Source organism: Monodelphis domestica, chromosome 2 (assembly GCF_027887165.1).
Source record: "Monodelphis domestica isolate mMonDom1 chromosome 2, mMonDom1.pri, whole genome shotgun sequence".
Taxonomy (NCBI): domain Eukaryota; kingdom Metazoa; phylum Chordata; class Mammalia; order Didelphimorphia; family Didelphidae; genus Monodelphis; species Monodelphis domestica.
Window position 1 is genome coordinate 269,749,742 of NC_077228.1, and position 116,101 is coordinate 269,865,842.

Genomic DNA, 116,101 nt, shown 5'->3' on the forward strand with positions numbered 1-116,101 from the left:
TGGAACTATGCCCAAAGGGCGATAAAAGAATGTCTACCCTTTGATCCAGCCATAGCACTGCTGGGTCTGTACCCCAAAGAGATAATGAACAAAAAGTCTTGTACAAAAATATTCATAGTTGTGCTCTTTGTGGTGCCCAAAAATTGGAAAACGAGGGGATGCCCATCAATTCGGGAATGGCTGAACAAATTGTGGTATATGTTGGTGATGGAATATTATTGTGCAAAAAGGAATAATACAGTGGAGAAATTCCATGGAGACTGGAACGACCTCCAGGAAGTGATGCAGAGGAAGAGGAGCAGAACCAGGAGAACATTGTACACAGAGACAAACACAATGTGGTATAATCGAATGTAATGGACTTCTCCATTAGTGGCGGTGTAACGTCCCTGAACAATCTGCAGGGATCTAGGAGAAAAAACACTATCCATGTAAAAAATAGACTCGAATACAGGACTACAATCCCCACGAGCCTTTGTTCCACTTCCCCAGAATGCCTTGTAATCTCACCTGGGCTGAGATCAAGAAGGTATTTAAGCTGATTCAAAGGCTTTTGAGGGCTCTTGGACTTCTGTTTTGGGGAAGGCGTGGCTTTTTTTCATAATGTAGGTGAGGTTGTGTCTAGGCCTCTCTATGGCCTGGACACGTGTCTCTTATCCTGTATTTTCTTTAATCCTTAATCTTCAATAAACCTCTAAAAAATATAATACTCCTTGCAGAGAGAAACTAATTTCTACCTGCCTCAGTCTCCCCATCTCCCCTAAATTTTAATCTTTATAGTTTTGGCGACCACTAGAATGGATGAGAACTTCTCAAAATTTTTAGCCTAGAGAATTTTTTTTAAAGCCACAATTCTCCAAGATGCTCTTTAGAAAACCATCTCGATCAGCTCCTGCCTTCGGCCCGCTCCGGCTCCCACTTCTGCTCCTGGCCTCTCACCTGGTGCCTGAGCTGCGCTCCGGCTCCTGGCCCGACCCACCCTGGTGGTCTGTCTGTCACCCATCTGGCCTCCGACCCAGACAGCTCATCACCCCAGCCCCAGCCCCAGGAGCGTGAACCCAGCCGGCTCATCACCCAGATCCTTGGATCAGATTGCTGAGGACTCATTGGGACCAGCTGGTAGCAGTATTGGCCACGTGGGCAGAGGGGAGAGATGAGAGGGAAAGGAGACCGGGTAATTTTCCCTTAGGCTAAGCCTCCACGTGGATGGGGATATTGGCCACAGGGGTATCAGAGCAGGGGAGAGAGAAAAGGGAGAGGAGAAGAAACAGATTTTTTCAAACAGAAACCTAAAAAGCAATGGGTTTAAAAGGATACCTTTTGACTGTTCTGGTAATAGCATTAACTTCACCTGCGTGTCAGGGAGAAGATTCAACTAACTTTGAAGGGGAAAATGGGTGGCCCAGAGAACTGGGAACCAGGCCCAGAGACGGGAGGTCTCTAGTTAAAATCTGGCCTCAGATACTCCCCAGCTATGGGGCCCTGGATGGGTCCCTTGAACCCCATTGCCTAGCCTTTACTACTCTACCTTCAGACAATAGACATTTAAATGGATAAGAACCCAAGGAACTTTGAAGAAACTAAAGGCTATATTCTAAGGCATTTCAGACTCCAATGGTTTATAAAAAAAATCTCTGTATTCTATTGCATTGTTTTGTTTAAGATATAACTTTGTGATTTTAAGTTCATATGTTACTGGATTCAATATTATTCTGTGAACTGAAGGTTGATTGAATTTATTTTGAATGTACTGAGTTTTAAAATTCTATTGTTTTTCCCCTATAACTGTGCTGAACAAATATTATTGTGAATAAGGCTATATATGAAAAAACAGCTTTTTTCTATTTTGCCAAGGATAGATGGACTTCAGAACTGGTTATAATTGTATTAACAACCTTTGGAAATTTTAATGTGCTAAATACCTCAAATGATTTGATTTTAAGAGTTTTTTAAATATGATTTTTGGAATTTTTTTTAACAATCTGATTATTTTTGCCTGCCCTAAGGCCCATTAGCTGAAGTGAAATACATTTTATAACCCCCAACCTTCCCACATTTCTAAATATGTGAATGGAAGTTGGGCAGTTAATCTCAGGGCATTTGTATCCCTAAAAGCCTCCAAAAAAGGAGCACCCCTTTATTTATACTCTTCAACTCACTATTTTACTTCTACCAGAATGATATATAGATTTCTTGATTATGTTCTTAACCCAAGATGAGTTTTACTTTGTTTAAAAATATGTTTATTACCAAGGTTGAAAGATTGCTACATTTGTAAAAATTGTGACAAATGTCCATCAATTCATAGGTTTGAAAAATGTCATACAGCAACTTATGTGAAATATGATAGTGTGTTTGTTTGCTATTGTAATTAATTGGGCTATTGAGAATTTTGGGGATTTTGATATCTACATATTTGTACTACTGTATTTTTAAAGATGCAAAAATTGATAACCTTGTTCAATTCATTTGCCTTCTACTCACAGTGATCATGGCCAGATATTAAGAGGAAATGGATCTCGTTTTTGGTGAGAAAGCCTTGCATTTTATATTTTCTTAGCTGACACAGAGTGTCAATGATTATAAGTTATATTTTTTAATTTTTTAAAGCTCTTTTATTATTATATTTTTCCTGCATGTGCAATATACTTTTTCAGTTTTTTTAATTATTTTTTCTCTCCTTTTTATATTTGAAGCACATGTCACCAGTATTAAGATTTTCTTTAACCTTTTGATTTTTCAGTTTAAGATACATTTGTTAATGCATGCCCTAAAAGGCTTGTGACTATAAAAACGATGCCACTAATTATTTAAATAAGTTATGGGACTTTGCTTAATGATTCTGTCTGATTCCAGGACACGATATACACACAAGGGCCATTGCACAGAGCCAAAGAAAGGCCAATCCAGGATGGATTGATGCACTTCTAGGCCAATACAAAGGTCTTGAACCTAGTGTGAAGACTCGAGGTTACTATGTTTAACATGTGTTAAGACATAAGCTTTCCTTGTGTCCACACTCACTCTGAAGATACTCACAGACGAGTATCCCCAAAACCTTGGCTCCTACTTGGCTTCTATAATCTGGTCCCTTTCTTTTCTGCCTCTCATAGTGTGGTAACTTTCTGTAGTCCTGGCTACTGACTGGGTAAATGCATCATTGCTTAGATCATTTTGATTGGGCCCTGATAGAAGGACCTGTTATAGATTTATTTTTCTTTTTACTTGGAATTTTTACACATAAGACTTTGATAGTCTATATTTTCATCCAGAAAATTTTTCTTTTCTTTTTGATTTTTCTGATGTCTTTTTAATATCTCTTACCAATTGATTCATATACCTCATACCTCAGCCATGCATTCCTAAGTGATCCTTTTTTTTTATATCACCCTCTTAATGGGGGAATGTAAAAAAAAATATCATTATTTAAATTGCAAAGTTTAAATTCCTTTTGAGAAGAATTTTAGTTAAAGAAGATGCTACCTCTCTGAATCCAGAACTGAACTGTTGGAGAAGCCACCATGAAGAAGCCTCCAGACCACAAGCTGCACAAAATTGAACTTTGGGTGTGGTTAATTGAACATTTATTTGTATCTGTACTGTAGCAGTCCACCCCTAGCTATGGGCAAGGGGAACAGTTGGTATGTGTAGATTGCCTTAAAAGAGAGCATGCTCAGTCTTGAGCATGCTCAGTATTGCACATGGCTGGGAAGGCCTCTGACCCTTGACCCCAGCTTCCCCCAGGTTAGGCGGGAAAACAGGTTTCTTTGTGCTCGCCTGGTTAAGAGAAACCACACCTATGCCTTGTCATTAACCAATGAGGATCATCCCTATGAACTGTGTATATTTGCATATCAAAGGGTATATGTAGCCCAGCAAGCTCCACTTCTCTCTCTCTCTCTCTCTCTCTCTCTCTCTCTCTCTTTCAGGCTAGCTGGTGGCTGTCCTGGCAGGAGCTTGGCCATCTTTAATCTTTCTCTATTCACCTCTCTGACCTGTGTGGTATTAAATGTGGATCTCTGGACTGGTAATAGCCTTTGGAAGGGTCCTTTGATCAGAGCTTAGCTGTGGCTCATGGAAAATTAATAAAGACTCACTCCTGCCACCTCATATCTCCTCCGTCATCCCCCTTGTGGTATCTAAAACTTCTATCCTGTCTCTATTTTCCTACCTTAAAGCTTCTCTCCCCTCAGAGGAAGCTTTATGTACTTTTATGCCAAAGGGGACTGCCCCCTAACTGGCTTTTTGTCAATGCGTTCAGCAATTATTGGTTTTATTCTTTTGTTTCTCTTATCCTCAAATTATTGTAATCTTTAAATTGATTATGTTTTCATGATCCTTTGGAAAAAAATTAATTTTTTTCATACGATCAAACGGAGGAATGTAAAAAATAGACTCGAATACAGGACTACAATCCCTACGAGCCTTTGCTCCACTTCCCCAAAATGCCTTGTAATCTCACCTGGGCCGAGATCGAGAAGGTATTTAAGCTGATTCAAAGGCTTTTGAGGGCTCTTGGACTTCCGTTTTCTGGCAGGTGTGGCTTTTTTTCATAATGTAGGTGAGGTTGTGTCTAGGCCTCTCTATGGCCTGGACACGTGTCTCTTATCCTGTATTTTCTTTAATCCTTAATCTTCAATAAACCTCTAGAAATATAATACTCCTTGCAGAGAGAAACTAATTTCTACCTGCCTCAGTCTCCCCGTCTCCCCTAAATTTTAATCTTTACATCCATAAACAGAGGACAAACTGTGGGAGTAGAAACACTGAGGAAAAGCAACTGCCTGACTACAGTGGTTGAGGGGACATGACAGAGGAGAGACTCTAAACGAACTCTCTAATGCAAATATTAACAACATGGCAATGGGTTCAAATCAAGAACACATGTGATACCCAGTGGAATCACGCGTCAGCTACGGGGGGTGGGGGGGAGGAAAAGAAAATGATCTTTGTCTTTAATGAATAATGCATGGAAATGATCAAATAAAATACTATAAAATAAAAAAAAATGTAAGGACATAACATAGGTATGAAAGAGGATTGTTGGGAAATGAAGTCCAGGGCACAAAATTCTAATTACACAGTTCAAAGGAGGAAGAACACACTGTGAATTTTTAAACTATTCCACCCTATTCAGTCTGTACTTTAGAAGATCTGATTTAGCTATTTCCCGATTAGCAACAATGGAGATACTTGACCTAACAGAATCAAATCTTGGGAACTTTATATTTCTCCACCCTACTTAAGTTTAACAAGGTCAGGAATGTTTGCACCATACTCAAAGATTTAATTATCTGAGAAAATGGCCTTCAACAGGCATGTGCAGAAACAGTGGACATACCCCTGGGCTATCCTAAGTCAAGCTAAGTTATCATTGGTACAGATGAGATGCAGCAAAGCGACGTAAAACCTTCTATATAAGACACGTCACTTCCTCTCTTTGCCCTCTTTTCCTGGAGAGGCATCTGGCTGGCAGCATACTAAGCGTTCCAACATCTTGGTGTGGTGGTAGTTATTTGTCTGGGTTTTGGCGGTGAGTTTTCCCTTGAGCTAATTCATGTTCAGGCATCTTGGCTGAGCCCTCTTGGAGTTCAGGATGATTCCTTCCCCTTTCACACTCCAAACCCTTAATTTCTAGATCCCCTAATCTTCCCACCTGGTACAAGCCAGGCGGGAGAAAATCCTACACCCTTTCCTTCTCCCTTCTTAATTTCTTTCCACTATATTAATTAAATCACCATAAAATTTCAGATTGACTTGGGTATTTTTATTTTATTAATTGGGATATCGATGGTGATCAATAATTAATAAAATTTAGGTCACAATGTTAAAATTATCCTTTACAACACACACACACACACACACACACACACACACACACACACTCAGTTGAATATAGAAATCGATCTTACCCAATAAGGAAATAGGAGGGGAAGGGGATGAGAGATATGCAATGGAGAGCACGAATAACTAAATGGAGGGTGGATTAAGGGAAGTAGTAGTCAGAAGCAATATCGACTTTTGAGGAAGGACAGGATAAAAGAATCATAATTGAGAATGTAAATGAGATGAGCTCACCTATAAAATGGAAGTGAATAACAGAATGGATTAGAAACCAGAGTCCAACAATATGTTGTATACAAGAGCCACTTAAAACAGAAATACACAAACAGTTAAAATAAGGGGCTGAAGCAGAATCTAATATTATATATTATAGCTACAGCTAAAGTTTAAAAAGGCAAAGGTAGCAATCACGATGTCAGACAAAACAAAAACAAAAATAGACCTAATTAAAAGAGATAATCCAAAAAACTACATTTTGCAAAAAGGTACCATAGATAATAAAGTAATATGAAACATTATATAACAAGCTTCTCTGATAAAGGCCTCATTTCTCAAATATATTGGGAACTGAGTCAAATTTTAAAAATAAGATCCATTCCTAATTGATAAATGGTCAAAAGATATGAACAGACAATTTTTCAGAAGAAGAAATCAAAGCTATCACTAATCATATAAAATATTCTTAATTACTATTTATTAGAAAAATGCAAATTAAAACAACTCCGAGTACCACCTACCACACCTATCAGAGATGATAAATGCTGGAGGAGATGAGGGAAAACAGGGACATTAATGTATTGTCGGTGGAGCTGTGAACTATTTCAACAATTCTGAAGAACAATTTAGAGATATAACTAAAGGGCTATAAAGTTGTGCCTACCTTTTGACCTAGCAATACCACTATTAGGTCTGTACCTCAAAGAGATAAAAGGAAAAGGAAAAATTTATATATATATATTTTATATATATATATATTTATATATATATATACATACAATATGTATAGCAGTTCTTTTTTTGATGGCAAAGAATTGGCAGTGGAAGGGGTCATTATCACTAGGAGAATGACTGAACAAGTTGTATGGCATATGATTGTGATGGAGTACAATTGTGTTATGAGAAATGATGGGAAGTTGTTTCAGAAAAAGAAAAAAGATGCCAAGATCTATATAAACTGATGCAAAATGAAATGAGAACTAAGAAATCATTATGTGTGGTAAAAGCAATGTTTTAATGGTGATTAACTGTGTAAGATTTGGCACTCTGATCAATAAGATGATATGACAGTTCCAAAGACTTATTATGGAAAAATGCTATCCACCTCCAGAAAGAGAACTATTGAACTCTGAGTGCAAACTTATTTATGATGTTATAATTTTATTTTTTAGTATGACTTTTGTAAAATGGATATTTGAACCCTAGACTTCAATCCCCAGAAATCATTTGTACTTCCCAGAATTCCCTATAATCTCACCTGAGTCCCCACCTGGGTAAGATCACAATGAGTATGGTTCTCTGCCTCACACGTGCCCTGCTTGGCCATTATAACAGTCCAACCTGCAGCTGCTACATAAAGTTTTTCCTTAGTAGGTTTGGTCTTGAGAAGGAGAAAGGAGTCAGAGAAAATGGGAGATAAATTAAGAGACACAGACAAGTTAATTGCCATGGGGAGCGGCACTGGCCCCTTATAATAGTTTCCTTAGAAAAATAATTAAAGGAAAATATGAGAAATAAAAGAACACGTGGAAGTAAGAATTCTGAGATAGAAAGCACATGGCCAAGAGTGGCTAGGACAGATAAAGAGAGACAGCAGGGAGAACTCCAAGGTAGCTGGAAACAAGAGGAAGAGCAGTTCGCCTCACCCCAGCCTTTATTGTGGATTGAGAGGATCAATGAATACATAACAAAGCATAGTTGATTCACATTGGTTACATAGACAATGACAAGATCAGAGTAGGTGGGGATTCACCTGACATGTGCTTTTCAGAGGAATGAGGTTTGACAAGGTGAGGGCTAAGCCTTTGTGTCTTAGGCCCAGGAATTCTCTTGCCCTTAGAACTGCCTATACGTTGATCATTAACTGATCTGATCAAGTATTTAATACATCAACCAAACTTCCATGCCTGGTATGTTACAGCCATTGCATTAGTAAGTAAGCTAAGCATGGGCATTCTGAATTGGCTAACCAGCCATAGGCACATGGTGTATCTTCTTTATTCCTTGATTTCCAATAATCCTTTAATAAACCTCATAAAATATAATACTTTTATTACTAGAGACTAAATTTAATTTTTACACTTTTAAAAATATGGATAATATGGAAATGCTTTACATGATTTCACATGTATAATTGATGTCATTTTGCGTGCTTTCTCAGTGGGTGAGGAAAGGCTAGAGGGAGGGAGAGAATTAGGAACTCAATTTTTAAAAAAATGTTTAAAAGAAATAATGATTTTTTAAGAGAATAAACTTTGGAAGTCATATTAATGTGATAGGTTGTATGGCAGTTTGTGTGACCTATACTCCATCAGGACCCTGGGCAAAGATGGCTTTCAAATTGCGCTACATCTAGCCTCACATTAATAAATCAGTCTCAGATCCTTCTAATCTAAATGTATAAATCATTCAATTAACAGCTTATGAACCCATCCAATTAACCCTCTGCTTTTATTATTGTTGTTGTGTCTGATTCTTCATGACCTCATTTGGAGTTTTCTAGACAAAGATATTAGAGTGGTTTATCATTTCTTTCTCTGACTCATTTTACAGATCAGGAAACTGAGACAAACGGTGATTTGCCCTGGGTGATACAGCTAGTAAGTGGGGAGCTTTGGGGAAGAGTGTGCAAGGCATAGGGGTAGGAAGGAGTTAAGCACAATTTTCAGTTTACATTTGGAAAAGCATTTATTATTCCAAACATTCAGGATTCCTATATGGGCTGTTAAAAATGGGTTTGTATGCTAATGAATTGTTTATCTAATGTGCACTGAACATTTTACATTACTACTGTACTTTTTTACATTAATACTGCATGCTTATCTATATGAATCGAATAAAGAATGTCATAAGCACCAAAATCAGAAGGGTAGCAACAAATTGGGAAACAATCTTCATAAAAACCTCTGACAAAGGTTTAATTACTCAAATTTACAAAGAACTAAATCAATTGTACAAAAAATCAAGCCATTCTCCAATTGATAAATGGGCAAGGGACATGAACAGGCAGTTCTCGGTCAAAGAAATCAAAACTATTAATAAGCACATGAAAAAATGCTCTACATCTCTTATAATCAGAGAGATGCAAATCAAAACAACTCTGAGGTATCGCCTCACACCTAGCAGATTGGCTAACATGACAGTTATGGAAAGTAATGAATGTTGGAGGGGATGTGGCAAAGTGGGAACACTAATTCATTGCTGGTGGAGTTGTGAATTGATCCAGCCATTCTGGAGGGCAATTTGGAACTATGCCCAAAGGGTGATAAAAGACTGACTACCCTTTGATCCAGCTACATAGCACTGCTGAGTTTGTACCCCAAAGAGATAATAAGGAAAAAGACTTGTACAAGAATATTCATAGCTGCACTCTTTGTGGTGGCCAAAAATTGGAAAATGAGGGGATGCCCATCAATTGGGGAATGGCTGAACAAATTGTGGTATATGTTGGTGATGGAATACTATTGTGCTAAAAGGAATAATAAAGTAGAGGAATTCCATGGAGACTGGAACAACCTCCAGGAAGTGATGCAGAGCGAAAGGAGCAGAACCAGGAAAACATTGTACACAGAGACTGATACATTGTGGTACAATCGAAGGTGATGGACTTCTCCATTAGTGGCAATGCAATGTCCCTGAACAATCTGCAGGGATCTAAAAAACACTATCCACAAGCAGAGGATAAACTGTGGGAGTAAAAACACCGATGAAAAGCAACTGCTTGACTACAGGGGTGGAGGGGATCTAAATGAACACTCTAATGCAAATACCAACAACAGGGAAATGGGTTCAAGTCAAGAATACATGTGATAACCAGTGGAATCGTGCGTCGGCTATGGGAGAGGGAAGGGGGGGGGGGGCGGGGAGGAAAAGAAAATGATCTTTGTTTCCAGTGAATAATGTTTGGAAATGACCAAATAAAATAATGTTTAAAATAAAAAAAAAAAGAATGTCATAAGCATTTTAAAAAAAACAAACTGAAGCAAACAGGGTGATGTGACTTGCCCTGGGTCACACATCTAGTACGTTTCTGATGTCCTATTTGAGCTCAGGTCTTCCTGATTTAGGATCTGGCACTTTATCCACTGTGCCTCTATCAAACTATATCAATCAAAATCTCTGTGCACGAGTCTTATTAGCAATGGATGAAAGTACGATACAATGTAAGTAACACACATGCATCATTGAAGCTCCAAGCATCAGATTTCCCTGCCACCCCCTTTTTTGGAGTTTTCACTGGAGTTATTTCACATTGTGGGAGAAGGCAAACCTCCTGACACCCACAGATGCAGGGATGGATGTTGTCATTTACTCATAATAGTCTACACCTGCCAAGAGCTGAACTTATTCTCTTGGTTCAATTTGCTGCAAAAACGAGAGCAGCATGTTTGCTGGTTCTTTGAACAATTTGCTGAGCAGATTAACTGAGTACAAATTTGCTTGCCCCATTGTGATCACCATTCTTCATGCTTCCATCTCTCCTAGTCATGCTGGCATTCCCCCCAAAAGAGGATCCACTGATTATCTTTTGATGCCTCCTGAAGAACTCCTCAGAAGTCAATTTCAGTACTTAAGTACTTGGGACAGAGGTCCCAAGGTCATCTGGGATAAATAGTCTACAGAGAAAATCACACAAGTCACAGGTCTGTTATGATTTAAATATGTTGGTATTGATGGCTACTAATAAACACCTCCATTCCAGTCTTTAAGACTAAACATTGGGGGGGTATTTTTAAATATTTATAAGTATTCCAAGTCCTGTTCTTTTGCACTTTGTAATATTTCATGTAGACCTTTCTAATTTTTTATATTACTTGTATTTGTCTTTCCAGAGGAAATCAAACGATACAGTAGATGGAGTGTTGGACTTGGAGTCAGGAAGACTTCAAATCCAGCTATGTGACTATGGGTTAATTATTTAACCATTGCCTGCCTTGGTTTCCTAATCTGTAAAATAAGGTTAACAATACTTCCTAAGGTTGTTGTGAGAATAAAATGATGTAATATATATTGCAAAAAGTATGTTGAGAACCTTAAAACACTATATAAATGTCATCTATTGTTATTATTTTTTTGACTATAGAGCAATCCATTATATTGATATACCACAATCCCCCTAACCATTTCTTATTGCTATATAGAGCACTTAAATTATTTCCAGTTTTTTTACTGTCTAGATAGAACCAGTAGAAACACTTTGTATCAGTTGGTATTTTTATTTTTTACATCATTTCCTAAGTACTTATTTTCCCCAGTAGGAAGATTATGAAGTCAAAGGATATGACCAGTTTTATGGACTCCATTGGATGTTACCAGATAGTTTTTCAGAAGGATTGCACTAAATTTCAGTAGCCACAAGCAGCATTTGACTCTGCCTGGTTAAGAGACCCAGCAGCATCAAATTTTACTCTTTCTATTTATTTTTGTCAAATTGATATGTGGGCAGTATGACCTTGTGGTCACTTTAATGTATACTTCTTTAATTTTTAGTGAGGCTGAACCATTTTTCAATTGCTTATTCATTGCTTTGTCTTTTATGAACTCCCTCTTCATATTTTTTTATTTGTTTATAGGGACTGAGTATTAATTGTCCTATAAATTCTGGAAGTCATTATTTCATATGATGAAATAGCAGAAACTTTTCCTGTTTTGTTCATTTTCTTTTTATCATTATTTAAACACTTTTTTCTTGTGAAACAGCTTGAGAGAGACATGCCAATACCAGTTTCTATGTCCTCTTCCAATGCAGGATACTATAGAAGCCAAACAAAACAAAACAAACCCCCAAACATTTTGACATTGTGTTTAGGAATAGCTGTATTTGGAATTCAAGTTTCATTGTACAGATTGGGCACTTTCCAGGCGAGTGGACTTGGAGATAACCATGCAATAAGAGAAAACTTTGACTAATAGATACGAATTGGTAGTTTTTATATATTTCCCAGCATAATCTGGGCAATTATCTCTGTTTTTTCACTTGTGTAAAATATTTCAGATTATGACAGAAGTTTTATAGCAAGAAAGTATTTTCAAAGACCTTATTGTAGTTTAAACAAGTTAGAACATATAAAATATTTTTAAACCCTTGCTTTCTGTCTTAGAATCAATGCTAAATGTTTGTTTGAAGGCAGAAGGGGGTTAGAGATAGACAATGGAGATTAAGTGACTTGCCCAGGGTCACACAGCTAGAACGTGTCTGAGGTTAGATGATGAAGAGAATTCTTGAGAATAGACTTTGCTTGGTACCTGAAGTGAATTTAATGGTTGTACCATTATTCTAGAAGTAAATATACACCATCTATTGTAGTCGAGGCATAGCCATAATGGCTGAAGTCCTCCTCTTCTCCCTGCTTGGGCTGCATAGTCAAGGTCGTGGGTTGAACTGTGTATGACCTGCCCAACTGCGTGTTCAAGTTTGGAATAGTCAGCAGAGGGAGGTTTGATAACGACTGTGAGAAACTGTGAGAAACTTGTTTTTCTGCCCTTTTTTGGAATCCTCTTGGTTCCTCCTGGTGCCTGGCAGGTAACGTCCCGAATTCCTATGAAGTTGCTCAATTATTGGTTCCTGCTGTTGCTGGGCGGTAATGTCATATCTTCCTGTGGTTTTAACCTATATATGCTTTGTCTGAATCCAATAAACTTTGTCTCTATGCATTTCATATAGCGTCCATTCGTTACTCTTCATTTTTGTTACCCCAAGTAAGAGCACACAGGGCTGGCCGACCCTGGAGATGAGCCTTACAATCTATTACACTGATGGTTAGAGTGGGCTCTGCTTGTGATTTTTCTCATAGCTAAAATATAGATATTTTATATCTAATATAATATCTATGAGATATAGCATGCTTATTAAAACACTCTTTGTAAGAGATACTTTTTGAAAACAAGGTTAAAGGGTTTTCCCCATATTTTCATTTTTACTGATTGTATTAACAAATTATGTAGCCAGTAACTTTAATATTAAGTTAATTCTAGGAGATTGGGAACATATGTATATGTATATATGCACATGTAACATATGTGTGTATGTGCATATGTTCACAATATGTGTGTATATATTATATATGTAGAGTGAGAAACAAAGAGAGAGATGGTAGGAAGAGTAGCTGTTTATGGAGAAAAAAGTTTTTCCAGTTTATTAAGTAATATTTAATATAATGGGGTAGGATTTCTAAACTAATTGATTAACTAATGAGAAAGAATTTGTGATTTTGTTAATTCATTAGAAAATATCCAAATATACCCCTGGATTATCTTAGAATTCAGAATAAGGAAAATGTACATAGAAATCAACCAAGTAGCAAGCTAGGGTACAAAAAATGTTTGTCAGCTCTGTGTAATCCTGCTACATACATCTTTACATATCTGTGTACACACATATACATATGAGAGTAGATCTATTAATATATACATATATGAACACATAGGTGGCATTATTAAGGAGTAAGGACCTTCACTAGATTATATAAGAAACTATTAACTTCTTTTACTAAGTTTTAAAAAAGAAATACAAATATTAAGTGGAACAAGATAATGTAAAGATGAGGCTCAACTGAGTAATCAATCAAATCATCCTACTCCTCCTAAAGTTAGTGATTTGCTGTTGTTCATTTTTTTCTGTTGTATCTGACTCTTTGTGACTTCATTTGGGGTTTCTTTAGCAGAGGTACTGGAATGGTTTGTCATTTCCTTCTTTAGCTCATTTGACAGATGGGGAAACTGAGGCCAACAGGGGTAGGTAAAAATTAAATCTCTAATAATAAAAATATTATATTTTATGGAGGTTTATTAAATGATTATTAGAAATCAAGGAATAAAGAAGATACAAAATAAAGACCATGTGCCCATGGTTGATCAGCCAGTTCAAACACCCACCTTACCACCACCAAGCTCGGGACAGGAGGTAAAGAGGTGGGACCTTCCACATCCCTGTCTAATATCCCTTATCTACAGGAAGTACGTAATGATAGGAAATCAGTGGGTTCCTGGGAAATGTGCTTCTTTTTTAGGGTAAAAGATTTTCAATTATACATTCCTCCCTGAGACCCACGGAATACATGTCTCTCCAATGGATCTTGTAAACATAACCAACTTTGAAATTACAATAATTTGAGGATAAGAGGAAAAGAGAACAAAACCAATGATTGTTAGGTGCATTGACAAAAAGCCAGTTAGGGGGCAGTCCCCTTTAGCATAAGAATACACATATAAAACAAATGCATTCAACCTCACACAGTTCACATCACCACATCCCAAAGTTCGCTCTGGATCTTCTGGTGCAAAGTGTGGTCTGTGGAGGCATCTTCATTGTGCTTTCTTGAAACAGTTCACTTTCTGGATTTGGAGAGGTAGAAAGTTTCTTAACCTAAAATTACTCTCAAAAAGAATTTAAATTTTGCAATTTAGAATAATTATATGTTCCCTCCTGAAGAGGGTGTTGAAAAACACAGGGATCAGTTAGGAATGCATGGTTGAGTTATGAGGCATATGAATCAATTGGCAAGAGAAAACAAGAACATTAAAAAGAAATCCAAATTTAAAAAGATAATTTCTATCGGCTATCAAAGTCTTATGTGTAAAAATTCTAAGTAAAGGAAAAATAAATCTATAACAGGTCCTTGAATCAGCATCCAATTAAAATTATTTAAGCAATTATGCATTTACCCAATCAGTAGCCAAGACTATAGAAAGTTTGCCACACCATGAAAGACAGAAAAGGGACTAGATTATACAAGCCAGGTAGGAGCCACATTTGAGATACTTGGAAGAATGTGGGACAAGGAAGACCTGCCTTTAACACATGTTAAGCAGCCTCAACCTCAAACCCCAAACAAGTTCAAGTCCTCTTGTCTTGGCTCAAAATTTTCATCAATCCTATTGGGACTGGTTGGTCTCTTTGACCTTGTACTCGATTAGCACTATGCAGTTTAGCTTTGTGATTCTTTGGCACTGTTCAATGGCTCTTTTTGTATTCCCTTCTTGTGGAATCAGAATCATTAAGCAAAGCCTCATAAAATTTTTTTAAAACAATAAATGGCATCATTTTTATAGTCTAAAGCTTTTTGGGTATGCATTGACATTAGAGCAAATATATTTTAAACTTATATTACTGCAAAATCAAAAAAGTTAAAGAAAATCTTCTCAATACTGATGATATGTGCTTGAAATACAAAAAGGAGAGAAAAATAAAACTAAAATACTATGTTGCACATGCAAGCAAAAAGAATAATTAAAAAGTATTTAAAATAAAAAATATATAGCTCAGACTTCCAGGTAAACATGGCAACAGTCTAGACTCAGGACTCTTCCTCTCCTCAGCACCCACTGATATAGACTACCAAAAAAGACCAAAAAAACCAAATTCATAAGAACGAAGGGACTCTACAGTAGGGTGCAGCATTGAAGGTATGTGGGATTTGGGCATTTCCACACTCTTAGGGGGTGAAAAAAAGCTCCCACCAAAATGAGAGCTGATCTACTCTCCCCCACCCCACCTACTAAGCCAGAGTCAGAGCCAGCATGTGCCAGAATCAGTGAGTGAGCGAGGGGCACCTCTAGAGAGAGAGTGAGGGGCACCTCTAGGTCCTTGGGAGCTGACTAAGACCACCAAAGACCTAACCCTGAGAGTAGCTAGACCTGAAACCCCAGCAGGCTGAAGAGCAGACTGTGGGTGCATTCAGGAAGATTGCACAGAGAAAGGCAGCAAACAGCAGAAGCTGCAGAGATTCAAGAGCTGGCCTCAGGCAAAATCTGTGCTCCTTAACTCCTTACACAGAGAGCCTGCCCATCTCACTCAGATTTCTGACTAAAAAGGGAAGGAAAAACCTCCACAGTGATGGCAAATAGTTCCCAGGTACAACAACCTCCCTCCAAGAAAAACAAGAAGAAGGAATTGACCCTGGAAAATTTTTTACGGAGGAAAAACCCAGGCTACAGAGGAAATAGAAGAGGAAATTTAAATAAATGCATCAAAACCTTCCAAAAAAAAAAGAATAGAAATTGTCCACAAGCTCTTGAAGAATTTAAATTAGAGCTTATCAAAAAGATGGAAGCCTTCTGGCTTCTGGGCCATTAATGCATTACTTGTGGAGTTGTTTATTGATCCAACCATTCTGGAGAGCAATTTGGAACTATGCCCAAAGGGCACTAAAAGAATGTCTGCCCTTTGATCCAGCCATAGCACTCTTGGGTTTGTACCCTAAGAGATAATAAGGAAAAAGACATGTACAAGAATATTCATAGTTGTGCTCTTTGTGATGGCAAAAAGTTGGAAAATAAGGGGATGCCCTTCTATTGGGGAATGACTGAACAAATTGTGGTATATGTTAGTGATGGAATACTATTGTGCTCAAAGAAATAATAAACTGGAGGAATTCCATGTGAACTGGAATGATCTCCAGGAAGTGATGCAGTGAAAGGAGCAGAACCAGGAGAACATTGTACACAGAAACTGATACACTGTGGTACAATCGAATGTAATGGACTTCTCCATTATTGGCAATTCAATGATCCTGAACAACTCAGAGGGATCTATGAGAAAGAACACTATCCATATTCAAAGGAATAATAGTGGGAGAAGAAACACTGAAGAAAAACAACTGCTTGATTACATGGTGGGGGGGGATATAATTGGGGATATAGACCCTAAATGAACATCCTAGTCCAAACGTCAACACTATGTAAATAGGTTCTGATCATAGTTACATGTAATACCCAGTGGAATTGGGAGCCAGCTATGGGAAGGTAGGAGGGAGTGGAAGGAGGAATAGAATATGATTTTTGTAACCAAGGAATAGTGTTTGAAATTGACCAAATAAATAAATATATTTATTTATTTTGCAATATACACACATATCTATATCTATATCTATATCTATATCTATATCACAATCATTGACACACTGTGTCAACTAAGGAATGTAGAATACAAAGGTTTCTCAACAAAAAATGAGATCCATTTCCTTTTCAAATTTGGCCATGATCCACTAACAGTTTTTTATATAAAGAATAACAGGTACACATTCAAAAGGTATCAAAATCCTCAAAGATATAATAGCCCATTTAATTATAATAGTAAACAAACTCACTATCATATTTTATATAAGTTGCTATATAACAAAAAAACCCTATGAACTGATACATATTTGTCACAATTTTTACTGACCTAGCAATTCTTCCAACCTAGGAAAAAATATTTTTAAACAAAGTAAGACTTATTTGGGTCTAGAACATCAACAAGACATCTAGATTTTTCTGGTGGAAGTAAATTAACTTGAAGAGGTGTTTCAGGACCACTTTTTTCGGCTTCCTGATTCATAGAAACACTTTGGTAGGAACATTTCTTTGTTTCTCTACCTTTAATACAGCATTCTTTAAAATATAAATATTAAAAAAACCTCATCCATTCAGAAACCACTAGTTAATTAAAATTATTTCTGAAGACCCTTTAAAATTACCATTTAAATTTTTAGCTCATTAAATTCTCCAAAGATTGTTAGCCTGGTTGAGTTCATTCATCATCTATGTGACACTTAACAAATGCAAAATGGAAGAAAAAGCTGTTTATGGGCTTTACAATATTTTGTTCAGTATAGTTAGAGGGGAAAGGTAATAGAATATACCTAATAGTTAAAACACAGTAGATTAAAATGATTCAATGTAACAGAACAGTATCGAATACATTAACATATGAACTTAAAACAATAAAATTAAATCTTAAACAAAACAATCTGCAAATACAATAAGATACAGAGAATTTCCTTTTAAAAAATGGAGTCTGAAAAGTCTTAAAATCTTCACCTCCAGTCTCTTAAAGTTCCTTTCTCTATCCATTGAGATTCCTTTTGTCAGTACTGTGTTATCTCCCATAGGGAGGGAGAACATGGGTTTTAGTAATCTCAAACTGGGCAGGCCCAAATGGCAAAGAGGTGTAGGGAGATTAATTTCTCCCCTGAATCTCACGTAAGATAAATAAAAGGATCAGAGTACTCATGAATGGTAGAAGCTGTTTGAAATCGGCCATGCACTGCTCTTTCATAGAATACACCATGCTTGTAATCAACTCCCTGTTGGGAAGAGTCTCTTCCTTCTCTTTGTTCCCCCCCCCAGGTCCCCTGCCATGTGGAGGCTAATTGTTGCTTAAGGAAAAAACACCCCAGTTTTTTACCATCTACCCTGACTCCTAGCTTCTTGGTGGCAGCAATTAGCAATAGCAGTAGGGGTCAGGGTCCAGTCAGAGGCTGATTTTAGGAGCAGAGCTTCTGGGGGCCTGGGACTGGGGGCCAGATGAGAAATTGGGGTCAGGGGCTGGAGGAAGCAGTATCAGCAATGCCAGAGTCAGCAGTGAGTTATGAGGAATGAAGGAGGGATGAGGAATGAAGGAGGAACAAGGAACAAAGGACTCAAGCAGCTGGGAAATGGTTTATCTCTTCTTCGCCAAGAGTCCCCTGGCTAAAAATAGCCCAGCCAGTAGCAAGAGCAAGAACCCTGGGAAAAAGTAGGAAAATAAAAATGCAGTAGCTCCAAAGAGTGTTGGAATTTGTGGGGGTAGGTGGGGTGGTCAAAAATCCTTGGCAGGAGAAAAATGGCTTAAAAAAATATCTAGGCTATCTTTAAAAAAATTGAGAGAGTTTTTCATCCCTTTTGGTCACCAACTGTAAAAATTAAATCTCTAATAATAAAAATATTGCATTTTATGGAAGTTTATTAAATGATCATTAGAAATCAAGGAATAAAGAAGATACAAAATAAAGACCATGTGCCCATGGTTGATCAGCCAGTTCAAACACCCACCTTACCACCACCAAGCTCTGGACAGGAAGTAAAGAGGTGGGACCTTCCAGGTCCCTGCCTAATATCCCCTATCTATAGCAAGTATGTGATGACAGGAAGTCAGTGGGCTCCTGGGAAATGTAGTTATTTTTTTAGGGTAACAGATTTTCAATTATATAGTTAAATGACTTGTCCAGAGTCACATAGTTAGTAGGTGTCTGAGGCCAGATTTGAATCCATAAATATAAGTCTTCCTGACCCCAGGACCAGCTCTCTATGCACTATACCACTTAGCCCCACAAGATAATTGATGTTAATAACCTGTTAATTTAACCAGTTTTGGAAATAAGCAATCAAACCAACAATCATAGACTTTAGACTGTGTGGAATGTACTTGGAACTCAAGATATAGGGGTCATCTAAAAATATCAAGCAAATTGAGAAGTTCTTCTAGAGATGAGAGTGAATACATGGCTGTAAAAACCCTCTAAAAAGAAGTGTTTGGGATGTAAGGAAAGGCCTCAGCTTTGCTAGCTACCCAAATATTTTCCCCACTTTGGCCAGAAGATTTCTGAGTCTGGGGGATTTTGGATGTCTCATCTGTTTTCTAAGGATATCCCTGGATCAGTTGATAGCAGTATCTACCCTTGGAGCTGAGGACAGCCTGAACATAGATTTGCAGTTCCATAAAGAGCCCAGCCAGGAAACTGCACCATTAAGGGGAACTTTTTGAACCTCAAATTGGTTTTTGTCAATGTGCCTAGCAAAACATTGGTTTCACTTTCTCTTTTCTAATTTCCTCTTATCTCTAACTATTGTAATTTCCTTTTAGAAAGTGAAATATTACATACCCCTGTAGTTAGAAGTTTTTAGAGATACAAGATGATTATGCTAAATGATCAATGGGGAGACTAGTCTCCCAAATGTCATCAGAGGGGATTGTGAATATTGGATTTGGCTCTCCCCTGATTGTAACAATGAAGGTACTTAGTTATTCCTTGATTGTGAAGATTAAATTGTAATCCCCTGTTTATTTTTAGATTTTAATCCCCCCAAAATGCAAACACAATACTTAAAGTTGAGTGGGAAGATCTGCCCATGTTAGATCTAATCACCAAAGGTGTAAATATCCCACTTAATCATGAAGTGGGAGGTCTGTGACCCACATGTATGATAGTGGGTAACGAATTATAATAAACTAACTGCCTTCTAGGCAGTCCTAGAGCTGAGCATTAGCTGTCATTGGTAGACATGGAGTTAGGGGAAGTGATGCAAGAATAAAGGTCTTTAAAAGAAAGAGATAAGACTTGAATGGGATTCTCTGGGAGTTTGAAAGAGACACATTTGAAGTGGAGTCTCCTTAAGAAGCAATTCTACTGAAGTTGAGGCTCCTCCTCTCTCTTTGGACATTATACAGCAATCAGCAGTGATGATGGTGAGTGGGGATTTTGAAAATGGCTAACCAGCCAAGGGCACATGGTTTTTATTTTGTATCCTATTTTTCCTTGATTTCTAATGATCATTTAATAAATCTCCAAAAATACAATATTTTTATTATTTGAGATATAAGTTATATTATATAAAATTAATTTTTACAGTTGGTGACCAGAAGGAAAGAGAAAAAACTTTCAATTTTTTAAAGATAGCCTAGATAATTTTTTAAGCCAATTTTCTCCTGCCAAGGATTTTTGTCCACCCCACCCACCCACCCACCCTCACAAACTGTGAGAGCACTCGAACTCTCTTTGGAACTGCTGCCTTTTTTCTTTCCTTGCTTTTTGCCCAGCCGCCCTCTCTGTGGGTCTGGCTGTTTTCAGTTTGAGGTCTCTTGCCCATCTGCTTGAGTTCCTCAGTTCCTTGCTGCTGACTCTGGCCATGCTGATATTGCTTCCTACAGGCCCTGACCCCAATCACCCATCTGGCCCAGCCCCAGCTCTAGTCCTCCTCCTGATCTCTGGCTCTGCTCCTAAAATTGGCCTCTGACCAGCCCCAGACCCCCTACCCCTGTTGCTGATTGCTGCCACCAAGAAGCTAGGAGTCAGGGCAGATGGTAAAAAAATGGGGTGTTCTTTCCTTAGGCAACAATTAGCCTCCATGTGGCAGGGGACCAATTAGTATTTAAACTGGCAGTAACACCTACCTCGATCTCTTCTATGCTCTTCTATGCTCTGCTCTCATTGCAATGATGTAGTAAGTAAGCTAAGCATGGGTATTCTGAATTGGCTAATCAGTCATGGGCACATGGTTTCTTATATTTGTATTTTCTTTATTCCTTGAATCCTAATAATCCTTAATAAGCCTCAAATATAATACTTTTATTACTAGATACTAATTTAATTGTTACATTTTTTGGTCATCCTTCTCCTTCTGGTCTGATTTTCTTTGGAGGTCGTCTTTCATCTCCTTTGCCTTATTTTCAAGCTGATTAATTTTGGCTTTCAAGACACTGTTTTCTGTTTCCAGATTACTTATCTTGCTTTTAAAGTTGTCTTCAGCCTCTCTTAATTGTGTTTTGATTTGTATTTTCAGTTCTTCCAGAGCCTGTATCCAATTTGCTGGGTTTTGTTAAGATTAAAATTAGTTTCTCTGCTAAAAGTATTATATATTTAGAGGTTTATTAGAGATTAAGAAATAAAGAAAATACAAAATAAGGAAAAGCACGTGCAACCTACATTTTGCCGGCCAAGTAGAGAGCTGTGTGTGCCCAGAAGTAGAAGCCGAATGAGAGCCTTAAGGAGGCAGAGAGGCCCTTTAAATAAAATTTGTGATCTCACACTCAGGGATATTAGAGAGAATTCTGGGAGCTAGCAAGGACATCTGGAGATTGAAGTCTGGGGTTCAAATCTCCATTTTTACATTTCCCTGTTTGATCCTTGTTGGGAAGGATTTTCCCCAAAAGAAGCATGAAAACATAATCAACTTAAAGATTACAATAATTTGAGGATAAGAGGAAAAAAGAACAAAACCAATAATTGCTAGACACATTGACAAAAGCCAGTTAGGGGGCAGTCCCCTTTGGCATGAAAGTATACATACAAATAAATGTTCAATCAACCTCACCCAAAGTTCATTCTTGATCTTCTCGTGCAACTTGTGGTCTGGAGGCAACTTCATGGTGTCTTCTTCGAAGAGTTCAGTTTTTGGATTTGGAGAGGTAGCATGTTTCTTAACCAAAAATTCTTCTCAAAAGGAATTTAAACTTTGCAATTTAAAATAATAATATTTTTACATTTCCCCATGAAGAGGGTGATTGAAAAACACAGGATCACTTAGAGATGCATGGCTGAGTTATGAGGTATATGAATCAATCAATTCAAGAGAAATTAAAAAGACATCAGAAAAATCCAAATTAAAAAAAATTTCTGGATGAAAATATAGACTATCAAAATCTTATGAGTAAAAATTCCAAGTAAAGGAAAAATAAATCTATAACAGGTCCCTGAATCAGGGCCAAATTAAAATGACCTAAGCAAGTAAGCATTTACCCAGTCAGTAGCCAGGACTACATAAAGTTGCCACACTAGAAAAGACAGAAAAGAGACTAGGTTATAGAAGCCAATTAGGAGCAAAGTTTGGGATACTCACCTGTAAGTATTTTCAGAGTTAGTGTGGATACAAGGAAGGCCTATGTCTTCACGAATGTTAAGCATTGAAACCTTGAGTCTTCACACTAGGTTCAAGTCCTTTGTATTGCTTAGAAGTGCATCAATCCATCCTGGATTGGTTTATCTTTGGCCCTATGCAATGGCTCTTTTGTATATCCTTTTGTATATCTTGTCCTGGAATCGGGACAGAATCATTAAGCAAAGTCCCAAAATTTTTTAAAAACAATTAATGGCATCATTTTTATAGTCTCAAGATTTTAGGGCATGCATTAGCAAATGTATCTTAAACTTATATTACTGCAAAATCAAAAAAGTTAAAGAAAATCTAAATACTGGTAACATGTGCTTCAAATATAAAAAGGAGAGAAAAATTTAAATAGTATATTGCACATGCAAGAAAAATATAATTAAAAAGTTTTTAAAATTAAAAAATGTAGCTTATAATCATTGACACTTTGTGTCAGCTAAAGTAGCATACCTGGGATGTTGGCATCTGGGAAGTATGATTGATGTATTGATATTGTATTACCAGACACATGGTCAGAACTCTTGATGTTAAAGGGACAGTCTTAGGCACTAGCAAAGGACAGGCAAATTCATGGGCTGGGGTCCTTGACGGGGCCACACTGCCTCAGCTCAGAGCACGGTCATTTACATAGCGCGGTTTGAATCAGGGCATTGCTCTACTCGGACTACAAAGCGCGGGATGGATTAAAAGTCCATCTCTTTAGTCTCATCATTGTCAATTCAACCAATGTTAAAACCTATGTCATGTTATGTATACGTTCCTAAAACCCTCAATAAATTCTAGGGAACTAGCGCGAAACTCCCTCTTTCAAACCTCTCTTACAAACTCTCTTTCAAACCCCTTCCTTTCTTCCTTCCTTCCTTCCTTCCTTCCTTCCTTCCTTCCTTCCTTCCTTCCTTCCTTCCTTCCTTCCTTCCTTCCTTCCTTCCTTCCTTTCTTTCTTTCTTTCTTTCTTTCTTTCTTTCTTTCTTTCTTTTCTTTCTTTCTTTCTTTCTTTCTTTCTTTCTTTCTTTCTTTCTTTCTTTCTTTCTTTCTTTCTTTCTTTCTTTCTTTCTTTCTTTCTTTCTCCTTCCTTCCTTCCTTCCCTTCCTTCCTGATGTAGCAGCCCACTCCTAACTATGGGCAAGGGGAACAGTTGGTCTTGAGCATGCTCAGTATTGCTCATGGCTGGGAAGGCCTCTGACCCTTGACCCCAGCTTCTCCCAGGTTAGGCGGGAAAACAGGTTTCTTTGTTCTCACCTGGTTAAGAGAAACCACACCTATGCCTTGTCATTAACCAATGAGAATCATCCCTATGTACTGTGTATATTTGCATATCAAAAACTATAAGTAGCCCAGCAAGCTCCGTCTCTCTCTCTCTCCTTCTCTTTCAGGCTAGCTGATGGTTGTCCTTGCAGGAGCTTGGCCTCTGGCCAAGCTCCATCTTTAATCTTTCTCTATTCACCTCTCTGACCTGTGTGGGTATGGATCTCAGGACTGGTAAAAGCCTACGGAATGGTCCTTTGATCAGAGCTTAGCTGTGGCTCATTGATAATTAATAAAGACTCATTCTGACCACCTCATATCTCTAATTGGACTCCGTCATCCCCCTTGAGGGATCCAAAACTTCTATCCTGTCTCTATCTTCCTACCTTGTGGCTTCTCTCCCCTCTGAGAGAGCCACACCTTCCTTCCTTCCTTCCTTCCTTCCTTCCTTCCTTCCTTCCTTCCTTCCTTCCTCCTTCCTTCCTTCCTTTCTTTCTTTCTTTCTTTTCTTTCTTCTTTCTTTCTTTCTTTCTTTCTTTCTCTTCTTTCTTTCTTTCTTTCTTTCTTTCTTTCTCTTTCTTTCTTTCTTTCTTTCTTTCTTTCTTTCTTTCTTTCTTTCTTTCTTTCTTTCTTTCTTTTTAAAAACCCTTACCTTCTGTCTTGGAGTCAATACTGTGTATTGGCTCCAAGGCAGAAGAGTGGTAAGAGCTAGGCAATGGGGGTCAAGTGACTTGCCCAGGGTCACACAGCTGGGAAGTGTCTGAAGCCAGATTTGAACCTAGGACCTCCCATCTCTAGGCCTGGTTCTCAATCCACTGAGCTACCCAGCTGCCACCCCAAACCCCTCTCTTTCTAACTCTTCTCTTGCACTCTCTTACCAGTTCTCTCTTACTAGCTCTCTCGCCTTCATTTCCTCTCTCCCTCAGCTCCCTCCTCTCTGCTTACTCTCTTGCTTCACTATATCTCTTTCATAGCGACGTTGTTGCCCCCAAAGCAGACTCTCTTGTCTAGGAGTATCAAGGGGTTGATACTCCCCACCTATTCTCTTGTTCCTCTTACTTCCTTGAGTTCACGTTACTCCCTATGTGTTTCTACTTCTGTCTTTGAGTCATTATTATTCTCCCATTTCCTTAGCCCCCTGTTTCCACCTCAGGTTATTTCCACAAATAAATGTTGTAGGGCTCCTGTGAGGGCTGCTATAGCTAAGGAAATGTAGAATACAAGGCTTTCTCACCAAAAATGAGATCCATTTCCTCTTCATATCTGGCCATGATCCACTGTGAGCACAAGCAACAGAATTTTACAAGGTAACATTTTTTTTGTTTTTAAAGAACAGTAGTACAAATTTGTAAGTATCAATATCCCCCAAATTCTCAATAGCCAGTTAATTACAATAACAAACAAACCCACTATCATATTTCACATAAGTTGCTATATGACATTTTTAAAAGCCTATGAAGTGATGGATATTTGTCACAATTTTTACAATCATAGCAAATCTTTCAACCTTGGTAAACATTTTTAAACAAAGTAAAACTTATTTTGGGTTTTGAACATCATCAAGATTTCTAGATATCACTCTGGTGGAAGTAAAGAGAGTATAAATGAGAGATGCTCCCCTTTTTTGGGGGGGAGGCTTCTGGGGTGCTATTTGCCCTGGGCTTAACTTCCCAACTTCCATTCACATTCTTATAAATGTGGGAGTTGGGGTTTATAATTGTATTTCACTTCAGCTACTAAAATGGGCCTTACCTCTTGTTAGGGGCAGGCAAAATAACCAGAGATTGTTAAGAAAAAATTCTAACCATCATGCCTAAAGAACCCTTAAAATCAATTTGAGATATTTAGCTCGTTAAATTTTCCAAAGGTTGTTATAGCAATTTTCTGATGGAGTCCATCTATCCTCTATGCGACAATTTACAAAGTCAAAAATGGAAAAGCTGTTTTTATATGGGCTTACTCAATAATGTTTGTTCAGTATGGTTATAGGGGAAAAGCAACAGAATTTAACAGTAGTTAAAACCCAGTACATTAAAATGATTCAGTGTAACAGAATAGTATTGAATGCAGTAATATATGAACGTAAAATATGAACTTAAATCACAAAGTTAAACCTTAAACAAAATAATCAGCAAAATGCAATACAGAGAATTTTATAAAACATTGGAGTCTGAAATGCCTTAAAAATATAACCTCCAGTTTCTTTAAAGTTCCTTGGGTTTTTTTTATCCATTTAGATGCCTATTGTCAGAAGGCAGAAGATTGGTAATTGTTAGGCAATGGGGGTTAAATAACCTGTCCAGAGCCACACCGCCAGGAAGTGTCTGAGGCGAGATTTCAACCAAAGACCTCCCATTTCTAGGCCTGGCTCTCAATTCACTGAGCCCCTGAGCTGCTTCCCCATAGTAAGAGTGGATGTTAGGAATCTCAAATTTGGCTAAAGAGTTGCAGGGAGATGAATTTTTCCCCTGGCACTCAGGTGACATAAATGAAATAATCAGTACAATCAAAAGATATCCTTTTAAATACCCCATGCTTGTAAGTTCCTGTTTGGAAAAGCCTCTTCCTTCTTTTCTTTTTTTCTCCCTCCCTGTGATCCCCTACCCCAGTCCACGTGGAGGCTAATCGTAGCCTAAGGAAAAATTCATCCCCATTTTTTACCAGCTGGTGTTTGATCCTGAAGAAATTGGGTCTGCTACCAGTAGCCTGGGTGATCAGCTGGGTCAGGTGAGCGAGAGGAGACTACCGGGATGGGCAGGGCCAAGACAGGAACGCAGGCAAGCAGGGCCTGGAGCCGGGAGCCAGAGCAGGAGCGATTTGAGTCAAACAGTTCTGGATCAAGAGGCTTTTCTGAAAATTCTTGGGGGAACTTGGCTTAAAAATCACTATCTAGGCTATCATTTCTTTTTTAATTTGAAAGTTTTTTGTCCCTTCATTGTCACCAACTGTTAAGATTAAAATTAGTTTCTCTTCTAAAAGCATTATATTTTTAGAGGTTTATTAGAGATTAAGAAATAAAGAAAACACAAAATAAGGAAAAGCACGTGCAACCTACATTTTGCCGGCCAGGTAGAGAGCTGCATGTACAGAAAAGCGGAATCTGAGTGAGAGCCTCAAGTAGGTGGAGAGCTCCTTTAAATAAAATTTGTGATCTCACACTCAGGCAGATTAGAGAGAATTCTGGGAGCTAGAAGGACTTCTGGGGATTGACATCTAGGGTTCAAATCCCCATTTTTACAGTTTTCTGGGGTTTTTTTTTGCTTGGAGTTCCCTCATCCTTCTCTGTTCAGTTTGCTCTTTGTTAATTGCCTGTATAGAAACTGTCGATTGTAGTTTCTTTTTTTCTTTTTCTGTTGTTTGCTCATATTTACCCCTTCTTTACTACCTCCTATTGCCTGAGCTCTTGTTCCTCTCTTTTTTTTTTTGTGGTTTTGGGCTTTTCAGTCAACCTTCACCCTTGGAGTTTTGTCAGTAAATCTCTCAGTGCCATCTGTGGGGGAGGGGTGTTGGAGCTTGAGCTTCTCTGTCCTCTGGAGGCTTTGATGGGATTAAGTCTGGTTGGGTTTCTGGATGTGCCCTGGGGTCAAAACCTTGGGAAGGGGGGGGGACAACATGAAGTGTCTCCCCTGCTGCAACTATGCCTCCTGCTTTGTGCTCTGTATTTCTCCTCTATCTGCTCCCCCACTGCCTGTGTTGGATACTCTGAGCCTGGCACAGCTTTGCCCACAAGGTGTTCCCTCCAGACCAGCACCTTTGCCCACCCAGAGGTGCCAGCTGCTGCTGGAGGCTTAGTGCTGTAGGTAGGGGAGGGGTCCCGGGACCTTCCTTCTTCCTTCCCCTTAAACCAGAGTGTTCTCAAATTCCGACTTTTGGGGGTGTTCCTTTTATGTTGAGTCCAGCAGGAGGGTTCTTTGGCTCTGTCTTGTTGTTAGGTTTGATTTTCATTCCCCTAGGAGCATTTATTTGCAATCGGTAAGGAAGGGTTTTCAGAGGTCTGAACATTTGCTGCCTCTACGCCGCCATCTTGACTCTGCCTCGAAAAAGTACCCATATAAACAGGAGATAAATCATGTATGTTTTTTTTTCTGGATTTCTACTTCCACAGTTCTTTCTTTAGATATGGATAGTGTTCTTTCTCATAAGTCCCTTAAGCGTTGTCTGGATCATTGCATTGCTGCTAGTAGCAAAAGTCAACTACATTTGAATGTCCCATAATGTTTCAGTTACTATGTACAATGTTCTCCTGATTCTGCTTATTTCACTTCATATCAGTTTATGGAGGTTTTTCCAATTCATATAGAAATCAAGCAGTTCATCATTCCTTTCAGCATTGCATCACCAGCATATACCACAATTTTTCAGTCATTTCCCATTTGAGGGACATCCCCTCATTTTCCAATTTTTAAAAAAAGTTTATTTATTAATTAATTAATTTAGAATATTTTCCCATGGTTACATGAATCATGTTCTTTTCCTCCCCTTCCCCTAAGCCCTTCCCATAGCTGATATACATTCCACTGGGTTTTACATGTATCATTGATCAAGACCTATTTCTATATTATTAATATTTGCACTAGGGTGATCATTTAGAGTCTACATCCCCAATTGACCCATGTGATCAAGCAGTTGTTTTCTGTATTTCTACTCCCACAGTTCTTTCTCTGGATGTGGATAATGTTCTTCCTCATAAGTCCCTCAGAATTGTCCTGGATCATTGCGTTGCTGCTAGTAGAGAAGTCCATTACATTTGATTGTACCACAGTATATCAGTCTTTGTGTACAAGGTTCTGCTCCTTTCACTCTGCATCAATTCCTGAAGGTCATTCCAGTTCACATGTAATTCCTCCAGTTCATTATTCCTTTGAGCACAATAGTATTCCATCACTAACATATACCATAATTTGTTCAGTCATTCCTCAATTGAAGGGCATCCTTTCATTTCCCAATTTTTTGCCACCAGAAAAAGCACTCATCCTCCATTTTTTAAGAGGGAAATGACATCATAGGTTGATGTCTCGACTTGTTCATGAATTGTATTTAAGTGAGACAGAGTAGCCCAATGTCATCAACTTTGCTCTATTCCAGAGACACTGAAGACCAATGGTAAGACAGAAGTCAAGAGGACTGGTGATGGTCACAGATGCAGTAGATGGCTTTGGTGTCTCCCATGTCTGACCAAGCTCTAAATGCTCTATGGGGCCTGCATCAGTTATTTTAATGGTCTTTAGAACAAATTCTTATCATCCACTCATTCTGCCCATTCTTCGGGCACAACTAAAATGATTCAAGAACAACTACTAAAGAATGGGAGGGAAAAAAGTGAAAAGATCCTCTTGTCCATACATGAGTTCCTCTCTCTTTTCTAAGCCAAAATTGGGGCAAGGCTCAGAGGTAGAGAACACACATGTGGGCAGGGTATGGATCATTGAAGGGCTTCCTAGCAGACGTTTGTTGTTCAGTTATATCCAACTCATGATCCCTTTTGGGGTTTTCTTAGCAAAAATACTGGAATGGTTGTCTATTTCCTTCTCCAGCTCATTTTACAGATGAGGAAACTGAGGCAAAGTGACTTTAGGTTAAGTGACTTGCCCAGAGTCACACAGCCAGGAAGTGTCAGAGGATAGATTTGAATTCAGGAAGGTGTCTCTCTGATTCCACTGCAGTATCTAGCCACCCCTCTAGTGGAGGTTAGATGTATTTAAAGATGTTGAAGAGTTGTAGGGTCCAGTTTGACCAAATCCAACTTCTCAGTTCCCTTCCAGTCCCAAAATTCTATGTTTTATAGAGCATTTTACTGTTACAAAGCCCTTCACACACATTATTTCATGGAATCCTCCTCATACCTCTTTGAAACAGCCAGGATAGCTGTTCTAATCCAATAGGATAGGGTAAGGGACTTGTCCAAAGTCACATAGCTAGATAAAGTACTAGGAATAGAATTAGAACCTAGGGCTTCTGAGGAGGTCTTGTGCTCTTTTCTTTATGCCACAGCTGCTTCTCATTTTTATTATGCTCTCTCCAACATATGAATTAATGAATGCAAAAATGTAAAAGAATTCAGAAAAAAATTAAGTAGAACATGAATGTCAAGGTAAATATAAACTTCTGGAGGAAAGAGATCCTGCCTTTTTATACTTCCTTACTTACATCTCCCACACAATGCTTTATATATGGTCAAAATTATTAAACAGTTTTTTAAACCTTACTTTATGATGTAGAATTAATAATAAGGTCAGTTTTAAGGCAGAATAGTAAGGGTTAAACAATTGGGTATTTGCACAGGGTCACATAGCTAGGATATGTCTGAGGCCAGTTTTGAACCCAGGGCCTCCTGTCTGCAGGTCTGGTTCTCTATCTACTCTATCTGTTCCATTAAACAAATTTTAAGATCTTACTGTGTATAAATATGAGACAGTTAGGTTGGTTCAGTGGATAAGTACTGGACCTGGAGTCAAAGAAAACCTGAATTCTAATCTGGCCTTAGACAATTATTAGTTGTGTGATCCTGGGCAAGTAACTTAACCTCTGTTTACCTTAATCCATTTGGGAAGGAAATGGCAATGCCTTATAATCTTATTTAATTTAATTAAAATTTTTTTTTATTTTATTTAATTGATTAAGAAAAATTTTCCATGGTTACATGATTTATGTCCTTTCTCTCCCTTCCTCCCACCACTCTCCTGTAGCTAAATAGCAATTCCACTGGGTTTTACATGTGACATTGATCAAGACCTATTTCCATATTATTGATATTTGCACTTGGGTGATCGTTTAGAATCTACATCCCCAATCATATCCCCATTGAACCATGTGATCAGGTAGTTGTTTTTCTTCTGTGTTTCTATTCCCACAGTTCTTTCTCTGGATTGGATATCATTCTTCTCAAAAGTCCCTCAGAATTGTCCTGGATCATTGCATTACTGCTAGTAGAGAAGTCCATTACATTCAATTGTATCACAGTGTATCAGTCTCTGTGTATAATTTTCTCCTGGCTCTGTTCCTTTCACTCTACATCAATTCTTGGAGGTCATTCCAGTTCACATAGAATTCCTCCAGTTCATTATTCCTTATAGCACAATAGTATTCCATAACCAACAGATACCACAATTTGTTTAGCGATTCCTCAATTGAAGGGCATCCCCTTGTTTTCCAATTTTTTTGCCACTACAAAGAGTGCTGCTATAAATATTTTTATACTTTTTCCTTATTATCTCTTTGGGGTATGAACCTAGCAGTGGTATGGCTGGATCAAAGGGCAGACAGTCTTTTAAAGTCCTTTCGGCATAGTTTCAAATTGCCATCCAGAACAGTTGAATGAATTCACAATTCCACCAGCAATGCATTAATGTCCCTATTTTGCCACATCTCCTCCAATATTTTTTACTTTTCTTTGCTGTCATGGTAGTTACTCTGCTAAGTGTGAAGTGGTACCTCAGAGTTGTTTTGATTTGCATTTCTCTAATTATAAGAGATTTAGAACACTTTTCATGTGCTTATTGATAGTTTTGATTTCTTTATCTGAAAATTGCTTATTCATGTCCCTTGCCCACTTATTAATTGAGGAATGGCTTGATTTTTTGTACAATTGATTTAGCTCCTTATATATTTTAGTAATTAGACCTTTGTCAGAGGTTTTTGTTATAAAGATTTTTTCCCAATTTGTTGCTTCTCTTTTAATTTTGGTTGCACTGGTTTTGTTTGTACAACCCCTTTTTAATTTAATGTAATCAAAATTATTTATTTTACATTTTGTAATTTTTTTCTAACTCTTGTTTGGTCTTGAAATCTTTCCTTTCCCAAAGATTTGACAGGTATACTATTCTGTGTTCACCTAATTTACTTAGAGTAATAAATGACAAGTCACTTTGGGATCCTTGCCAAGAAAGCCCTATGGGCAATATGGTTCATGGGTCACAAAGAGTTGGACTAAACTGAACAATAACATGTATAAATATGGTCCTAGCCTAGGGATGGAGGTAGTATTGTGAAGGAAGAGCACATAGATAAATAAAGCCAGACTCCTCCCAAGGGGAAGTAGGAGAACTTAATAAGTGTTTGAATAAATAAAGGAATTTTTAATAGCAGTTTTAGACCTTTTATTTTATTATATATATATATATATACATATATACTACATATAATATATATGTATATATATGTATATATATACATATATATATATATACAAATACAACCTTATTAAACTTGTGAGGTGAGGGGCAGGGAGGAAAGCACATTATAGGAATGAGTTTTAAGAGTAAAGCTCAGAACTGGTGTCAGAAAAGGAATAATAAAACAACTATTGATTTCTCTGAGTTTTTCATTAGTTAAGAAGGGGGGAAGGCTGATATTCTTTCTTCTCTGGGCATTCCTTCTAGTCCTTTCCTCTCAGTAGGGGAGATAAAATAGTTGCTCACAAATATTTTATTTTCATTATTTATTTATTACAAATATTTATTTTCATTCATCAGGTGAGGATGGAGGTGAATAATTTGAAGGGATGAGTTAGATGTCTGAGACCCAAGACATCTATATGGTGAAGCCTTCCCTTTCTCCCATCTTTTGCCTCTGTCTGTCACCTGTACTCCTAGAGGCAGCCTAGTGATCTCTGTAATAGAGCTAATTGACCTCCTTTCCCCATCCCCAACAGGTCATATCCCACTGGAGCATTTCCAGAGCTGAACTGTGCTGAGCTCTCCTAGTATATATAGTGACATATATGGTTTAGCATTGAAGAATTTGTGCTTTGGAATTATGAAGCAATTCTCTTAATGGTGCCTTGGTTCTTGCCTTTCTCCTTCTGACCTGACAGAACAATCAGGTTGGCCACTGAGCCAGGAAAAGCTTCCCATTCAGTAGACTTTAAAGAGAAAGACAGCTTTGGTTCTTGATGGTCTTCTTCCTCTCTGTAGCTTAGGATTCTCTTCAACTGTTCAGGGAGAGAAGGGGACTTCTTCTCTCTGTTCCTCTGGCAGAGAACAGTTTGACTGGGGGAAGGGGTGCACTTGTGCTGAGATTTAAGGGTAGTTAGATAGACCCTTGTCCCAAAGGGTTAAAGGAAGAAGTCAACCCATAATAACAAAAGGACTTTGAATAAGGGGCTTGGGGTAGACCCAGGCAGAGTCAAGTGATAAAATGCTATTCTAATATGATAGCTACAGTATTCACTCCTGTTGTTGTTGAGTCATTTCTGTCATGTTCAACTCTACATGACCCCATTTGGGGTTTTCTTGGTAAAGATCATAGATTGATTTCCCATTTCCTTCTCCAGCTCATTTTACAGATGAGGAAAGTGAGGCAAATAGGGTGAAGTGTCTTGCCCAGGGTGATACAGCTCATAAGTGAGATCAAATTTGAACCCAGCACCTTCTGTCTCCAGGTCTGGCCTTCTATTCACTGTGCCAACTGTGTGCTACTTGAGAGTCAGGCTTTCAAAGTGTTGGCTGTATCTTTTCTTTCTTTCTCTGAGCATAGGTGACCAAACAGTGATTTTGAGATGAGAGTTCCTGTTTTGGTGGCAAACTCATGAGTTTGAGATGTTGGAAGTTCCCAAGTCCTTTAACTGGTATAGGGAGATATTCTGATGACTTATAGGAAGATAAGCCCAAACCAGGAGAGGCTCCTCATTAATCCCATTACATCCATAAGGCCCTAGGTCTCCATGCCAGGTAGAGACACCCTCAGCAAATTGGAATGCAAGAAAGCAGGAGACATCAAGATTTCCTTTAGCATCCTTAGTTTAAGCACATCAATTTCAGTGTAGGCTTAGATGCTGGAGGCAGCAGAATATACTGGAAAGGAACACTGGAAGGGCAATCAGGGAAAATGGGCTCTGGTCTCATTTATTCAACTAAGAGAAATAACTAGAAATATTTTTATCTGGTAAATATATAATAATTATATCTACTATAATGTAATTGTAAATTATATCATAATATGTAATTATATCTTAATATGTATAATTATTTAAATATATATAGTAAACCTTAAAATTTCTTAGACTTATGAATGTTGGAAATTTCACCATTGGGAAATTTCATACTTGGAAAAAATTTCCTACTGATAGTAAGAACTCTATTGGAATGTGAAACCCCTTGGCATGGGAGGATCCTTCTCCTCCCTACTTAAGACTACTTTAGGACAGAAACCTTTTGCTAAACAATGGAAAGGGCTTTGACCTATGCTTAAGCATAGAACAGGAAGTTCTTTGAGTCATGATTGATTTTAGAATTGATACAATAGAGATACTTGGAATGACAGAACCAGGTCTTGGAAAATACAATCTCCATCCTACTTAGAATAACAGGATTTAGGAAGGGCTGCAGCAAGATCAAGATTTAATTATTTGAGAATATGACCTTCAACAGACATGTGCAAAGCCACAGACCTCTGGGTGGTCCTGGGTTAAACTAGAGCCACCATTGGCACAGGGGAGACATGGACAGTGATTGGTAGATGTGAGAACTGAGGGGAGGGAACTTAGATGGTTTCCTTAAAGAGAGCGAGGTCTGAGGAGAGAAGGAGGAGGTTTTGCTCTGAGTGAGGTGGCTCTGAAGGAGGACTGAGGAGGTTGCTCTGTGGGAGGACCAGGAGAGAAGGCTGGCTCTGAAGGAGGAGAATTCTCTGGAAACATTTCTTGAAAGGAGGCCCTCTTGAAGATGGAACCTGAGGTTGGCATGAGAAGCCTTACCTAGAGAGATCTTGGATGAGTGATAAAACCAACTGACTGATTTATTCCTTCTAATTCCTTTCTTACTTTCTCTCCTTTTCTATTGATTAATCAGTATATTATAAATTAAATTTCTCTATAAAACCCAGTTGGCTTGGACATATTCATAAATTGGGAATATATTCCCTGGCGACCATCTTATATTTATATAAAACCAAGACACAGTAGAAAACATATTTCAGCGGTCATAATTGATATATATATTTCCCTTGCTCCCAAACATTTTAATTATCACTATATATATATATACATATATATATATATATATATTTGAGATGGCATGGCCATGGCAGTATAGAGGACAGTTTGCTTATACTGAGATTTAAGGATAGTTAGACTCTTGCCCCAAAGGGTTAAGGGAGGAAGTTAACCCACAGCATCAAAATGACTTTGAGTAACGGGTTTGGGGATAAGATTAGGGCAGTTGAGCCCTGTGATAGAATGGATAGACTAGTGGTAAAGGACTACAACATTAGGTTTTCAGACTATATTACTTTGGGAACCTATGAATGTGCTAGAGTCAGTCAGCTCATAGTGATGGATGGGAGAGAGCCTATTGTTAAATTCATAGGGTGAGTATTTGAACCCTAGAAATCAGCCAAGGCTACAAGTCAGGGCTTGACTTACTGTCTTGTGATTGTCTAGATTTAAGAAAGTGATGAAGTATATGCTAATGCTGCAGATTAAATTTAAATGTATGTCATACAGATTTTTCCCTTCTGGAAAACATTAAACAATTAACAGAACACCCTTGATAGATTTTAACCCCATATTCACCACATTGAGTACTCTGGGGAAAAGGATCTGGTGGGTAGCCCTTGAGGTCTACCTAACTAGCTGTGTGACCTTAGGAAATCCAACAAACATTTATTAAATTAAATAGTAGTCTATGTGCCAGGCACTTACTTCTCTCTTGGTCTGGGGTTTTCTTCTCTCCAAAAAGGGGCAGCCAGGGTGGCAATGGATAGAACGCTGGACTTGGGAGTTAGGACAACCTTATTTCAAAAACAGTCTCAGATGCTTGCTGTGTGACTCCAGACAAGTCATTTAACCTGTTTGCCTCAGTTTATGATTGGCCGCGGGCTGCTGGTAGGGTTTGGTTGGCCGTAGAGATGAAGATTTGAATTTAAAAGGAACAGGTCGGGGCGAGGTTCACTAGCTGTGCTGGAGGCTGGGACCTGGGAACTTAATATTGTGCGGTATAGAGTGTGTATTTTTGGAAAGGTGGAGGGTATGATAATAAGAACACCAACCTCCCAGGATTGTTGTGAGAACAAAACGGATACTAGTTGTAAAGCGCTTAGTATAGTGCCTAGACCATCGGGAACCGCTCAAACAGCCGCTGAGACAGTGACGTCACAACACCCACACCTTATCAAATCTAGTTGGTTTGATTTAGGGAAGAAGCTTTAAGGTAACGTCTCGCTATCCAAATTCGGGGTTCTGATAGACCAGAATTCAAGTTCGGCTTCGGCCTGACCCTACGACCTTGGACAAGTCACTGCCTTTTTCGGAACTCGTAGGTAGCTCTGTGATGACGCGCTGCACCGCGGAAGTCCGTTAGTAAGGGGAGCTCCTTGTGTTCGTGAATGATGAATCCGCTCGACAGGGATCATAAAGCTAATACTTTTTATTGTTTCTGATCTCAGAACAGTGAGGTCACCTCTCCCCACCCCACTAACGGGGCGGGTAAAGTGAGGAGGGCAACCTTCTAAGTCCGCCCTATTCCGCCATTGGCCGGCCAGCAGTTTTCCTAGGTCTGCGCATGCACTTAGCAGCCCGAGGTGGTGGTGGGGTGTGGGGAAGGGACTGTGGGCGGGAGGAAGAGAGACTGAGACCGAGAGTGAGGAGGGGTGGTTCCTAACGGAAAGGCCCCGGGGAAAGCCGAGGAGACGCGTTCACGTGGGCCGAAGGAGGCATGTCCTTTAACGCCTGGGGAGGGGGAAATGGCCCGGGATTTGCTACGATTGGTCCAGAAGTGGAGGCGAAATTTATGATTGGCCGTGGACTGCTGGTAGGGTTTGGTTGGCTGTAGAGTCGCAGATTTGAATTTAAAAGGGACAGGTCGGGGCGAGGGTCTCTGGTGGCGCTGGAGGCTGGGACCTGGTGGCGGAATATTGAGGGGTTTAGAGTGTGTATTTTGGGGAAGGTGGAGGTGATTTCCGCCACACCCCGCCCCTGCGCGGTCCGCCCCGCCTTCCCTCCTGTACCTTTCCCTCTCTCGCGCTGGAACCTGACAGAACCTGAGAAGAAGGTAAGTGGGCCGGGGTTGCTCGCGACCCTCGCCCCGGGGCGGCGGGAGGTGATGTGTGTATGTGTTCACTTGGGCCTTGTGGACGCAGTCGCGCTGGCTGTCCCGGTTTTGCTCGGGGCAAAATAGCCTCATCCTTTCTCAAATTTTTATTACTCCCTCCCCCCCGCCCAGATATTCAAAGATTCTGTGGCTGTCGGCTAGGGGCCCTGCCTGGCCCTGGGGTGGGTGTCGGGGGTTGGTCTTCTGGGGTGTGGGTACGTCAGCAGAAATTGCAAGCTGGCCATTGCAAACTCCTCTCCCCCGCGTGTGTACGTGTACACATATGTACACATAAACTTCTTTTCCTTGGTCGAAAGAGATCATTTCCACTCTCCAGCTCCCATTTAGGGGATGCCAGGGATTTCAGATTTTACTTATCATTTGGGGAAAGAGTGCTGAAACTTGGGGAAGAGTGCTGAAACTAGAATTGAAGAAAAAAAAATTTTTTTTTAAATTTGGGGAGCTAGAGTGGTTTTGTATCCTCAGCCTTGAGCACAGTGCTGGCACATAGTAGTTGCTTAATAAATACTTGCTGACTTGACAATCCAGTGTCTTGCTTTTCTTCTACCCGTGGGTGACTTCTGGGCCTCCCTGTCCTCTGCTGTCAATAGAGGGGGTTGGACTAGATCGCCTTCAGAATTCTTTCAGGCTAGATCAAAGGTTGTACTTTGATGGCACCTCATCCAAAAACTGAATCTCAGATTTAGAATTGGATGAGACTTCAGTTTTTCTAGTCACTTCATTTTATAAATGAGAAAATAGTGGTTAAGTGACTGACCTGAGATGACAGTAGCAGACATCAAGGATGGGATATGAACCCTGCTTCAAAGCGCTCTCCTAGAGTTCCTCACATGTATGTTAACATATGAGGTTAACATGAGGATATATATGACAGTAGGACATATATTCCAGTTTCTAACGTGTGTAATTAATTTCTGTATCTTAGAACTCCAATTCCCAGCATCCCATGTTCCTTCTCACGTTAGGTGCTGATGTCAGCAAATGCAGTGAGAAGGAACATGGAATGCTGGGAATTGGAGTTCTAGGATATAGAAATTAATTAAACAAATTAGATCAAGACCACGTGTTCTAATTATAATACACTTGGGGTCATTTGTGTTATGGAGACGAGGGGTGATACTTGATCCAATCAAAGGTGTCTAATTTTCCATCCATTGGAGAAATCCTTAAAATGGTCCAATTTGTCCAATGGTCCAACTATACTGCCGATTTCATTGTTAAGACAGCCCCAATTGTTCCTAATTTAAGCTGAAGATCATCTCTTTGTAATTTTTGCAGAGAATTTCTTCTTCTAGACTAGCCTTTTATATATTTGGAAAACTATCATATCTCCCCATCACCTCTTCTATAGGCAAAACACATCAAATTATTTCAGCTGAAACTCATGTAATACAATTTCTAGATGTAAGCTCTGGTTCCGTTCCTAGTTCTTAACAATAGCCTTAACAAGCAACAAGTAGTATATGAACTATCTGGAAGAGGCCCTCTGAAATGTAAAGGAAAAGTACTCTATGCAGGGTTTCTTAAAGATCCTTAAGATAAATGGAATTGGGGGCCATGTCCCCAAACTTAAACGAGGGAAGAATAACTTTTGAACTTCTATGATAACAGTATCATTTATAATATAGCACTTCATCATCTCCAAAGTATACATGCAAAGAGAAGAGTTATTAAATAAAACTGTTACAGTTCAGTTTACATTAGGGCTGTATTGAAATCTTCCTTTTGCACAGTCTTGCTGACCAATGGAAAAGGTTTTAGATCCAGAAGCAAACTGCATAGTTCAGAGAGGACAATTATGTTTGGGTTACAAATTTATTCCAGATAAACTTTGCTTAAAGAATGAGATGTTGCTTGTGTTAATATTTTTGAGTAGATTGCTTGTCCCTTTTTAATAGCATGGGGGAATAGGATGATATATTCTTCTTGTCCTGTGGTTTTTTCCCAACCAGTGATCTCTGAGCACTGAATCAAGAAAGGGGCCTTGGAGGAAGACAGGAGGGCAATCAAATGAGTTATTTGTAAATCACTTAGTACAGTGCCTGCAACACAGTATGCACTTAATTAATGCTTGTTTCCCTCTCTTCCATTCTTACCACTAACCAACCTAATCTAGCACCTTCATTTTATTCCTGAACTATTAATGTTGGTTTGTAACAATCCTCTTTCCCTATTTATTCATTATGCTGTTAAATTAAGCTTCCTAATATATTCTTTTGTAAGTGACACTCCCATTTATCTACAGGCTAAAATTCCAATCTCTTTAGTTGCTTATTCAGTGCTTTCTATATAATCTGGTTTCTACCTGCCTTGGGGTTTTAGTAGGTTACCAGTTCAATGGCATTTACTGTGTAATGTTGCAGGAGAAATAATACTAATGGGAATTTAATCTGCATTAGTAGATATACAACATTAAGTACAAGTGAATTAATTTTAAGGGATATCAAAGGTCATTTCATGCAGTCTACACCTAAATGTCTGCTCCAAGAACCCTAATGAAGGGAAATCTGCCATCCAAGGCAGCCCATTTTAATTAAGAGTTGTTAGGAAGTTTGCCTTATATCAAGCATGAATCTACCTCTGTGCTTTTAGCAATTGCTTCTACACATGTACTCTGCCCTAATTAGAATATATTTAGAGTTTTTTGTTTAGTAAGGGGTGCTATCTTTGGGGTCTTTGGTGAACTCAGGTCTGTCCAGAGTAGGGCAACCAGGATGGCAAAAATATTGGAGATCATTCCATATAATGATTAGTCAAAAGAAACAAAAATATTTTGCTTGGAGAAAGAAAAGACTTGAGGATTGACATGAAAGCTGACTTTATTTAATAATCACTTAGTGCAATGTGAAGGACTATCACACGGAAGAGAGATACAACTTTTTTTTAATCCCAGAGGGCAAAAATAAGAATAGTAGGTAAATGTTACAGAAGAAAACTCATTTTGGTTCATCATTTCAAAGGAAAAGCTTTCTTAACATTTAGGACTTTCAAAAAGTAGAACAAGAGGTAGTTTCTCTCCATCCATCCCGTCACTTGAAATGACTGAGTGGAGGACTTCTTCCTAGAGATGTTGTAAAGGGGATCCCTGTTCAGGTATAGGTTGGTCTACGTGACCTTGAACCCCCTAGCTTTGGAGATTCTGCTTTTATCATACCTGGATAATCTTATTTTATAACAGTACCTTACATCTCTGTTCCATCCAAAATGTTTTATTCATTATTTTCCCTGTATGATGTTTATTTTTTAAATAATATTTTCCCAATTCCCTGTAAAAACAATTAACATTTTTTTTTAAATGTTGACTTCCAAATTCTCTCCCTCCCCCAACTCCTCCCTGAGATGGCAAGCAATTTGATATAGGTTGTGTATATGCAATTCTGCAAAACATTTCCTTATTAGTTATGTTGTGAAAGAAAACAAAACAAAAAATAGATCATTTGCTGCTGATAACAAAAGAGGTGTAGAGAGGCAGTCAAGAGATAAAATTTGTGTGTGTGGTGGGATTGGGTGGGGGAGTTGGGGAGGTCAATGAGGTCTGAATGGCTTCCTGTTTCCTTCAGAAGTTATCTCGGATGGAGAAGGACAATATGGAATTGAAGATGCCCCCAGACAAGGCCTCATCTTCACAATTGCCTGTCCTAGGCCTTAGTGCAAAGAGAGGATTAGATAAAGAGAATGTTCCTGAGCCCAAAAAGGTGAGAATGGCCTATAGATATTAGGGAGTCTGGGTAGGGAGAAGGGGAAGCTTGGTTAGTTGGGAAGTGGGGGGTGCCTAAAAAGGTGGTGGGTGGGAAGAGGCTCTCTTGTAAATTAACCTTTCTCCTTCCTCAGAAGCGGGCTCGAGGTCCTGGAACTGCAGCAACCATTGCCATCTCTCATCCCAGGGTCCCTACTATGGCTACTATGCCCAGGGTTAAAAAACAGGAAGCAGGTAAATAAATATTTGTAAGTTTGACAGATGATAAAGAAATCCAAAGTTTTCCTCTATTTCATATGTTTTGTGGCCAAAGTGATTCTGTCTTAAATCAGGATGTGCAATAGATGAATGGATCTGAAGGGAATGGGTACATTATCTCTTCAGAACTTGAGATCAGCCCTAGGTTGGCTCCTATATTCTTCTTCAACAGTGTATACTGCCCTGAGGATGCCCTCTATCATCCTCTTCCTTATCTCCTCACAGCTCAAAAAGCTACCCTGAAATCAGGACCTTGGCATACTACAGCTGCCAACACAGGTGAGTAGGCATCACCAGCTACATACATCTGGAGGAGATGAGCATAAGTTCAAAAGGGAAGAATTCTGGAGGTATATGGTCTTCTATGAATCTGGGCATGATCTCATCTCTGTAGCTTACAATTTAGGTGAACTTAGGCAAGTTACTTAAACCTCTAGACCTTAGTTTTCTCTGTAAAATGAGGGAGTCAGTTACTAACAGCTCTAAATTCTGTGATCCTTGTAGTATCTTTTATCTCTGCACAGGCATAAAGAGTAGGAAGCCAATTTCTGCTGTCTCTGCACCAAAACCTGGTAGGTGACTAATCCCTCGGTTTAGGGAATAGTACTCACTTGTAGAGGGTATAATGGATGTATTAATTGTCTACAAAAATTCTTTTAGCCCATTACCATGTGAGGTAAGAAGAAGGGAAAGGGAGGTGGTGGTATTTGTTATTGAAAAGAGAAGAGAAAGGAGCTAGAGTTTGTTACTGACTTTACTCCTTGTTCTCATTCCTGGTATTAGCAGTGGACCCTACAACCACAAGGAAGGGACCTAGCAAGCGTCCAGCCTGGGATGTGAAGGGACAGCTGTGTGACTTACGTAAGGAATTCAGTGCCTGCCAAGAACAGACTGAGGTTCTAACCAGGGAAAATCGGGAACTGAGGAATCAGCTTGGGGAGGCTGAACAACATACCAAAACTCTGAATGCTGAAAATAAGGCACTGAAGGCTGAGAACAAGGCATTGAGTGGGGAGTTGTCTGAGGTTCAGGTCCAGGCTAAGCAAGACCAGCTGGAGTTGGTGAAGCTGGGTGCCCGGGTCCTGGAGTTAGAGGAACTTTTGCATAATCAAGAGGGTCTCATTCAGTCACTGCAAGAGGAGCAATTAAGGTTGCAGGCGGAACGAAGGGATCTGGTGATCCAGCTAGAGGTACAGACGGTAAGTGACAGCATCTTTCAATATGTATTCACATACAGTTCTTGACCCTCCTCCTGGGATGTTTGGCTTCTTCCCTTTACTTATGGCTTGGAGGGTCCCTTCCCCTCTCAGGTTTTCCCCATAGCCTTCATCTGAGCTCAGAGCCCTTCTCCTTAGTTTTGACCCTGCATCTTGTGAGGCATTTCTGTATATAATTTTCCTTACATGCAGTTTCTTTTTTATTTTGATTTCATTTTTTTTCCCTTTTCTCTCTTTCCTCTCTGACACATGACAGACACAACTCCAAGAGTCAACGGCAGCCCTGGCCAAGAGTCAGGCAGAGATTATAACACAGGCAGCCTTGCTGGCCGAGAGGACAGAACATCTGCATGGGCTTGAGATGGAGCGGCGATACCTGCACAACCAGCTGCAAGAGCTCAAGGGTAACATCCGAGTCTTTTGCCGTGTCCGTCCTGCCCTACCTGGAGAGCTTGAACCACCTTCTGGTCTCATTGTCTTTCCTCCTGGGCCTAATGGGGCCTCAGACCCTCCCACCCGACTCAGTCTTACTCGGCCATCTGATGATCGGTGTAGCATCATAGGAGGGTTGCCAGGTCCTCCTGTCCGCTATGACTTCTCCTTTGACCGGGTGTTCCTACCAGGGAGCAGGCAGAATGAGGTGTTTGAGGAAGTTTCCCTGCTTGTGCAGTCGGCCTTGGATGGCTACCCTGTGTGCATCTTTGCCTATGGCCAGACAGGAAGTGGCAAGACATTCACAATGGAAGGAGGACCAGGGGGAGACCCTCAAGTTGAGGGATTGATCCCACGAGCTGTAAGACATCTGTTTTCAGTAGCCAAGAAGCTGCAGGGCCAAGGCTGGAGCTACACCTTTGTGGCTAGCTATGTGGAGATCTACAACGAAACCATCAGAGACCTGTTGGCCAGTGTGGGTGGGGCCCGAAAGTGCCAGGGGGGCGAGTGTGAGATTCGACTGGCCGGCCCTGGGAGTAAGGAGCTCATTGTTACCAATGCTCGATATGTTCCTGTTACCTGCGAAGAGGAGGTAGAGAATTGAGGGAGACAGATAATATTGAGGGATGAGGAGACTGGGAAGTGGGGAGATGCAGCATGTGGTGGGAGGGGAGGAATATGGGAAGATTTGAGCCTGTGGGGAATTGTCAGATTAGGTGCAAAAGTATACATGTGTATTCATTGAGAAGAGGCTAACAGTCACAATCTTACTCTTACAATTCAGGTGGAGTCCCTGCTCCATCTGGCTCGTCAGAATCGGGCAGTGGCTCGAACCACACAAAATGAACAGTCATCACGAAGTCACAGTGTGTTCCAGCTGCAGATTTCAGGAAAACACATGGGGCAGAACTTACACTGTGCAGCCCCTCTCAGCCTGGTAGACCTAGCTGGAAGTGAAAGACTGGACCCTGGCTTGTCTGCTGGCCCTGCAGAGCGGGAACGACTGAAAGAGACACAGGCCATTAACAGTAGCCTCTCTACTCTGGGCCTTGTCATTATGGCCCTGAGCAATAAGGTAGGGAGAAAGATCAAAGAAGGCTGAGCCATTTGTTCTGAAATTTTAAAATACTGACTTGTCCCTTTTTTATGTCCCCCCTTCCACAACCCAGGAGCCACATGTACCATACCGGAACAGCAAGCTCACATACCTGCTGCAGAATTCTCTGGGGGGCAGTGCCAAAATGTGAGTTGGTCTGGGGAATAGTGGGAATAGCACCTGATAGAAGAGGTTGTTAAATGGATGGAGGGGCCTTGGGGACTGATTATAAGCAACACTAACCAGTGAACAAAGGAGGGATAAAATAAATATTTTGGGAATGTTGCCCTTGTGCTGAGCCCCATCTCTCACTTAGGCTTATGTTTGTGAATATCTCCCCTTTGGAAGAAAACTTCTCAGAGTCCCTCAACTCACTTCGATTTGCTTCTAAGGTATGTATAGCTACTCTTGCAGCCTAGGCTAGAACTCGTGAATTGTTTGGTTTTGACTGCTGTCATATCTCCCTGGCTCCACTGTCCCTTTTGTCTGGGTTGCCCAACAGGACTCAACATATAGCTGTCCTCTTTCGTAGGCTTATGGTGTCTGGATGCCTTGGCCTAACCCAGTCTTGGGCCCTTGCTTTCATATTTCTCTTGAAGGAGTAGCTCTAGAACTAGAAAGGCTGTATATGCATCCCAAAGGAGTCATTCTAGTACTTACACAGGCAACTCTTCTTTTTCCCTTTTAGGTAAACCAGTGTATTATTGGCACTGCTCGATCCAACAAGAAATAGAGGGGCCAGTCTTTGTGAGCTCTCTGTATGTGGTTTTTATGTATGTGTAAATTCAAGGTGGGATATGTAAGGAATTAAGAGTGACAACTGGGTTTCTACAACTAGTTTTATAAACGGATAAATAACAAAATAAAGATATGCTGTCAGAGGAATTGTATGTTAGTTTATATGTTCACCTTTTGTTGAATGCCCTCCCCCTTATTCCTTAAGAACTAGGTATGGGATGTTTTAAGTAGGTATGTATTTGGAAATGAAGGAAATATAGAAAACAAAGCAAAGATCCCTCTGGAAATGGTTCTCCTCCACTCCTTTCTCAGGAAGTTTTGTTTTTGTTTTCTGGAAAGTTGGAGTGAGGGGTGCAGAGGTGTGTGGACAGGAATTCCATTTACAGGGCCTTCGGTGATTCGGAGCTAGGGATGCTGGTGGAGGAGCTTGGAGAGATGCTCTAAGCTCTCATTCCGCCCAGCGAACCTTTCCAAACAATACTAATTAAAAAGCTTTCTGTCTGAACCAGCGGAAGCTTCGGTGGGCGCATTCTGGGATGGGACGCTTCGCCCCGCCCCGCCCCGCCCCGCCGCAGGCCCCGAGGATGAGAATGACCGCGCTAGCGAGCTCCAGCCAGCGAGCTCACAGCCCCATTCAAACGGCCCGGGTCCCGCCTTGTTTCCTTTTCATTGGCTCCTTTCGTCTGCGTTAACGCCTCCGCCCCCGGCAATTGTCCGACAGCTCCCCATCCGCTCTCCGCGCTCCTTCCTAGCTTCTTCGCCCTGCCCGCCCTCCCTGGCCTAAGGAAGCCGAAGGGGAAAGCGCGAGCCCAACGGCCCCGCCCCAGCGGGGGGGGGAACCGAAAGGGGAGGGGTGGGGTTCCAACCCCGCAGGTGCCGAGTGCTAGGCAGTAGAGGAGAGGTGGAGAAGGGGGCGTGATTGCGCATGCGCCTGGGGAGGCCGGCGGGCAAAAGCGGAGGGTGGCAGGGGGCGGGGTTCGGGGTGATTATAAGAGGAGGGTGGGGCAGGGGTTTTGCGGGGTGGCCCGAAGGTACGGGCATGGCCTGGTGGGGACCGAACCGGGGCAGTTTGGGATTGTGGCGCGAGGCGCTGAGGCCGCGACGGGGGCGGGGTCAGGGCGGGAGCCGAGCTGGGATTCCCTGCCGCCGGGGGCGGGTCGGGGCCACTCCGAGGGATTCCCCGTCGGCTTCGGCGCTCGGGTCCCGGGAGGAGAGCGCGCACCCAGCCCCACCCCACCCCGCGTGGCTCGCCCGGCAGGCGTAGGGGGTGGGGTGAGGTGGTTCCCGCCCCCCAGCTCCTCCCTCCCTTCCAGGCCTCTCCCCCCCCATCCGTCCCTCCCCTCCCTCCTTCCCTCCCTCCCTCCTGCTGCTGCTGCCGCCGCTGCCGCCGCCGCCGCCGCCGCTGCTTTGGCTGCTGCGTCATACGCCCCAGAACAGCCGGGACGGAGGGGCTGGGCCTGGGGACCCCCTCAGCCTCTATCTGCCCCCTCCCCCGGACGCCCGGACACCTCGGCCTCCCCAGGCTCCCCCTCCCCAGCTCCCCGGCGGCCGCAGCTGTCACCGGTAAGGAGGAGGTGGGGAGGGGGGGGGCGGAGGAGGAAAAGGGAGGGGGAGTCTAGGCTAGGGGACCCCTCCCCTCCAGGGGAGAGACGTTGGCGTTTGGTGGGGGGAAGGGGGTCCCCTTGGTCCCGTCCCCACCCCCTTGTCTCCTTCATCCAGCCTCTCCAATCACATGCATGGGCCCCCTTGTCTGAAGGGGGCTGTCTCATGTCACCTCCAGGTTTGCCCCATATCGGGGAGTAGAGATTGGGACTGGGACACGCCCCCCTCCCTCTGTACACAGGGAAGTTATCTACCCCCACCCCACCCCACCTTCATCCTGACCCTGATTAGAGACCCTCACATTTGGAGGGGACTCAGAATTTTTCAGAATGGATTGGAGGGTGTCCCATTACTGAGAGAATCTCCCTGCCCCCCCCCCCCCCAAATAAAGCAGGTCCCCTGAACTCTTGACATCTCTGGACAGGGAGATTCCAAGACTAAGATAGCCAGGATGTGGGGGTGGGACTAGGACCTGAGGAGAGGCCTCCAATCCATCAATCTTAAAATCCTTGAACCAAGAAAAACTCCATTGGGAGAACCTTTCCCTGGGGGAATTTTCACGGTGGGAGATGAGATAATCAGGTGTCTATCCCTTCTCCCTAGAATCCCAAGTCCTGTGGGGAAGTGGGGAGGGGAACTGAAAGAAGAAAGTAGCAGGTTTGGGACCTGTCAAACTGGGAGACAGCAAGTAGAAGACTGAAACCTTGAACACTTGAGTCCTCCTGGCAGAACAAGTCAGCAAGGAGAGGGGAATGCTGTTGAGGGTGGTAACTCTTTCCCCCTTGTCCTGGCAGGCTCCCCAGGATGCAATGGCGCAGCCCTCCCGGCTGAGCCGCTCTGCTGCCCCCCAACCCTGGGAGCCCACTCCCCCAGCCCCTTCCCCAGGTACCCGACCCCGACTTTGGGAGGGGCAAGATGTTCTGGCCAGATGGACTGATGGACTGCTTTACCTAGGAACTATCAAGAAGGTGAGACTTAAACCTGACTTCAACCCCACTTTTCTCCTGCAACATTAACTTTAGCATTCTCTTTTTATCTTCTTGACTTAGCTCAACTCTGTCCTTTTCTCAGCATTCACCCCCTTTTCTCTCTCCTAGGTGGATAGTACTCGGGAAGTCTGTCTAGTCCAATTTGAAGATGATTCCCAGTTTCTGGTTCTATGGAAAGACATTAGCCCTGGTGAGAAGCAAAGGATTTTGGTCCCTAAAAGGAAGTAGGGACTAAGGGACCAGAAGCTTGGATCTTAAGCATAATGAGGTCAGAAACTCAAGAGTCCTTAACTCTGTATTTCATAGCTGCCCTTCCTGGAGAAGAACTCCTGTGCTGTGTTTGTCGATCTGAGTCTGTGGTTCCTGGGAACCGGCTGATCAGCTGTGAGAAATGTCGACATGGTAAAAGAATGGCGTTGTACCTGGCTCATCCTACTGGAGTACCATACTTCCACAGTTTATTTCTATGATTTCCTTTCCATATATTTCCCTTCTTTCCCCTTTTTATATCCCTAAACTCCTAAATCTCTTTCTTCTAGTCATATTTCCCAGTTCTTTACCCATAGCCATCTATGATTCCTCTTTTCTCATCCCTCAGCATATCATCAGGATTGCCACATTCCAAGAGCCCCAGCCCCTGGAGAAGGAGATGGCCCATCCCCTTGGGTCTGCAGGCAATGCGTCTTTGCAATGGCCACCAAGGTATAGGGATCACTCCTCCTCTCAGTGATAAATGCCACTAACCCCTCTTTGTACACTGACTTCCCACCCCAAGCCATGACTCTTTCATCACCACCAAACTGTCTCAACATGTCTGTCCCTGCAGAGGGGAGGTGCCCTGAAGAAGGGTCCTTATGCACGGGCAATGCTGGGGATGAAGTTGTCTTTGCCATATGGGCTGAAGGGACTGGACTGGGATGCAGGACACCTGAGCAACCGGCAGCAGAGCTACTGTTACTGCGGGGGTCCCGGGGAGTGAGTCATGGAAAGGAGGGAAGGAATGGGAAGGGTATGGGGGGGGGGTGATACTAGTAAGTCAAGGTAGATACTAGGGAGAGATTTGTAGTAATGCAAGTGATGGCAGACATTGGGGTCAGAGAGGCATAAGCAGTTGTAGGCCTCATTTGGTATTCTTTCTCAGGTGGAATCTCAAGATGCTACAGTGTCGGAGCTGTCTGCAGTGGTTTCATGAGGCCTGCACTCAGTGTCTGAGCAAACCCCTCCTGTATGGGGACAGGTGGGCTACAGGGCCCAGAGAGGAGGGGGACAGGTGGGCTGCAGAGTGCAGAGGGGGAAAGGAGGCTAATTTTCAGTCTCTACAATCCGGGCTCCATCTTTTCTTCCCCACTTCCAGCCCCTTGTCTTTTTGGGTTTCCACATCTCTTACTACACTATGTTATCCACTGCTCACTTCCAGGTTCTATGAGTTTGAATGCTGTGTCTGCAGAGGGGGGCCTGAAAGTGTCAAGAGACTTCAGCTTCGATGGTGAGCTAGACCAGGGGGATTCTCTGAGCCTCCTTGTCATTATTAGCCCCCATCTCAACAGATTCATTAAGTGACTCCTGTGGCCCAGGCTCTGACCTAGGGCTGGGGGGATGCAGAGTCCCTGCCCTCAAGGAATTCACAAGTCTAATGGGGGAGGAAAGATGCAGATGACCATGGATGAATTGGCTGGTGGCAGGATAAATTGGAGATAATCTCAAAAGGAGGCAGTAGCATTAAGACTTTTGTCCCTCACACCCACGTAACCTCAACCCTATATTTCTCTAGGGTGGATGTTGCACATCTTGTCCTATATCACCTCAGTGTTTGCTGTAAGAAGAAATATTTTGACTTTGACCGAGAGATCCTGCCATTCACTTCAGAGAACTGGGACAGCTTACTCCTGGGGGAGGTAAGGGGGTGTTATTCGAATGGGACATGGGGGAAGAAATACGGAGAGAGGGCTCATTACATTTTAACTTGCTGCTCTCTCCTCCAGCTCTCAGACACCCCTAAGGGAGAACGCTCCTCCCAACTTCTCTCTGCTCTCAATAGTCACAAGGACCGGTGAGTGATAGTAGGGTGAGGTAGGGTAGTGTACCTGGGAATGTCAAAGAGAAGTTTGAAGGAGAAGGGACAGAGGTATGGGGTATTAAGAGACTCAGGAGAAATTTAGCTACAAATGGGGAGAAGCTACTTCTCTGAATGGGGCAATGGTCTTTTCTGTCTCACTGCTATTTCCCCTCCACCCCTAGGTTCATCTCTGGGAAAGAGATAAAGAAAAGGAAATGTTTGTTTGGGCTCCATGCTCGGACTCCTCCCCCTGTGGAACCCCCCACTGGAGATGGAGCGCACACCAGGTCACTGGCCCAGGGGGGGTGGGGAGCATTTTCTGGGATCTATCTGGGGAAGGTATGCCTCTGGGGGAGTTTAGGAGGGGGCTGGGGGGGTAAGGAGGCCTCTTACAGCTTCCCTTCAGGGCAGGGCCCGGGGGTGGGGGTCTCACGCCCCCTGGGGAAGCGTCGGCGACTGGAGACAGAGCCTCGGAAGAAGAAACCACCGAAGGGGAAGGAAGAAGAGCTGGGGCATCCCCAGGAGGGTCGGGATCGTCCAGAGCCCAGGGAGCAGAGGGAGCGGGCACGTCTTCGGAGGGCGCTGCAGGTAAAGGGGATGAGGGACACTAGAAAGCAGTCAGGGAAGAGGTAGAAAGTAAGAGTACTCTAGACTTGGGGTTAGGCTTTGAACCTGGATTCAAACAATGCTTCTGAAAACTTGCTAAGTAGGTATGTGACCACTTTACTTCTGTGACCTTCAGTGTCCTTTTCTGCTAAATGAGGATAATAGCTGCAGCATCTCCACAATTAGGGTTACTGTGAGACTTAAATGAGATTTATAAAAAGTACTTTAAAATGATATGCCAAAATATGGATGTTATTGCTATGATAGTTGGTCGTGGTGTGAGGGTTTCAGTACCCTTCTAATAGTTCTTCTACCCCACCAACTTCCAGGCTTCAGTGTCTCCACCTCCCCCCAGCCCTAACCAGAGCTACCAGGGCAGCAGTGGCTACAATTTCCGGCCCACGGATGCCCGCTGCCTGCCCAGGTGAGTCTTCCCTCCTCCCCAGTTACAACTTCCTGGAACTTTATCCAAGCACATATACCATTCCCATCACCCCATAGACAGTAGTCCAGGTGAGACTTTTAGCAACTTCCACACCTATCCATATTGGTCGGGGGGGGAGGGCAGTGTTTGGGATATACTCTTTGAATTTTTATTGTTATGGGGAGGTGGGTCCCATCCTACCCAAGTGACCCCACCCCCAAACAACTCCAGCAGCCCCATCCGGATGTTCGCCTCCTTCCACCCCTCGGCCAGCACTGCAGGAACCCCTGGGGATGGAGACCCCCCAGACAGGTGAGAATTCTCCCCATCCTATGTGCTTGCGATTTCCCTTTTCCTCAAATTCTCTGGTGTCTTCCCTTTTCTCTTCCTGTATACTTTAATCCCTGAAAAAAAATCTATATTTCTCTCTACATATACCTGATTCCAATAGTTTTTCTCTTTAACAAAAACCATTTTTTTATCTTTGAAGTAGGATAAATCTCTTTTCACCCTTTCTTTTCCTGTAGGTCACCCCTGGACCTTCAAATTGCTGGTTTCCCTTCAGATTCCCCAAGGAGTGCCCCCCATTCATCATCTTCATCCCCAGGCCCTTCCCCTGTTCCCTCCAGAAGATCAGCTCCCCAGGGTCCTTCTCCTTTATGTCGTGGCTTATCTCCTGGAGCTGGTGTGGGAACCCGGGTAGGGGCTGGATACCTGTCCCGAGGAGACCCTGTCCGTGTACTGGCTCGGAGGGTTCGACCTGATGGCTCTGTGCAGTACCTTGTGGAATGGGGTGGGGGAGGCATATTCTAAGAGGAGGAGCTGATTGTTCCTCCTCTCCCTAGCCCTTTTTCACATAAATACAACAGGCACTTTCACACCCTGACTTCTGATCTCACCTGCAGCTGGGATGTACCTGGGAGGGGGGGGGGGGGGGTCTGGGGTGGGGGTCCCTCCCTTACCACCCAGGCCAGTCAGGTGGGGAGAGGCCCCTTTCTTCCTCAACTACCCCTCCATGATTCCTGACCCTACAGCCTTTTCCCATTTCCCCTGATATTTTGTTACAGCTTTTTTTATATTTTTAAAAGTTATTTAATCCCCTTGGGGGAGGGAGGGGAATAAACAAGGGGATCCTGGGCTCTGTATGGTTGGAAATAAAGATAAATATACCCTTCAGAAACTTGAATTATCTTGATAAAGAGGAAAATGGGAATGGGGGTTGGGGCTTCACTGAATACCCATAGCAAAAAATACATGGAAATAAGGAAAAGGTCAAGAGGCAGCATTCTGGGGATAGGTTTATTACAGAAAGTAGGAAAATGTTGAAGTTCTCTTAAGGTAAGGTAGGTTCAGAAATCATCAAAATAGTGTCATTTTCTAGTGGTGCAATCTTTTACCCAGTGAAGGTATGGAAGGTTCCCTTGTTGCACAGGTAACGAAATGACTTCAACCACTTCATAGGGGTGAACAGAACTAGAAGGGGAAAAGCCAAGAGTTGAGCAGTAGTTCCTCATCCTCAAAATGCACCCAGAACTCATCTCCCACTCCCACCAAAAAATTAATCAATTCTCACCGAATAAATTCTGTCAAGTTTGGCGTCAAACTAGTTTGAGTCTTAATCATCTGAAAGAGAGGACTAGATCAGGAAACTTATCTAGGTAAAAAGTGCAGGAGTCAACAGCAGAAAAGAGCTGGAAATATAGGGGGGAAAGAGTCTTACCATCATCACCTCACAGTCTTCCTGAATTTTTCCTTTCCAATCATAGCTGAAAGATAGCAAAAGGTTACCGGAGGAAGATACACGATCTCCCTAAGAAATCTCTCCACACACCTTCCCATAACTTACATAGATGTAATATGAGGTACTAGGTTGACACATGCGGCCAGTTGCTTTTCCACCACAGACCTGGAAATGGATAATTCCCAGTTCAGAATTGATCCGCTGTTTTCCCCCCAGATAGTAGTAACCAAAGATCCCCTCAACTGCCTCTCCAACTAGCCTCCGACCTTCCCCATCATTTTCGGATCCCCTCTTTCCCCCGGTTCCACCAACCTGGCAATAGTCTTGGCGATCTTTTCACTGGGGCAAGTGACAAAGACGACAGAAACGGAACCGGCAACGTAGTCCGAGCTAGCCGGGTCTGAGGCATCTGGAGGGCGCGAGGCCATGGAGAAGGCTCGGGGAAGCAGCAGTAGGCGGGGGTACGGGAACAGCAGAGCGCGCATCCACAAAAGGAACAGAAACAAAGCAGCCTGGGGGTGGGGTGGGGGGTGAGGAGGAAACCCAGCACAAAATGAGCTCGGCTCCGGGCCGCTCCAGGCCTAGGGCTCTAGATAGGGGGAGGCGCCCCCTCCCTCATGCCCCGTGTGGTCACGGATACAGGACAAGGAGCCCAGGCTAGGAAATTGAGGCACAGACTTGCCCGGAAGGGGAGGGGAGGAGCTGGAGGCGGGCGTGCAGGCTTAGAGATCTGCGGAAGGGGAAAGTGGTCGTCACTCACCACTCCGCCGAGCCAGACCTGGGGACCCCGTTCCACCAACATGCAGCCCAGGTAGGCAGAGACAGGGGTCGGGGTCAAAGGTCACATCACGGAGAGGGAAGAAAATGACCCAAAGCCTACCGAGCATAGAAAAACCAGAGAAAACGTACCTGTTAGACGATCACGTGACGAGGACCGCCCCATCACCATACCACGTGACATAGGAATTGCCTCGCCTACCGTGCCTATCCGTGAGGTTCAGCATTTTAGATTTGCCCCTGCCCCCAAAAGATGCAAGGCGACCTTAGGGAAAGGGAAGAATTAGCCAATCAGGAGCTAAAGACCCGAACACGTGCTATCTCCACCACTACATTCCCCGCCTCTGAATGACCGTTAAAAACTATTTGCCCAAGAATTAGACTGTAGAATTCTTCTCTTGTCACGTGATACAGGAGGCTGGAGGATGTCGAGGACAGTACAAAGGGAGGAGAGGGAAGGGGAGAGCAGGGTTAACGTCGTTCCCAGCCAAAGTACGACTTCCGCGCGAGATGGGAGTGGGCCAATCCTAATCCAATTCTTCAAACCATGTGACATGGGTTTGGGGCGGAGGGATCGGGGCAGAAAACTCCTCCCAGGCACTGCGTCAGTGTTGGGTTGGAGAGTGTGGAAGCATCCTAACGTTAAATTTGTAGTGGAACTTGGTGGAGATACTTCTCAGTAAAACTGTACAGAGTGAGAAGATTAGGTCTGAAAGAGTTAAGAGAAGACGAATAGCAGCAATACAATAGTTAGACCTTACATGAAGAGACGGCTGTACCATTCCATCCAGTTCTTTTAGGACCTAGACTTCTGTGTTGGGGTTAGGATGATGTTGGGCAAATCGCCTCCCTTTGGCCTCATTTTCCTGATCCACAAACTGAAAGAGTTGAGCTCTTTAATACTTTTGATTGTATTAGGTGTGACCCAGTAGAAACTCAATTGGCTAGTGTTAGGGAAAGAATAATTATTAGACAAGGTGAAGTGGTAAAGTCTAGAAACAAGGGGGCAAGTGTGAAAAGATAGGAAAAGAAGGGCTTTGGAAGCGTTCAGAGCTGTGTGAGCCACCGAATTCTACATGATGTAACCAATATAGCCAGGATTCCAGAATTAGTTGAGGAGTATTCAACATTCTAAAGTGTTTGCTATGTTTTGAACGGTAGAAAGAATACTGGACTTGGATTCAGAAGACTTATCTTGAACAAATTAGCCTCTGAGTCTTGCTTAACTATATAGGAAAGGGGATAACACTTGTTAACCTGGAAGAGTTACAGTGGGGGGAAAATGCACTTCAATCCTTAAATATAAGCTAAGATGCAGCAGATAGTACCCTAAGAGTCAGTTAAGATAGTTAAAATTCTGACATTTAACGTGTCAACCTAGGCAAACCACTTAACTTTTCAGTCTCAGGTTTCTTCACCTGTAAAATGAGGATAATAGCACCAATCCCACAGGATTATGATACTTGAAGGAGATATTGCAAATCTTAACTATAGAAATGCTATCATAATGTACATAGTGATGAATTTGGACCTGGGTTCAAATACAGCCTATGTGATCCTGGACAAAGTCATTTGCCCTGAGTATCATGCAACTTTGTAAAATATCAAGACTTTTTCCCTAAAGTTTCTTGGCATGGTATAATGTATACTGGTAGGCACCTTTGTGGTGTAGACACCACTAGGCACAGAGAAAATAAAGATAATCTTCACATTTCTTGCTTTCACGGAGCTTAAAGTTTAGCAAGAAATAGGTGTTATCACAAATACAATTCAGTTCAAATAAATTAAGTTCAACAAACAGCACCAATTACAGTGCTGCTGGAAACTATGGACAGAAAGATGTAAAATCATACTCCCTGAACTCATGGAGTTTAAATCTAATGGGGAGAATAATCTGCACTCAAATAAATAGGGAATGTAACCGAGACACAGGAAGAATTTAAGAAAATGGAGATTGACCTTGGAGTTAGAAAGTCTGCCTTGGAATTAAAGCCCCTTATTAGTCATGTGGAGTAGCTAAATGGGGCAGTGGATAGTGCACTAGGCTTGGAGTCAGGAGAAACCTGCTAGATTTTAATTCAAATCCAGCCTTGGACACTTCCTGTGTGACCCTGGACAAGACACAGTCCCTATTTGCTTCATGGTAATAATCAGCACTAGCTGACTAAAGGTGATCCACTGAAGGAGGAAATGGCAAACCATTCTGGTATCTTTACCAAGAATTGGACACCACTGAACAGCAAATTAACCACAAATTAGCAAGTCACTGGGCAAGACCCACTTCTATTATCTCTTAAGATTCTCTCCAGCCCTTTGTGAACAACAGGGAGTTGGAAATACGAAGAGAAAATGGCATTTGAGCTAGACTACAACTTTGTGGACACTGGTAGAAAAAGGAAGAGAATATCCTGGGGAGATCACATATGAAAAAGTGATATGGTAGTTCAGCACAACCTCCACTCCCATCCTCTCTGAACTCCATCCACTCAGTCAGCCCTCTTCTTCCCACCCTGCTCTGGGTCTCTAACCTACCCTCATCCCCTATGGATCCAGGGCCTGTCCTACATTCTTTCCCTGGGGCCCAGGCACTTCTCATGACCCAAAAATGGAGAGGGGCCCAAGTTACATAAATGGAGGTTTCAGAGAAAAAAGCTTCCCACCCCCAAATTAGGGGGTCCCTAGTATCTGTTGCAGGTTCTCAGGTCTTTATTTCTACGAATTCTCTTTGGTCTGGGGTCTCTCCTGGATTAGGCATCTCACTGAGTTAATGTCTGTCTTGGTTTAGAGGGATCTGTGTCAGGGGAATCCATCTCTATCTGAATCTGGAATCTATTTTGGGTCTAGAATGTCAGTCTCTGAAATTTCTCTTTGCATCAGAGGGGCTTGGTCTCTTAGATCTCTCAGAGTCTGAAATCTCCTCTTAGGTCTTAGGTTCCCGTTTCAGAGACCTGTCTCTTGGCTGGAGTCTATCTCTGGGATCTCTGGGTCTGATATCTTTTAGATCTCTTTCATTGGGGCTGTGATCTCTCCTTAGTTCTCCCTTTGGGTCTGGGGTCTCTCCATCTTAGGTCTCTCCATATCTGGTTTTTCTTATCTATCTTTTTCCCGGTTTCTCTTACCCATATTTCTCTGGGTCGGGGGTCTCTTTGCATGACATTCCCTTCCGTGTGTCGGGGGTCTCATTTATTTGGCATCTCAATTTCTGAGTCAGGGGTCCCTATCTTTGATTCTCTCTGGGTAGGGGTGGGGGCTGCAGTGCATCTCCTCCTCCTCCTGCTCTCTCTTCTCTGTTCCCCCGCCCCCCTCTCTCTCTGCTGCTGCCGCTGCTGTTGGCTCCTTTTCTCCTCCTCCTCCTCCTCTCTCCTCCTCTCTGCTCCTCTCTGCTCCTCTCTCCTCCTCTCTCCTCCTCCTCCTTCTCCCCCTCTCTCTCTCTCCCCCTCTCTCTCTTCTCCTTCTCCCCTGTCCCCCCCCTACCCCCTCCCCCCCAGGCCTGATGAGCAGGTCTCGAGCCTCCATCCATCGGGGGAGCATCCCCGCGATGTCCTATGCCCCCTTCAGAGGTACGGAGGTGGGGGGAGGGGGAAAGGATCTGGAGGGGGAGGGGGGAGGGGGGAGGGGCAGGGGGCGGAGGAGAGAGGAGGCCTGGGGTGAGGGGGAACGAAGGGGAGAGGCCGGAGAGCCTGGCGTGGGGGGAAACAGGGAAAGGGGGTGTAAATGGAGGCTGGAGAGATGAAGGGATAAGGGGAATAACAGAAGCAGGCCTTGGAAGGAATATTGAGAAGAATTAAAATGAAGGGATGAAGAAGTAGAGGAGACCCCCTTAAGGGAAAGGTATAAGGGAGAACAGGTATAAGAATATGGGGATTAGGAAAGGGGAGGGACATGGAAATGGAGAGGGAAAAGAGAAGGGAAGAAATTAGAAGGCAGGGGTAGGGGGGAAAAGAGGGCACAGGATGAAGACGGGGTAGAGGGATGAAGATGGAGAAGAGGGGTGAGAGAACCAGGTAGATGGAGGAAGAAAGGGCTGGAGGATGGAGGGAGAGAAGAGGCCAGATGGAGGAGGGGGAGGGGGAAAGGGAGTAATGGAGGGGCCAGATGGAGGGAGGAAAGAGTGGGGAGGGAAAATGGGCTGGGGGAGGGGGAAGACCAGGGCAGAGGGAGGGCCAGATGGGGGGGTTGGTAGCAAGCAAAACTGGGAGGTGGGGAACTGGGCCTCCCCCTTCCCCCCACCCCAAGTCCCTAACCAATGAGATAGAACTGTAGTCCTACCTTATTTCCATTTCACCACCAACAACCCTTCCCCCTCCCCCCACTTCTCATTCTTCAGTCCTTTTCCCACCCTTGGTGTTCATCACCTGTGTCTGTCCGTTCCCCCCCCCCCCCCCCATATGGTGTACAGCCCTTATATTAGTTCCCTTTTATGTCCATCCCCTATATCTGTCCCCTCTCCTGGTGTCCGTTCCTTATATCTCTCCTCCACCTGGTGTCTCCCTTATATTTGTCCCATCCTCTTAATCTCCTCCTCCCCCTCTTCCTTTCCTTCACCCTCTTCTCTTATCATGTTCATCTATTTCTCTAGTCCATATCCAATTATCTCATGGTATTTCTTTTCCCAAGGTGTACTTATTTCTGCCTCTGTTCCCAAGTCTGTCTTATATTCTCTAGTTCCTATCATATTCTCTTTTCTTCTTTTCCTCCTATCTTCTACTCCAAGGCCTAGCTATGCCTTACCTCCTCTCACCTCTAATGGTCCATTCCTTATCTCATTCCCCTTTCCTCTCTGACTCCTTTAGGTTATTCTCTAGGGTTTGGGGTGGGGGGTGGAGTGGGGGGGTCAAGAAGATGAGATTAAGGGTACAGGAATTCACATTTAACTACTTGTAGAGGTTACCCCCCACTATAAGACCCTTCCTCTTATCACGTCACACTGCCTCCCCATCCCCCTCCCCCATTTGATTCAGCTGGATTTGTCCTGCCCCTGCCTATTTTCTAGACTAGACACATGGCCAGGGACTATGAGGAGGGGGAAGGGATAGAGTTAATGGAAGGGATAGGAACCCTGATTGGGCAGATGAGTTTACATGCCTTCCCTCACTTCTTCCAAAAGAAGAAATATTTCTTCAGTTCTGACTTTCCTCCCTTTTGCTGCAGTCAGCCCCTCCCTCAGAAGAATGGGAGGTTTCCTCCCAGGGAGTACTGAAGTGCTTATAGGGATACTAGGATGTAGAATATTCACATGTTTTGGGTATCAGAGTGTCTACGTAGTTTTTCATGCCTGCAAAGTATTAGAATACTGGTAGTTGATGAGAGTGGCTGGTATTAGGGTATTTGGTGGTTCATTGTGTTTGTAGTTGGGGAGGGTTTACCTTTGACTCTAAATCATCCCTTGCTTCCTACCTCCTCACTCCTCTAATCCAGAAAAATCAATCTAAAATGCTGGAGGATAGGGAACATTTTTGAATGTATGAGTAAGAGGCCATGAAGGAAAGTGGATTTTGGAAAGATAATCAGACCAAGTGCCTTATATGACATGGAGTCTAAAACTTGCTTTTCACTACAATGTACCTGCAGCTTTATTTCCTTGTGGAGGTTGCTTTTCTTCCTCCAATACCCTTAAAGCTTCATTTTTTTTTTCACTTTAGTGTCCTTAAGCTGATTTCTCTCAGTCTGACCACTGTAGCCTCATTTCTTTCACTAATACCTTAAGACTGATTTCTCTCATTGCTATATCCTATAGTTTCATTAACTTGTTTTAGCCTTAATTTCTTCAGCTGTAAAATGGGGACAATATCTATAATATAAACTTCACAAAGTTGTTTTAAGGTTCAAATGAGATAATACAAAGCACTTTTTTTTTTAACCCTTACCTTCCACCTCAGAATCAACAGTATGCATTGGTTCCAAGGCAGAAGAGTGGTAAGGGCTAGACAATGGGGGTTTTAGTAACTTGCCCAGTGTCACTCAGCTAGGAAGTATCTGGGGTCACATTTGAACCCAGGACCTTCCATCTCTAGACCTGACTCTCAATCCACTGAGCTACCCAGCTGATCCCATGTAAAGCACTTTGTAAAGCTTATAGCAATATGGAAATGTTAGCTGTTCTTATTAATCCTCCGTGGCAATGATTTGTTAGGCTGGGTTGCAATTGAGGGGCAATGAAGCTAGGAGAGTGGGACAAGGGGGGCACTTTAGGTCATCAGGTCTAGATTCCCATATTTTTCCCCCAGATGTCCTCTTCCCAGATCTGAGTCCCACTTTCTTTCATGAGATATGGTATTCCTGATGCCTTTCATTCCCTTTTCCATCTCTCCATATTGTGTCCTGGGGAATATTTTATATTAGGGCTTGCTTCTCCAATCATTTGGGAGGGAGGAACCATAGATATTGGCAGGGACAGTTCCCTGAGCTCATGTTACTGTTTTTTTGAGGGGTGGTGCTAAGAGGCCGATTTCATCTCTCCTCCTTCCCTAAACAAGGACCTGAACTCCTGGGCCAGTTGCTGATAAGAGCTTCCCCCTCCTCCCTTCCACTCCCCAAGGAAACAAAACTGTCCCTAGGGACCTGGGAAGGCTAAGGAGGCCATGGAAGGGATGGCTTCCATCTCTCCTGAGACTTACAGGTATCTCCCTCCTTCCTTTTCCAGAAGTTTGGTTTTCACAACCCAGTTGTTTGGGACACCCTCACTCTTCCCAAATGTGCACTCTCCCTCTCCCTCCCCCTCCCCTCCCATGTCACTGTATTCCCCAGGTGTTTCAACATCTTCACTCTTCCCAGATACATTTCTGTTAACTCTATATTCATTTCAAATGTACAATCCCTTATTATTCTTTCATTTGTTATTCCTAGTGCTTATCACATTGCTTTGCACATAGTAAGCACTTAATTTTTTTATTTATTAAATCATTCAAATGGACCTGTGTTTCCACTAATCCCTCTCAGCCTACCCCAGACCACCTTCTGTGTTTTTTTCCCCTCATAGTTACCTTTTCGAAATACTGGCATTCTTTGTATATCCCGGTCCCTACCAAATTCTTATTTCCCATATTCACCTAGTTGTATAGAATCTCTTTCACCCTCCCTGTTTTCTCCAGTATTTAAGTTCCCCTTGTGTTCCTTCAGGTTTTTTTTCAGATTTCCCATCATGTGTCCCCCAAAATGTGTAGTCTCCTTACCAATCCTGTCCCTTTCTATATCTATCTACAGTGCTATTATCCTTTAAATATGTAAACTTTCCTTTATTCTATATTTGTCTCCCAGATTTGTGTGTGGAGCTCCTTGACCTTTCTCTTTTTCCTATCCATTTCTTAGATGTACGGGGACCCCCTATGCACAGAACCCAGTACGTTCATTCCCCATATGAACGTCCTGGCTGGAACCCCCGATTCTGCATCATCTCGGGGAATCAACTGCTCATGCTGGACGAAGAGGAGGTGAGAGGGAGAAAGAGAGGTTTTATTTAGATGGGAGGGGAACAGAGAGAGGAAAAAGAGTATTTGAATTTAGAGGGGAAAGACAATAAGGTGTAGAACAGAGAAAGAGACAAATGAAGATGGGGAGATTAGAAGGGATGAAGCATGAGACAGGAGAAAAGCAAGAAAGAATACACATTCAACTTACACAGTTGTCTGTATGCTTTCTCAGTATTAGAGGAGAGAGAGTCCTATTTAGAGGTGAACCTTTATATCTCATCTCTTCACCATCATGGGGACAAGATAATATACCAGGTAGAATGGGGAAGGTATGCTAGGTAAAAAATGGAGATTTTAAATGGATTGATGGGTTAGGGAGAGGGTTGGACAGAATTGAGACCTTGTCTGCTGGATGGAGGATTAGAGTAATGAGTACAACAGTGGAGGTGGCTGGGATTTTAATTGGCTGGGTATTTAGGCCTGGGAGAGTGCCTAAAATTAACAGAAAGGGAAAGTTGAGTGAATGTTGGAGTAAATCAGACAAATTTTATGGGTTTGGGGCATTAGAAGGAACAAGGGGAAGAAAAGAAGAATAAAGCAGAATAGTAAGATCCTGAGGGCTAGATAAATCATTGATCTGTGGAATTAGGGGTGGCTATGGAGCAAAGAGTAAGGAAAGGGGACTAGGAATAAGGGGTGTAGTAGAGATTAGATTGTGAGACTAGGGAGGTAAAAGTGAAGATGGGAGTAAGAGGTAGTGACTTGGGAGTCAGTAGGGAGTTGGGAATGATCAGATGCTAAGGGATGATTTAGGAGCCAAAAGAGTGGGGAGGAGTGATATATGGGCACCTAAACAGAGGACTGTTTAGGGGAGTGGAGTGACTTTGGGACAAGTGTGGAGTACAAAATATTAAGAAGGTAGTGTCCTGATGATTCAGGTGAATGGAGGGGAGCAAAGGAATAGATAGGATTGAAGGGTATCAGGGACCAGGTTAATAAAGGGAATGTCAGAGTGAATTAGGTAGCCAGAGAAGGCAGAGGTAGTTGAAGGAGTTACTAGGGGAAAAGAAAAGTTGACCCTACCAAACTATAAGTGATAGATAATAGAAGAATGAAAAAATTGCTAGGGGAACTGGGGAGTAGAGGGAAATTTAAGGCCAGAGGCTTGAATGGGGAAGAGATGAAGAGCAAGAGGAAGAAAAGGATGATTTGAAGGTTGAAGGGTCAAAGAGTTAATGGATCTGGGGCAACTAGGTAGCACAGTGGAATAGAAGGTTGGAATTGGGAGGACCCAGTTCAAATGTGGCTTCAGATACTTCCTAGCTGCATGACTCTCGGCAACTAAGACAGAAGGTAAGGGTTAAAAAAAAAGTGAGTGGGTCAAGTAGAGTAACTGGAAGGTATCAGGAGTGAGAGCTGAAGTGAAAGAATTGGAAGCATTAGCAGTGTTGGGAAAGGCTGGGTCCCTGTTTCAGTGAGTGAGAGAAGGAAGTCCATTGAGAAGTGACCAGATATAATTGGAAAGTGATGATGGTAGAATAGTAGAAAGGATAATGGGAGGATAAATGGGGGAGTAATGTCAGGAGAGATCAAAGTATGCCCATAATACTCAGGGGCTGCCCAAGGTAATCCAAAAAAGGATTGATAAGGGAGTAGGAAAACTGAGGATGGGGGTTTGTGGATTGAGGAACTGTGTGCCCAGGGACCTAGGAGCCTATGGGAGATTGGGAGATAGCTGGGAAGTGATACTGGCCTCTAGTGGTGAAGAAAAGAGATGGTTAGGGAAGGGGGTTTGAGGAGGAATATAATGGAGATAAAGGCCAAAGGTTGTTAGAAGGAATTGGAAGTGTTGGGAAGAAGTAAGAGAGAGGTGATGGAGGGCATCTAAGGGTGAGGTCTAGGAATAAGAAGACATAATGGAGCCTGAGGATAGGGAGAGGTCAGAAGGTGATAGAGGGAACCAGGTAGGTAGTAGAGAGGAACTCGGGGGGAGGTGACCAAGGCCTTTGGGGAAGGGAGGGCTGGGTCCCAGTCTGGACGAGTGCCTGGCTGTGGGAGGGAAACAAGCTGTGATCTTGATTATAAATGCAGCTTCTGCTGCCCCCGTGACAAGCAGTAAAGGGGGGTGGGGGTGGGGACTCTAGAAGATGAGGGAAACTGAAGGTCAAGGGGAAACTGGACTAGGGTGAGCATAAAATCCTAGCTAAATTGAAAGCAAGGCTAAGAAAGGCTGTATGAAGAGAAATGAAGGAGGTAGGGAACAGTGAAAGGGGGGTGGTATGGGGAATAAAGGATAGGAAAGGAATATACCCATCCACAGACAAACATAGGATATGGTTATTGAGAAATGTTAATACTTTTCCTGGGGAGGGGGGAAAGAGAATGTGGGCCACTGAGATCTTACCATATCCCCCATCCCCTAGATACACCCCCTTCTGATTCGGGACCGGAGGAGTGAATCCAGTCGAAACAAACTACTGAGACGAACAGTCTCTGTGCCTGTGGAGGGCCGGCCCCATGGCGAACATGGTACGGGGCTTTGGAAGAGAAAGCTCTCATGCCCCAGAGAGAGGGAACTGTGTGAGAGAAGGCTAAAGGGTGGGATCTGGGTGTGTGATGTGTGGGAGGGTGGCCTGATGAAGATGGTTCTCAGACTTGGGGAGAGGACCATAGGAGAGAAGGCTCTTATACTTCCAAAAGGCTTCAAAGAAGGTATCTGTCTACTTGATTTGGGGTAGGGTGGGGGATAAAAGGCTCATGTCTTGGCTCCACCTTCCCTTTTCCACCCCAACTGTGAGGTTTGTCTGGTTTCTGGGTGCTTATAAAAATAGTCTCCCCAGATCTTATGCTTCCTGTCCTGAGAATCCTTTCCTCCTCCCCATCTCCCCTTGGTTCTGGTCATCAATGCTCCCCTACTGACAGTGACCTAGTTCCTTCATTACTCCTTTTATCCATATTCTCTTTGCTTTTCTCCCAGCCCTCTGGCTCTGTCCTCCCTCCCCCCATCCCCTCCTCAACCTGGCCACTGGATTGCACTGGCCCCTGGTTTGTGAGTGAATCAACCCTATTCTCTCTTTTCTCTCACTTCTTTTTACAAGTCTTCCTTTCTTCCAATGTCTTCTTTTTTCTGACTTGTCTTCTATATGTCTTCCCTTTCCTTCCTCCACATTTGTCCCCCCTTTTTCCTCTTTCATCTTGTCCTCCATCAGGTCTCTTCAACTCATCACCCTTCTGTCTCTGTAACCCTGCCTCTGAATGACTGTCTTTCTGTACCTCTGCCTCTATCTCGGTTTCTCCAACTCTCTCCTTCTTTCCATCTGTCTCTTTCCCTCCCTCTCCCCCCCTCTTCCCCCCTCCACCCCCCTCTTTAGTCATTTAAAAAAAGATTTTTGTCTTCCTGAGAAGTTCGCTTAAAAGGTTTCCATGGGAACGGTGAGGGGAGATGAAGGCAGAGAACATAGATCCTGCCGCCAAGGTGCAGAGAGCCGCCCTCAGCCCCCGGAAACCACCCCCCACCTCCATAACTGCCCCCCATCCCTCCACCCTCCCTCCGCCTTTATCACTACCCCCTCTACCTCATTCCACTTCTAGGACCCAGGTATTTAGTATCCAGATATTTGGCCATTTCCCTTTTCCTTCACAGTTCCCAATTCCCTCGAGGATCCATGCGTCCTAGTCCCTTTCATTTAAAAACAAACAAACAAACAAAAAAACACCAAACCACCAAAAAACAGATGTCCAGCCCCATAACCCTTCTGCTCATCCTATCACTCCCTCTCACAAGCTCCCTTGAGATCCTAACCATGCTGGTTTGGGTCCAATGATTGTATAGATCTACATGCCTTCAAAGCCTCTGCCCATGAAGAATCTAGGGTGTGTGGGCAGCGATCTGTGTATGGCATATCCCTCATATATATGTCTCTGAAGTATGTGATGTGTTTGTCATAGATATGTGTGGCATGTCTATGTAAATTTTGCTCTGTGTGCCTAGTGTGTCCAAGATGTCCACACACACGATGCATTTTCATGTATGAACCCTGTGCCCATCATCCACTATAAACTATAAAGTCCTTATCCCCTACTCTTGTCCACCTGCTCCCCAGTTACTCCACCCCCTCCTCCATTATCCTTTGCCCCCCGTCCTCTCCTTACCCTGTGTCCTCAGGGTCTGGAGTCTGATCTTGGTCTTTCTGGGAGGTGTTTGTGGAAGTGGGTGGACATCCATAAAGGTGTTTGTATGTGTGTGTTCTGTGAGATTTGTGGGGGAAGGGCTGTGCTGGAGGTTGTCCTCATGTGTGGAGCTGTGGGGGAGGGTGTATCCTCCCGTTGGGGGAGGTCTCTCTGTGTGGGACCGGGCAAGCTAAGGTGGAGGGCCATGGGGGTGGGCTGTGGGAGTTGCGGGGTGGAAGCTGTCTTTCAACGAGGGGACGGTCCATGTGGGGGATCCACCCAAAGGTGTGTGTGTATGTGTGTTTGTGAGGGGGGGTGTCCTGTGGATGAGTGGGTGTCTACCCAAATGTATATAGGAGTATACTTGGGGAAAGGTGTTTGAGTGAGGGGGAGTTTGTGGGGGCTGGTGCGTGTGGAACAGTGTCCACCCACGAGTGTGTGTGTGTGGAGGGAGGCCATGGTGGGAGAGATTCCTAGGACCTTTGAGGGCGTGGAGGTTAATGTTTGGGGACTCCACCTCCTTGGGGCGGAGCTGTGGCCCCACGTTTCCCTCGGTGGTTGGGGGGGTCCCTACGGTGGGGGGGAGGTTTGGGGGTCCCTAGTTCGTTTTGGGGGTCCCCCCTCCCCCTAACTCTCGCGCCGTCTCCGGGCGACGGGGCTCGTGACAGAGGCGGCCACGGCAGCAGCGGTCGCCTAGCAACGGCGGCGGGGCCCGGGCAACGGCGGCAGCGGCGGGAGCGGCGGCGGTTGGAACCGTTACCCGCGGCTGTCCCTGAAGCGGCCGTTCCCCCCAGCGGCCCTTCCCGGCGCCCCCGCCCCCCATCCCGGGCCGCAGGAGCCGAGCGGAGCCGAGTCGAGCCGAGCCTGGCCAGACCGCCCCCTTGTCCTCCGAGCCCCCCACCCCCGCCCCACCTCGGGGCGGGGGGCCCCTCCCCCCCAGGGACCCCCATCCCCTCTTCCTTCTTCCCTACTGACCCCCCGCAGGGGGGGCGGTGCGAGGTAAGGGCGGGGCTGGGGCGTGCGGGCGGGGCGGGGGCGCGTGGCGTTTGGGGGAAGCGGCGTGCGGGGGGAGGGGCACGCGGGGGCGCGCGTGTGCGTGGGCGCGCGGGGGGAGGGGGAGGCCGGGAGGCCGCGCGGCGGCGGCAGCGGTGGCGGCGGCGGCGGCGGCAGCTGCTCCCTCCGCATGTTCTCGCTGCATCTTCCGAGTGGGGGGAGTTATGGTAACGGGGGTGGGGGGGTGAGTGCTGGGCATTTTCTGGTGGGGGGCGTCGGGGTTGGGTTACCTGGTACTTGCGGGGGTGGGGGGGTGGGCAGAGTCAGTCAGCCCTAGTGAGGGACTGGTTGGAGGTCCTGACAGCTGAGGGTGGAGGGAATAGTGTGTCCATTGCCTGGGTGTGTGTTTCTGCTTTCTCCACGCGTGTGCTCATGCCTGTGTGTACTCATGTCTCCATTATTGCACGTATGTGCCTGCTTCCTTGTGTGTGCAAGAATGTCCACTGTGCAAGGTAGCATGCTTGTCACCATATCGTCTCTCTCAGAGGCTTTCAATGTGCAGTGGCATGTCTGCAGGGTCCAGTGACCCTGCCTGAAGATGATATATGCCTCTCTATGTCCATCTGCCTTGTCACCTCTGACCCTGTGTGCACGAATATATATCCCTGGGTTTGCCTTCTGTGTCCCATGTCAAGGGCTTCTGAGTGTGCTTGCTGGCAGGCATGTGCCTATATATGTATATAAATGAGCTAGTATTGGCCTGGGTCTCTGTCAGTGCTGCCACAGTTGTCCAGGGTGTGCCTGGATATAGGCAAGTGTGTTGAGAGGGTAATGAGGGTGGGGAGAGCAGGTTAAGTGTGCAGGCATGTTGCCCAAGATCCTTTTCTATTAATGAAGCTTTGGGGGCCCAAGGCAAGATTTGTAGGCAAGATCTGCCTTTCCCCTGACCTGGGAAATGGAAAAGCAAGTTGAGAAAGGTTAGAAGAAAAAAATCTGGACAGGAAAGGGGGAAAAGGAAAAGCTTGAGGAGAAAGTCAAGGAAAGAAGGGAGAAAGCTGGAGAGAAAGGAGAGTCAAGGGAAGAGAGCTAGGAAAGAAGATGATAGCCAGAGAAAAGTGGAAGGTGGGAGATGGGAGGAGACAAGTCATAAAGAAGAAAGGAGAGGCATGGTGATAGGGAAGGGTAGGTTAGACCTAGAACTGGAAGAAAAAAAGGCCTGAGATAGTAAACTAAATTTTGTTGATAAAAGGAGAAGGGACAATGAGAGGGAAAAGAAAAAGTGATGAGGAAAGGAAAGGGAAGGAGAAAAGAGCCAGAGCCCTTTCAGGGGAAAGAGGCGAGGAAGGAAGATGGCAATTTGTCTACCTTTGGGCCTATGGGAGGCAATGGGGAGTACTGTAGGCCTTCCAGGAACAGGATCTGTATTAGTGTGGGGGCCTGTCATAACAGTGACTGTCAGTATAGGTCTGCCAGCTCCTCCCTTTCCTGTCCCCAGCACAGATCTTGTCCCCAATATCCCTATTCCTCCTCTCTCCTCCCCAAAGTCCCACTACTTCTGGCATACTAGTATGATTTGTATATTGTTCATCCTGTCCTGGCCCCTTTATCATCTCTTCCCACCAGCAAGTGGACCAGAGTGGCTTACTTGCAAAGAGATGCAAGGTGGAGAAAGGAAGAAGGAAGGTTAAGGGCTTTGGAATTGGAGGACTGGAAAGGGGGAAGAGCTTTTGAGGTAATGGCAAGATTAAGGAATCTGGTGGGGCTTGTAGCCTAGGTACTTGCTGTGTGTGTATATATATGTGTATTGTGTGTGTGAACAATTGTGTGTACATGGGGTTGTACATGGGGTGTATACATGTGTGGGTGTCAGCACAATGCCTGTGTTACAAGTCTGTGTAGGTGGTGTATGTATGTACATTGTGTAGGAATGAGGTATGGAGATATGGAATTATGCTTTGCATGTATACATATGTATGTGCTGGTTTTTTTTTCACTTTGCATCTGTGTTTTTAACTGTGCTTTTGGTCCATCTTTGCCCCTGCCTTCCTGTGTCTCTTTCTGGGTACCTATTCATAATCACATGTGTCTTCTCTGTGTACCTGTGACCTGTTTTTTAGTTCACAGATATGTTTTCTTGTGATCCATAGGGGGATGCTATTTTATAATGCCTAGTGAAATATTAGCAAGTTAATGAATTCTTCTGATTATGCTTAATTCCCCCAAACTACATATTCATTTGTTTAAAGTTAAACTTTATGTTTTAATTAGAGATGTTTCAGACTGAAACAAGTATTGGCTGAGCTAGTTTTAGAATACTAAAGACCCAGGTAGTCTAACATAGTTATGGAATGTGAATTGGTTCTTATCAGACCTTTAATCAACTTAGCACCTGTTAAGTTAAAAAAAATGTTTAATTGAAGTATAAACAGAAGAGTAATGAATTTGCTAATTGTTCTTGACCCTTATAGAATAGTAAACATGATTTAGGAGGTAGGAAGAAGCAAATGGGACCAATGGGATCAGCAGTGTGAATAGAGGATGTGTACATTCTGTTTGTGGGGACATGTGTTGAAGGTTACAGTCTATCTGCATGTCAGATGCTGTGTATTTTCATGGAGTTAAATATGTCTTCCTATAGCAGGCTCACATTTGTATTTAAAGGGCTAATAAGTGTATAGTCCCCATGTTATAGCATTCACACAATTAAGCACACATTCCCACATTAGCACTTCTCATGTGGGTGTCTGAGTCTAAGCATGTATTTATTGCCATGTTGTGCTCACCTATGTTTCTGGGTCTAAGCATGTGTTACCATATTTCAGTGCTCAAGGCTATCTGTAGATCTGATAAACATAGTCTCACATATTTTCCATGTTCTCTCCACACATGTACCTGTACAGTTGTGTCCTCATGATACACACATATGTTCCTAAAGAACCAAGTATATGTTCTCCTGTCATGGTGTTAATATGTCAATGCAGGCCTCTTGCACTGATATTTTAGAGGTGCATGCAAGCTATCTCTCCCATTCGGGGCCAATTTTTAACCACTAAGGCAGATCTTTATAAAGTAAAAAAGATGGTCCTCCTTTCCCCTCTCACTGCTCTGGGATACACAGAGTTAACAGACTGCTGCTCTTCCTGCTCACTCCCCCCCCTTAGCCTGTAGCTTCTTGTTGCTGTGGTGATGGTGGCCCCGCCCCTGATGCAGCACCTGCCCCCCCATTGGCTGCAGTGGTGACTGTGGGGCTGGGTGGGGGGAGCCCTGGGCCTGGGCAGCCATTCTGGAGCTGGAGCCGGAGCTTTAGCATCCCCCCTTAAGCCCCTCTGCATTCCCTCAAACCTTTTTCCTAGCCTTCCAAATTCCCTGGGATCCATTAGCTTCAACATCCATCCCCCCTGATCATTCCCCAGTAACCTCCTGGGGGTCAGAGCCTTATCGGCATTCAACCTACCTGCTTTGCCCTTCCCCCTACTTGGGAGCCCCAATATCCCCCCAGCCAACCTCAGTTTCTTCTCCCCTTCCCCATCTTTGTCCATCTTTTTTCCCCACCCCCTCTCCAGAGTCCTGACTACTGCAGTAGAGGTGGAATCAGTCTCTTCTACCCACTACCCATTTTACTCCCAACCATTTCTCTCTTTTAGGATTCTTCCATCTCTATCCTTCCTCCTCTAACCCACATACCCCCTCTAGGTCCCCATCGGCCTGGTGACAGCTCTCCCACCCCTTCCCAGGCCAAGGAGGGGGGAAATGGGGGGCTGCCCTAGCACTCTGAATAAGCAAGGCCCCCAGGAAGGAGGAGCAGGTTGATGTCTCTAGCTGGAGGGGGACAAGCTGCCTAGGGGAACTGACATTTGACCTACCTCCTCTCCAGCTATGTCCCCTGAAGGAATAGGAGGGAGGGTACCAGAGAGACAGCCTCCCTAATCAGCAGATATATTTCACTGCCCAGGATCTCTCTGACCCCACTAGCTATGTCTTCCTACTGACTGCCAGCCAAAATGATAGGCATAGGGCCTCCCACCCCTTCCTTGTCTGGGGGCTCTGGCTCGAGTTCTTTACCCCCACCTTCTCGCTGCCATCACCGCTGCTGTTCCTGCTGCTTTCCGGGGGGTAGGTGAGGCTGGGGTGGAGGGGAGGGGGAAGGGGAGAGTTTAGGGGCAAGGGTACAGATCTGGGGTGACATTTCTCCCCCTTCCTCTCTTCCTACCCCTCACTCCTACCTCCCCTTCAGAATACCACCTGGGTCGCTCCAGGAGGAAGAGTGTCCCTGGAGGGAAGCAATACAGCATGGAGGCCGCCCCCGCGGCCCCTTTCCGGCCCTCGGTGAGTGAGTGACTGCACCCCTGCCAGATGTGGTCCCAGCTAGGCTCCCCCCTCCCCCTCAGTCTCAGCTGGTATCTATGGTTTCTGGGAAAGGGGGCAGGGAGGAGTGTGTCTGTCTGTCTGTCTTGTGTCCCCACCTCCTCCACATCCCTTCTTTTCAGCTCTGTCCCGTGCTTTTTTGACCAGCCTTCCCATCTTATTTAGGCTGGTATGTGTGGATAGGAACTGTGAGGAGGCTTGATGTTCTTTTTCCTTTAAGGTTTCCCTTGGCTCCCATCCCTTCATTCCCAAGGTGTCTCTCCCTCGTTGTTGAGGTGGGTGGGCACTGCTGACCTTGCCTTTCTCTCCCCTCCCCTTTCATTCCCAATCTCTGTATCCCAACCCACCCCCAGCAAGGCTTCCTGAGCCGGAGGCTGAAAAGCTCCATCAAACGCACAAAGTCGCAGCCCAAACTTGACCGGACCAGCAGCTTTCGACAGATCCTGCCTCGATTCCGCAGCGCTGACCATGACCGGTACTGTGTTGAGGGTTCAAGCTAGATGGACATGATATTATGGGAGGAGGGGCAGATTGTGGAAACAAATTGTGGAGATTATAGGAGAAAGCCTGGCTGAAAGTGATGGGGAGGGGTGCAATACAAGGAAACGGAAAGAATAGAGGAAAAACTCAATGAATACATAGGGATTATACATAACAAATGTGGATGGAGTGCTGGGTTACATAGGTATAGTGATCTGGGTGGTGGTGGGGGTAGTCTATATAGACATGAAAAGATGATAGGAAATCCAGGTTATATATATTTATATACATATATATGTAGGTGAGGTGAAACTGAATATATATAGGCTGATAGAGGGAAGGTATGAAACAGGAGGGGATGAGAGATGGGTGGGTGTTGGTGATATACAGGTGGATAAAACCTGAGGTAAAGAGGCTGTTAGTAGGGAATACATATTGGGACAAAGAAAAGAATGAAGCTGGGATAGAAATTCATAGGAAGGCTGGTCAGAGTGAGGACAGTGGATGTAATTTTAAAGGCTGACAAGTTTTCCATTTTTTGGTGGGGGTTGGGGATAGATTGTAAGGATAAAGCTGAGATGAAGTGGGGGAAAAATAGGTTGACAGGTAAAGGGCTGGATCCAGGAAGAAATATATAGGTGAACAGAGGTACCTTTGATAAGTGGTAGGGAGGGGATAATCTACCAGTGTCTGTCTCCATAACTTGGAGTCTCTCCCCACCTTGCCCCCTTCTCACCCTCAAGGGAGAGCCCTATCCTACCCTTCCCCCATGTCTACCCACCCCCAGGGATGGGCAGGTAGAAAGATTGGGATAAGGTGAGTCATATCCCCCCTCCCCCTTCAGCCTAAAAAAGCTGGATTTAGGGCCAGTGGGGGGTGAGGGCATGGTATTCCTGGCCGCGGGGGCGGGGGGGCCGGGGGAGCGTGGTGCTGACGGCAGCCAGAGCCAGAGATGACGGGGCTGCTATAAATAGTCTCTAGGAGGCTCCCACACCCGAGTTCCCCCCTCCCTCTTCTCTAAGACTCTCCACTCCTTCCCCATCAATAGTCCCCATGCTCTAGTATCTCTAAGCTTTTTATTATTTCCCATTCTCATGGGAAATGTGGAACAGGAATTTGTCTATCTCTCCTCTCTCATCTCCCATCTCTCTTTCATATTTATCTTTCCTATTCTCCTTCCTATTCTTCATTTTTGTTACCTCTCTTTATATTCTCTTCTTTTTATTTGCCCATCTTTCCTCTTCCATCCTTTCTTTCTTCCTTCCCTTCTTTCTCTTCATTTTTTCCTTTTCCAAATTTATTTTCACTAGGAAAAAACCCCTGGGTTCTTTGCTCTTTTTACGTTGACTTGTCAGTCTCCTTCCTCTATTTCCTAGATCTTCCTAGCACTTCCATCCTCAATTTCTTTGCCTCTTAAGTCTTCCTGATTTGAGAACTTACTTGTCTCTGAGGTCATGCAGTATTTCTGGTCCTTCCCCTCCTCTATTCTTCCATATCATATTTTATCCTGTTCTGTTTTCTGTTAGGGTCCCACTATGAACTTAAGGTGTTGTGTATTTGTTGTTGTATATTTTTGGACACCCCCCCATCTCAAAATTTCTCAATATGTAGAGGTCTTTATAGCAGCTTGGTATTCTCACCTCTCCTCTACCCTGAGATTCTTCTTACCCAGTCCCCCTGCCCATGAATCTGAGACCAGTATTTATCTGTGTTTCTGTCTTTATGTATCTATATCTCTGTGTAAGGGATGGGGCTAGTGTATACATGCAGATGGAAAGGCTCTCATGCCCTCAACTCCATGGGGAGAGTTAGTTGAAAAAAAGATCCTTGTATGTTTCAATTCTGTACCCCTTCCCATTGCCTATCCAGGGCCCGGTTGATGCAAAGTTTTAAGGAGTCCCATTCCCATGAGTCCTTGCTGAGTCCTAGCAGTGCAGCTGAAGCCTTGGAGCTCAACCTGGATGAAGACTCTATAATCAAGCCTGTGCACAGCTCTATCCTGGGCCAAGAGTTCTGCTTTGAGGTGGTGGCCAGATGATGGGCTGGGAGAGAAGTGGAGGGGAGCCAGAGAAGGGATGAGGGCTTATGTTAGAGGGCATCAGGGAAGGAAAATGGGAAGCTGAAGAAAGCTGAGGGAGGAGAAGAACAAAGGGTTAGGGGAGGAGTTCTCCCACCTTTGTGGCTTCTCTTTTCTTTGAGATCTCACCTATCTGTACCGTTCATTACTCTTTCAGGTGACAACATCATCAGGAACTAAGTGTTTTGCCTGTCGCTCTGCAGCTGAGAGGGACAAATGGATCGAAAATCTTCAGAGGGCAGTGAAACCCAACAAGGTATTGAGAAGAAAATGAGAAAGAAGACTAGGAAAAAATGTAGATGCAGGAGAAGAGAGATATAAGGGAGAATGGAAGACAATCTATCTCTTTCTCTTTTTCTCGACTGCTGCCCTCCACATACTCCTTCCCCAATCCTATAGACTTTGTTCAGCCATGATAGGATCTACAGGCATAGAGCTAAAAGATATCTTAGAAGCTTTTTAGTCTAAACCCTTTATTTTATAGATGAGACTGAGGCTCAAAGAGGTTTAAGTGATTTGTCCATGGTCCCTCAGGTAGCAGATAACAGATGACAGGAGTTGACCCCAAATCCCCTGACTCCAAAGTCTTTTCATTGTACCATATCCCATTCAGGTGGGTCATCTAGCTTCTGCCTCATTCTTAATTAATGAGAAGTTCATTACTTTTGAAATTAAGACTTTTCTTATAAAGCAGCTATGATTATTTTTTAAATTCTTACATCCTTTACATTGAATAAAAAAATCCATGTCCCTGTAGCTTTCATACTTTGGTCTTGTTCTTGAAACAAAATTTTCCTTTTTTCAAATGGGTCTTTCAGATTTTTTTTAAATAAGAAAACTCTTTCCTTCTGTCTTAGACTCTACACTAAGTGACGGCTAGGTAGCTCAGTGGATAGAGAACCAGACCTTGGACACTTCCTAGCTTTGTGACCCTGGGCAAGTCACTTAACCCTCATTGCCTAACCCTTATTGTTCTACCTCAGAACCAATACAATGAATTGATTCTAAGATAGACGGTTAGGGTTTTAATTTAAAAAAAAAAAAAGATACAAAGTATCAGTACCAAGATAGAAGAATGGTAAGGGCTAGGGAATTGGGATTAAATTATTCTCACAGAGGGTCACACAGCTAGAAAGTGTCTGAGGTCACATTTGAACACAGGACCCCCATCTTCAGGCCTGACTCTCTACTAAACCACCTAGCTGTTCCCCCTTCCCCGCCTTTTTTTCTAGTTTTTCAAAATTTTGAAGATAGTATGCTGTACATTATAATTGGAAGACCACTGGCCTGCAGTTTAGGAGACCTGGGGCTCTCTGCTGCTACCAAGCACTGTGGCCTTGGATAAGACAATTAACTTCTTTGTGTCTCACAGTTTGTTTTTTTTGTAAAATGAGGGAATTAAATGAGCTCAAAAATGCAATGTTTAAAGTCTTTTTTTTCTCCTGGGTTCCCTCAACTGTTTTGTCATGTGACATTCTTGTTTCCTTACTACCTTTCTCTGGAAGCTTATAATGCCCTTATTAAAACGGAGTATCAAAACTGAATAAGTATTCTAGGAGTGTTCTGATCAGTGCTTCCTTTAACCTAAAAACCTGACTGACATTATAGTAATTTCTTTAGCATCTGGGCCCTAATCTTGACTCTTATGAAATAAGACTAACTAAAGCTCCAAGGCTTTGTTGTTTTTAACATGAATTGCTGCCAAATCAGATATCCTCTAAGCTGTACTTAATTATATAAATTTTAAAAATCCAAATGTAGGAGGAAGGTAGAGAGCCAGGCCTAGAGAGGGGAGTTATGGGTTCATATCTGGCTTCAGACACTTCCTTCCTGTGTGACTCAGGGCAAGTCTATTCTCTAGCCCTTACCACCCTTCTGTCTTGGAACCAATACACAGTTTGGATTCTAAGGTAAGAGTTTAAAAACAAAACAAAACCAAAAAATCCAACTTGGAAGATAAATTAAAAAAAAAACTAAACAAAACAGTTCTTCCCCTTCCCCCTTATCTTCTGTCTTAGATTCAGACCTAAGTATCAGATCCAAAGCAAAAGAGTGATAAGGATTAGGCAATAGGGGTTAAGTGACTTGCCCAGGGTCACACAGCTAGGAATAGTCTGAGCTCACATTTGAACTCAGGACTTCCTGTCTCTAGGCCTTGCTCTTTATCCATTGAACCACCTAGCTGCCCCTGGGTTTTTTCTAAGTGTAGAACATTATACAAAGTACGTTTGGTACCTCTAAGCCCTTTTCCTTTGTCTCATACTTCTCTATTGTCATAATAGGACAACAGTCGGCGTGTGGACAATGTGTTGAAGCTGTGGATCATAGAGGCCCGGGAACTGCCTCCCAAGAAGCGGTATTATTGCGAACTGTGCCTGGATGACATGCTCTATGCTCGAACCACCTCCAAACCTCGGGCAGCTGCTGGTGATACTGTTTTCTGGGGTGAACACTTTGAGTTCAACAACCTGCCAGCTGTGCGCTCACTTCGACTGCATCTCTACCGTGACTCGGACAAAAAACGCAAGAAAGACAAAGCAGGCTATGTGGGCCTGGTGTCCGTGCCTGTGGCCAGCTTGGCTGGCCGACATTTCACTGAGCAATGGTTTCCTGTCAGCCAGCCAGCAGGCAGTGGTGGTTCTGGGGGTGCTGGAGGTGGCTCTGGAGGGGGAGGGGGTTCAGGAGGTGGCTCAGGGGGCAAGGGCAAAGGAGGCTGTCCTGCTGTTCGGCTGAAAGCACGATATCAGACGATGAGCATCCTACCTATGGAGCTGTACAAGGAATTTGCTGAGTATGTCACCAATCACTATCGAATGCTGTGTGCTGTACTAGAGCCTGCACTGGGTGTTAAGGGCAAAGAAGAGGTGGCCTGTGCCCTGGTGCACATTCTGCAGAGTACAGGCAAGGCTAAGGTAAGACTTGGACTGATATGAGAGGAGGTGGGAAGAGGAGAAATGCTAAGGAGATCCAGAAGCACGGGGAGTAGAAGAGGAGAGGCTGATAAGGGAAAGGGGGCTTTTGTCTTCACAAATGTTATTTTGTAGAGCCAGACTGAAGAATCAGAGGTTATACCATTTTTTCACAATGACCCTTTCACTTCCTTGGTACCCAGGATTTCCTTTCTGATATGGCCATGACAGAGGTGGACCGATTCTTGGAGCGAGAGCACCTCATATTCCGCGAGAACACACTCGCTACTAAAGCCATAGAAGAGTATCTGAGACTGATTGGTCAGAAATACCTCAAGGATGCCATTGGTATGGTTCTTACCTCCAAAACCCCAGACCACAACATCCCTATTTAGTCCCAGGACTTAAATATTATCTCTAATAATCCTACTCTTCCAACTATAATCTCTTATAATCTTTCCCAATTTAGTTCATCTAGGACCCACCCCAGCCTCTGACCCATTTGACTTCTTGACTGACTTCCCTAGCCACGCCACTTTCCTTTATCTTTACCCTGAAGATTGTGACCTCTCCTATGTGATATATCTCTCAGGGGAGTTCATCCGAGCTCTGTATGAGTCTGAGGAGAACTGTGAGGTTGACCCCATTAAGTGCACGGCATCCAGTCTGGCTGAACACCAGGCCAACCTTCGTATGTGCTGTGAGTTGGCCCTCTGCAAGGTGGTCAACTCCCACTGGTGAGACTTGGGACATTGGAGGGGGGGCAGGGTTCACTTGGCACAGATTTATTGAGCAAGTGAAGGAAACAAAAGTTACATAAGAAATGATTCCTGCCCTCTGAAAACAGTCTAATAAAGGAAATATTCAAATTCATTTAGAAAACTTGACAAAACAAAGCAACAACAAAAAAAGTACTTATGTGAGTGGTATAACTCTAAACTCTAAAAGTTCGGAGTCCACTTCTTGGATAGGATAATGAGGAAAAGTTTGATGAAGGAAGCAGAATTTGACCTGGGCAGGATTTCCATAGATGGAGATTAGTGGCTGGGGTGGTCACTGTAGGCTGAGAGAATGGCAGTGGCAAAAGGCATGGAGGTGTGTCTGGGGAGTAGCAAGTAAATTTGTTAGGGAGCATGTAAGAGTTCCAGAAGACAGGATAGGAAGGCTGGAGCTGGAGCTGGAGCTAGACTGTGGAATGCCTTGGGCCTATCTGGAGAGGAGTTTGAATTTCAGTAGATAAAGGGAGGCTATTGGTGAATTCCGAGCAAAGGGCTGTGTTGATGATATTAATCTTATAGGTAGAGCATAGCTTCACTTAGAAAGGGGAGATATGAGGTGGTAAGAGCATTGAAAGATCTGTCCATAAGACAATAAGGTTCTGAACTAAAGTGGTGTCAGTGTGAATGGAAAAGAAGGAAGAGATGTGAGAGAAGTTATGAAAGAATAACAGATTTGGTGACTGTAGGGAATAGATGGGAATCAAAAGATTTATAAGCTTAAAGCTTGAGTGACTGGGAGAATAGTTATTCCATTAACAGAAATTGAATCATTAAGAGGAGAAGCAGGTGATTTGGGTTAAAAAAGAGATGATGAGTATGGTTTTAGAAAAGATGAATTTAAGGTACTGATGGAATTGGCTCTGGCTGGGGGCAGGGGGTTAGTGATGTGGGCGGGAGAAAGAATGAGCTCTGGTTTGTTTTAGGGCTTCATAGATTAGGCCTTGAGACCATTTGTCCCTATTTCCTTGTAATCCAAGAGTTGGGGGTCTAAGCACCTTGTATCTTAAGTGACTCCCCGTCTTTATTCCATCCTTGTCTCCCCCCCCCATGTCTGTGTTTCTGTCCTCCCCATCACCCCATTTTCTCCCCTGGCTTTATCTCACATACTCTTCTGTCTCTTTCTTCCCTATTCCACCTTCCTATATCTCTTTTTCTCACTTCCATTTCTTCTTCCATCTTTCTCCCACTCTTATCTCTTTCTCTTCTCCACTGTCCCTCTTTCTTCCTTCCCTCTCTGTCTCTCCTCCTGTCTTTCCCCTTAACTCTGTCTTCCCCCCTCAGCATGTTCCTTGGAACCTGAGGGGTCTCTGGGACTCAGTCCCGGTCTCTCTCTCTCTTTCTCTCTCTGTCTCCCCTCCCCTTCCCCAGTGTGTTCCCGAGGGAGCTGAAGGAAGTCTTTGCATCATGGCGACTTCGATGTGCAGAGCGGGGTCGAGAGGATATTGCTGACAGGCTAATCAGCGCCTCACTTTTCCTACGCTTCCTGTGCCCAGCTGTCATGTCCCCCAGCCTCTTTGGCCTTATGCAAGAATATCCTGATGAGCAGACATCACGTACCCTTACCCTCATCGCCAAGGTCATACAAAACCTGGCCAACTTTACAAAGTGAGGGACACTCCACAGGGAGGGCATGAAGGGGAAAGGCAACTATGATACACAGGGTGTCATTGGGGAAACCGAGATCCTGGTAGATTCTTCACTCACAAAATCTTCAAGAGAGCATAGAGGTGTGTGAGTATGTGTGCATAAACCCTCAACTCTTGACTTTTTGTTCAGGTTTGGCTCAAAGGAAGAGTACCTGGCATTTATGAATGAATTCTTGGAGCTAGAGTGGGGATCCATGCAACAGTTCCTATATGAGATTTCCAACCTGGACACACTCACCAATAGCAGCAGCTTTGAGGGATACATTGACTTAGGTCGTGAGCTTTCCACACTGCATGCCTTGCTCTGGGAAGTGTTGCCACAGTTGAGCAAGGTGAGAGACCCTTCCCCTCAAGATGCCTTCCAAAGACATTTTCTGCATCCTATACCCCTATACTCCTATATACCTTTAGCTCCAGAGAGCACTTGACTCTTGGGCACAGATTTCTCCTAAAAATACCACTCCTAGGGGGCAGCTGGGTAGATCAGTGGATTGAGAACCAGGCCTAGAGACAGGAGGTCCAAGGTTCAAATCTGGCCTCAGACACTTCCCAGCTGTGTGACCCTGGGCATGTCACTTAACCCCCATTGCCTAGCCCTTACTACTCTTCTGCCTTGGAGACAATACACAGTATTGATTCCAAGACGGAAGGTAATGGTTTAAAAAAAAAAAAGTACCACTCTTAACCCTCCACCCCTGACAATGTCCATGTCTTGATCTATGAAGTACTGACAGATCTCATAAAGGTCATAGATACTCCTTTCTCAACCTTGGAGATACTCTTAAAGCTTGTTAACTTCTCCTTCCTTTCCCTTTAGGAAGCACTCCTAAAGCTGGGCCCACTGCCACGGCTTTTGAATGATATAAGCTTAGCACTGAGGAATCCTCATATTCAGAGGCAGCCCAGTCGTCAAGGGGAGCGATTACAGGCCAAGCCCATGGTACTTCGTGGGCCATCTGCTGAGCTACAGGGCTACATGATGAGGGACCTCAACAGGTGAGAACCCTGATCCTCTCTTATTCACCTTCTACCCACTAGGGATCCCTCCATCAGAGACCCCTCCCTATTATTTACGTGCTTAACCAGGAGACTGTGAATCCCTTCTCTTGACCCTAGACTACTCCTCTGTTTGGCAGAGCTACTTTGTGTGGTAGAGAAAAAGAAATAAAGACTAAGATACTAATTGATACAGATATCTTCATAGGTAGATATCTTTAAGGATAATGGCATAACATTTGAGACACTGAATCTCCTTACTACCAAGTTCTGGGGCAGGGGTGGGAATCAACCCCAGCTGGAGGGAGGAGTAAGCTGTCTGTCTCTGACTATCTTTCCCTCTGTCCGTCCATGCTTGTCCTTTTACCTTTACCCATCACTTTCCTTCTGTCTATACATGCCCTTCATCCCTTCTTCTCCCTCTGTGCATCTGTGCTCATTCCTCTCTCCCTCTCTCCATCTATGTCTATTCCTCTATCCATCTCTCTCCAGCTCCATCGACCTTCAGTCCTTCATGGTTCGAGGCCTCAACAGGTGAGGGGCTCTCCCCTCCCCCTGTCCCTCTTCTCCTTTCCTTTCCTTCTGAAACCCCCTCATCTCCTCCATATCTGCCCCTCAGCTCCGCCCTCTTCCCCTTCTCTCCCATGTACCCCTTTCCCTAGGCCCCTACTTCCCCTAAATCCTTCCTATTTCTCTCCTTCTAGTGTCCTTGACTTTAGTCCCTCACCTCCCTCTTCCCAGTGTCCCTTCCCCCCACTTCTTTTCCCTAGGTTGCCCCTTTTCTCCCCATGAGTATATCTTTGCCCATTCAGGTTGGGCTTTGTCCTTCTGGTCCCCCTAGAGTCACCATCTGCCTTGATCTTTCCCCTGCCCTTCTCCTTATCTTCTTACAGCTCCATGGACATGGCCCGCCTCCCCTCCCCAACCAAGGAAAAACCTCCACCACCACCCCCTGGAGGGGGTAAGGACCTGTTTTTTGTGAGCCGTCCACCCTTGGCCCGCTCATCCCCAGCCTACTGCACAAGTAGCTCAGACATCACTGAGCCAGAACAGAAGATGCTAAGTGTCAACAAAAGTGTATCAATGCTAGACCTACAGGGTGATGGACCGGGTGGTCGCCTCAATAGCAGTAGTGTTTCCAACTTGGCTGCTGTTGGGGACCTTCTTCATTCCAGCCAGGCTTCCCTCACTGCTGCCCTTGGGCTCCGGCCTGCACCTGCTGGGCGCCTCTCTCAGGGCAGTGGCTCCTCCATTACAGCTGCTGGCCTTCGACTGAGCCAGATGGGTGTCACCACTGATGGTGTCCCTGCTCAGCAGTTGCGCATCCCACTGTCCTTCCAGAACCCACTCTTCCACATGGCAGCTGATGGTCCTGGTCCTCCAGGGGGCCATGGAGGAGGAGGTGGCCATGGTCCACCTTCCTCTCATCACCACCACCATCATCATCACCAGCACCACCACCGAGGTGGGGAGCCCCCTGGGGACACCTTTGCTCCTTTCCATGGCTATAGCAAGAGTGAGGATTTGTCTTCTGGGGCTCCCAAGCCACCTGCTGCCTCCATCCTGCATAGCCACAGCTACAGTGATGAGTTTGGTCCTTCAGGCACTGATTTCACTCGACGGCAGCTCTCACTCCAAGACAACCTCCAGCACATGTTGTCCCCACCCCAGATCACCATAGGCCCTCAGAGGCCAGCTCCTCCAGGTCCCGGAGGAGGGGGTTCTGGAGGAGGAGGAGGAGGAGGAGGAGGAGGAGGAGGGGGACAGCAGCCCCCACTGCAGAGGGGCAAATCCCAGCAGTTGACAGTCAGTGCTGCCCAGAAGCCCCGACCATCTAGTGGAAACTTATTGCAGTCACCAGAACCCAGTTATGGTCCTGCCCGTCCCCGGCAACAGAGCCTCAGCAAAGAGGGAGGAGGAGGGGGCAGTGGGGGCAGCAGCGGTGGAGGAGGGGGTGGGGGGCTTAAGCCCTCCATCACTAAACAGGTGAGAGGACAAAAGGATAAATTGGGTGACTCAAATGGGTGTGGGAGGGGGGAGAAAGGAATTGAGGCCAGGGAGCTGGAGCTGAGAGTTTAGATTTGAAAGGGGGTAGTGCTTGAAATTTTATATATGTATATAAATATGTATATATATATATATAGAATGATCTTGCCTTCAACTAGCTGTGCTTCTTTTGCTATGTATATTGTTTCTTATTTTTTGTTTCATATATATTTCCTTCCCCCTTGACACACATTAGCACTCTCAGACACCTTCCACACTGAACCCCACGATGCCAGCTTCAGAACGGACAGTTGCTTGGGTCTCCAACATGCCTCATCTGTCAGCTGACATTGAGAGTGCGCACATTGAGCGAGAAGAATACAAGCTGAAGGAGTACTCTAAGTCTATGGATGAAAGCCGGCTTGATAGGGTACGCTTCCTGCCCCATCCCAGATCTATCTTTGTGGACCCTTCCTTGAGCTTTCCACTAGGATTTCTTGTTACCTAGACTCCTCGATATAGCAAACTGTCCTCCAAGACCCCATTGTACACATCAGTGGCCTGTCATCACTTCTAGTTGGGACAAGGGAAATATGCAACCCCTAGAGATAGAGTCCTAGGTTGAGTGTTCCAGGGATGAAATAAAAGAAGAGATAATCTTTTGCTTTTAGGGCATTCCCAGCTTAAAGAGACAGTTCTCACTCTTGGGAAGTTTCCTGTCTGATAGTAAAACATGGTCCCCCACACATAGGGAGCCTCCTACCTTTGAGGAGTGACCAGTGTTGGAGGAGACAAGACAAGCATGTGTAGGCAGAATAGTGTGGTAGAGAAATCATTGTACTTGAAGTCAGGTAGACTTGAGTTCATTCAGATCCTACTTCTGATCTTTACTAGCTATGTAACAACAGACAGGCCACTTTACCTAATTAGGCCTCAATTTCCTTATTTCTAACCCCTCAATTTTTTTAAGAGCCCCCATTATAATATAAAATTGATTTGATTATCTCAATCTAAATTGGGTTGCAACTCTGTATGGCAAATGCATTTAATATACAAGTGGCTGAAATGCTTTTAAGGGTTGAGAGATGCTGAAAATTGATTAATCAGGAAGGCTCCTGCAGGAAGAAGGCTGCTTCAGGCCCAGGAGGGTGAGGCTGAGGATATGGGGGTGCTTCACAGGAAAGCATATTAGCTAGAAGTAAGATTGTAGGCTGAGGCTGAATGGGGAGGACAAAAGCAGAAGAATAAGAGTTAATCAGGCCAGGTTTCCTTGAGGCTTTATCTTGGCAGTCTCCAAGGTCAGTAGGTAAAAGTGGAATTGAAAAGATTTTAGCCAGATGTTAAGGAGAACTGAGATGAGGGGTCTTCTTGAGGGGAATATCTAGGAAAGATTTTCAGTCTAAGCTACCTGAAAAGGGGGAAGATGGACAGGGTTCTCCCCAAACTTAGAATTTTGTAATCAGTGGAATAGAACTTTTCTTTTTTTAGACTGAGACCTTCCATACTACTTTGAATGGAGAAATAATGGACTCTTGATTTACATATCAGGGGAAGGAGACAGCCCAGACAAACTAGGAGAGTCAAACACAGGCTTTCCCTTTCCCATCTTCCAAGTATTCTGGGCCTAAGGCAGAGAGGCTTTTTAGGAAAAATTTGGGGATAGTGCTTTACTTCCTGGGAAAAGGGCTTAGATTAGATGGGATGATTTTTAAAATCCTGATATACTCTTTCTCTGAGTATGCATACATGTGTGTCTGTTCCTGTATGGACACCTATGTGAGCATTACTAGGTTTCTATTTCCATTCCAAAATGTGTGGTGTCAGAGTAGGTAGGGATCTTTCCCCTGGCAGGTGAGAGTTAGGGTATGTGTGCACTCAGTGGGCAGGTAAAGAAATAAGGTCTTTGTGTGTGGTTAGGTTCTGGACTGAAAACACTGGGTTTGGATTGTTCTTCAAAATGTAGTGTAGGGAGCAGGTATGTGTTTCATTAGATAGAGAGCCAGGCCTGGAGATGGGAGGTCATGGATTCAAATCTGGTCTCATACATTTCCCAGCTGTGTGACCCTTTGCAAGTCACTTATCTTCCATTGCCCAGCCCTTATCTCTCTTTGGAACTGATACTCAGTATCGATTCTAAGACAGAAGGTAAGGATTAAAACAAAACAAAACAAAATGTAGTTTAGCAGTGTTTAAATGATTTAGTGGGAAGGGAAAGGAGTCATGGTTGGGTCAGGGTTAGAGCTATCCCTCACAGTGCGGGGTGGTGTGCCCGGCGGGCAGGTGAAGGAGTACGAGGAGGAGATCCATTCGCTGAAGGAGCGACTGCATATGTCCAACCGGAAGCTGGAGGAGTATGAACGGAGGTTGCTGTCCCAGGAGGAACAGACTAGCAAGATTCTGCTGCAGTATCAGGCCAGGCTGGAGCAGAGTGAGAAGAGGTTGAGGCAACAGCAGGTGGAGAAGGACTCACAGATCAAGAGCATCATTGGCAGGTGAGGGGCGGCCTGGGAAGGGGGAGGGTCACGGGAGTGGGACTGAAGAAGAGAATCGTGCTTACCTCCCTTGAGAGGACAAACAGTCCCGTTCATCCCAACAGGCACAGATGACCCAAGGACAGATGCCTCTCACACCCAGAAAAGATTTACATCCCTTGGCTAAGGGGGAACTATCAAACGTAAATGAAGAACTCTTCCTAGGGAGAAACATTCCCCCAGGGGAAAAAATGTTTCCTAACCCTTATGGTATTACAGAATTTAGCTCTTAATTATTAGAAAACCCTCTACTGCCACACAATCTTCACTGCCTCTTTGGGGGATACCTATATCCTGGGAAGGGACCCATTATTATCATTTTTATCTTCTCCCAGCCCAAACAAGGATTCTCAAACCTCGTAATCCTCTGTCTCCTATTTCTGGAGAGGAGTAGATTATTCATTTTCAGAAAGGAACTTCCAAGCTTCAGACAATTCCAGCCTCTAGTATTCTTAGGCCTGAGACTATGGACCTTGTTCCAGTAGATGCTCTCAGTAAAGAGAATCCTGTGAACCTTCACCACAACTAGAAGTAGTAGGAGCTGGGATGGAAGAGATTGGAGGGAATGCCCTTAGGATAGGGTGACTTGGTTGATTGAGATGCTGGGAAGAGATGCTCTTTAAGGCCAGGGATAGGGGGCAGTGAAACTGCTTTCAGTATAAGGGATTTCTGGGAGGACAGTTCTCATATTTCTAAGGAAAGATCTTGGGTGAATATAAAGTAATCTTAGGGCTAGGGGAGAGATACTAGGGGGAATTGTAGTGAGTCAGGTCCCTTATGCAGTGTAAGTGGTTACCAAAAGGGTCAGGCAAGAAGTCATAGCTTTATAGCATATTAAGAGTTACAAGGGATCTAAGAAGTCATTTACTCTGACATGAGTCTTGTAACATTCCAGATTAGTAGTCATCCAGTCTTTATTTCCAATGATAGGAAACTGTTAGGAGATAGCTGTAGAATTTTTACAGATAATTGTAGTCCTTGGAGAGAGAGGAATAGTGAGAGTTGCATAAATGGTTTCTAAGTATTTTTGAGGGGAATAGATGTTTTCCTGGGGAGAGTAAATGTTTCTGGGGGTGGAGGGAAGATTAGTGTTATCTGGGAGGGATCTGAGCACCCTGCCCCCCATTAACCCCACTGAAGCCCGTCCCTTCAGGCTGATGCTGGTGGAGGAGGAGCTGCGCCGGGACCACCCCGCCATGGCTGAACCGCTGCCTGAGCCCAAGAAGAGGCTGCTCGACGCTCAGGTGGAAATTACAATGTCATTTATCTTCTCCGTGTCCCATCCCCATCCATCCCACTGTCCTCTGTGCTCCCAGTGCCACCCATGAACCCATTCTTCTCCCTAGACATCCCACTTTTATCTGTGCCCAGTGCTCCTAGTGAATCCTTCAGTGACCCCATTCTCATCCCATTGTCTGTGCCCTAGTCACTCCTGGTAACATCCATCCACTGTCAAGTACTCTGACCTTTCTATATCCCAATCCCTTCCTTCAGGCCCTAATATTACTGTCCTCACCAGAGGTGGAAAATTCTGCCTTCTAGGAACTTGTTCTGTGGTAAAGAGTTCTAGAACATAATTCCAAATAATGGGAGGAAATATAGCAAAGGTTGCCAGAATCTTTTAGGAGTTCCTGGCAGGATTAATAATCCCTCTCATAAACTCTTGTCTTGGCTACTGATTCATGATTTCCATATGTCTACATCCTCTTTCAGCTGCCCCCAAGGTGGTCCTTAATACAATCATACCCCTTTCCCAGAGTCTTTGAGCTTATATGGGCATACCCTGGGAAACCTTCATCCCTTTGGTTTTCATTTTATTACTAGCTGACTGTACAGTCTTAACTCTTTGACCTCTGCCACTCCACACTGACCTTTTTAAACCTTTTCCCTTTTCATCAATTAGCATTCAGGACCACACTTCTTGATCTAACTTTCCTATTTTCCCTCTGACCTTAACTTTATCTTGACCTTTGACCTCACCCCACCTCTACCTTTACTTCTCCCTGACATTACATCTTTCAACCCACTGATCCCATTAACCCCAAGGCCCAACACTTCAGGTTCCTAATCCCTGATCCCATGACCCCACTCTCTCCCCCTGCAGCTCCTCATCAGGTAATTCTCCTGGTTCCGCTTTGGCTACTGGCGGAGGACACAGGGGGAGGTGACTCCGGACCACAGCAGGTTGGTCATGAAGCCCACTTTCCTCCACTCCCACAGAGACCTCTCTCACTCAGATAGCATACCCAATTACTTGCCCTCCACACAGAGAGGTTGCCTTCTTTCCAGATTCATTTACATCCACTGAATTTTTTTTCTGTGATTCTCATCCTTCCTGGGATAATACAAAGGAATGCCTGCCCTTCAGATTCCTCACTGCTATATCCAGACATCCAACCAATGTTCCAAAGCATTTCCCCATAGATAATTTCCTGATAGCATTCACAGAAATACCCCATCCCTCTGAGACTTGCTTGATACATTTGGTAATCTTCCTCGAACCTCCCCTCCCCCCCCACACACCGCCATACACAAGCCAACCTCCTCCCTAAAGAGAATCTCCTTTCACTACACCAAGGTAGCCTTTCCCTCACTACCTTATCCTTCTTGTCCTACCTCCCCCATTGACATCTGTCACCCCCCATTTCACCAGTGCAAATACTAAGCTTGGGAAGTCGGGGAAGGGGAGAATGTTATAGGGGCTAGGGCTGGTGGATTATAGTGGGTCCTTTATCATAGGGACCATGTTGAATTCAGCAGGTAGGTGTGTATGGGGAGAGGGGGGCTCATTTTCTCTCTTTACTTTTTCTATGTCTCTTCCCAACCTTTTCTCTCTCCCTCCCCTTCTCCTATTTTTCCTCCTTCCTTAAGCTTTTCTTAAATGTGAAGTATGGAAGGCATCTGAGATTTATGACTCCATTTCTCAGTGGAAGTGTGGGGTGCTAGAAGTAGAGAGTTAAATCAGAGAACTTTCAGGTAATACTAGTGCATTATTACTCTGGAGAAGAAGGAATAGTGAGACTTGAGAGAGAAGGGACAGGAACATTGCTAGAAGCTGCTTTTGAAAAGGTAGTATGGACAGATAAATGTTTGGATATGAAATCACTTACAAATACTAGAATGCTTGTCTTTGTAGGCAGGAAAAAAATGTTCCTGTGAAATCTGATGGTCTTATTTATCCCTAAGTAGAGATGCCTGGTGGTAGAGATGAAAACATGAAAGTAAAATATCCCCTCTCTGTAGGAGCAGCTAATTAGCACAGTAGACAGAACACAGGCTTGGAGTTAGATGGACTTGGGTTTAAATTTGACTTCAAGCATTTGTGAACTGTGGAAGTCACTTAACCCCTGTTGCCTAGCCCTTACCACTCTTCTGCCTTGAAACTCATACACAGTATTAATTCTGAGTTTTAAAAAAAGATCCCTTCTCCCTTTTGCCTATTCTTGCTTTTTCTGGTTGGTTTCCCCTACTGTGGCCTTTGGAGGAAGAAATAAATGTGGTCTAACACCTGAGAAGCCAATGAAAAGAATGTTGGATCTGGAGTTAGAGGACCTGGGTTCAAATTCTAGACCTCCTGCTTAACTTCCTTGTGTAAACTTCCTTTAGACAAGTTACTTCTCTTTGGGGTTTTAGGTTCCTTATCTATAAAACAAGGATTTCAACTAAATGAACTTTTTAAGTTCTCCTAGTCTTAAGATCTCATTTGAGTTCTAAATCTATGATTCTGTGAAAACAATTGGGAACCTGAAATATAAAGATATTTTCTTTTCATTTCTTATTGATCCCCAATAGATCTGCCAGCTTACTTTTAATATGCAAGTAGTTCCTAAGTGATAAATACGGAACCTCACTACTTAAAAGGAACCTGGTGGTGATTTATAAAGTGATGAATAATCAAATCATACCCTAACTCATCTACTTTACAAATTTGGGTGTATGGGGGGGGCATGCCTCTAGGCTGTTTTCGGCTGAATCTCCAGAGGAAAGATAGGGTTTGGAATTCCCTTCCTCCCTGTCCCCCACCCCAATACTCAGGATTCCTTAAAATACTCAATTATCTGTTCTCCTGACAACTTTCCAAGAAAATATATTCTAGACACACAGCAGGTTGAGAGGGAAGGCAGCTCAGTTTAGGATGAAGGAATGGTGCCCTTGTGAGATGGGAGCTCTTTGTTCCTATGGTAAAGAAAGGGGAAACTGATCTTTGGGTAGAAGGAGTGATAAATTCTGCCTTTCACTTTAATCTGATGATTTCTCAGATAAACTTCATATTTCAAATCTTACTCTCTAGAGACAATCAGAAATAATTTGGTTTAATAATTTAGTCTGGACCAAATTTTTCTGGATTTTCTGGGGTTCTGTTTCCCTTCCATTAAGATGCTCATGTTAGAAAAAAAGCCACAGGAGGGACCTGAGAAGAAGAATCTTAGTGCTTTCGTTTTTTCCCAACAAAAAGAATCAGGAGGATAAGAGCCAGACTGGGAGTTAGGTGCCCCTCTTTGGTTGTGAGAGGCAGTGTGTAGTAGCTAGAGAACAGGCCTGAAAGCTGGGAAAGACTTGGGGATTCAGGATGGCCTGGGCTAAAGCGATTCTTTGCCAAAGAGTTCCCTATACCAGGGAAATCGCCAGTTTTGTCTCTATCCCTCTTTTACTTTAAGGCTAAGGAGAATAACTGAAGGGAAGATGGGCTCAGAAAAAAAATGGTGAGGCCTATTCAGGTTTCTGGAACTACAAAGATTGGAGGGGAAGGGATTACTGCCCTGACCCCTAATCATTTCTGATACAAGAATATGGGACAGATAGCTACTCTTTCTCTTTCTATACCATTTGCTCACAACAGTGGCTGTGCTCTTCAAACCTTTCCATTTAGGTGACCCTTCCTAATTTGGAATAGATTATAATTTGGGGAAGGCTAGTCTTAAATAAAAGATATCTGAGTGATAGAGTATTTTAAAGAAATGCAGTTAATTATTTTAAAATACAATGACTGGAACTAAGCTACCAGAGTTTCCTACTTGAGACCTTTAGGAAACCTGATTTAATGAATACACAGGAGAGAAAAGTTTGTTCTTTTGTACAGGTTAAATATCTCCCCATGCAGTCACATTTTTACCATTAATTTGCTCAGCTTTTCATGTTTATAAGTAAACTTTGGTTCAGTCTTGTTCATATTATCACAAATTCTAAGTCAGTGGGGATCCAGATTAATGAGATTGGGGGGGGGGGTATGGAGCTCTCCCCTCCCCCAACTTGCTAGCCTAGTTCAGAGTATATTCAGGCAAAGATATGAGTATTCAGGTGAGTATAGAGGAGGTTAGGTTAGTTGTGGAGGAGGCAAGATTAGAATAATAGGTAGCATTTATATAGTACTTTAAGGCTTTCAAAGCTTTTTACAAATATCTCATTTAAGCCTCACAACCACTTTGGGAGGTAGGTGCTTTTATTATTTCTATTTTACAAATAAGGAAACTGAGGTAGGCAGAGATTAAGTAACTTGCCCAGGATTATACAAGATATCTGAGGTGGGATTTGAATTCAGCTTTGTTTGAACTCTTTAAGACTTAGTATTGTACATGATACTGTGTACCATCTAGCTGCCTAGATTAGACTAGGGTGCTTTATTCCTCAGAGCTAGTTTCTTGGCTTGACTCCCTGGTTAAAATACCCTCAACTTGTGCAGGGGAATGTGGGTCTGGAGGAAAGGATAATATTTTCCTCTCCCCTTTCTACCTCTCCCCCTCCCCCAGAGGATGCAACTTCTTTGATGAAGGTGAGAAATGAGATTTATGGGGAGGGTTGGGGGGGGAGGTTGAGTCCTGGGTTTGGGGTGGAAGCCATGGTTGTTGGGGACTGTTGGTTGGTGGGGACAGAAATGACTACCCCTTGAAGCGTCTCAATAAGTTCGCGCTCTCCCTCTTTGGTGTCTTGCAGGAGAGGCAGCTTCCCACCCTGGGTCCAGCAAACCCGCGTGTGACGCTGGCCCCCCCCTGGAATGGCCTGGCTCCCCCACCCCCGCCACCCCCACCCCGGCTACAGATCACAGAGAACGGCGAGTTCCGAAACACCACGGACCACTAGTCCACCCAGCCTCATTGACATCTCTCAATCCTACCACTACCATCCCCAACTCTGGACCATCGACTGCCGCAGAGACCAGATGTCGCCGAGGGACCAAGGGACTGACTTCTCTGTGGGAATGATTCCCACCCCTACCCACCATTCTTCTGGGAGGGGGCTGGGGACCCTCAAAACACTCCTTCCCTTTCTGCTGGGGCAATGCCTCCTGTATGTCTCCCCAGGGCCCTCCTTTGAGGGCCTTTGCCTCTCATACATCTCCCTTCCACTCTGGGGTGCTATCCCCATCTTCTGCCTCATTCCCACTCCCCTGAGAACCGGGGGACAGTTCCCACTCCCATCTTGGGGGTGTGACACCTCCAAACTCTCAACTTCAGGGTGATTTTTTAGCTGTAACCAGAGCCGACAATCTAACTTCCTCCTGTCCCCCCATTTTGGCCTCCCCTGCCCCCCTTGTTATGGGGAGGGGTCCCCAGATGGGGGTCCCAGTCCCCTTTGATTTCTCAGGAGCGCCTGGGGGGGCTCAGCACGCACAAACTCCCTCTCCTTCCACCACTCTTCTTAAACTCACTCCCTCCCACCTTGACCCTAGATGGGGAGGAGGGGGCCACTAGGGGCAGGGAAGGAGGGGTTGGGCAGGGGGGATGGGAGTCTTCTCCCCTTCCTCCCACACCTGATCTGCTCTTGGCTGGTCCCAGAGCGGGGTGAGGGGTCTTATGCCCCAGCCTCCCCTGGTGTGTTGGGTGGGTGGGTGGGAGAACTGAGGCAACAGGGAGAGGTTGGGGTTTATGAGGGTGGTATATGTTTATGGGGACACCAATTTATCTGCCTCCCCTAATTCTCTCCTGCTCCCTTCCTTCCTCCTGCGCTCTCTCTCTCTCTCTCTCTCTCTCTCTCTCTCTCTCTCTCTCTCTCTCTCTCTCTCTCTCTCTCTCTCTCTCTCTCTCTCTCTCTTTCTGTCTTTCTCTCTCTCTCTCTCTCTCTCTCTCTCTCTCTCTCTCTCTCTCTCTCTCTCTCTCTCTCTCTCTCTCTCTCTCTCTCTCTCTCTCTCTCTCTCTCTCTCTCTCTCTTCTGTCTTTCTCTCCTTCCTCTTGGTCTCTACTCCCAGGGGGAGGGGGGAACTTACTCTAGGAAAAGCCATGTCTCTCTCCCCCGAGGGTGGGGTGGCGTAGGGGGCCCCCTTCTGTGTCTCTGTCCCCTTGGGAGGTGGGACAGGGCTGGGCTTCCCTCTTCCCCTCCTTCCTCCCCCCATTCTCTTACCGCCAGCTCCACAATTTTTTGGTGTTTCTCTCTGTACATAGCTCTTTGGTGGGATGGGAAAGGTACGATGGATGAGATTTGGGGGATGGTGGCCATGGGGGAGGAGGGAACCCCCCTCCTTGGCATCCCCTTCCTCCTGACTGCCATCCCCCTTCCTTGCCTTGCTCTTTTATTTTGTTTGGTATTGGGGCCCTTGCCCTACTGCCCTGCCCCATCTACCCATATTATTCTTTTGTATGGACAGTTCTCCCACAATTCCACTCTCCTCACATACCCAGCCGGGGCCGAATTTATAGTATATAGAAGTTGTAAATATGTGAAATTTTATCCCCTGTGCCCTTTCCTCCTTTGCCTCCCCCCTACTTTAGGCCCCACTTAAATTACTCCCCCCCCTTTCCTTTCCCTTCTTTGGCTGTTGTAATTATCTGGGGTTTGTACTGTACATATCCAGGGTGTGTGTGTGTGTGTGTGTGTGTGTGTGTGTGTGGGCTGGGGGGTGATTCCTCTGTACAAAGTTTCCTGGCCCTCTCCTCTTCTGTGCTCCCTGTCCTCCCTTCTAAGGGTGGGAGACTTGCCCTACCTCTGGTTATTTTTTTTTCTGGTTCTTCCCTCCCCCCCCCCCCATCCATCCACAGCCTTCTCTGACCCTCTCCCCCCCATCCTGTTTTTCTCCACTCCCAGCCCCATTTCCTTTTTTTCTGGAGTGTGTGGTGAAACAGAAAATCATGTTTAATAAAAAGGAGATTGTTCTTTTATTGCTGTGCTCCTGACTTTCTCCCTGCCCAACCCATGCAGGACCCCCCACCCCCCCCATAGTAGTAGAGGGATCTCTTCAGTGGAGGCAGGACCGGGAGCCATTGATTACATTATTCCCCTATGATATCTGCTCTGACTTTACTACTCAGATTTATTTTAAAGTTATTAAGGGCTGTCACTCTGGGGGAAGGGCCCTCCCTTTTCAACCAGAAGGGCCTCTTTTTAGGCTATCTCCCTGCCCCAAATTTGGAATTTGCCTTACCTCTCCTGGAGCTCCTTGTTGTCTTTGCCCTTTATACACCAGGGCACGTGCCAAGGGTGGCCAGACCAAGAGGTAAGGAGCTAGGATTGACTGATACTTGGATAAAGGGCTGCAATAAATTTTTTTTTCAAAAACTTATTACCCCCACGTTTTTTCTCTATTGTTGGTTGGTTAAAGCAGCTTTGTGTGTCTCAGGTTGTGATATCTCTAGCATTTGTGTCTTGCTGTTTGAAGTTCCCTGTTGAGAAGACAATCCTTGAGATTCCCAAAGACAGGGTCCCTACACCTTTAATGACAGAATAAATGCAATCCATAATAGTACTTATTACGGTGATTTCAAGGGTGACACATGAAATTTGTGACTTTAGGGCCGGGGTTTGGCCATCTTTGGTACTGACCGTCGTTTGTTGCTGCTGCTGCTGCTTCTGGCTTTCCAGTCGCTTTTCCTTTGGGACATCTTCACCCGTCCCCGCAGAGCGGTTCAGTCCCTCTGCCCCTTCCCTTAAACCGTTGCTAAAAGCCTAGATTCTCTCCCCTTGACGCTCTGCGAGTCCTGGCGAAGGCGGCCAATCTTAGCGAAGCTTGTATACGCATTGCAAAAGCTGATTTCTGATTGGCCGCTGCTCTAGGCTCCGCCCAATCGTGTTGAGGCTGGTGTTCAGGCGTGGAGGAGGCGGTGCGTTTCCTGCTTGCGGAGAGTTCTCTTGGAGGTACAGCGAGGCGGGAGGAGGGGCTCCTCGGCTCCGGGTAACGGGAGGCTGGGGAAGGGGCGGGCGGAGATCCTCGCGGCAGCCCAGGAGCGAGCGCGGGATGGCACGGGCATTGCCGGGTCTCTCGCTTCCGGAGTCGGAGGGCAGCGACCCGGGGACAGCCGAGGTGTTAGCGGCTGAGGTCGTGGACTGTGGCGAGGGGGCGCGGCGGGGTGTGTGGGGCCGGAGGCAGCCGCCCACCCCGGGACCGCGGGCCACGCCCAGGAAGCCGGCTGGCCGGAGGAGGAGGAGGAGGAGGAGGAGGAGGAGGAAGGGGGTCGGGGACTGAGAGTTGGACCACTAGTGGGACCCAGAGCCTCCTCGGTCTGGGGGCTTCTCTGACTTCGTGTCTTTCCTCCACAGCCTCTGCCTAGGCGGGAGGAGCTCTTCCTCGATCGTCTCCGGGAGCGCCACATCCCCTCGAACGGCCCGTCCTCCTCCTCTGGTGGCCATGGAGACCCCTTCCCCTTTGGCCCCCGTGCCCCCTTCCCCAGGTTGCGCCCCAGCTGCCTCATGCCCAGGCTCAGCTCCCAGGACCATCCAAATTGAGTTTCCCCAGCATAGCTCCTCTCTTCTGGAGGCCCTAAACCGCCACCGTTTGGAAGGGAAGTTTTGTGATGTGTCCCTCCAGGTGCAGGGCCGGGAGCTCCGGGCCCACAAGGCCGTGCTGGCTGCCGCCTCTCCTTATTTTCATGACAAACTACTTCTGGGGGATGCACCAAGGCTCATTCTGCCTAATGTCATCGAAGCAGATGCCTTTGAGGGGCTGCTCCAGCTTATCTACTCAGGGCGCTTGCGCCTGCCACTGGACGCTCTCCCTGCTCACCTCCTTGTTGCCAGCGGCCTTCAGATGTGGCAGGTTGTGGATCAGTGCTCTGAGATCCTGAGGAAGCTCGGTGGGGGAACCTCAAACCACACCCTCCTCCTGTCTTCCTCATCCTCCCCTGGGATCTGGTGCTCCCGCCCAGCTCCATCCCAGCCTCCCATACAGCCCCTTGTACAGCCCTCTGTACAGCCCCCTGTACAACCCCTCGTACAGCCCCCTGTACAGCCCCTTACTCCCTCGGAGAGCCCTGTGGTAGGAATGGGTGGTGAGCTGGGAGAGGTGCTGCAGATTCAGGTGGAAGAAGAAGAGGAAGAAGAGGAGGAGGAAGAAGAGGAAGAAGAACAAAGAACCTTACCAGTAGTTCCTCAGACACAAACCCAAAGAGTGGCAGGAGTAGCCCCTCTTCTTTGTGCCCCCACTACACTGCTTGTTTCTACCACCACTCGAAGGTTACCAGATGGTGAAGGAGCACCAGTTGAAGCTCTCACCCCTCCCGCCCCATTGCCCCCAAAAATCATCTACATTAAGCAAGAGAAAGTTGAGACTGAGGAAGAAGTGGTTGTGGGTGGGGCCCAGCCTGGGGGAGGAATGGAAGAGTCCAGAGGAGGATTTTCTGGTGGGGGCACTGGAACAGGAGGAGGGGATCTTGTATTCCTGCTGCCCCCCAGTGCAGGGGGAACTTCCAATGGAGGTGGCCCATCCTGGAAACCAGTAGATCTCCACGGGAATGAAATTTTGTCTGGGGGTGCTGGACCAGGAGGGACAGGACAAGCTGTGCACGGGCCAGTAAAGCTAGGGGGAGCACCACCCCCTGATGGCAAACGCTTTGGCTGCTTGTGTGGAAAGAGGTTTGCAGTGAAGCCAAAACGTGACCGCCACATCATGCTGACCTTCAGTCTTAGGCCTTTTGGCTGTGGTGTCTGCAACAAACGCTTCAAACTCAAACATCATCTGACTGAGCACATGAAGACACATGCTGGAGCCCTGCATGCCTGTCCCCACTGTAGTCGGCGGTTCCGTGTCCATGCCTGTTTCCTTCGGCACCGAGAGCTCTGTAAGGGCCAAGGCTGGGCCACTGCTCATTGGACATACAAGTGATGACTAAAGTCAGACACAGACTCTTAAAATAATCAGACAACTTAATGATGAACTTCCTTATGGGAGGCTCAGTGACCATTGATCCTAGGTGCAAGTGTTAGGGTGGATTGCCTTAACGGTTGGTTACTTCTATATTTTTATTCCAGGATGTAGCCCTCATCCTGTCGAGTCTGGAAATCCACTTTTCTTAAGTCACCGGGAAGATGATCTAAGTCAGGCTACAGGGAAATTGATTCTTGCATATCAGAATGCCTATTATATTTTCCTGGAAAATTTCCCTCACTTGAGAACTGACACAATTTGGGCACCTTCTTCCTTATGAGGATGCTGGAAACTCAATTTCAGTTTGGAAAAGATCCATACAAAGGAGTGGTCTTAAGGAAATGTTTAACTTGGTTTGTATTGGAACTTAAATGATTCTTATTCTACAGATAAATGTATCTGAGGAACTAAATTCCGGCATTCAGGAATTGATCTGTTACCCACTAGTTTGACCCACCGTTGGATAGAATAAGCAAGGCCTTTCCCTCCAACCTATGCTTTGTTTTGTAGCAGATTCTCCACTGTTCAGTTTACATGATCTTTTGTCACCATGACCCACTTTTGGAATTAGACTTTATATTTGAGACGGACTGGTTCCCACTCATTTCACTCATGATACCATTATTCTTAGTCTAAGGATATCTCCTTGATAACCCATTTACCCAGGGCTTACTTTCTGTAACACTGATGTGTACAGTCCTGGAGAATGTAGTTATAATGACAAGTGATCATACTGACTGGAATGTGACAACCATTGATCTAGGACATGAATGCTTACCTCATTTTTTTTTTAGTAATCTGAACCACTACATACAGAACATGTAGAGATGACTATGTTTATTTAGAAGGACCCAAGGGTTGGGGTCATATGGCATTGGGGTCAATGGCATGTGGCATTACCCCACACACCAACTACACACAACTGAAACATCAGGGTACTTTATTACTTCAAATAAATACATCCAAGGACTAGTGGACATGATCATATGGCTACATATGACACCAGACTTGGAGTGACTAGCTAATGGGTGAAAGATTAAGGAGTTAAATATTAAATAGCTTAGACATGGGGATAGTATATGAATGTGTCTAGTTATTTTCCATCCCTTATGTAGGGAAGGTGTGAACCAACACTGTGCTTCAATTGCAATTGTATTGTCTAAATGCTTAGAAAAGGTCTCCCTTTTTATAAACCAGGTATTGTTCACCTAGCACCTCTGGACCTATTTGTTTCTCTGTAAAATGAAGGGATTGGACTGGATTGATTTCCCAATACAGGTCGGTGTTAAATTTTTTTTAACAGTTTATAAATTTTTGCTAAGAAAGGTTCTTAAAATTTCTAAGGTTAAAAAACTTGAGTTTTCCCTTCATCCTGCTCATATTCATTTCTTCAAGTCCCCTGACTTTAAGTTCTGGAGAACCATTACAGTGAAGCTGTTTTAGAAAATTCTGTCAATCTACAGCAGGTTGGGTTGAAGCACTCTGGACTTGAATTCTAACATCCCTTAGTCTAACATTGAATCCTAGAAACCCTGCCTGAAGGAGTATGGAGAATAAAGATGAGAGGTCCATCTAGTCTTTCTACCACTCACTTCAGCTGACTCAAGTTCAAAAAGTAAAAACATCGAATATAGTAGCATCTTCACCAGAGAGTGAGCAAAGGCCAGAAGAGCAGACAGGCTGTAGTCAATTTTGTTATTGTGCTGTCTGTTTGAATGAAACAATAAAATATTCTGGATCATAATTAACAAATTTTGTTCATCTTTGCTCTTAGATCTGTTTGTATGGATATGCCTTGATAAAAGATATTTTAGGAATTTGTAAAGATCTGTACTTTCCTCAATGTTGGGTACTCCACTGATTCAGATTGCTTAACCTGTTCAGAGTTAGTCTTATCCACAATGGCCCACAGAGGATCTATAGGACTCCTAGAAAAAAAAAATTGAAGTTTACAAAATATTAAATAATATGTATTCAGTATACAAAAGGACTTGTGGGAGTTTTTAAATTGGAGACCTTTATTCCAATTTACCTCAGTACATTTATGTCCTGATTCAAGTTACAATCTGAATGACCATTATGCAAGGTAAGAAAGAGTGCTTCCTCCCCAGGCATTAATGAACCTTATCCTTGCTACCTTCTGCCCTCAAATTGTGTAAATGCCCAAACTGTAAGGATAATTTTAGTGTTTTGACTTAAAATCTAAAGTGGTCACCATGGGAAATTCCCAAATATGAAAATACACAAGTAAGCTGAGGTTTTATGGAGATTTTAATAAAGAGAGAAGGAATTAAGGGAAGGAGAGAGAGAGAAAGGATTAATTTAAACTGGTCTGGCTCAGGCTGAGCCAAGTATTTAAAGGTCTTGGCTGAGCCTAAAGGAAAGAGGAGTCAGTCTTATAACTCACCACAAGACCATCTCCAAGCAAGCTCCAGTCCTCCACTGAATCTTGGAATTCACTGAATTTTGGAACTCTCTGTCCTGAAGGTTAAAAGTATTTAAAGGCAATGTGTTGTAGCAGGAAGCACACTGGATTTGAAGTCAGTTGGCCTGGATTAAATGGTTGGTTTTGCTATTTACTACCAATGTAATCTTGGGTAAACTATTTTTTGGGCCTCAGTTTTCTCATCTGTAAAATGAGGCAGTTGAAATGGCTTATAATAATAAAATTTATGTAGCACTTTAAGGTTTGCAAAGCACTTTACAAATATTGTTGATCTTCACTACAGCCCTGGGAGGTAGGTACTGTTATTATTTTTGTTTTACATATGAGGAAACAAGTAAAAGTGAAATAACTTGCTTGGGTCACACAATTAGTGTCTGAGACTGGATTTTAACTTGGGTCTGCCTTACTCCAGATTCAGCACTCTAGCTACTGTGCCACCTCACTTTATCTCTAAGGGCCTTTCAACTTCTAAGTCTGATCCTATGATCCTCTTTCTATCTACCAGATTTAATGGAGATGTGCCACTCTTTCTCCTATTCACTTTCTTATTACTTTGAGAGCCTAACAGGTTGCAGAAGGTTCATTAAACACTACTTTGGCTCATACTCCACCAATTGGAAATTAGTCATTAAAATCACTTTGATTTCGTGTTGTAATAAAAAGTTTATAGAGAAAGAATATCAATATCAAGAAGTTTTAGACCATTACTCAAGGTTACTTTCCAAGCCAAGGTTCTCTTATCACAGAGCATTGAGATAACTAGATGCTCTGAGTTTAGGGCACTCCAATCAAGCTTGTATCTCAGAACAGCTCCTGATGTAGTGGAAACCATTCAGTTGAAGGAGCAATAGCATCAATAGCATGCTAGATGGAGAAGAAATGGCTTGAGGGTGAAATGAAGTGTGTCTGGAGATGTAGTGGTTAACTAAGACAACATCAATCATTACATATATTGACATATGTATGATATATATTGATTGACCACAATGATTCTGGCATAAAAGGGTAAGTTCCTCTAGGAATTGGCTTCTGGATCTAATGTCACAGCATCTGACGAGGACACAGACAGGGGATAGAAGTAACAAGGTATTACTGTATCTTAAACAGAATTGTTTGTAGAATTCTGAGAAGTATGGGAAGATTTAAATGATCTGCTGCAGAATGAAGTAAGTAGAACCACCAAAATGCATATAAAATGACTGAAGCAATATAAGTGGAAAGAACAAAAAAACTTAAGGCAATTATATAAATTGTATTGCCCCTTTGTAATTATAATGACCAAGTTTGATACTGAAAAAAGATGAGAAAATGTACTTTCTTCCCTTCTTTGGTATACAGATCCAGTTAGTGGTATTATAGGATCAAAGGGTAGGCATAGTTTTATAAAACTTTATAAAACTCTATGCCCAAAGTTTCAAATTGCCCTACAGAATGGTTGCATCAGTTCACAATTCCATCAACAATGCATTAGTGTCCCAGTTTTGCCACATCTTCTCCCACATTTATCAGTTTCTTTTACTGCCATATTGGCCAATCTGATAAATCTGAGGTGGTACCTCAGAATTGTTTTAATTTACATTACTCAGGAATGTTTCAGAACATTTTTTCATATTATCATTGATAACTTTGATTTCTTCTTCAGAAAATTGCTTGTTCATATCCTTTGATAATTTGTCATTTGGGGAATGGCTTGTATTCTGACTTAGTTCTCTATAGATTTGAGAAATTAGACCTTTATCTGAGAAATTTGTTATTACCCCTCCCCCCAGTTTATTATTTCCTTTCCAATCTTGGTTATAATTCATCCTGGTTATTTTGTTTGTACAAAAGCCTTTTCATTTTATATAATCAGAATGATTTGTTTTATATCTTATAATGTTCTCTATTTCTTGTTTGGTCAAAAATTCTTCCCTTCTCCATAGATCTGTCAGGTTCTATATTCCCATAATTTACTTATGGTATCACTCTTTATATCATATACTCATTTTGACCTTATCTTGGGTGTGAGATATTAGTCGACATCTGGTTTCTGCCATACTGTCTCCCAATTTTCCTAGAAGTTTTTGTTAAATAATGAGTTCTTATTCTAAAAGCTGGGGTCTTTTGGTTTATCAAACACTAGGTTGATAAGGTCATTTACCCCTGGTATATTGTGTATCTAATCTATTCCATTGATGCACCATTGTATTTCCTAGCCAGCACCAGACTGTTTTAATAATTACTGTTTTATAGTTGTTTGATATTTGATACTACTAGGCCACCTTCCTTGAAAATTTATTTTTCATTAATTCCTTTGATATTCTTGACTTTTTATTCTTCCAGATGAATTTTGTTATTTTTCTAGTTCTATAAAATAGATTTTTGGTGTGGCACTGAATAAGTAAATTAATTTAGGTGTCATTTTTATTATATTAGCTTGGCCTACCCATGAGCAATAAATATTTTTCCAATTGTGTAGATCTGACTTTATTTGTGTGAAAAGCATTTTGAATTGTGTTCATATAATTCCTGTGTTTGTCTGGGCAAGTATATTCCTAGGTACTTTATATTGTCCAGTGTTATGAATTTCTCTTTCTATTTCTTGCTACTGAACTTTGTTGGTAGTATGTAGAACTGCTAATGATTTATGTGGGTTTATCTTATATTCTGCAATTTTGCTAAAGTTATTATTCCAACTAAGTTTTTAGTTGATTCCCTAGGAATCTCCAAGCATACCATCATATCATCTGCAAAGAGTAATTGTTTAGTTTCCTCATTGTCAGCTTTAATTCCTTCAATTTCTTTTTTTTTCTCTTATTGTTAAAACTAGCATTTCTAGTACAATATTAAATAATAGTGGTAATAATGGGCATCCTTGCTTCACCCCTAGTCTTATTGGGAAGGCTTTTAATTTATCCCCATCCCAGAAGATATTTGCTGATGATTTTAGATAGATACTATGTATCATTTTAAGGAATGGCCCATTTATTCCTGTGCTTTCTGATTTTTTTTTTAATAGGAATGAGTATTGTATTTTCTGCATCTACTAAGATAATTGTGATTTCTGTTAGTTTGGTTATTGAAATAATCAATTACACTGATAGTTTTCCTAATATTAAACCAGTTCTGTATTTCTGGTATAAATCCCACTTGGCCATGGTGAATGATCCTTGAGATATATTACTGTGGTCTCCTTGCTAGTATTTTACTTAAAATTTTTGCTTCTTTATTTATTAATGAATTGTCCTATAATTTCCTTTTTGTTTTTGCCCTTATTGGCTTAGGTATCATATTTGTGTCATAAAATAATTTGATAAGACCCCTTCTTTGCCTATTTTCCCAAATAGTTTATATTGTGTTGGGATTAATTGTTCTTTAAATGTTTGATAGAATTCACTTATGAATCTATCCAGCCTTAAGGAATTTTTCTTAGGGAGTTCATTGATTACTTGTTCAATTTTTTTTTCGATGGGGCTAATTAAGTATTCTATTTTCTCTTTTGGTAGACTGGGCAATGCAAATTTTGTAAATATTCATCCATTTCACTTAGATTGTTAGATTTATTGTCATATAATTGGACAAAATAACTCCTAGTGATTGCTTTAATTTCCTCTTCATTGATGGTGAGTTCACACTTTTCATGTTTGATACTGATTATTTGATTTTCTTCTTTTATTTTTTAAATCAAATTAACCAATGCTATCTATTTTCTTCCTTTCTTTGAGAGGTAGGAGACTATATGTATAAAACAGTACTGTTAAACTTGGATGATGTGTTAGCTCTGCTGAACTGCTTTTCTTTATTATAAGGGATGAGTTCGTAGGTAGGACAGGAGGTTGGGTTATGTTTCTTTTCCCCTTTTTTATTTAGAATATTTTTCCATGGTTGCATGATTCATGATTCCTCCCCTTCCCTCCCTCCTCCTGGAGCTGGCAAGCAGTTCCACTGGGTTATATATGTATCATTGTTCAAAATCTCTTTCCATATTGTTCATATTTGCAGTAGAGTGATCTTTTAACATCAAAACCCCAATCATATCCATATTGAACTATGTGATTGAACCAATGTTTTTCTTCTGCTTTTCTGCTTCCACAGTTCTTTCTCTAGATGTGGATAGCATTCTTTCTCCTAAGTCCTTCTGAATTGTTCTGGGTCATTGCATTGCTGCTAGTAGAGAAGACCATTGCATTCAGTTGTACCACAGTGTATTAGTCTCTGTGTACAATGTTCTCCCAATTCTGCTCCTTTCACTCTGCATCAGTTCCTGGAGGTTGTTCCAGTTCATATGGAATTCCTCCAGTTCATCATTCCTTTGAGCACAATAGTATTCCATCACCAACAGATACCACACTTTATTCAGCCATTCTCCAATCAATGGGAGTTGTTACCCATTTTCCAATCTTTTGTCACCATAAAGAGCACAACTATAAATATTTTTGTACAAGTCTTAAAAAAATTTTTTTTATTTTATTTAGTCAATTTAGAACATTATTCCTTGGTTACAAGAATCATATTCTTTCCCCCCTCCCCTCCCCCCACCCTTCCTGTAGCTGTCTTGCAATTACACTGGGTATTACATGTGTCCTTGATCAGAACCTATTTCCATGTTGTTGATGTTTGCATTAGGATGTTCATTTAGAGTCTATATCCCCAATCATACCCCCTCAACCCATGTAATCAAGCAGTTGTTTTTCTTCTGTGTTTTTACTCCCACAGTTTTTCCTCTGAATGTGGATAGTGGTCTTTCTCATAGATCCCTCTAGGTTGTTCAGGATCATTGCCTCTAATGGAGAAGTTCATTACATTCAGCTGTACCGCAGTGTATCAGTCTCTGTGTACAATGTTCTCCTGGTTCTGCTCCTTTCACTCTGCATCAATCCCTGGAGGTCATTCCAGTTCACATGGAATTCCTCCAGTTTATTATTCCTTTTAGCACAATAATATTCCATCACCGACATATACTACAATTTGTTCAGCCACTCCTCAATTGAAGGGCATCCCCTCATTTTCCAATTTTTTGCCACCACAAAGAGCACAGCTATGAATATTTTTGTAAAAGTCTTTTTGTCCATTGTCTCTTTGGGGTAGAGACCCAGCAGTGCTATGGCTGGATCAAGGGGCAGTCTTTTAGCGCCCTTTGGGCATAGTTTCAAATTGTCCTCCAGAATGGTTGTATCAATTCACAACTCCACCAGCAATGCATTAATGTCCCAACTTTGCCACATCCTCTCCAACATTCATTACTTTCCTTTGCTGTCATGTTAGCCAATCTGCTAGGTGTGAGGTGAAACCTCAGAGTTATTTTGATTTGCATTTCTCTGATTATAAGAGATTTAGAACACCTTTTCATGTGCTTATTAATAGTTTTGATTTCTTTAACTGAAAATTGCCTATTCATGTCCCTTGCCCATTTATCAGTTGGAGAATGGCTTGATTTTTTTGTACAATTGATTTAGCTCTTTATAAATTTGAGTAATTAAACCTTTGTCAGAGGTTTTTTAATGAAGATTATTTCCCAATTTGTTGCTTCCCTTCTAATTTTGGTTGCATTGGTTTTGTTTGTACAAAAACTTTTTAATTTGATGTGATCAAAATTATTTATTTTGCATTTTGTGATTTTTTTCTCTTGCTTGGTTTTAAAATTTTTCCTTTCCCAAAGATCTGACATATATACTATTCTGTGTTCACCCAATTTATTTATAGTTTCCTTCTTTATGTTCAAGTCATTCACCCATTCTGAGTTTATCTTGGTGTAGGGTCTGAGATGTTGATCCAAACCTAATCTCTCCCATACTGTCTTCCAATTTTCCCAGCAGTTTTTATCAGATAGTGGATTTTGGTCCCAAAATCTGGGATCTTTGGGCTTATCATAGACTGTCTTGTTGTGGTCACTTACCCCAAGTCTATTCCATTGATCCTCCTTTCTGTCTCTTAGCCAGTACCATATTGTTTTGATGACTGCTTTATAGTATAATTTGAGATCTGGGACTACAAGGCCACTTTCCTTCGCATTTTTTCCCCATGATTTCCCTGGATATCCTTGATGTTTTGTTCTTCCAAATGAACTTTGTTATGTTTTCTTCTAATTCAGTAAAAAAATTTTTTGGTAGTTCAATGGGTATGGCACTAAATAAGTAAATTAATTTGGGTAGGATTGTCATTTTTATTATGTTAGCTCATCCCACCCATGAGCAATCAATGTTTTTACAATTGTTTAGATCTAGTTTTAATTGTGTGGAGAGTGTTTTGTAGTTGTGTTCATATAGTTCCTGTGTTTGTCTCAGCAGATAGATTCCCAAGTATTTTATATTGTCTAGGGTGATTTTAAATGGAATTTCTCTTTCTAATTCTTGCTGCTGAAATGGGTTGGAGATATGGAGAAATGCTGATGACTTATGTGGGTTTATTTTGTATCCTGCAACTTTGCTAACATTGTTGATTGTTTTGACTAGCTTTTTGGTTGATTCTCTAGGATTCTTTAAGTAAACCATTGTGTCATCCACAACGAGTGATAGCTTGGTCTCCTCATTGCTTATTTTAATACCTTCAATTTCTTTTTCTTCTCTAATTGCTACTGCTAGTGTTTCTAGTACCATGTTAAATAATAGAGGTGATAATGGACATCTTTGTTTCACTCCTGATCTTATTGGGAAGGCTTCTAGTTTATCCCCATTGTAAATGATGTTAGCTGATGGTTTTAGATATATACTGTTTATCATTTTTAGGAAAGGCCCTTCTGTTTCTATGCTTTCTAGTGTTTTCAATAGGAATGAGTTTTGTATTTTGACAAAAACTTTTTCTGCATCTATTGAGATAATCATGTGATCTTTGTCGGTTTGCTTGTTAATATGGTCAATTATGTGAATGATTTTCCTAATATTGAACTATCCTTGCATTCCTGGTATAAATCCTACCTGGTCATAATGAATAACCCTTCTGATCACTTGCTGGAGTCTTTTTGCTAGTATCCTATTTAAGATTTTTGCATCTATGTTCATTAAGGAGATTGGTCTGTAGTTTTCTTTCTCTGTTTTTGACCTATCTGACTTTGGAATCAGTACCATATTTATGTCAAAGAAGGAATTTGGTAGAATTCCTTCTTTGCTTATTCTGTCAAATAGTTTGTATAATATTGGGATTAGTTGTTCTTTGAATGTTTGATAGAATTCATTTGTGAATCCATCTGGTCCTAGGGATTTTTTCTTAGGGAGTTCTTTAAGGACTTGTTCAATTTCTTTTTCTCATATGGGGTTGTTTAGGTATTCTATTTCTTCCTTTGTCAGTCTAGGCAATTTATGTTTTTGTAAATATTAATCCATATCACCTAGATTGCCATATTTATTGTCATATAATTGGGCATAATTATTTTTAATGATCGCCTTAATTTTCTCTTCATTAGAGGTGAGGTCTCCCTTTTCATTGTGGATACTGTCAATTTGGTTTTCTTCTTTCCTTTTTTTAAATTAGGTTGACTAGTACTTTGTCTATTTTATTTGTTTTTTCAAAGTACCAGCTTCTAGTCTTATTTATTAAACCTATAGTTCTTTGACTTTCAATTTTATTTAATTTGTACTTTGATTTTTAGGATCTCTAATTTAGTCTTCATCCTAGGATTTTTAATTTGTTCACTTTCTAGTTTTTTAATTTGTATGCTCAATTCCTTGACCTGTGCCCTTCCTAATTTGTTAATATATGAACTCAAGGATATAAATTTCCCTGAGTACTGATTTGGCCGTGTCCCATACATTTTGAAAGGATGTCATTGTCATTTTCTTCAATGAAATTATTAATTGTTTCTGTGATTTGTTCTTTAACTAACTGATTTTGGAGAATCATATTGTTTAGTTTCCAATTAATTTTTTTAAATAATATTTTATTTGATCATTTCCAAGCATTATTCATTAAAGACAAAGATCATTTTCTTTTCCTTCCCCCCCACCCCCCATAGCCGACACGTGATTCCACTGGGTGTCACATGTGTTCTTGATTCGAACCCATTGCCATGTTGTCAATATTTGCATTAGAGTTTCATTTAGAGTCTCTCCTCTGTCATGTCCCCTCAACCGCTGTAGTCAGGCAGTTGCTTTTCCTCGGTGTTTCCACTCCCATAGTTTATCCTTTGCTTATGCATAGTGTTTTTTCTCCTAGATCCCTGCATATTGTTCCTGGCCATTACACCATCACCAATGGAGAAGTCCATTACATTCGATTATACCACAGTGTATTAGTCTCTGTGTACAATGTTCTCCTGGTTCTGCTCCTCTCGCTCTGCATCACTTCCTGGAGGTTGTTCCATTCTCCATGGAACTCATCCACTTTATTATTCCTTTTAGCACAATAGTATTCCATCACCAACATATACCACAATTTGTTCAGCCATTCCCCAATTGATGGGCATCCCCTCGTTTTCCAGTTTTTGGCCACCGCAAAGAGCGCAGCTATGAATATTTTTGTACAAGTCTTTTTGTCCATTGTCTCTTTGGGGTAGAGACCCAGCAGTGCTATGGCTGGATCAAAGGGTAGACATTCTTTTGTCGCCCTTTGGGCATAGTTCCAAATTGCCCTCCAGAATGGTTGGATCAATTCACAACTCCACCAGCAATGCATTAATGTCCCAACTTTGCCACATCCCCTCCAGCATTCATTACTTTCCTTTGCTATCATGCTAGCCAGTCTGCTTGGTGTGAGGTGATACCTCAGAGTTGTTTTGATTTGCATCTCTCTGATTATAAGAGATTTAGAACACTTCTTCATGTGCTTATTAATAGTTTTGATTTCTTTATCTGAAAACTGCCTATCCATGTCCCTTGCCCATTTATCAATTGGAGAATGGCTTGATTTTTTGTACAATTGATTTAGCTCTTTATAAATTTGAGTAATTAAACCTTTGTCAGAGGTTTTATGAAGATTTTTTTCCCAATTTGTTGTTTCCCTTCTGATTTTAGTTACATTGATTTTGTTTGTACAAAAGCTTTTTAATTTGATGTAGTCGAAATTATTTATTTTACATTTTGTGATTTTTTCTATGTCTTGCTTGGTTTTAAAGCCTTTCCCCTCCCAAAGGTCTGACATGTATACTATTATGTGTTTACCCAATTTACTTATGGTTTCCTTCTTTATGTTTAAGTCATTCACCCATTTTGAATTTATCTTGGTGTAGGGTGTGAAGTGTTGATCTATTCCTAATCTCTCCCATACTGTCTTCCAATTTTCCCAGCAGTTTTTATCGAATAGTGGATTTTTGTCCCAAAAGCTGGGATCTTTGGGTTTATCGTATACTGTCTTGCTGAGGTCACTTTCCCCCAGTCTATTCCACTGATCTTCCTTTCTGTTTCTTAGCCAGTACCAAATTGTTGTGATGACTGCTGCTTTGTAATATAGTTTGAGGTCTGGGATTGCAAGGCCCCCATCATATGTGTTTTTTTTTTCATTATTTCCCTGGATATCCTTGATCTTTTGTTATTCCAAATGAATTTTGTTATGGTTTTTTCTAAATCAGTAAAGAAATATTTTGGGAGTTCAATGGGTATGGCACTAAATAGATAAATAAGTTTGGGTAGGATGGTCATTTTTATTATATTGGCTCATCCTATCCATGAGCAGTTAATGTTTTTCCAATTGTTCAAGTCTAGTTTTAGTTGTTGGAGAGTGTTTTGTAGTTGTGTTCATATAGTTCCTGTGTTTGTCTCGGGAGGTAGATTCCTAGGTATTTTATTTTGTCTAGGTGATTTTGAATGGGATTTCTCTTTCTAGTTTTTGCTGCTGAGCTGTGTTGGAGATATATAGAAAAGCTGATGATTTATGTGGGTTTATTTTGTATCCTGCAACTTTGTTAAAGTTGTTGATTATTTCAATTAGCTTTTTGGTTGAATCTCTAGGATTCTTTAAGTAGACCATCATGTCATCTGCAAAGAGTGATAACTTGGTCTCCTCCTTGCCTATTTTGATGCCTTCAATTTCTTTTTCTTCTCTAATTGCTACTGCTAGTGTTTCTAGTACAATGTCAATCTTATTGGGAATGCATCTAGTTTATCCCCATTGCAGATGATATTAGCTGATGGTTTTAGATATATACTGTTTATTATTTTTAGGAACGACCCTTCTATTCCTATTCTTTCTAGTGTTTTTAATCGGAATGGGTGTTGTATTTTATCAAAGGCTTTTTCTGCGTCTATTGAGATAATCATGTGATTCTTGTTGGTTTGTTTGTTGATGTGGTCAATTATGTGGATGGTTTTCCTAATATTGAACCAGCCCTGCATCCATGGTATAAATCCTACTTGATCATGGTGGATGACCCTTCTGATCACTTGCTGGAGTCTTTTTGCTAGTATCCTATTTAAGATTTTTGCATCTATATTCATTAGGGAGATTGGTCTATAGTTTTCTTTCTCTGTTTTTTGACCTGCCTGGTTTTGGAATCAGTACCATTTTTGTGTCATAAAAGGAGTTTGGTAGAACTCCCTCTTTGCCTATTATGTCAAATAGTTTGTATAGTATTGGGATTAACTGTTCTCTGAATGTTTGATAGAATTCACTGGTGAATCCATCAGGCCCTGGGGATTTTTTCTTAGGAAGTTCTTTGATGGCTTGTTGGATTTCATTTTCTGATATGGGATTATTTAAGAATTCTATTTCTTCTTCTGTTAGTCTAGGCAGTTTGTATTTTTGTATATATTCATCCATATCACCTAAATTGGTGTATTTATTGCCATATAATTGGGCAAAGTAATTTCTAATGATTGCCTTAATTTCCTCTTCATTGGAGGTGCTGTCCCCCTTTTCATCTTTGATGCTGTTAATTTGCTTTTCTTCCTTCCTTTTTTTAATTAGATAGACCAGTACTTTGTCTATTTTGTTTGTTTTTTCAAAGTACCAGCTTCTTGTCTTATTTATTAAATCAATAGTTCTATCACTTTCGATTTTATTAATTTCTCCCTTAATTTTTAGGATTTCTAGTTTGGTTTTCTGCTAGGGGTTTTTAATTTGGTCGCTTTCGAGTTTTTTTATTTGCATTTCCAATTGATTGATCTCTGCTCTCCCTAGTTTGTTGATATATGCACTCAGGGATATGAATTTACCTCTGATTACCGCTTTGGCTGCATCCCAAAAGGTTTGAAAGGATGTCTCGCCATTGTCATTTTCCTCGATAAAATTATTAATTGTTTCTATGATTTCTTCTCTAACTAAATGATTTTGGAGTATCATATTGTTTAATTTCCAATTAATTTTTGATTTGGTTTTCCATGTACCTTTACTGATCATTATTTTTATTGCCTTGTGATCTGAGAAGGCTGCATTTATTATTTCTGCTTTTCTGCATTTGTGTGCTATGTTTCTGTGACCTAATGTATGGTCAGTTTTTGTGAATGTTCCATGTGTTGCTGAGAAGAAGGTGTATTCCTTTTTATCCCTATTTATTTTTCTCCATATGTCTATTAATTCTAATTTTTCTAAGATTTCATTCACTTCTTTCACCTCTTTCTTATTTATTTTTTGGTTTGATTTATCTAAATTTGATAATGGTTGGTTTAAGTCTCCCACTAATATGGTTTTACTGTCTATTTCTTCCTTCAATTCTCCTAGTTTCCCCATTAGAAATTTGGGTGCTATATTATTTGGTGCATACATGTTGATTAGTGATATTTCCTCATTATCTAAAGTCCCTTTTAACAAAATATAATTACCTTCCCTATCCCTTTTGATCAGGTCTATTTTTGCTTTGGCTTTATCAGATATCATGATTACCACTTCTGTCAGTTGAAGCCCAGAAGGTCTTACTCCATCCTTTAATTCTGACCTTGTGGGTGTCAACCCATCTCATGTGTGTTTCTTGAAGACAACATATGGTAGGGTTTTGGATTCTAATCCATTCTGCTATTCGTCTACATTTTATGGGTGAGTTCATCCCATTCACGTTCAAAGTTGTGACTGTCCTTTGTGGACTCCCTGGCATTTTGATATCCTTCCCTGGTTCTGACCTTTTCTTCTTCGTCTCTACCTTTTAGTCCAGTGATTTACTTTAAATTGGTCCCCCTTGTCCCCTCCCTTGATATGTTTCCCTTTTTAGTCCCTCCCTTTTTGTTCCCTCCCCTTCCCCCCTCTCTTTCCCTCCCCTTTTGTTTTCCCTCTCCCCCTCCCCCCTTGGTTTTCCCTTCTCCCTACCCTTGTTGGGTAAGATAGAATTCAAGATCTCAATGGATCTGGATGTTTTTCCCTCTCAGATTTCCCTGAGAGTACGGTTTAAGTAAAATCTCTCTTCCTCTCCTAAGAAAACTTATAGGAGTTTTCTTCCCCTCCCCTTCCCATGTGAATCTTTGTGTGAGAATGATTGTTCTATTTGGTCTTTCTTTTCCCCCTATTTACACATTACATTTCCCCCACCTGTTAGTATGCATAGATTTATATAAATGTAGTCCTTATAGAAGAGAGTTTGAGTAAAAGAAGAAGATAACATTTTTCTCCTTTTCCCTTTCCTTCATATTTACCTTTTCAGGTATTCCATGCTCTTTGATTTTCGATATTGAACTTTCCACAGAGCTCTGGTCTTTTCATTGCAAAACGTTGGAAATCTTCTATTTTGTTGAATGCCCATACTTTTCCTTGGAAGTATATAGTCAGTTTTGCTGCATAGCTGATTCTTGGTTGAAGACCCAGCTCTCTTTCCTTTCTGAAGATCATGTTCCATGCCTTACGATCATTCAGAGTGGAACTTGCAAGGTCTTGTGTGACCCTGATTGGCATTCCTTTATATCTAAATTGTCTTTTTCTGGCTTCTTGCAGGATTTTTTCTTTTGTTTGAGAGTTTTGGAATTTGGCAATTACATTCCTGGGAATTGTCTTTTGGGGGTTTAGTGTAGAAGGTGTTCTGTGAGCTCTGTCAGTGGCTGTATTGCCCCCTTGTTCTAGAATCTCTGGGCAATTTTCTTTGATTATCTCTGGTATTACGATGTCGAGTTTGCTGTTTATTTCTGGCTTTTCTGGAAGTCCAATTATTCTTAAATTATCTCTTCTCCCTCTATTTTCCAAATCTGTCACTTTGTCAGTGAGATATTTTATGTTCTCTTGTAATTTCTTGGTCTTTTGGCTTTGCTTTATTAGTTCTTGCTTTAAAGCCTGGTTTTCTTTTATAGTTTGGTCAAACTGGTTTTGTAGATGCGTGAATTTCTTTTGCATTATTTCCCACTTTTCCTCCCAGAAGGCTTCCATCTTTTTGATCATTTCAGATTCAAATTCTTCATGGGTTTGTGGAGAGTTTCCATTTCCTTTGGAAGATTCTGGAGCATTTGCTTGTGTTTCCTCTTCTATCTCCTCTGTGTTTTGTATTTTTGCTCCATAAAATGTGTCCAAAGTCGCCCCCTTCTTGTTGTTTTTTTTTTTTTAATTTTGGGACTTTTGTGCTTCTGTGGAGTTTGCCATCTCTATCGGAGTAGGGGGGGGGTTACCTTTTCTTATCTCTGACTGGTGTTCAGAGGTTTTAGCCCTAGGCAGATTGTCCGTTCTATGCAGTTGTTGTTCTGTCTTCCCAGGAAGCCAGGAGTTGCTGGTGTGTCCCTGTTACTGCCCTCCTCTCCTCGGCATCCTCCTGATGCTTCTCCGTTGCCTTACTTCCACGCTCTAAGCCTAGCTTGGCCCTTGTTCCTGTGCCTTAGCCGGCCAGTGCCTGCACTCTGTGGGGGGAGGCGCCGTGGCTTCCTGGAGCTCCAAAGGCTCCTAATGAGATTAGCTTTCCCTGGGTTGAATTTAGTATGCCTTAAAGCAGGGACTTTTTTTGTGAGACTCCAATGGAAGGAGTTTCACGAAACTCCTGTTTCAGAAGACTCTACTCTCTGAGGGGGAGGGACCTCGGCTTCCCTGGGCTCAGGGCAAGGGCTCCTGATAAGAAGATTAGCTTTCCCTGGGTTGAACTGAGATTTGGATGGAAGGTTCCTGCCAGGGGGTCATGAGCTCCCCCGTCTCTCTGTTTCCCTGCTGTTTGGGTGCCCCCGAGACTGGGTCAGGTTGTTTTCAGGGTGGGGCCTTCAGAATAGCGGCCCTGGGCTCCTTTTGTCAGCCCTGTGGGTTACAGTTGTTTCCGAAGACCCTGCTCTCTGAGGGGGAGGGGCCGCGGCTTCCTGGAGCTCTGGGGGAGGGCTCCTGATAAGAAGATTAGCTTTCCCTGGGTTCAATTGAGTGTGCCCTGAGGCAGGGACTTGAGACTTGGATGGAGGGATCCAGCCAGGGGGTTACAAGCTCCCCCTGTCTCTCTGTTTCCCTGCTGTCTGGGTGCCCCCTCGACTGGGTCAGGTTGTTTTCAGGAAGCAGCCTTCAGAATAGCCGGCCCTGGGTCCTTTTGCCAGTCCTGAGGGTTGCTTTTGTTTCAGAAGACCCTGCTCTCTGAGGGGGAGGGGCCACGGCTTCCTGGAGCTCCGAGGGCTCCTCCCAGGGAGTTACGAGCTGCCCTGTCCCTCTCTGTTTCCCTGCTGTTTGGGTGCCCCCTCCACTGGGTTAGGTTGTTTTCAGGAAGTGGCCTGAAGGCCGTGGGGCTCTGAGGTTGCCTCTGCTGCCTCGGACTAGGACTCAGCTCTCTGGGTTGGGGGGGATGGGTCCTAGGACCTTCCTTCTGCCTACCCCTTAGGTCCGAGTGATCTCGGGTTCTGGCTTTTGGGGGGGGCCGTACCTTTTGATCCAGGTCCAGGTCCAGGAGGAGGACTCCCAGGTCTATGCTGTTGATCGTTTTGAATTTCGGCGCCCTAGGAGCATTCGGTTTGAGATCGGTAAGGAAGGGTTTCAGGAGATCTGAACTTTAGCTTTCTTTAAGCTGCCATCTTGGAAGTCTCCAATTAATTTTTGATTTGCCTCTCCATGTACCCTTACTAATTATTATTTTCATTGCATTGTAATCTGAGAAGGTTGCATTTATTATTTCTGCTCTTTTGCACTGTTTGCAATGATTTTATGCCTTAGTACATGGTCAATCTTTGTGAATGTGCCATGTGCTGCTGAAAAGAAGATGTATTCCTTTTTGTCCCTATTTATTTTTCTCCACATATCTACTAACTCTAACTTTTCTAAGATTTCATTCACTTCTCTTACCTCTTTCTTATTTATTTTTTGGTTTGATTTATCTAGTTCTGATAGAGGAAGGTTCAGGTCTCCCACTAGTATAGTTTTTCTATCTATTTCATCCTTGAACTCCACTAGTTTCTCCTTTAGAAATCTGGATGCTATGCCATTTGGTGCATACATGTTGAGTACTGATATTTCCTCATTGTCTATACTGCCTTTTATCAGGATGTTATTACCTTCCCTATCTCTTTTGACTAGATCTATTTTTACTTTGGCTTTGTCAGATATGATTGTGACTCCTGCCTTCTTTTTATCAGTTGATGCCCAATAGATTTGCCTCTATCCTCTCACTTTTACCCTAGATGTGTCTACCTTCCTCTTGTGTTTCTTTTAGACAGCATATGATAGGGTTTTGGTTTCTAATCCACTCTGCTATATGCTTGCATTTTATGGGTGAGTTCATTCCATTAATATTCAGAGTTATGATTACCAGCTGTGTATTTTGTGTCAATTAAATTAGTCTCTAGTAATAAAAGTATTATATTTTAAGAAATTTATTAAGGATTATTAGAAATCAAGGAATAAGAAAATACAAAATAAGAAAATCACATGCCTAGGGCTGATTAGTCCATTGAAAGTTTCCTTACTACATCTTGCAAAATGGCCAAGCAGAGAGAGCATGAGTATAGAAGAGGGGGAGGTAGGAGTTACTGCCAGTTTAAATACTAATTGTGATCTCGCCCAGGTGGAGGCTCAGGTGAGATTATAGGGAATTCTGGGAAATACAAAGGACTTCTGCAGATTGAAGTCTAGGGTTCAAATCTCCATTTTACAATTTCCCAGCATTTTGATTTTCACTCCTAGTCCTACCCTTTCACTATTTCCTTCTACATCGGTGTTTTGTTTTAAATCGGTTCCACTAATTCCCACCCTTATTTTACTTCCCTTTCTACTCCCCCTCCCTTCTTATTCCCCTCTTATTTACTTTACAATCTTTTTAAACTAGCTCCCTACCCTCTCCCTCCCTTGTATTGCTTCTCTCTCCACCAGTCCATTTATTACGCTTCTGCTTCCCTATAGGGCACAAATCACTTCTCTGCCCCAATGCATTTGATTGTTCTTCCCTCTTTGAGTCAATTTCAATGCATGTAAGAATTGAGTATATCCTATCTCCAACCTCTTTGCCCTTCCAATGTATTGATGTTCTCCCCCTCCTCCTGCCATGCGCTTCTTTGTGACATATAAATTTACCCCATTTTGTTTCTTTTCCCATTTCTCTTAGTATTAACCTCCTTTAAAAAAAAACTCTAGTTGTGTGTGTGTGTGTGTATATATATATATATATATATATATATATATATATATATATATATATATATATATATGTATGTATGTATGTATTGTAAACCTTAAAATTTCTCAGACTTATGAATGTTAGGGGTTTCCTCCATTGGGGAATCTTCTACTTAAAAAAAATTCCCTAGCAGATGGTGAGAACTCTCCTTGAGTGTGGGGGCTCCTTGCCTTGGAAATATCCCTGCTCCACCCTATTTAGGACTGCTTTAGGACAGAGAGCTCCTTGAGAACAATGAAAAGTACTTTCATCCATGCTTATGGAAGGGACAGGAAGTTCTTTGAGTCATGACTGTTTTAGAATTGATACAGTGGGATACTAAGTACCTATAAAGGTGGGCAACTTGTAAACTACTTAGACCTAAAAGGTGATAACTTACTCAGAGGTTTTCTCTTAATGAAATTAGTCAACATAGCAGCATTTTTTTTCTCTCTTACTAAAGAGATTAATCTACTCAGCTGTGAATTCAAAATGGGCTGTCTTTTGGAAAACATCACAGTGATTGGTAGATGTAGGGACTTAGGGGAGGTGACATGGGAGAAAAACCCCTATATAAGAAAAAGCAGAATCTCTTGAGAGGATATAGCCTTTTGGAGAAAGCCTTTTGGACTCTGATGAGGACCGCTTGGGAAGAATCTCTTGAGAGAGGCCTTTTGGAACAGTCTCTGGCTGGAAGGCTCTCTGGTGAAGTCAGCTGAGATGGAGCTGGCCTGGTGTCACTAAAATCCTTGTTTAGTCAGACCTTGTGGTGAGTGTTAAAAAACTGACTGATTTCTCTTTTAAGACTCAAGTCTAGGCCATATTGGCTTGAGGCCCTTCATACTTATTCCTTTCTTACTCTCTCTCTCTCTTTCTTTGATTACTCATTGTATTGTTAATTAAAAATCTCTATAAAACCCAATTGACTTGGGTATTTGAATAATTGGGAATATTTCCCTGGCGACCACCTTATATTTGATTTTAAAAACCAAGACACTGTAGTGAAACATATTTCTGTGGTCAAATTTACTCACCCTCTCTTATATCTATCACAATTTATATCTTCCACTATTTTAATCACTACAGTTTACGACCTCAACCATTTTAAATCTCACAATATGTATGCATACATATATCTATATACATATTTATGTCTTGGCATTTCATCCTATACAGTTTGTCACTGTCCCTCTAAGTATAATTCTTCTACCCAGATGGTAATAACAATTTTTAAGAGTTACCAATATCCTCTTTTCTTATAGGGATACATATAATTTTAACTTATTGGGTCCCTTAAAAAAGATTTTTTGTTTCGTTTTTCTTTTCACCCACTTTCTTTACCTTTTGATGATTCTCTTGGGTTCTGTGTTTGGGCATCAAATTTTCTGTTCAGGTCTGGTCTTTTCTTTACAAATGCTTGGAATTCTTCTATTTTATTAAATGATCATACTTTCCCCTATAAGGATGTATGAATATAGTCAGTTTTGCTGGGTAGTTGATTCTTGATTTCCAGAATGTCATATTCCTTGCCTTTCGGTCCTTCAGTGTAGATGCATCCAGATCCTGTGTTATCCTCACTGTAGTTCCATGGTATCTGAATGACTTCTTCTTAGCAGCTTGTAATATTTTTTTCTTGGTCTGATAGTTCTTGAATTTGGCTATAACATTCCTGGGTGTTGTCAGTTTGGGATTAAGTACAGGAGGTGATCTGTGGATTTTTTCAATCTTCACTTTTCCCTCTTGTTCTAGAATGTGGGGGCAGTTTTCTTGGATAATTTCCTGTAGTATGATGTCCAGGCTTTTTCTTTTGTCATGGTCTTCTGTTAGACCAATGATTCTTAAGTTGTCTCTCCTGGAACGATTTTCTAAGTCTTCTGTTTTGTGAATGAGATGTTTCATATTTTCCTCAATTTTTTCATTCTTTTGATTTTGTTTTATAGTTTCCTGCTTCCTTGTGAAGTCATTTGCTTCTAATTGTTGTATTCTTGTTTTTAAAGACTGAATTTCATTTCTGGATTTTTGGTCATCCTTTTCCTTCTGATCTTTCATCACCTTTGTCTCATTTTCAAGCTGATTAATTTTGGCTTTCAAGACACTATTTTCTGTTTCCATATGACTTATCTTGCTTTTTAAGTTCTTTTTCCAGTTGTCTTCAGCTTCTCTTAATTGTGTTTTGAATTGTATTTTCAGTTCTTCCAAAGCTTGGACACAAAAATTGTGTCCAATTCGCTGGAGTTTCTGTGTTTTTGCTTGGTATTCCTTGATTCTCCTCTGCATTTGCTCTTTGTTCATTGCCTGTATAGAAGATGTTGATTGTAATTTCTTTTTTATTTTTCTGTTGTTTGCTCATATTTGCCCCTTCTTCTCCCCCCACCTCCCCCCCGTAGTTGCCTACACTCTTGCTCCTCTCATTATGTGTTGGATCTGTGGGTTTGGGCTTTTCTGTCAACCTTCACCCTTGGAGCTTAGCAAGGCTAAGTCTGTGGGGGAGGGGTGTTGGAGCTTGAGTTTCCCTGCCCTCTGAATTCTTGATAAGATTAAGCCCAGTGGAGTTGAACTTGCAGAGCTGGATGTGCCCTGAGGCCAAAACCTTGGGAAGTGGGGGGGGGGGGCAATATGGAGTGTCTAGGCTGTGACTAGGCTGCCTGCTCTGTGATTCTTTTCCAACTGCTTCCCCACTGCCTGTGTTCAGAACCCTGAGCCTGGCACAGCTTTGCTCACAAGGTACTTCCTCCAGACTAGCGCCCTTGCCCATGGAGAGATTCCAGCCACTGATGGAGGCTCAGTACTGTAGGTGGGGGAGGGTCCTGGGATCTTCCTTCTTTCTTCCTCTTAAACCCGAGTGTTCTTAAATTCAGGCTTTTTGGGGGCGTACCTTTTAAGATGAGTCCAGCAGGAGGGATCCTTGGCTCAGTCCTGTTGTTAGGTTTGATTTTCAGTCCCCTAGGAGCATTTGGTTTTTAATTGGTAGAGAAGGGTTTTCAGAGGTCTGAACTTTCACTGCCTCTACGCAGTCATCTTGACTTTGCCTCCACAAGTCTTTTTACTTATTATCTCTTTGGAGTACAAACCCAGCTGTGGTATGACTGGGTCAAAGGATAGCATTCTTTTAAAGCCCTTTGCGCATAGTTCCAAATTGCTCTCCAGAATGGTTGGACCAATTCACAACTTCACCAGCCATGTATTAGTGTACCAGTTGTGCCACATCCCCTCCAACATTTATCACTTTCCTTTGCTGCCATATTGGCCAATCTGTTAGGTGTAAGGTGGTACCTCAGAGTTGTTTTAATTTGCATTTCTCAGTTATGTTCTGAAATAAAGGTGATATAAAAACAAAAGGTATCAAGAAAAATCTAAAGTTGAAAAAAAAAAACCTACTGCTAGTAAGAGCTGAATTCAAGTTAGATGACAATTCAATTTATTTGTGTGAGAAGTGTCTTGTAATTGGGTACATGTAGTTGTTAGATTTGTTTTGATAGCATTTGATATTATCTATAATTA

The 116,101-nt window shown here is 43.0% G+C and overlaps 5 protein-coding genes and 1 long non-coding RNA gene across 30 annotated transcripts; 4 read left to right on the forward strand and 2 right to left on the reverse strand.

Annotated features, from left to right (window-relative positions):
• The first annotated feature begins 36,254 nt into the window (after positions 1-36,254).
• Positions 36,255-44,337, forward strand: KIFC1 (kinesin family member C1). Of its 2 annotated transcripts, none has more exons than XM_007483681.3 (11): positions 36,255-36,452; positions 40,313-40,447; positions 40,584-40,683; positions 40,933-40,986; positions 41,232-41,279; positions 41,491-41,906; positions 42,181-42,948; positions 43,141-43,431; positions 43,526-43,599; positions 43,769-43,844; positions 44,141-44,337. In XM_007483681.3, the coding sequence occupies exons 1-11, from the start codon at positions 36,357-36,359 to the stop codon at positions 44,183-44,185; spliced, it is 2,103 nt and encodes a 700-aa protein (XP_007483743.1). In that variant the 5' UTR covers positions 36,255-36,356; the 3' UTR covers positions 44,186-44,337. The 2 variants fall into 2 exon arrangements, with proteins under 2 accessions (XP_007483743.1, XP_007483744.1); XM_007483682.3 differs by lacking the exon at positions 36,255-36,452 and adding an exon at positions 36,474-36,692.
• Positions 44,338-45,137: 800 nt separating this feature from the next.
• On the forward strand, positions 45,138-51,047 carry PHF1 (PHD finger protein 1). Of its 2 annotated transcripts, none has more exons than XM_056818041.1 (15): positions 45,138-45,753; positions 46,587-46,760; positions 46,890-46,971; positions 47,088-47,183; positions 47,380-47,483; positions 47,608-47,756; positions 47,923-48,018; positions 48,199-48,267; positions 48,553-48,676; positions 48,764-48,831; positions 49,020-49,124; positions 49,233-49,425; positions 49,773-49,867; positions 50,102-50,179; positions 50,395-51,047. In XM_056818041.1, exons 2-15 carry the CDS (start codon positions 46,602-46,604, stop codon positions 50,678-50,680), a joined length of 1,704 nt encoding a protein of 567 aa, XP_056674019.1. In that variant the 5' UTR covers positions 45,138-45,753; positions 46,587-46,601; the 3' UTR covers positions 50,681-51,047. The 2 variants fall into 2 exon arrangements, with proteins under 2 accessions (XP_056674019.1, XP_056674018.1); XM_056818040.1 differs by having other exon boundaries at positions 45,154-45,753; positions 50,099-50,179.
• A 105-nt stretch (positions 51,048-51,152) lies between these two features.
• On the reverse strand, positions 51,153-64,521 carry CUTA (cutA divalent cation tolerance homolog). 5 transcript variants are annotated; one of them, XM_056818045.1, is made up of 8 exons: positions 63,947-64,521; positions 52,588-52,650; positions 52,369-52,484; positions 51,921-52,120; positions 51,714-51,773; positions 51,588-51,633; positions 51,441-51,490; positions 51,153-51,340 (listed from the first exon to the last, which is right to left on the reverse strand). In XM_056818045.1, the coding sequence occupies exons 3-8, from the start codon at positions 52,408-52,410 to the stop codon at positions 51,238-51,240; spliced, it is 501 nt and encodes a 166-aa protein (XP_056674023.1). In that variant the 5' UTR covers positions 52,411-52,484; positions 52,588-52,650; positions 63,947-64,521; the 3' UTR covers positions 51,153-51,237. The 5 variants fall into 5 exon arrangements, with proteins under 5 accessions (XP_056674023.1, XP_007483745.2, XP_056674022.1 ...); XM_007483683.3 differs by lacking the exon at positions 63,947-64,521 and adding an exon at positions 53,147-53,468; XM_056818044.1 differs by lacking the exon at positions 52,588-52,650.
• On the forward strand, positions 55,663-89,561 carry SYNGAP1 (synaptic Ras GTPase activating protein 1). 17 transcript variants are annotated; one of them, XR_008916510.1, is made up of 20 exons: positions 55,668-55,945; positions 59,694-59,815; positions 62,218-62,323; positions 69,192-69,283; positions 69,676-69,797; positions 71,672-71,825; positions 72,037-72,135; positions 74,162-74,791; positions 74,992-75,136; positions 75,381-75,525; positions 76,936-77,172; positions 77,344-77,545; positions 78,031-78,209; positions 78,702-78,743; positions 79,103-80,195; positions 80,452-80,625; positions 82,476-82,687; positions 83,867-83,970; positions 84,831-84,910; positions 88,658-88,674. XR_008916510.1 is itself a non-coding variant. In XM_056818029.1 (20 exons), exons 3-20 carry the CDS (start codon positions 59,711-59,713, stop codon positions 88,802-88,804), a joined length of 3,975 nt encoding a protein of 1,324 aa, XP_056674007.1. In that variant the 5' UTR covers positions 55,668-55,945; positions 58,862-59,004; positions 59,694-59,710; the 3' UTR covers positions 88,805-89,561. The 17 variants fall into 17 exon arrangements, 14 of the variants coding, with proteins under 14 accessions (XP_056674014.1, XP_056674004.1, XP_056674002.1 ...); XM_056818029.1 differs by lacking the exon at positions 84,831-84,910 and adding an exon at positions 58,862-59,004 and having other exon boundaries at positions 83,880-83,970; positions 88,658-89,561; XR_008916509.1 differs by having other exon boundaries at positions 55,669-55,945; positions 83,880-83,970; positions 88,658-88,777.
• A 1,108-nt stretch (positions 89,562-90,669) lies between these two features.
• Positions 90,670-91,615, reverse strand: LOC103102637 (uncharacterized). 2 transcript variants are annotated; one of them, XR_008916512.1, is made up of 2 exons: positions 91,478-91,615; positions 90,670-91,317 (listed from the first exon to the last, which is right to left on the reverse strand). It is a non-coding gene; the product is annotated as an uncharacterized LOC103102637 (long non-coding RNA). The 2 variants fall into 2 exon arrangements; XR_462427.3 differs by having other exon boundaries at positions 90,670-91,365; positions 91,478-91,581.
• A 105-nt stretch (positions 91,616-91,720) lies between these two features.
• On the forward strand, positions 91,721-95,546 carry ZBTB9 (zinc finger and BTB domain containing 9). Of its 2 annotated transcripts, none has more exons than XM_007483685.3 (2): positions 91,721-91,789; positions 92,192-95,546. In XM_007483685.3, the coding sequence occupies exon 2, from the start codon at positions 92,280-92,282 to the stop codon at positions 93,750-93,752; it is 1,473 nt and encodes a 490-aa protein (XP_007483747.2). In that variant the 5' UTR covers positions 91,721-91,789; positions 92,192-92,279; the 3' UTR covers positions 93,753-95,546. The 2 variants fall into 2 exon arrangements, with proteins under 2 accessions (XP_007483747.2, XP_056674020.1); XM_056818042.1 differs by having other exon boundaries at positions 91,778-91,826.
• The last annotated feature ends 20,555 nt before the right edge of the window (positions 95,547-116,101 follow it).

Coding starts and splice junctions, on each gene's coding strand:
- KIFC1 (XM_007483681.3), top strand. CDS start 36,357: ATGTCCTTTAACGCCTGGGGAGGGGGAAATGGCCCGGGATTTGCTACG. Junction 36,453..40,312: donor TGATTGGCCGTGGACTGCTG/GTAGGGTTTGGT, acceptor TGTTTCCTTCAG/AAGTTATCTCGGATGGAGAA. Junction 41,907..42,180: donor TCCAGCTAGAGGTACAGACG/GTAAGTGACAGC, acceptor GACACATGACAG/ACACAACTCCAAGAGTCAAC.
- PHF1 (XM_056818040.1), top strand. CDS start 46,602: ATGGCGCAGCCCTCCCGGCTGAGCCGCTCTGCTGCCCCCCAACCCTGG. Junction 47,757..47,922: donor TACTGCGGGGGTCCCGGGGA/GTGAGTCATGGA, acceptor ATTCTTTCTCAG/GTGGAATCTCAAGATGCTAC. Junction 48,268..48,552: donor AAGAGACTTCAGCTTCGATG/GTGAGCTAGACC, acceptor ATATTTCTCTAG/GGTGGATGTTGCACATCTTG.
- CUTA (XM_056818044.1), bottom strand. CDS start 52,410: ATGTTGGTGGAACGGGGTCCCCAGGTCTGGCTCGGCGGAGTG. Junction 52,121..52,368: donor AGGTCTGGCTCGGCGGAGTG/GTGAGTGACGAC, acceptor CCCCACCCCCAG/GCTGCTTTGTTTCTGTTCCT. Junction 51,491..51,587: donor AAGACTGTGAGGTGATGATG/GTAAGACTCTTT, acceptor CCTCTCTTTCAG/ATGATTAAGACTCAAACTAG.
- SYNGAP1 (XM_056818024.1), top strand. CDS start 55,879: ATGAGCAGGTCTCGAGCCTCCATCCATCGGGGGAGCATCCCCGCGATG. Junction 59,816..62,217: donor TCATGCTGGACGAAGAGGAG/GTGAGAGGGAGA, acceptor CCCATCCCCTAG/ATACACCCCCTTCTGATTCG. Junction 78,744..79,102: donor ATGGTTCGAGGCCTCAACAG/GTGAGGGGCTCT, acceptor ATCTTCTTACAG/CTCCATGGACATGGCCCGCC.
- ZBTB9 (XM_007483685.3), top strand. CDS start 92,280: ATGGAGACCCCTTCCCCTTTGGCCCCCGTGCCCCCTTCCCCAGGTTGC.